The 144179-nt window shown below is 46.6% G+C and overlaps 3 protein-coding genes across 18 annotated transcripts in view; 1 reads left to right on the forward strand and 2 right to left on the reverse strand.

The window, feature by feature from the left end:
* Positions 1-24749: 24749 nt before the first annotated feature.
* On the forward strand, positions 24750-84113 carry TNRC18 (trinucleotide repeat containing 18). Of its 13 annotated transcripts, none has more exons than XM_075565934.1 (29): positions 24861-24996; positions 34095-34324; positions 44978-45103; positions 45848-47539; positions 51883-51985; positions 53185-53390; positions 53626-53772; positions 53868-54184; positions 54810-55224; positions 55503-56399; positions 56694-56872; positions 59049-59188; positions 59599-59727; positions 60787-60961; positions 61640-61985; positions 62917-63180; positions 67446-67676; positions 69822-70231; positions 71130-71291; positions 72527-72668; positions 73472-73592; positions 73831-73906; positions 78357-78465; positions 78696-78812; positions 79192-79356; positions 79673-80931; positions 81439-81675; positions 82056-82130; positions 82735-84113. In XM_075565934.1, the coding sequence occupies exons 2-29, from the start codon at positions 34144-34146 to the stop codon at positions 82939-82941; spliced, it is 8628 nt and encodes a 2875-aa protein (XP_075422049.1). In that variant the 5' UTR covers positions 24861-24996; positions 34095-34143; the 3' UTR covers positions 82942-84113. The 13 variants fall into 13 exon arrangements, with proteins under 13 accessions (XP_075422043.1, XP_075422045.1, XP_075422047.1 ...); XM_075565941.1 differs by having other exon boundaries at positions 59052-59188; positions 73475-73592; XM_075565935.1 differs by having other exon boundaries at positions 53871-54184.
* A 7667-nt stretch (positions 84114-91780) lies between these two features.
* SLC29A4 (solute carrier family 29 member 4) lies at positions 91781-111145 on the reverse strand. 2 transcript variants are annotated; one of them, XM_075565943.1, is made up of 13 exons: positions 111033-111145; positions 110196-110294; positions 102985-103028; positions 102564-102726; positions 101701-101832; positions 100699-100812; positions 99711-99839; positions 98594-98668; positions 96759-97015; positions 95539-95662; positions 94022-94209; positions 93461-93701; positions 91781-92964 (listed from the first exon to the last, which is right to left on the reverse strand). In XM_075565943.1, exons 4-13 carry the CDS (start codon positions 102709-102711, stop codon positions 92822-92824), a joined length of 1551 nt encoding a protein of 516 aa, XP_075422058.1. In that variant the 5' UTR covers positions 102712-102726; positions 102985-103028; positions 110196-110294; positions 111033-111145; the 3' UTR covers positions 91781-92821. The 2 variants fall into 2 exon arrangements, with proteins under 2 accessions (XP_075422058.1, XP_075422057.1); XM_075565942.1 differs by having other exon boundaries at positions 91786-92964; positions 96750-97015.
* A 30244-nt stretch (positions 111146-141389) lies between these two features.
* Positions 141390-144179, reverse strand: part of WIPI2 (WD repeat domain, phosphoinositide interacting 2) — a 12362-nt gene continuing 9572 nt past the window's right edge. For 2 of the 3 annotated variants that reach the window (XM_075565946.1, XM_075565944.1), the window contains 4 exons: positions 143954-144118; positions 143496-143603; positions 142749-142879; positions 141390-142143 (listed from right to left, as the gene is read on the reverse strand). In XM_075565946.1, coding sequence (XP_075422061.1) covers positions 142031-142143; positions 142749-142879; positions 143496-143603; positions 143954-144118 — 517 coding nt within the window. In that variant the 3' untranslated portion in view covers positions 141390-142030. The remainder of the gene's footprint in view (positions 142144-142748; positions 142880-143495; positions 143604-143953; positions 144119-144179) is intronic. The other variant, XM_075565945.1, reaches the window with a different exon arrangement.

A 144179-nucleotide genomic window follows, 5' to 3' on the forward strand; every position in this document is an offset into this window, starting at 1 on the left:
TTCTCTCTTTTTCCTTTCTCCCTCTCTCTTTCTCGTTTTTTTCTCTCTCTCTCTCTCTCTCTCTCTCTCTCTCTCTCTCTCTCTCTCTCTCTCTCTCCCCCCTCTCTCCCCTCTCTCCCCTCTCTCCCCTCTCTCCCCTCCCTTTCTCTCTCCTTTTCCTTTCTCCCTCTCTCTCTTCTTTCCTCTCCCTCTCTCTTTCTCGTTTTCCTTCCTTCCTCTCTCTCACTCTTTTTCCTCCCTCTCTCTTTCCATCTCTTGCAGCTTTGCTGTGTAAACATGTGAAAGACTCCTCAATCCCAGGAATGAAATGTCATTGCATACTGAAAGGGCCTGAACCCAGCGCGGGACATAATATTCTCTTAATAGCTTCTGTTTAACAGTTTACCTCGGTACCACCTCTCACCGAGAGAACTGGCCAAGTCCTTGTGATGTTGACTGTGCACACGTGGGAATGAAGCAGATCTCATTGGCATCTCTTTGGCCTCTGCCCCATATTGGAAGCTCCTTATTAGAGCAGAACCAGAACGGACCACAAGGACTCCTTATATCCATGGGGCATTATACTGACACGAGGAACCAGACTGGGAGAGGAAGGGGAGTGGAGGACAGATTTGACACCGGTGAGTGTAAGATTAATGCAGGATAAGTGAAGCTCTACATCAGACAGGCACCCAGTGAGGCTCTGAATCAGTCAGTTATCCAGTGAGGCTCTGAATGAGTCAGTTATCCAGTGAGGCTCTGAATGAATCAGCCAGCCAGAGAGAAGGATGTCTTCTCTCTACCCCCTTTGTATCTATAGCCCTCTCCCGCCTTAAACCTTTCTCACTGACTGCCCCACACCTCTGGAATGCCCTTCCTCTCAATACCCGACTAGCACCCTCTCCATCCACCTTTAAGACCCACCTTAAGACACACTTTCTTAAAGAAGCATATGAGTAGCACTGTGGCTAATACTATACACATGATACATAAAGCTTGGCCCCCTGCAGACGCACTTACCTGAACGCCCTCCTACTCTCTCTACATTCTACCTACCAATTAGATTGTAAGCTTTCCGGAGCAGGGACTCCTCTTCCGAAATGTTACTTTTATGTCTGAAGCGCTTATTCCCATGATCTGTTATTTGTATTATTTGTTATTTATATGATTGTCACGTGTAGTACTAATGTGAAGCGCTATGTAGACTAATGGCGCTATATAAATAAAGACATACATATATACATCCAGTGAGTGGGGCTCTAAGGCCTCGTTCAGGGTGCTGGCTTCGGAGGGAGGGCGTGCTGCCGTGCGTGCGGCCGTGGGATACAATGTATTTAAAGTGAACTGTGGTTGTCAGGGTAGCAGCTGCCCTGTCTCCGAAGTACGGAGTTGACGCTGGCTACAGTTTCAATAAACAAGCCAGGTTGTTTTTTGAAGCTGCAGCAGCGTCACTGGGACCTCGGCAGCCAATGAAATCATTCTTGAGAATGATTTCAAGACTGACTCTTGGATCCCTAACCTCAAGTCTGTAGCCCCGCACCCTCCCCGCCTCCTCAACTCCTGAAAAAGTCTGCTGGGGAGGATGAACACACATCGCCCAGCAGACTGCCGCCCGCCCTCCCGAACGCCCGCCCTCCAACTCCTGCCTCTGGCACCCTGAACGAGGCCTAAATGATTCAGCCCTCTAGTGTGAGGCTCTAAGTGAGTGGGCTGTAAAGTGCAAGCATGACTTTTAGGACATTTGCAAATAATATTTTGATACTATAGGAACAGAAAGTGAGCGGCCGTTCGTAAAACAGATCACATGTAAAGAACAAAGTGTATTTTTTGTTTGTTTCATGCATCAAACTATAGTGATAATTAGTTACATTAGGATGCCATGTAACAGACTGAACTCAAAGTCTCTAACCAGAAGTCTCTGCGTCTCCCTCAAAAGATTCCTTTGAAACGGAGAGGCGGGACTGAACTGCTGCAAAATGACGGATATTTCCAGGCCAGGAAAACAGAAAACAATCCAAACGTTTGTAACTTGCACGGAAAGCACCGACCCTTCAGGTGCCGGGATGTGAAATAAGTCAGTGTTTGAGTCTTCAACATCTTCTCCAATCGCCTTGGATTTCTCCCCAAAGCGGGCACACGTTTAGCCTCTGTCCCCCGCCCCCCCCCCCATAGAAAACAAAGATCAGAGTCAGCATTAGGGTGCAGAAAAGGTACATAAGGTCTGTGGTCTCGAGACAGCTTCCATGTAGCAGAGTTTCACCAGAGCCAGGAATCTGTGCATGTTGAAACACTGCACGTCTGAACCACACGCTAGGAATCCCTCCTGCTCGTTATACTCACTCTGCTTGGCACAGACTTTAAAAGGATCCAGCCACCCCCCTGTAGGCCTATTATGGCGCCTTAACATAAGGGGAAGGAGGGGGGAAGCATTACATTTTCTTCTTTGCAGGGGAGCTTAAATGTCAGATGCCAACACGTAGTGCGAGATAATAGCTACTGTATAAAATAATATTTTACCTTCTCTGCAATAACACAAACACACCCTGAAAATGAGCACGGTGCACTATAAATCCACTGAGTATGACTACACACGTCCAGCAAAATAAATAACCCGCCCCAAACATTACTGGGACACCCCAAATAATTTGTGACCCAACTAACTCCTAATGTGAAGTCCTCCTGTGGGCAACATACTGTACACAAACAGCATTACAGGCATGGTGAGGAGGCAGAGCAGAAAGGAGGCAGGTCTGGGCAGAGCAGAGAGCTTCGCACTGCAGCCTGGGCTCCTCAGTCGTGTGTATCTGTAATGTCACTCTCTGCATCTCCTCGCCACACAGGATCCTGAGAACTGGATTCGGATGAGAGAGAATACAACATCTTATCATGTCCTGGTTATTATTGATAGCTGGACAGCACACACAAAGCAACACAAAAACCTTAAAGAATATGGCAATTTGGAACAGGGAGTAGGCATGAGAGGGTCAATTGGTGAATCACTGACCAAAGAGCTTACAATCAAATCTATTTCATCAGTAGTAGCTAGACAGATGGCATGTAACTGCAGAAGTAACCTGTACCTGTTAGGAGGGAGTTTGGATTAACTTGCACTGTGATCTATACATAATATACCCATTTGCTAATTGATTTGTGACAGAAGTGCAGGGGAGCAAAGCTTTGGTATCTAGTGCAGGGCCCACTGTATGCTCTGGAAGCCCAAGGAGTTACTAATCAATCTGGATGTGCTGCAGCCTCTTTGATCCGTCCAGTGTCCTAAGTCACATCATAAATAAAAAATGGCCGCCCCCGTCTCAGTCACTTTGTATGGATGCTGCTCTTCTGGATTGTACCTGCTGTTGTTTTCCTCTCTCCACAGCCCTGCTCTTGTGGGGATCATGGACCTGCCACCTGCTCCCGGCCTGCATACAGTGATCAGCCCCTGCGGGGGCGGGGGGGATCATGGACCTGTCCCCGGCCTGCATACAGTGATCCGCCCCTGCGGGGGGGGGGGATCATGGACCTGCCCCCGGGCTGCATACAGTGATCAGCCCCTGCGGGGGCGGGGGGGATCATGGACCTGCCCCCGGCCTGTATACAGTGATCAGCCCCTGCGGGGGCGGGGGGGATCATGGACCTGCCCCCGGCCTGCATACAGTGATCCGCCCCTGCGGGGGCGGGGGGGATCATGGACCTGCCCCCGGCCTGCATACAGTGATCAGCCCCTGCGGGGGGTGGGGGATCATGGACCTGCCCCCGGCCTGCATACAGTGATCCGCCCCTGCAGGGGGGGGGATCATGGACCTGCCCCCGGCCTGCATACAGTGATCCGCCCCTGCGGGGGGTGGGGGATCATGGACCTGCCCCCGGCCTGCATACAGTGATCCGCCCCTGCGGTGGGGGGGATCATGGGCCTGCCCCCGGCCTGCATACAGTGATCCGCCCTTGCGGTGGGGGGGATCATGGGCCTGCCCCCGGCCTGCATACAGTGATCCGCCCCTGCGGTGGGGGGGATCATGGGACTGCCCCCGGCCTGCATACAGTGATCCGTCCCTTCGGAGGGGGGATCATGGACCTGCCCCCGGCCTGCATACAGTGATCCGTCCCTTCGGAGGGGGGATCATGGACCTGCCCCCGGCCTGCATACAGTGATCCGCCCCTGCGGTGGGGGGGATCATGGGCCTGCCCCCGGCCTGCATACAGTGATCCGCCCCTGCGGTGGGGGGGATCATGGGCCTGCCCCCGGCCTGCATACAGTGATCCGCCCCTGCGGTGGGGGGGATCATGGGACTGCCCCCGGCCTGCATACAGTGATCCGTCCCTTCGGAGGGGGGATCATGGACCTGCCCCCGGCCTGCATACAGTGATCCGACCCCACAAATGATTGCTCCGACATCTCTTGGTTGCGGGTTTGTGTGGCGCCTCACCCAGTGCACAATGCCGGGAAGAAGGAGGAGGGGATAACTGAAGTGCCAATGTTTGTGTCAAGTGTTTACAATGAAAGCGGTGCAGAGCTGCACTTCTCTCAACCCCTCCAGTCCTGGGGGACATCATTCATATTCCAGCTCTGCTACCGCTGAACGCACACAGATACCAGCAGGTCAGCGTAATTAGTTCCATGACGTAGACTAATTGCTGCTGTCAGGTTTGGTTACTGTAAGCGTACAATGTCGTGAAACTGGCAACATTAACCTGGCTATCAGACTGAATCAGGCAGGCAGGACCTGGATGGGCAGGAGTAGAGACTGCAACCCGTTCGATGCAAGTGGCAGATCCACGCATCAACAGCTAGTCACCTATACAGCCCCCAATATATATATAGATATAGATATATATACACTCAACAACAAAAAATGGTAGAAGTACCCCTATGTCCAAAATCAAAGAATATAGGGCGACAAAGGGGTGTGGGCTTTCGATGTACTGAATATATATTTGAATTATTCTATATTTGGAGCGCTGTGGATATTTTTCTATTTTTATATTTAAATAAGAAAAACTGCAGAAACCAATACAACAGAAAGCTGCCTGGCGGCGGATCTAGGGCATTTGGTTAAAGCCGTTTTGCCGTGACGAAGCTTCTGCTGCCGCCGATGACATTTCGCTACCACTCACCTTGCCGCAGGGACATCTCGCCCCCGGCCGGTTTGCCACCATGGTGAGCCCCTAACCTTACCCTAAAAATCCCTAATACTAATGCTACCCTCTACCCTAAAAACCCCAACCCCTTACCCTAAACCCCCCTACACTAAAAACCCTAAAATCCTTTACCTTAAAACCCTTATCCTAAACCCTTTATCCTAATCCCTTTGCCCTATCCTATCAACTTTAACCCTTTACCCTAAAATCCCTATCCTTAACCACCTACCCTAACGCTAAAACCCCTTAAATTAACTTACCTTATTTCTTCTTAAAGGCTTTAACTAGTTTCTTTTTATCGTAACCATCAGAGATGCCCTGTACTGTAGGGAGTTATGAAGTGAGTCCAATTGTGACTATACAGCACCCCCTACAATGGCTGAAGGAAGGTATGGTCTAATTGCATGCACTTTTGTTTCTGGACATTGGATATGATAAACCTTTACTACAGTGAGGTTTCCAGGCAAGCGTTTTTTTCAGTACTACCTACTCATACCTCATACAATACACGGAGCTTTCTCACTTCTTGAAAAAGGTCCATCTAGGGTCCGGGACTGAAACGTTGATTTTTATTTTCTCCTGCAACCATGTCATTTATTTTGTAACCATCTTCTCCAAGGTCGCTGGTTGGCTGTGACTGAATTTTCCGTAACCTCACCTATCCTACGCTTGGACTGACATGCACCCGCGGCGGGATTAACGGGACAGCGACTGAAGATTGCGAGTGTTCCATTTCTAATTGACATCCACGCTTCTTCAGGACGAGACATAATGAATCCTTCATGTTTTCTTCATAAGGTTTCCAACTCTCTCTGGGCTGTTCTTAAGATATCAAATGTTTTCTGTACCGGGGATCTAAAGATTACGGTTTATTTGGGGCAATTTCCACTAATTGTTTTTCTTCTGGCTGCAGGAGAAAAACTGTCCAAAACATAAGCAACGGGCTCTGGGGAGAAAAGAGAAGCCCTGATGGGATGATTTAAAGATCTGAGATATTCATAAGCTGGAGCCACCTTTTTAATTAAAGCTTGGAAAAGTGGGAGTGAAAAAAATGGCACAACGCTGCTTTAAAGAAAAAAGTTAACAGTATTTGCCTCCTCGGTGCTCCCCCTCTGTTGATCCCGGCGTCTCAAAACTGGATCCACGTGGACCTGAGAAGGTATTGGTAATAGAGGAAGCACACAGGAGACTTTGGTTGAGTTAAATTAACTTCTGCTGTATTAAGGCATCATAGCAGGTGTATACATATAGTATATCAAGTCCTTTCTTCAGACCATACACCTGGTGTATAGTCTGAAGAAAGGACTTGATCGTCCTGCAACATTACTATATACCTGCTCTGATGCCTTAATACAGCAGAAGTTACTTTAACTCAACCCAAGTCTCCTGTGTGCTTCCTCTATTACCAATATCTTTAATTAAAGCTTCTCGCTCCCCGCCTGCTCGGCTCTCGCTATCGACCAACTTGGCTTCTGTTTCGCAGGTTTGTCAGAGACTCTGAAACCCAGCAGCAGATGAAGAGCCAGACCAAAAAAAGCCATCAACGCTGCCATGTGCCTGTGTATGGCCTGAGTATGCAAACAGAAGCCACAACACATTAAAGCTGCAGACCAAGCAATATCCTACATATTTGTAGCATTTTTTTTTTTTAAAACAACTCTGAATTACATTTTTAACGTATTATAATGTAGCAAGCCTTTTTTGTTCATGTAGCAACCATTTACAAAGTCACATCCCCTTCCTCTTCTGAAACACAGACTGGCACGCCCCTTTTTGAGCCCTGCCCTCTCTAGCAGTGCACCAATTGTATCTAGTGACTGCCGGTCACATGACAAAGCCGTGATTCCAAACAGGCGAAACGCGTAGAGTGGGAGGACCTTGTTACGCTAGGCCATGCAGGAGACATGCACTGAACAGCTGATACACCGCAGGAACAAGAGCAGGTGTGACATCAGAGTTCCAATTGATGTGATGGAGCAGACACAGCCCCGCTGAACAGTGATCGGGGAATAACAGAGATCCAAACTGAGACGGAGCGGCGAGATATACCGCTGTGCGGTTTCCTGTTTACATTGATAAGTGTTATGTGCCTATTTTAAACAGTGCTATTGTAAGTGTGTTTTTTATATAATACATAAACATAATTTTTTATGTGACTGATATGTGCTATGGAGTTCCTTTCTATTTTTCTTTAATGGGGTCGTCGCTCCTGAGCTGCCTGGATGAGAATCTAATCACACCAGACCCACTGAGAACCATCAGCTACAGCTTTGTTTAAAATTGCCTTTTATACATCTAGTATCCTGTGAGTAGGCTGTGTGTAGAGCCAAGTTACCAGCTGATTAGCATTCAACACTGCAATACATCTGCACTTAAACTGTTTGTGTTGCTGTCTTTTCTCCCCATATGCTCCCCCTGGATTGTATGAAAATATTCCTATGCCTTGGAACCAGTGCAGACAGGTCCCACCAGAGGGTTTGAGCTGGGAGTCCAGACTTACATTTTTTGTATTATCACAATTTATAGTTCATTTCACTATTTACACTTGCACTATAAGATCATTTCTTGAGTGCTGGATTTAGTTATTCACTCTATTATTAGTGATCACTTTATGTTGTTTGCGCCTTTTTTTCACTGTCGCTTGTCCACATGATCTTCCCCACAGAACTTTGCATCTTTGGTCCTCTTCTGCTGCACTGACAGCCATTTAGTGAACCCCCAAGCTGAATTTTCGCCAATCGATCACAGGAGAACAGATCGATCGGCAACTTAGCTAATTACTTATCATTGTGTGGATTGTATTGATGCGCATATTAAAGGGAAAAAATAAATAAATAATAAGTAAAACCGGCAGAGGTGGAGTGGGCACAGATTAGGGCTTTCGGGGGGGTCTTCTTTCTAACCCTTTCAGTGCTGGAGGGACCCGCAGTGTGTTTATTACACATGGTGCTGAGCGATACACCGCCGGCCTCACCGGCAATGAGAACAGCGCCCAGATTTCCTTAGTGGTGGTGTTCAGTTGTATGCATGGAGGTTATGACATCACGGCGTTAATCCGTTACCACGAGGTCGCCACTACACCGGGGGGATTCACGCGACACTTGTCCCTTACTGAATTCGAACTACGGAGGTGCCGTTGTTGTGCGCACCATCTCTTATTATACTATTTTTATTATTATTATCTTGTAACTCTTTTTCGTTTTCTTTATTATACTAACAGCCAATAAATATTTGAAGAATGACCATCTGTGAGTAGGGTTGCAGGGCGCACTTCTCGAACGGAGCTGAAAAAGCTGCGTAATGCGGCCGGCAGAAGCGTATAGGGGTCTCATGTTAAAGTGGGTAACAAGCAAAACATGACTCGCTGTGACTGCTCATTTGCATGTGATTACCCAGAATCCCTGGCTGCAGTGGAAGCACTGTATGCTAAGAGATAATGGGGAAAGGCAGGGTTGTGTCGGAGACGTGAATGTGCTCACAGGTGGGGGTTTTATTTGCTGCACAATTACCAACGGCATGTTCTGAATGGTGTCGGTGCATTGCCTTGACTACAGAGAAATCACTCTGAACAATTTCTCACCCATGCGGATAGACCGTGTTGTAAATAATTATTATTCTGTGATTAACACTTCTTCCTACTCTCCGCTGGCTTTGTCACTTTTATTTCTGCGAGTATATATGGTCTTGTCCCAGGAGCTCACTCTCTAATGTGATGTGTACTTATGTAGGTTAGTCTGCGAGGACATCACTACAGCAGAATTTGGGAACTTTGCTTATTCTGGTATGTGTATTCTGCGCTTCAACTCTCACCCACCTGGGGAAGAGGTTGTATTGTAAGACCCTTGGGGGACCCTTGACGTCACTGGCCCGCCCCCAGACACGCCCACGGACGGCGCACGCTCTAAGGCCAGGGAAAGCACCGCTTTCCCTGAGCCTCAGCGCGCCACCGCACGGCTTCAGTCTCTATGGACTAAGCCTAACTTGTTCCCACTGCCTGAATATCACACTGCACGAAGTGCTGAAGGCACAAAGGATTCTGGGTGTGGTCATGTCAATGAGCGCACAAATTTTTTAACTTTTGGCTTTACGGGAACAAAGTGTTCAGGCTTTTGTGTAACACGGTGTGTGCGGTTTAGGGTGGGGGAGGAAGTGCAGAGCTAAATACAATCCAGAGACAGCGGTTTGAGCCTTTGGGGGCATGGGGGAAGTTCCACTTGTTTGATCAGCCTACATTGGACTGTTTGTAAATGGGATCTTTGTAAAGTTTTGATTTGTCCCTTTAACATATTTAAATGTTTGCACTTGGTGCGCGTAATGTAATTGTTACTTGTGTAACTGCAGGGACATTACATCAGGTACACTAAACACAGAAAGGTAAGGGTGGTGGTGGGGGGGGGAGTACGGTAGTTTTGGGTGTTTGTGTTAGTGGGGGGAGATAGTCGGGGGTGTAGTGGGAGGAGGCGTGGGGGGCAGCAGTGGGGGGAGGTAGTGGAGGGGGGAAGTTGTAAGGCGATGTAGTCTGGTGGTTTATTTGGGGGGGTAGTGGGTGGAGGTTGTTAGGGGAGGTAGTTGTGGGAGTAGCGAGGCAGCAGTGGGGGGGAGGTTGTGGGGTGGTATAGTGGGGGACGTCATAGGGGGAAGTAGTGGGTGGAGGTAGTAGGGGAGAGGTAGTGGGGAGAAGGTAGTGTGGGGAGATAGTGGGGAGGTGGTAGTGTGGGAGTGGAGTGGGGTAGTGGGGGGAGGGCATTTGTGTCAGAATGGAGTATAAGGCCTGGGACATAGTGGTTGTATCCGGGCGGAGGCGCGCTGAGGCTCAGGGAAAGCGGTGCTTTCCCTGGCCTTACACAGCGCGCCGTCCGTGGGCGTGTCGGGGGGCGGGTCAGTGATGTCATGGAGCTGGTTCGCCAAATCTGAAGACTCGGTGAGAGACACACTTCCGCAAGCGTGCGCAAGCCCCTGCTAAAGCCGCTCTCATTGCGGCTGCAGGGGCTCAGTGCCGAGCAGCAGCGCGCCTCAGCACGGGTCAGCCACTTAAGCATGCCAATCAGAAAAGAAGACGGATAAAAGGAGAAAAGAAAGTTTCACATGACAGTAAGTTGGGTGACTTTGAGGAACAAGATCTTTATGCTGCTCTCGTACTTTTTCTCCAGACTAAATTCTTCACTCACTTCTTGTTTGATACAAATCCTTTGATCAGCAGTAAAGATTGAGGCAGAAGTTCAAAAGATCTCCTCAGAGGATCAGCGGAGATGAGAAGACACCCCGGGACTCGGGAAATGAAGAGAAGCGCCCGATATCATCACAGGAACAGAAAAGGGAACACATTCCACTGACATTCACACGCCAAGCGTGGACGCAGCACAGAGCACATGGTCACCCACCACCTAGGGTATCACTGAGGAAGAGACACTGACACTTACATGGGGCGGCTGCCTGAATCTCTACGTATCGACTTCAACATTTTCACACGACTGCTTTTCTCTGCATTGTACTGCGCTGCAGAATATGTTGGTGCCCTAATTAATGGCAATAGCTCAAAGAGCAGAAAGGACAGCACATTAGCAGCTGTGAAGCTGCATCATTCCCTGTATCACTGAGCACACTACACATCTACGGATATACCCGGTGCTTTGCACTGTGCTGCAGGAACATATACAAATAACACATAGTGCAGTAATATATCACTCAGGGGGTTGTGTTGTGTGTACAGTCTATATATATATATATATATATATATATATATATATATATATATATAAAACAGTGTTCGACAAACCTATACATTTGCACGCCCCGTTGTTTGTTTGTGGGTCTTTCTGCTTTAAGTTTTGTCGCCAGCAAGTTAAATGCATGCTCGATCGGGTTGAGATCAGGTGATTGACTCGGCCATCGCAGAATATTCCACTTTTTTGCCTTAAAAAACTCGTGGGTTGCTTTCGCAGTATGTTTTGAGTCATTGTCCATCTGTAAAGTGAAGCGCCGTCCAATCAACTTCGCTGAATTTGGCTGAATCTGAGCAGACAATATATCCCTATACACTTCAGAATTCATCTGGCTGCTTCTGTCTTATGTCACGTCATCAATAAACACTAGTGATCCAGTGCCATTGTAAGCCATGCATGCCCATGCCATCACACTGCCTCCACCGTATTTTACAGATGATGTGGTATGCTTCGGATCATGAGCCGTTCCAAGCCTTCTCCATTCTTTTTTCTTCCCATCATTCTGGTACAGTTTGATCTTAGTTTTATCTGTCCAAAGAATGCTGGCTTTTTTAGATAAAAGACTTTTTTTGGCAAAGTCTAATCTGGCCTTTTTATTCTTGAGGCTTATGAATGGTTTGCACCTTGTGGTGAACCCTCTGTATTTGCTCTCGTGAAGTCTTCTCTTTATGGTACACCTGGATGATATGCCTACCTCCTGGAGAGTGTTCTTCACTTGGCTGGATGTTGTGAAGGGGGTTTTCTTTACCATGGAAAGGATCCTACGATCATCCATCACTGTTGTCTTCCGTGGACGTCCAGGCCTTTTTGTATTGCAGAGCTCACCAGTGCATTCTTTTTTTCTCAGAATGTACCAATCTGTTGATTTGGCCACTCCTAATGTTCCTGCTATCTCTCTGATGGATTTTCTTTTTTTTTTTGCAGCCTAAGGATGCCCTGTTTCACTTGTATTGAGAGCTCCTTTGACCGCATGTTGTGGGTTCACAGCAACAGCTTCCAAATGCGAAATCCACACCTGGAATCAACTCCAGACCTTTTACCTGCTTAATTGATGATGAAATAACGAAGGAATAGCCCACACATGTCCATGAAACAGCTTTTGAGTCAATTGTCCAATTACTTTTGGTCCCTTGAAAAAGAGGGGGCTACATATTAAAGAGATGTAATTCCTAAACCCTTCCTCCAATTTGGATGTGAATACCCTCAAATTAAAGCTGATAGACTGCACTTTAAGCCCATATTCATTATTTAACTAACTTGAATTTGTTTTGGTACACAGCCGAAATAACAAAACTTGTATCAGTTTCCAATTATTTCCGGACCTAACTATGTATATCTTTATACCCCAGACTGATGAGACCCATTAAGGTCGAAATAGCTGTCTTTGGGTGGGTTATCTGGCTATGCACCTTAACCTTGGCTGTGCTCAAAGCTGTGACCATGCAGCAAGCTTAAGCCTATAGGGAACCATGTTAAAAATGGTTTTTGAAGCAAAAAGTGTCACTGTGTGCTCATTTGCATGTCATTTCCCAGAATCCCTTGCTGCAGTGGAAGTGCTGTGTGCTGGGTGATGATGGTGAAAGGCGGGATTGCAGACCTGCCTAAGACATGCAGATGAGCATACAGTTGTATTTACATTTATATATATATATATAGTCATCCAGTTACATAGCGCTTCACAGCAGTAATACACGTGACATAATAATATAACACATAATGGGAATAAGCGCTTCAGACATGACAGAAAGGAAGGGGGTCCCTGGCCTGAAGAGCTCACAATCTAAGTGGTAATTAGGGAGAACTTACTGAGACAGGAGGAGGACTGTAGCAGTTTCTGCTTTTTGCTGGAGAACAGATCTTAATTTGAATAAAGGATAAAGTTAAAGATGGTACCGGCCTTTGGACAAAACCAAATCAACCGTTTCTGTGCCGGAAGGATGTGCCGTGTCACCTGCCTCTCCAACACTGGAAGGGTTAAACCCCCCCTGGTACTAATTCTCGAGCTGTTCTGGAAAAATAGTTAGCATTTCTGTGGGTCACGTTTATTATGGCTGCTTTAGGCCGCGCCCCCTCTCCGCCTGCACGGCGCGAACAAAAGGCCGCACCTCTCTGAGGCAGGCCATAGAGCGGGCGCGGTTTTGGAGCACACAATTTTGTGCTTGTCGCGCGACGGTCGGGTCACGTGGGCCATTCAGCCAATGAGAGCGAGCCACACATGTGATGTCACGGCCACGCCTCCCCATCGCTGTGGATCACAGGCCGCAGATCGCTTGGCCAACAGGTGCACGCGACGCCATGCATTCCGTCGCGCACCCACTATACCCGCTGCCTTTTTCTCCTTGTTTTGCTGCCTCTAGAGCCATCATTAATTTCACCTGCTTCGGGAGATACTTTTAAAGTTTAAAGCTCCGGCGTCACATGGGCCAATAGGAAGCAGAACCGGATGATGTCATGGCTTCATATTGGCCCGCAGGGCATGGGAGCGATGACATTACGTGATCCCAGCTAGCCGAGCAGCTACCGGCAGCCCTTACAGAGGTAAGTATCTCTAGAAGCAGGGGGTCCCCGTAGCCGAAATTAACGGGGTTCAGCTCCGCAGACCTCCTGCTTCAATCCTGTATAAAAAGTGGATAGCCGGTTTAGTCGAGTACGGATAGTGCAGAGTAAATAAGTACTTCAGTATTAGGCCATACCTTTTTTTTATTGGGACCAACACTTGATATAAGACCAGCTTTCGAGAGTTTTCCTCTCTCTCTTAGGGTTTGGTCCCGCTGCGGCCGGCGGTGCGCGCGGCCGCGGACCACCAGCTGCTTGCCTCTGTTCTTGAGGTCCCCGCTGGCTCCTTCCGGCGTGGCTGACTGCAATGCTGTGACGCGTCAGCCAGCCGGAGCTACAAGGAGCTTGTGATTTCGGCGAGTGCCGCGTCACGTGGCATGCAAGGGAACCAATCACGGATTGGATCCCAGCAGCCAATCCGATTTCCCCCCCTGCTCCGATCCCCCCCGTTCCATTCACCCTCCCGTTGTGATTTCCCCCCTTCCATTGACCCCCTGCTCCGATTTCCCCCCTCTGCTCCGATCCCCCTTCCGATTCCCCTCCTGCTCTGATCCCCCTCCGATTCACCCCCCACGTGTGTTTGTGTGTTGTGTGAGTGCCTGTGTGTTTGTGAGTGCCTGTGAGTGTGTGAGGGTGCCTGTGAGTGTGTGAGGGTGCCTGTGTGTGTGTGAGGGTGCCGAAGGTGCCATGGGGCTGAGGGGGCCGAGGGGCAGCTGCAGTGCTGCGCTGTGTGGCGGTCCCGCCCCCTCACGTCATGGCTGCGCCCCCCCACCCATTTTGGCCACGCCCCCCCGCGCCGGAAAAAAACTCAATGCAGAACGCAGATCACGGTGCAGTGAATTGCACGCACCGCCGGCAAGCAAGGCGGCCGTGTGCAGCGGGGACTTAGCCTAAGGACAGCAATACTGATTTACAGAGATTCCAGGAGTTGGACACAGATGTGAAAATAAAGATAACAGGCAAGGCAGAAAATGCAGAGAAGGAATCACGTGATATTGAAGTGAAGAAAATGCCATGCTAAATTAGGGGGTGTGAGGTTGGAGGCAGAATGTCGGCTCTCACGTTCTGGAAGACAAATATAATGTAGAACATTCGATCCTTTATAAAACATTCTCATCTGTTCAGAGCAGAGTAACCAGATTTAGTACGACTAGTTCCTGGGAAATATCTTGTAATCCGGATTCAGGGCTCACAATAATAACTCAGTATGCAAAGTGTATTGTATATTGTATATACTGTTTGGCGTTACATTTCTCAGGGATTCTCTATGTCAGGGGAGGCCAACTGCAGTCCTCAAGGGCCACCAACACCAGATATTCCTGCTTCAGCACAGGTGGCTCAAACTGTGCTGAAGCAGGGATATCCTTAAAACCTTGACCTGTTGGTGGCCCTTGAGGACTGGAGTTGGCCACCCTTGGTCTGGGGTAACATTACATTATTACTTATCTGCACTATATATTAGGAGGCTAATGCTGCTCTCTCCTTACTGAGACTTTTGCTATCACACCCAGACCCTGAGCTCCCCCTTCCTTCCCTGGTCTACTGGGGCAGATAGACGATGGCACACCATTAGCCTGTGGAATAGGAAGAACAAATGTAAGGTAGAAGTGATACCTTTAATGGCCAACTAGGGGTTAAAAAGAATGCAAGCTTTCAGGACTACTAAGGGCTCTTAGGTTGGAGTATTGGAGAAGGGCAGAGGACCATTCCTGTGTGTAAATATGACAGACATGAATGATTTCTCTTAATAAGCACATACTATAATGAATTTGTATTTATTAATATTTAGAGCTGTGATTTCCTAATAATTTTGATGGGGTATTAGTATAACATATTGGCCCTTATTCTGTAAGGTGTGATAACTGCAGGTGACATGCTATCTCCTGAAAGCCCCATTGACTTTAATGGGGCTTTTACTGCGACAGCAACATCACCTGCGCTTACTGTATCACACCTTACAGAATAAGCCCCAATGTATTGTTATAATATAAATATGAATGTATACATAGAATTATCAATGACAATATGTGCCGGTTTAGTTATCACAGGGAAGGTATTCGATTTTTATCTCACACAACAGCCTGGGGTTTCATTCAAACATTATCTGACACAAAACTAGTAACATATTTATTTCACGTGTGTTATCTACACAGGCTGTACGTTATTCATGTGTTATCTACACAGGCTGTACGTTATTCATGTGTTATCTACACAGGCTGTACGTTACAGCGGTCCTCGGTTATCCAACGGAATCCATTCTGTGAGTAGCGTTGGATAGTGAAACCGTTGTAAAGTGAGTCCCATGTTAATCAGTGGCGGGGAGCATTGGATAACGCATTCAGGCGCCGGATAACGCATTCCGGCATCGAAAAATGTCCCATAGGGTTGCATTGTTAAGCGTTGGATATGCCATTCGTTGTAAAGTGAAACGTTGGATAGCGAGGACTACCTGTATTCACATGTTACCATCTACACAGGCTGTACGTTATTCACGTTACCATCTACACAGGCTGTACGTTATTCACATGTTATCAACACCGCTTTACGTTATTCACGTGTTATCTACACAGGCTGTACGTTATTCACGTTACCATCTACACAGGCTGTACGTTATTCACGTGTTATCAACACCGCTTTACGTTATTCACGTGTTATCTACACAGGCTGTACGTTATTCACGTTACCATCTACACAGGCTGTACGTTATTCACGTGTTATCAACACCGCTTTACGTTATTCACGTGTTATCTACACAGGCTGTATGTTATTCACGTGTGCTATCTACACAGGCTGTACGTTATTCACGTGTGCTATCTACACAGGCTGTACGTTATTCACGTGTGCTATCTACAAAGGCTGTACGTTATTCACGTGTGCTATCTACACAGGCTGTACGTTATTCACGTGTGCTATCTACACAGGCTGTACGTTATTCACGTGTTTGATCTTCCCTGGTCGTACGTTATTCATGTGTGTTATCCAGGATGTAACGCTATTCATTTGCGTTAACTACACAGGCAGTAAGGTATTCAGGTGAAACAATGTATTTCTGACAGCAGAAAAAAAAAAAAGAAAGGGAGACATTTTATGCTGGTATCAGTGCAGTGTGTGTTACACACAGGTACAGTGTGTGTGTGTGTGTGTGTGTGTGTGTGTGTGTGTAATGTATGTATATATATATATATATATATATATAAAAAAATATATAAATATATATATAAATACAGGTGCAGTGTCTCCTCCCTCAGTCTGATCTGTGGGAAAAGACGTGGCTGGCAGAAATCATACTGAATGGGGAATATTTCAGAGATTGTTACACAAAGTGCTGGGATTCTGCACTCTGCCTCACTGCCTCCTACATGAAAAACATTTCCAGAAACGGGAACAAATCACTTACCTATTGATGCATTTTCTAACTTTGCACCAAATGTATTTCAGTTATTGTATTTTTATTCTACAATATCTGGGACCCTAAACCCACATCTATAAAAATTAGGCAAACACTGGGTTTGCTTCACACATGTAACATTTATTCTGCTTTCTGAAAGAAAAGTGAAAGCTGTTATGGCACATTATGCACATATATTTATTTTTATTGTCATAGCTACATAGACAAGGGGAGGACCCAAAGCATAGGAACAATGCACAGGTTTGAATCCTTGTTTTGTTTATATAGGGAAAGACCAGCATAGCTTGTATTTCTCCTTTTTATGACACATTATAAAAGTTGTGATGGGAAAAAAAAAAAAGCGACAACCACACTCCACCGTATAGTAAATAAAAATACCACTTGTGGTGCATTTGGTCTGCAACCCTGTCTTTCCCCATTATCTCTTAGCATTGGGGTGCGCAAACTGGGAGGCCCAGGGAAGTGCGCGCGAGGCCTCCAACTCACTCACCGGGTCTCCGGCGACGTGTTGCCATGGCAACGTGGTGTCACATGACATTGTGACGTCAGAAGACGCTGGAGAACAGGTAAGGGGTGTGTGCGCGCGCGAGCAGACAGGGAGGCGCAGACTGAAAAGTTTGCGCTCCCGTCTCAGCTTCCACTACCTCTAACGTGACTACGTATAAAGACGTGTGTTTTTAAAATGAATTTAACAGACCGTCTTGTATTAAAAAAAAGAATAAAATCATTTACTCACCTGTAACCATAAGCGGCCTCTGTTATTGCCATTATTCCAGTTTCCTATTCTCTGTACGGGGTGTCACATAATATAGTACAGTTCCAAAGGGCGGGGAAACAGTTTCTATCGAGGAGAATCCTGCTTGTGCAGCCAACACAACATAGACAAATTCTTCAAAGTGTCGGTCTCCTCTAGGACAGAGATACAGAGTGCAGCTCTACTCACAAGCTCATAATGCAATTCTTCCTTTAATGTGACAGCCAAGAGCAGTGGAGAGACAACGTTTCAGGTCCCTGATGAAAGGTCCATTCCACTGCTCTTGGCTGTCCCATTAAATGGAGAATTGTGAGTAGAGATGCACTCTGTATCTCTGTCCCAGAGGAGACCTGCACTTTGAAGAAATTGTTTGTATGGGCTAAAATTACATATATATTGTTGTGATTCGTTTTTTATTTCTTTTTTTTAAATATGTCATTAAAATAGATCTGAATGTAAACTTGAAAAGTTATGTGTTCCCAGTTACTATAGACAATACGAAATTATTAATAGGAGCATATATGACAATGCTACATTACTAATAGTAACACTATATATGACAATGCGGATGTTTAAATATTTTGTTTTTCTTTAATTGTACATTTATTTTTGCTTGACACTTTTGTTGCTACTGTATGATCTTATAATGTCACAGTAATTTAGTTTGTACTAGACATTTTTCACCATATATATCATTTATAACACCTGTGTAACCTACTTCACAAACTGGGTGTGAATAGCACGTATAATGTAGGAGATGCCTGAAGTAAGATGCGTCTGACAATAGAACGCCTACTGATGTCATGGCGCCTGAACGCTATCTATTGGTAGTGATGAAGTGCCTACTGATGTCATGGCGCCCGAACGCTATGTATTGGTAGGGATGGAGCGCCTACTGATGTCATGGCGCCTGAAAGCTCTGTACTGGTAGTGATGGAGCGTCTACTGATGTCATGACCTATGAGACGCATCATACCAGAAGTGAATGGGAACGTGGGAATGGACACTATTTCTCCACTTGGGATAGAGATGATCTCTGATGAAGGCCAGTATGGGTCGAAACCGTTGGTTGGATAGATGTACCAATGTGATTCAACAAAAGCAAGTCTCTTCACAGATTTTGCAGTGCCTGGATATATATCTATCTATATGTTTATCTTTACGCACCCAACCACTGCAATACTAATTACCGTCTAAGGATAACGAGTGCATCACCTAACAATTTTGTATGTGTGTTAGGTTCATACGTATAGGTACAGTAAGAAATGTTTGGGTCTGCTGGCACATTTATGCCAAGAAAAAAGTTGACATTTTTAAAATGTCTATAGTTTAAGATTACATGTCATTTACATATGTGCACCGCAGGCATCCAAACTCTGCCTAACTCCACCCCTAGCGTCGTGTTTTTCTTTGTGAAGGACATTGACGCTCACAACACACAGATATCGGAGAAATTATACCGTCATTTCTCACTCTTCTGTTTAATGACAAAATCACTTATACATAAGACCCTAAATGGTTTTAAAATGTGCAGATTTGGTGCTGGGGAGAATAAAAAGCTCGCTCTCTAAAAACATGACCGACTGAGGACCAGCAAGAAGAGAGAAGAGTCCCCCCTTCTCATGGGATATGGGGGCTGAATTTTATCACCATCATAAAAGGACACTGCTCTCCCCACTCCTCCCCCCCCAACCTGGAGAGACCCCCAGCCCAAGTGTGCCTTATACTGAGGGTACACCCTATGGGAAAACAGGGACACTGTGCGTGCAGCTCCTGCACCTCTAGGACCTTAAACCAGAAGCACCTCACACTAAATCTAGAAACCCAGCATGGCTATGTGCACACCACAGTGCCCCCCCCCCCCCATTTATCTGAAGCAGGGACAGGTGCCACGTGTTCTGCTAACACTGGGGTGGGGGGATCAGGGCTTGCACCATACACAGGGAGGAGGGACAAGATCTGCACTACACTATGTAGTGAGATAATGAGGACTTTGTGTGCGGTGTTGAGATTTGTGGGACCCTCCATCTCTTGGCTGTGGGGCAGGCAGAGATCCCAACTCAATACCCAAATAGTGTGATATGTGTTGTCTGCCAATGATATGGGGGAGGAGGGGGTCCTCGAGATCAGCATGGGGACCCCCTATCCCTTCAGCAAAGCGAGAAGCGGCTCCTGAAACATGAATCCCCCAGACCCCCTGGCAGTTCTGGTACTGACCCATATAAAATATAATTTTTATTGGATTGTACAGATCGTAATGTAATCCGAGCCCCCACAGTAAATGGCGGATCTCATACATACCCAGCCTCGGACCATTTGGGGGAGTATTAATAGCAGACCCGCTCACCGAAGACACTAATATTGAAAGTAGTAATAACAGTAACAAGGCTTCTGTGTGTGACGTCAGGGGGCGGCGCTCACTATCCCGAGGTCAGGGGGCGGCGCTCACTATCCCGAGGTCAGGGGGCGGCGCTCACTATCCCGAGGTCAGGGGGCGGCGCTCACTATCCCGAGGTCAGGGGGCGGCGCTCACTATCCCGAGGTCAGGGGGCGGTGCTCACTATCCCGAGGTCAGGGGGCGGCGCTCACTATCCCGAGGTCATGGGGCGGCGCTCACTATCCCGAGGTCAGGGGGCGGCGCTCACTATACCGAGGTCAGGGGGCGGCGCTCACTATCCCGAGGTCAGGGGGCGGCGCTCACTATCCCGAGGTCAGGGGGCGGCGCTCACTATCCCGAGGTCAGGGGTCGGCGCTCACTATCCCGAGGTCAGGGGGCGGCGCTCACTATCCCGAGGTCAGGGGGCGGCGCTCACTATCCCTCTGCACTCACATTCTCTCTTCTTCCTCAGTTTCTCTTCCTGTTGATTCTGAGTGACTGTGGCCCAGGGGGTGTCTGCTGCCTTTCCCTTACTCACCCTCACTTTACCCTCCTCACTTATTCTCCCCTCCCCCTTCTTAACCTACTCTTCCCTCACCACCACCTACTCGCTCCTCAACTCTCTCTCTCTCTCTCTGTCCTCTCTGTTATATCCCTCCCATCCTATTCCTCAGTTCTCTATCCCCTCCTCTTCCTCAGTTCTCTCCTCCCCTCTCCCAGTTCTCTCCTCCCTCAGTTCACTCCCCCCTCATCTCTCAGTTCACTCCCCCTCAGTTCTCTCTCCCCACTCCGTTCTCTCTCTCCCCCTCTCCGTTCTCTCCCAGCACAGTTCTCTCTCCCCTCTCCCAGCAGTTCTCTCTCCCCTCTCCCAGCAGTTCTCTCTCTCCCCTCTCGTCCCCTCAATTCTCTCTTCCCTCTCAGTTCTATCTCCTCCCCTCTCAGTTCTCTGTCCCCTCGGTTCTCTCCCCTCCAAGTTCTCTCTTCCCTCTTCTCCCCCCTCAGTTCTCTCTTCCCTCTCCTCCCCTCTGTTCTCTCCTCCTCTCTCAGTTCTCCCTCCCCTCTCCTATCAGTTCTCTCTCCCCTCTCAGTTCTCTCTCCCCTCTCAGTTCTCTCTCCCCTCTCAGTTCTCTCTCCCCTCTCAGTTCTCTCTCCCCTCATTACTATTTCACCTTCTTGTTTTCCAAATCTCCTGATCTCAGCTTGCTACAGAAGGCGGCCTTGAAACCGTCCTCCCAGTCTTGGCAAAGAGCAGCTTGAAACTGCCATAGGAGCTCAACTTCTTTTCATTTTTAAATAAAGGTTCTCCCCCCCCCCCCCAGAATAACAAGCATGGGGGCTCATACAGACAGGAGGGGGGGGGGCTCATACAGACAGGAGGGGGGGGGGGGCTCATACAGACAGGAGGGGGGGGGGGGGGGCTCACACAGACAGGAGGGGGGGGGGGGGCTCATACAGACAGGAGGGGGGGGGGGCTCACACAGACAGGAGGGGGGGCTCACACAGACAGGAGGGGGGGCTCACACAGACAGGAGGGGGGGCTCACACAGACAGGAGGGGGGGCTCACACAGACAGGAGGGGGGGCTCACACAGACAGGAGGGGGGGCTCATACAGACAGGAGGGGGGGGGGGCTCATACAGACAGGAGGGGGGGGGGGGGGCTCATACAGACAGGAGGGGGGGGGCTCATACAGACAGGAGGGGGGGGGCTCACACAGACAGGAGGGGGGGCTCACACAGACAGGAGGGGGGGGCTCACACAGACAGGAGGGGGGGCTCACACAGACAGGAGGGGGGGCTCACACAGACAGGAGGGGGGGCTCACACAGACAGGAGGGGGGGGCTCACACAGACAGGAGGGGGGGCTCACACAGACAGGAGGGGGGGGGGCTCACACAGACAGGAGGGGGGGGCTCACACAGACAGGAGGAGGAGGGGGGGCTCACACAGACAGGAGGAGGGGGGGGCTCACACAGACAGGAGGAGGAGGGGGGGCTCACACAGACAGGAGGAGGAGGGGGGGCTCACACAGACAGGAGGAGGAGGGGGGCTCACACAGACAGGAGGAGGGCTCACACAGACAGGAGGAGGAGGGGGGCTCACACAGACAGGAGGGGGGGGCTCACACAGACAGGAGGGGGGGGGCTCACACAGACAGGAGGAGAAGAGGGGGGCTCACACAGACAGGAGGGGGGGCTCACACAGACAGGAGGGGGGGGCTCACACAGACAGGATTGGGGGGGGCTCACACAGACAGGAGGAGGAGGGGGGCTCACACAGACAGGAGGGGGGCTCACAACTGACAGGAGGGGGGGCTCACACAGACAGGAGGGGGGGCTCACACAGACAGGAGGGGGGGCTCACACAGACAGGAGGGGGGGGGCTCACACAGACAGGAGGGGGGGGCTCACACAGACAGGAGGGGGGGCTCACACAGACAGGAGGGGGGGCTCACACAGACAGGAGGGGGGGGGCTCACACAGACAGGAGGGGGGCTCACACAGAAAAGAGGGGGGGCTCACACAGACAGGAGGGGGGGCTCACATAGACAGGAGGGGTGGGGCTCACACAGACAGGAGGGGTGGGGCTCACACAGACAGGAGGGGGGGGCTCACACAGACAGGAGGGGGGGGGGCTCACACAGACAGGAGGGGGGGCTCACACAGACAGGAGGGGGGGGGGGCTCACACAGACAGGAGGGGGGGGGGGCTCACAGGGAGATAGGGGGGGCACACAGGAAGATAGGGGGCACACAGGAAGATAGGGGGCACACAGGAAGATAGGGGGCGCACACAGGAAGATAGGGCTTACACAGGAAGATAGGGGGCACACAGGAAGATAGGGGGCACACAGGAAGATAGGGGGCACACAGGAAGATAGGGGGCACACAGGAAGATAGGGGGCACACAGGAAGATAGGGGGCACACAGGAAGATAGGGGGAACACAGGAAGATAGGGGGCACACAGGGAGATGGGGGGGCACACAGGGAGATGGGGGGGCACACAGGGAGATGGGGGGCACACAGGGAGATGGGGGCACACAGGGAGATGGGGGCACACAAGAAAATAGGGGGCACACAGGAAAATAGGGGGCACACAGGAAAATAGGGGGCACACAGGAAAATAGGGGGCACACAGGAAAATAGGGGGCACACAGGAAAATAGGGGGCACACAGGGAGATGGGGAGGAAGGGAGGCACACAGGGATATAGGGATCCACGCAGGGAGATGGGGCGGCACGCAGGGAGATGGGGAGGCACACAGAGAGATAGGGGGCACACAGGGAGGAGTGTGGGGAGGCAAACAGAGGATTGGGGGTGCACACAGGGAGATGGGGAGGAAGGGAGGCCCACAGGGAGATGGGGGTGCACACAGAGAGGAAGAGGAGGGAGACAGAGAGAAGGGGGGCACAGAGAGAAAGCGGAGGGGGGCACAGGGGGGGGGGGGTGACTGAGGTGAGGGTGTGTCCCAGGGTGAGGTGTCACATGTGTCCTGTGAGGAGAATGTGTCACACATGTTCCGGGCAAGCACGCGGGGGAGGGGTGTGTGTGTGTGTGTGAATACGTGGCATGCGTGTTAGGGGGGGGCGAGTACGTGGCATGCGTGTTGGGGGGATGCGAGTACGTGGCACGCGTGTTGGGGGATGCGAGTACAGGCATGCGTGTGTGTGTGTGTGGGGGGTTTGTGAATGCGTGTCACGTGCATGGTGTGTGTGTACATGCCACATGTCTCGCGAGGGGTGTATGTGCACGTGCCACGCAGTGAGGGGGGAGAGAGGGGTGTGGAGTATGTGCCACGCATGTCGTGTGGGGGGAGGGGGAGTACGTGCCACGCGTTTCGAGGGGGTGAGAATGTGCCGCACATGTCTGTGGGAGGGGGGTGAGAACGTGCCACTCGTGTCTGGGCTCCAGCTGCCCCCTGAGAAGGGAGGGGTTCTGTAACATTAGCTGTACCTGATGTGTGACAGGATTTAGGGGGACACAGCGTGTGACAGGATTTAGGGGGACACAGCGTGTGACAGGATTTAGGGGACACAGCGTGTGACAGTATTTAGGGGGACACAGCGTGTGACAGGATTTAGGGGGACACAGCGTGTGACAGGATTTAGGGGGACAAAGCGTGTGACAGGATTTAGGGGACACAGCGTGTGACAGTATTTAGGGGGACACAGCGTGTGACAGTATTTAGGGGGACACAGCGTATGACAGGATTTAGGGGGACAAAGCGTGTGACAGGATTTAGGGGGACACAGCGTGTGACAGGATTTAGGGGGACAGCGTGTGACAGGATTTAGGTGGACACAGCGTGTGACAGGATTTAGGGGGACACAGCGTGTGACAGGATTTAGGGGGACACAGTGTGTGACAGGATCTTGGGGGACAGTGTGACAGAATTTAGTGGGACAGTGTGACAGAATTTAGGGGGACAGTGTGACAGAATTTAGGGGGACAGTGTGACATTATTTAGGGGGATACAGTGTGTGACAGGATTTAGGGGGACAGTGTGTGACAGGATTTAGGGGGACAGTGTGTGACAGGATTTAGGGGGGATACAGTGTGTGACAGTATTTAGGGGGACAGAGCAGGAGCGCGAGGGGGAGGCCTGAAAACCGCCTGGAAAAATTCTCACCAGCGGTTTGGATCATTCAGTTTCCTGCGGGGGGGGCCTTGAAACCCGCGCAGCGCGCGCTTCATAACTGGTTTTTATAGGAATGGCTGAGGGCCAAAGTGTTTACATGCGCAGTGACTGACGGGAGCGTCGACCAATCAGCTATTTACTACGGCGCGGTGATTGGTCCGCCCGGGAAGGTGGGCGGGCTCGGGGGAAACACAATGCCCGTTTCATTGCTGACTAGTCCGCCGAGCAGCGCGCTGGGGAGAGCACGGGGGGCGGCAGGACCCGGGAATCTGGGGGGGACGCGGTGGATTTGGGGGTTCCCTTGGGATTCAGGAAGACTGGATTGTGAAGGAAGGGGGGTCACGGAGACCCGGGGAGGGGGGTGTATCCCCCCTCAGGAATGGGAGCTGAGTGAGGGGAGGACGCGCGGATCGGACCCCACACCAGGTAAAGGGGGGGTTGATGGCCGGGAGATCCGACGTGGAGTGAGGGAGCACACCCTGGTCACATGTGCTCAGAGTGCAGGGGGGGGGGGGTTTGGAGAGGCTCAGAGTGCAGGGGGGGGGGGGGGGGTTTGGAGAGGCTCAGAGTGCAGGGGGGGGGGGGGTATGGAGAGGCTGAGTGCAGGGAGGGGGGTATGGAGAGGCTCAGAGTGCTGTGTGTGTGTGTGTGTGGGGGGGGGGGGGGGGTATGAAGAGGCTCAGAGTGCAGTGGGGGGGGAGGTATGAAGAGGCTCAGAGTGCAGTGGGAGGGGGTATGGAGAGGCTCAGAGTGCAGTGGGGGGGTATGGAGAGGCTCAGAGTGCAATGGGGGGGGGGGGGTATGGAGAGGCTCAGAGTGCAGTGGGGGGAGGTATGGAGAGGCTCAGAGTGCAGTGGGGGGGGGGTATGGAGAGGCTCAGAGTGCAATGGGGGGTATAGAGAGGCTCAGAGTACAGTGGTGGTGATGGGGGGGGGGGGTATGGAGAGGCTCAGAGTACAGTGGTGGTGGGGGGTGTATGGAGAGGCTCAGAGTGCAGTGGGGGGAAGGTATGGAGAGGCTCGGTGCAGTGGGGGAAAGGTATGGAGAGGCTCAGAGTGCAGTGGGGGGAAGGTATGGAGAGGCTCAGTGCAGTGGGGAAGGGGTATGGAGAGGCTCAGAGTGCAATGGGGGGTATGGAGAGGCTCAGAGTGCAGTGTGTGTGGGGGGGGGGGTAAGGGGAGGCTCAGAGTGCAGTGGGGGGGGGTATGGAGAGGCTCAGAGTGCAATGGGGGGGCATAGAGAGGCTCAGAGTACAGTGGTGGTGGGGGGGGGGGGTATGGAGAGGCTCAGAGTGCAGTGGGGGGGGGGTATGCAGAGGCTCAGTACAGTGGTGGTGGGGGGGGGGTATGGAGACGCTCAGAGTGCAGGGAAGGGGGTATGGAGAGGCTCAGAGTACAGGGGAAGTATGGAGAGGGGGGGGGGGGGGGTATGGAGAGGCTCCGAGTTCAGGGGAGAAGGCATGGAGAGGCAGAGTGCAGGGGGGGGGGGTCCTGTTTTTAATTAAAAGCAGCAATTCAGCCATTTTATCTGCATGGAGCCGAGACTGAAATCCGCAGAAACCAGCTAACTCATCCCTGCTATATGCCCCCCCCATTTCCCAGATATACCCCCCCCCCTTTTCCAGATATATCCCCCCTTTTCCAGATATATCCCCCCTTTTCCCAGATATATCCCCCCCTTTTCCAGATATATCCCCCCCTTTTCCCAGATATATCCCCCTTTTCCCAGATATATCCCCCTTTTCCCAGATATATCCCCCCTTTTCCCAGATATAGCCCCCCTTTTCCCAGATATATCCCCCCCTTTTCCCAGATATATCCCCCCCTTTTCCCAGATATATCCCCCCCTTTTCCCAGATATATCCCCCCTTTTTCCAGATATATCCCCCTTTTCCAGATATATCCCCCCCTTTTCCCAGATATATCCCCCCTTTTCCCAGATATATCCCCCCCTTTTCCCAGATATATCCCCCCTTTTCCCAGATATATCCCCCCTTTTCCCAGATATATCCCCCTTTTCCCAGATATATCCCCCCTTTTCCCAGATATATCCCCCCTTTTCCCAGATATATTCCCCCTTTTCCCAGATATATTCCCCCTTTTCCCAGATATATCCCCCCTTTTCCCAGATATATTCCCCCTTTTCCAGATATATCCCCCCCCATTTCCCAGATATATCCCCCCCATTTCCCAGATATATCCCCCCCCATTTCCCAGATATATCCCCCCCATTCCCAGATATATCCCCCCCATTTCCAGATATACCCCCCCTTTTCCCAGATATACCCCCCCCTTTTCCCAGATATATCCCCCCCTTTTCCCAGACATATCCCCCCCTTTTCCCAGACATATCCCCCCTTTTCCACAGATATATCCCCCCTTTCCCCAGATATATCCCCCCTTTCCCCAGATATATCCCCCCCTTTCCCCAGATATATCCCCCCCTTTCCCAGATATATCCCCCCCTTTCCCCAGATATATCCCCCCCTTTCCCCAGATATATCCCCCCTTTCCCCAGATATATCCCCCATCCCAAATATATCACCACCCTTCCCAGGAATATCTATATATATTATTCCCCCCATCCCCAGATATATTATTCCCCCATCCCAGATATATTATTCCCCCCATCCCAGATATATTATTCCCCCCATCCAGATATATTATTCCCCCATCCCAGATATATTATTCCCCCTCCAATCCCCAGATATATTATTCCCCCCATCCCAGATATATTATTCCTTATTCCCCCCATCCCAGATATATTATCTCTCCCCATCCCAGATATATTATCTCTCCCCATCCCAGATATATTATCCCCCCCCATCCCAGATATATTATCCCCCCCCATCCCAGATATATTATCCCCCCCCATCCCAGATATATTTTCCCCCCCCATCCCAGATATATTATCCCCCCCCATTCCCAGATATATTATCCCCCCCATTCCCAGATATATTATCCCCCACCCATCCCAGATATATTATCCCCCACCCATCCCAGATATATTATTCCCCCACCCATCCCAGATATATTATTCCCCCCCCTTCCCAGATATATTATTCCCCCCCCTTCCCAGATATATTATCCCCCCCCCTTCCCAGATATATTATTCCCCCCCCTTCCCAGATATATTATTCCCCCCCCCTTCCCAGATATATTATTTCCCCCCCTTCCCAGATATATTATTTCCCCACCCTTCCCAGATATATTATTTCCCCACCCTTCCCAGATATATTATTTCCCCACCCTTCCCAGATATATTATTCCCCACCCTTCCCCGATAGATCCCCCCCATCCCCGATAGATCCCCCCCATCCCCGATAGATCCCCCCATCCCCGATAGATCCCCCCCATCCCCGATAGATCCCCCCCATCCCCGATAGATCCCCCCCATCCCCGATAGATCCCCCCCCCCATCCCCGATAGATCCCCCCCCCATCCCCGATAGATCCCCCCCCCATCCCCGATAGATCCCCCCCCCATCCCCGATAGATCCCCCCCCCATCCCCGATAGATCCCCCTTCCCAGGGATATCCCCCCACTTCCCAGAGATAAGCCCTCTGAATCTTCCCAGGGATATCCCTTATGTATCCCCCTCTTCCCAGGGATATCCCCTCTGTATCCCCCTCTTCCCAGGGATATCCCCTCTGTATCCCCCTCTTCCCAGGGATATCCCCTCTGTATCCCCCTCTTCCCAGGGATATCCCTTCTGTATCCCCCTCTTCCCAGGGATATCCCTTCTGTATCCCCCTCTTCCCAGGGATATCCCTTTTGTATCCCCCTCTTCCCAGGGATATCCCTTCTGTATCCCCCTCTTCCCAGGGATATCCCTTCTGTATCCCCCTCTTCCCAGGGATATCCTTTCTGTATCCCCCTCTCCCCAGGGATTTGCCTGCTATATATCCCCCCAGCCAGAGAGATATCCCTGCTATATATCCCCCCTAGCCAGAGAGATGTCCCTGCTATATATCCCCCTTCCGCTAGCCAGACAGATATCCCTGGTATATATCCCCCCTAGCCAGAGAGATATCCCTGCTATATATCCCCCCTAGCCAGAGAGATATCCCTGCTATATATCCCCCTTCCGCTAGCCAGACAGATATCCCTGCTATATATCCCCCCTAGCCAGAGAGATATCCCTGCTATATATCCCCCCGAGCCAGAGAGAGATCTCTGCTATATATCCCCCTCCTTTTCAGAGATATCCCTGATGTGTTTCCCCCTCCCCCTTCCCAAAGAGATATGCTCCCTCCCCCCTCCAAGGGATATCCCTAATATACCCCTTCCCAGATATATCACGCTTCCCACAGATATCCCTAATACCCCCCTTCTCAGACATATATATATATCCCCATCCCAGAGTTATCCTTAATATATCCCCCAGTCCCAGAGAGATCCCTGATCTATCCCTCCCCATCCACATTTCCCTAATATTTCTCTGGGATAAGGTGATATATATCTGGGAGAGATCTCTGGGTCTGTGTGATGTATATGCAGTATCTGACACACGTACACACGTCCCCCAGTCCTGGAGATATCCCTAATATAGCTCCGCCTCCCAACTATATATCTTGCTCCCCCCCCATCCCTCTTCTCCAGGGGTATCCCAGATATCTTCCCCCTTCCACTTATACTGTACCCCTAATATATCTCCCCCCTCTGATATACATCCCCCTTCCCAGAGATATCCCTGACCTATCCCCTCTCCTAGATAGATCTCCCCCTCACATTGTCATTTAAGAAACCAAAAATGTTCTGTAGCATCCACAGAAGGTGGATTTATTGGGATAGATGTTCATGATGCTAAAACCAAGTTATTATAAAGAAACCATTAAGGGGGGGGGGGGTGTTAAAATGGATTTCTAATTATCCGAATAATAATCGTCAGGTCACATTATAGAGCAGCTCAAACCCCCACAAATGTATTATTTGCTGGGGGTTAACATACTCCAGGGTTTAAGGAAAAATAAAAAACAGAAGAGGGCACATTTCCTTATCCAGTATGCAAACTCCCCCACCGGTCTTCGGGAAAAGTAACCATTGTATTAGACATTGTGTGCGTGTGTGTGAGATCCCAATAAATTCCTCCAATTTTATGCGAGTAAATGCACAACTATTATCTCCACATTGTTTGGAGGTGAGATGACGGGATTTGCTGATTACATGCTAGAAAGTAAAACCTGGATTTGGTTAAGGTGGCTGTGTGGCTGTTGATGGTGAATGTGGTTTATTTTTTTGTTTTTTTTTGGGAGGGGGAAGGGTGAGCTGATTCTCTTGGGGGAGCAGAAAGCTCCTAATTCCCCATGAAACCTTCAGTTTATTTCCCATCTGATTAACGATCTGGGCTGCTGTTAGAAACAAGGGAAACTAATTATTTATAGTGGGTCTTTGATATCAAGAATCTGTGGAATGGGTCAGCGTTCTGAGAAAAAGCTTTTAAATGAATAATAGCATCCATTACTTGAAAACGAGAGGTAACTCTCAATGTATTACTTCCTGGTAAAATATTTTATAAATAAATAAATAAAATCCAGTGAGAACCTCAACTGGCTATATGAGAAAGATATAGGGGAATGAGGAGGATTTAATCATTACCTGGCCCCAATATAGGAATACGCTCTATTTAGGGGGGATGGGGGTATGTATGCATCCTTGGTGAGGAGATCTATAATCTTCTCTCTTTTATAGCCTGTGTGTATTGAAAGTAAAAAAAAATATATATATATTATCTATCTATCTCTGTGTATATCTCTTCTCTCGCTCGCTCGACCAATAGATACAGAAAAAGGGTTTTATTTAAACAGGATCAACGTTTCTGTTCTTTTCAAGGACCCTTTTTCAAGATCTTGAGAACGCTGATCCTGTTTTAAATAAAACCTTTTTGCTATATTGGCTCTAAGAGTGCCTGATTTATATTTATTTTTACATATACACACTTGACCCAGGCCCAAGGAACAGAGAAGGGCAGACAGCACATCAGGCAAGTGGTAAATCAATAACTGTGTGTTGAAGCATTAAGAAATCGCACCTCCCTGATGACGAAGGAACCCTGCGTGGTTGCGAAACGTTGTATTTTTTTCATGGTTTAAACTTTAATACACCCTTATTGATTTACCACTTACCTGATGTGCTTTGTCGCCTCTCCATTCCTTGAATCTGGGTGAAATATACCTTTTTATATGATGTGTGCACTCGCCGTTTTACTTTTGACGGTGTGTGTATAATACAGTGTATATATAGGTTGTAGTAACGCGTGTTTTTATACAATGTAGTAACTAACGTGTATGTATGTGTATTATACAGTGTATAGGTTGTAGTAGTGCGTGTGTGTGCGTGTGTGTATAATAGTGTATAGGTTGTAGTAACGTGTGTATTATACAATGTAGTAACTAACGTGTATGTATGTGTATTATACAGTGTATAGGTTGTAGTAGTGTGTGTGCGTGTGCGTGTGTGTATAATAGTGTATAGGTTGTAGTAACGTGTGTATTATACAATGTAGTAACGTGTGTGTATATAATATATAGATATATATGTATGGATGTCTATGCATCTGCTTAAATGGGATACATGTGTATGGATATTCCAGGCAAAAGATGACACGTTGTGTGCTCATTAGCATGTCAATTTCCCAGAATCCCTTGCTGCAGTGGGAGCACTGTATGAAAGGCAGGGGTGCAGACCTGTCTGAGGACATGTGAATGTGCTCACAAGTGATATTCTTTATTGGCTATATGCTAACGGTGGAGTTTTTCTGTTGTTTTTCTCACCCACCATAACTTATGCAAAAAAAAAATAATATATATATATATATATATATATATTATATATATATATATATATATATTTTGTCATTTCCCAGAATCCCTTGCTGCAGTGGAAGTGCTGTGGTGATAATGGTGAATGACGGGGTTGCAGAGCTGCCTAAGACATGCAAATGAGCATACAGTTATATTTCCATTTGAGATATATATATATATATATATATATATATATATATATATATATTATATATATATATATATATATATATATATATATATATAGTAAGAAGGGTCAAAAAAGGTGCACTCAAACAATCCATATTGAAAAAATGTACTTTATTAGCAATGAGTAATAAAAAAAAACACATAAGACAGACCCAAACAAATACCACATAGTAAATTGCTGTTCGTAAAGACTGTAATAAATTCTACACCAAATCACACAAAGGTCTGGCAAAACCCAAAACATACGGGGTTCAAATTTGGCATAGCAGAACCAGGGGAAAAATAATTATTCCCCCAGTGATGCAAATGAGATCGGCCGATCTGAGAAAAAATAATTGAACACAACCAGACCACATGAAAAAATAGTTAAACCTCAAATACCTGCTAGTAGAGCAGCAGAAAGAGAAATATCTACTTCAAAAACTGCATAGAATGACATGAACATAACAGGCATGGTAAATAGGTGTAATAATGAGCATGGTAAAACACACAGCAAAATATACCTAGCAGCCAGGTATTTGAGGTTTAACTATTTTTTCATGTGGTCTGGTTTGTTCAATTATTTTTTTCTCAGATTGGGCCGATCTCATTTGCATCACTGGGGAATAATTATTTTTCCCCTGGTTCTGCTATGCCAAATTTGAACCCGTATGTTTTGGGTTTTTTGCCAGAACCTTTGTGTGATTTGGTGTAGAATTTATTAGTCTTTACGCACAGCAATTTTACTATGTGGTATTTGTTTGGGTCTGTCTTGTGTGTTTTTTTTTTATTACTCATTGCTAATAAAGTACATTTTTTCTATTTTTTCAATATGGATTGTTTGAGTGCACCTTTTTGACCCTTCTTCTTCTCTTTTTACTACATAATTCTTGTGGGTCGGTAGCACCACCAGAGGGTAACTATTTTACTCTGATTACTGGTTATCCTAACATTTAGACCATATTGGGGGTGATTTGATTGCGACACCTATTTTGTGTTTTATACATATACATATATACAAGAGGAAAATGTTAGCGCCTACCAAAATCCTCCAGCAGAATCCTAGTATGCTGTGAGATGACTGCAACCAATAAATGGTTAAAACATAAGTGTAAAAATATATACGGATAAAAAAACACAAAAAGATTATATGTACACTAAGAATATGAAAAATTATATGTAGAAAAATGTAATCATAAATTATACAATACAATGAAGAATCCAATCCAAAAAAAGTGTACTGTCCTCCAGAGTAACTGCAGCCTGAAAAAAAGGACCACCGAATCCCTCAAGGATTTAAGAAAAAAACAGGCACATTTTTTATATATACACACACACACACACACACACACACACACACACACACACACACACACACACACACACACACACACACACACACACACACACACACACACACACACACACACACACACACACACACACACACACACACGTTGACAAATCACCAAAAAATCTACTTGCCACACAAAAAAATCTACTCGCCACCTAGTACCAAACGTGTGCTGCTTGGGCCAATATTTACTCTCCTGGGGTTAAATCCACTCGCCCGGGGCGAGCAAATGTATAGGTTTGTCGAACACTGTATATATATATATATATATATATATATATATATATATATATATATATATATATATATATATATATATATATATATATATATATATATATGTGTACTGTATACTCATTTGCATGTCTTAGACAGGTCTGCAACCCTGCCTTTCACCATTATTACCCAGCACATAGTGCTTCTACTGCAGCAAGGGGTTCTGGGAAATGACATGCAAATGAGCACACAGTGCCACCTTTTGCTTCAAACCCATATAACATGGTCCCCTGTAAGCTTATGCTTGCTGCATTTCACAGCTTTGAGCACAGCCAGGGTTAAAATGCATAGCCAGTAAACCAATCCACAGGCAGCCGTTTCGACCTTAATAGATCTCATCAGTGTGGGGTTGATTATACTGGCTTTGCAAAATGAAGCTTAGAATAGGTTTCATTACACTTAATTAAGTTATGATGGGTAAAAAAAAAGTGACAAAAACCCTCCACAGTAAAGCAAATGGAAATATTACTGTGTGCTCATTTGCATGTAATAGGTTGTAGTAATGTGTGTTGTAGTAACGTGTGTGTATTATACAGTGTATAGCAGCGTGTGCGTAAAGTGGGGCGCGGGACTGACTGCGGGTGGCGCAGGGTTTACAGAGGCCCCGCGCGCTTTCCGAAGGCACTTAAATTAAGTGCCGGGGGAGCTGAAGGGCCTCTAAACCTAACTTACCTTGGCTCCGGCGGCTTCTCACACGCGTCGCCATGGCAACACGGCGTCAAATGATGCTGCGAGTTCATGTGACGTCACGTTGCTATGGCATGACGCTGGCGCGGAGGTGAGGGGAGCGTCGGCAGGGGGACGCAGGGAAAAAAGTTTGTGCCCCCCTGGTGTATAGGTTGTACTAACTGTGTGTGTGTGTGTGTGTGTGTGTGTATATAATGCAATGTAGTAACGCGTGCTCCCTGTGTTCTCTGTGCTCAGGCTCCCCCCGGCAGCACACCATGGTTCGGTTTAAGCGGTCGGTGTGAGGATGGATGGCCGGGATTTCGTGCACATACCGCCGCCGCCTCTGCTGTCCGGGCTTCCCATGGAGGGGACCCGGGGCGGCACTGGCGGGGCTGCCGGCCGCCATGCTCCTTCTGCTGGCCACCTGGCCCCGCTTCCACAGGCCAAATATCTCTCGCCGGCCCTCAACGTGCACTCCCATCCCGGTAAGACACGGCGTATGTATATAGTATATAACTAGATGTGTGTGTATATATCTCGTATGGAAGAGAAGTGTTATACAGTACACATTATAATTGGCTATATCAGAGGTGCTCAACTTCAGTCCTCAAGCCCCCCAAACAGTCAGGTTATCAGGATATCCCTGTTTCAGCACAGGTGGCTCAGTCTTTGAGCCTCTGATTGAGCTACCTGTGCTGCAGCAGGGATATCCTGAAAACCTGACCTGTTGGGGGGGGGGGTTATTGAGGACTGGAGTTTTGCCCCCTGGTCTATATATCTCATGTCAGGGTATTGGAGTAATGTTATGTTATTTGTGTGTTGGCACATGTATGAACAAAAATGACACACAGATACACATACACACCCACCATTTTAGTGAGCTAAAGCATAAAACCCCACTGCATGATGTATTTCTATATTTAACTGTGCCAAGCGGAGCGCTACTGGGAGCATGACCTGAAATATACAGCAGTAAGCACAGAAACCCCAGTGCACCCTTCAGTATGACTAATCATTCAGTTGATTTTATATATTCTCTTCTAATGAGTAAGGGTCAGTTTGTCAAATCTTTTGGCCAAAACGTGAAGCTACAACCACATTGGTGAAAAACAAAACTCTGGCAGTGCAGGGGTTAATCTGTGTGCATCTGACCTGACACAGTCTGGGAGGGGGGTGAGTGACCTCTTGGTTTATTTTAGCCTTTTGTTAGACTGGCATGTTTAGCAATTTCCTCCCCGCCCCCTCCCCTGCCTGTGAATTGCTGACATGTGCAACAGGACTTGGATCCCGACTCCTCCCAGCAGCTTATGACCAGTCAGGAAATTAAACAGGTTCCTGGGGATCTTCCCCCTCCGGTCACAGAGTCCCGTTCCCCCACCCCCCCCAGGTTGCTCCCCTATTTTGTGGCTTCCAGGTGAGGTGTCTGTGTGTCTGGTTGTCTGTGTGTCTGTGTGTCTGTGTGTCTGTGTGTCTGTGTGTCTGTGTGTCTGTGTGTCTGTGTGTCTGTGTGTCTGTGTGTCTGTGTGTCTGTGTGTCTGTGTGTCTGTGTGTCTGTGTGTCTGTGTGTCTGTGTGTCTGTGTGTCTGGTTGTCTGTGTGTGTGTTTGTCTCCGTCCAATATTCCTGTTCATGGGGGGGGGGGTCCCCAATCGCTGCGCTGAAGCTTTGTGCCTTGCTATTTCTTGGGTTAAATGCCTGGGTTTTGGGTTGTGAATCAGACAGAATTTGGGTCTCCTTGAATGAAGTTGTGTTAATCGCAGGATATTCCGGACGCGACACACTTCAATGTGTGCGGATTTTGATTATATAAATAAGCAGGTTATATAAACAGCAGAGTGATAAATGTCATTCAGAAGTTTGGAGGGTTTGACGTGACCCCAGAACATATGGCAGTTTGTCCCCATGTGAGGCTCTGGTTCCCTGGTCTCCAGTTTCAGGCTCTGAATGGAGCAGGCTGGGGCACAGTCTGGGCTATGTTTGGGTCACCCGGTACCTGTGTTGGGGTCATTTCTAGCAGCTGCTGAGTTGTTGTCCCCCCCCCCCCCCACCCCCCAGGGAGGATATGAGGTACCTCCTGCCCATTGTAGCTCCAAGCTTTTATTTAACCAGTAACATGCCAGCTGCACGTAGCAGATAATCCCGGCGTCCCATTTCTCTTATTTGAGGAGTTTGGTAACAAAACGGAAATGATTCTGGGAGCAAATGGTGCTTCTTCTTTCTAGTAGTCACTGTGAAGATTGTAGCTTTGGCTCAGAGGGGAGATTCCTGCATGTTTCCTGATGAATTTGTAACAGTTCACTACACCCCCCCCCCCTTTTATCGTAAATATAAAATAATCTATTATGGCCTATGATTCATTTTTGCATATTTCTGAATTATGATGTGTATGTACATTTTTGTGTGAATGTGTATATTGTATAATATATCTCTGACGAACACAATCCTTTTATATGTACATGTTTTGCTGCACTGAAAGTGTTTCATGCTCTCTGCTGACTGTCAGTCTGGTCTCCCTCCCCCTTCTCTCCTTTTTCTCTCCTGCTCTCTCTCTCTCTCTCCTTTTTCTCTCCCACCCTTCTTTTCTTCTCCCCCCTTTCTCTCCTTCTCTCTCCCCCCTTCTCTCCCCCCCCTTCTCTCCTTCTCCTCCTCCCTCCCCCCTTTTTCTCCTTCTCCACCCCCCCTTCTCTCCTTCTCCTCCCTGCCTTCTCTCCTTCTCCTCCCCCCCCTTCTCTCCTTCTCCTCCTCCCCCCCCTTCTCTCCTCCTCCCCGCCTTCTCTCCTTCCCCCTTGAAATGTTAGCTGCATGAAATTGTGGAGCTGTGAGGTCCATTTGCTTCTGTAACTGTGCCCCAAACATTCGTGTCTGCAATTCAAGGGCAGCCTGGCAGCTGGAGGTTTGCTCGGTGAATATACAGCACAGGATATTTAGAGTAAAAGTCTGGTTTATGTGCTATTATTAGACTTTTATGAACTCACATTTTGTTGCAGAGGTTCATTCGGTGACACTGGCTACTACTGGATTTACCCAACAGAATATTTATTCTGGGTAATTATTAGTTATTATTAATGGCTTGAATTGTTGAAGGTTGCAACACCATTTTAGGTGTCCAGTGTGGGGGGTTCTTAAAATATAAAATGATAGTGTACTGAGCTTTCCAAGCCTTGTAGGTCTCTTCTTTAAGGGCGCTCTTATGGGTATGTATGTATGCATATCTTTTATTTATATTGCACCATTGATGTTCTTAGCTCTTCACAGCAGTAATAATACATGTCACATCATAATATAACAAAGGGAATAAGCGCTTCAGACAATAGGAAGCGGTGACAATAGGAAAGGGAGTCCCTGCCCCGAAGAGCTTACAATCTAGGTGGCAAGTTGGGATAACTTTCAGAGACAGGAGGAGGGTGTTATGGTGAGTGCGTCTGCAAGGGAGGGATTTCAGCAGTGGAGACCCCGAGACAGATTTAGAAGAGGGTAAAGTGATTCTAGCAGTAGCTTTAAGAATAGATTGTAGGGGTGAGAGGCAGGAAGGCCGGACAGTAGTAGGTTACAATAGTTTAGACAGGAAAGGATGAGGGTCTGCATTAGATTTTTGTCAGTAGAGGGACATCTTTGCAGTGTTACAGAGATTAAAAACAACAGGTTTTACCTACAGTGTGAATGTGGGAGAGAAGTAGACTGTGACCCCCTACTCGGCGTGCTTGTGATACTTACTGGGTGTATGATAGCACTGCCCACAGTTAGACTGCGGACATGGTGCCGCAGCCCGCGCGGAGGCTGAGGGAAAGCATAGTACTCGGGCCGTGGGGGGCGTTCCTAGTGACGTCACGGAGCTGGTTCGTCCTCATTGGGCAAACCGCTCACGTGACTGCCCTGTCGCGCGAGAAAAACGTTTTAACTGATTTCTCGCGCATCGTGCGCCCCCTCCTGCTCAGTGAGGTACTATGGACGCAGCCTAATGTAGAAGGGGGCAGTAGGGCCAGGCTTAGGAGGAAGTATGAGGAGCTCCGTCTTGGACATGTTAAGTAGGAGTTGGCTGAGGGCCATCCAGGATGATATAGCGGAGAGATATTGAGAGACTTTGGTCTGTACAGCAGGTATGAGGTCAGGGGTTGATAGGTAAATTTTGTGTGTCATCAGCATAGAGGTGATATTAGAAGAGATGTGATAAAGTCACCTACAGAGGGTGTGTAAAGAGAAAAGAGAAGATGGCCCAGGACAGATCCTGTGGTACCACCACAGGGAGATCGATGGGGTAGGAGTTAGCAAATGAGACACTGAAAGTACAATGGGAGCGGTTATATATAATATGTTTGAAAAGAAGTGCATATTTTTAAGGCCTTGCATTTTCTCTGGTGGAGATTCTAACATTTGTTATGTAGGTTACTGTTTTCATAATTGTAAGAAAAGTTTACTTTATGCTCTGGAATTTGGGAAGTTGCTTCATGCCTGAGCTGGGGGTAATTCTGTGTCTGTCTGTGGACTTTCTTTGGCTGCCTTTTGTGTTTTCAGCCTTGACCAGCTCTGCTGCAGTGACCCTCCCACAGAGAAGTGGATGTTGTTGGGTGATGTGAAATGTATTTGTTTCCCAAGACCCTATGCCCGGCTATGCAGCTAGGTGCCCGATGGGGCTTGATCCCCCCAAAAATGAGGTGTATCGGGCCACAAGAATATAGGAATGTTATTTTTGATTAATTGAAAGATTTTAAAATAATATATTTTAATATTTTGCTACAATTTCTAATATTTGTCCTATAAACATTGTCATTCCTTTCAGTTATACGTGACTTTGAGTGCGAAAAATGTCACTACTTATGAAATTAGCAGGAGCACAATTCAGGGGTCATTGGCCGCCAGTTGTAGGGCCTTAAGGGAATGTGCAATCTGTCGGGTTTCTTATGATTTAGTCACGGTCTGATACCTTACTGAGGAAAGAAGGCAGAATCCATCCTTGACTGGCGGGAGGGCCTCACCCCTTTGTCCCCATCCCAGACAGGCCGCTGGAGGGTCGCCCCACTGTTCCTATCTCAGACCAGCCGCAGGAGGTCCTCACCCCACTGTCCCCATCCCAGACAGGCCGCAGGAGGACCTCACCCACTGTCCCCATCCCAGACAGGCCGCAGGAGGACCTCACCCCCCTGTCCCCATCCCAGACCGGCCGCAGGAGGGTCACCCCACTGTTCCCATTACAGAAAGGCCGCTGGAGGGTCACCCCACTGTCCCCATCCCAGATCGGCCGCAGGAGGACCTCACCCCACTCTCCCCATCCCAGACGGGCCGCTGGAGGGTCACCCCACTGTCCCCATCCCAGACGATAGATTGTGCCAGTGAGTTTTCCCATGTTGGGACACTGCAGTCCTGTGCTGTCCTGCCAGGGGAGGGAATCGTTGCCAGTTTGCTGCAGGTCGACAGGACAACAAACAGGTTCTCAAACCTGGCCTCGGGAAATCACGAGCCGCCTTTCCAGGGGAACCGGAGAAAAACTGTTCCAACCTGTTCCTCTGAATGTGGCACCAACCAGGTTGTGTGCTGTCTGCCAGTTATCAGCTGGGGCGAGCCTGACCCACTGACACCAGCACAGTGATTCTCAGGGGAAGCCGTCTCTGTGCTGATGTCTCGGCAGAATTCTTTCAGACTTGATGCGCATACATTAGTATAGTGACACCACAGAAGTAAGGGGTCTTTGGTAAGAAAATAATTAGATGGATGCCTGGCAGTGAAAATATTTAATGAAAGAATTGAATCGCAGTGATGTGCACAGACCTCACACGTTTCACTGATCAGAAATCATTGCTTATGACACGAGATGTCTAAATGACATCACATCATTGCCAAGGTGTGTGTGTGTGTGTATCTCACTATAGACAGTTATTGTGTGTGTATAAATCTGATCTATATTCATTCTGCTTCTCCGATGGGTGGGGGTCTTTCAGGCTGGGGGCCGCACCATGCGTTTGTTGCATGAACGCATCATACGTGACTTTTTTTAATCTAGCGGTGAATGTTCTCTTCTCTTCTTTCCCCTACTGCACCTTTAAACTATTTGTTCCTGCACATGATGGGTTTACAGTCTAATATTTTAAACCAGGGTTAGGTCCGCAGTGTGTATTGATCACTTCAGGGATCGGTACCCTTTTTCTCTCGTAAATACATGGTGAAGGGGATTACACTATGACCGTGACGTGGTTAATATAATTAGCCCTCACAGCAATATGAGAACAGTTTGGGGTGTCCCTTAGTCCTTGGAGAAGAGGATTATAGGGGGGTAAGCCTCACTCTGACTCCTCCGTGTGTGGGGCTATGTGAGCAGGGCTGGTATCGTTTAGATACTTGTCAGATTGATTCCCCTGCCTGTGACTCTTCTCAGCTCCAGTCTCAGCTGAAATGTTCCGGAGCTTGAAACCCATCCAGGAGACAGGAAATTCTTGGAAACCAGATGTTTGTGTGCAGTAGTGAATTCCCCCCAGGTTGTTCTGCCAATGCTAAAGACCAAATTCTGTCTCAAAAAATTGTCCGAGTTCAACATTTGCTAACGCGTAGCTGGGTGAGATACTCATCCAGTATTTATACTTCTATTGATCCAGAGGAAGGCAAAGAAATAGCCCAGTGAAAAACCATTTGCCAGTTCTTTTTCACAAGAGGGAAAACCATCTCCTCATACTCTATTGTCATAATCTTCTAATTCAGGCGGCCGGGGGACTAATGAATTGGCGAATTTCAGTGACATGCTCTGTGCGTGTATACATCAAGACTACATAGACTCCATCTTTTATTTCATAGACTTTTTTCAGGGACGACGACGACAGATGCTGCAGGTTATAAAATGCGCATTCCCCTTTATGTTAATTCACCACAAGAAAGGTCTAGCTGTGGCCTGCACCTGGAAACGTGGTCTCCTTCCTCTGACCTCAGTGTGGGGTGGGATGGCGATCAGAGGCTAGTGAGAATAGTATAATACTTGTATGTAATGTGAGCCTGCCAGGTGCAACCTTCCTGCGGGGACCTGAGCAGAGAGCGCAGTGAGGATTACACGTGAAACCATCTCAGTGCTGTCCTCGCTCTTATAAACACTGAAGGTCATCGCCTTGTTTTTCCATGGAAATCTCTGGTTACCAATTAAACATTAAAATTAAAGTACATCCCTAATCAACAAACACACATAATGATGTTTTGGAAGCTTGAGGCAGCGCTGTGCGCTCCGATTGTAAGTCACAGGAAGCAGTGACTGGGTGTCCATGCAGAGAGTCGCACGTCGGCCCAATAAGCCAGAGATGGGCTGGGATCTTTATATTTGTCACTAGAATGGTCTTTTCTGCCCTGTTGATGCGAGTTGACGGTTCTCTGCGGCAGCTGAACGCGGCGCTTTAGTGATGCTATGGTAAATATAATTCAGGAAGTATGATGTAATGTGAGAAGTGTATCAATGAAGGACAGCAGTCTGCCATTAAAAGCTTTACAAACAAAGGGGTTGTTGTTGGTATAATGCAGAGGCTGCCAACTCCAGTTAAGGGACACCAACAGGTCTGGTTTTAGGATATCCCTGCTTCAGCACAGGTGGCTCAATCGGTGACTGCGCCACCTTTTGAGCCTCCTGTGCTGAAGCAGGGATATCCTGAAAACTGGCCTGTTGGTGGCCCTTGAGGACTGGAGTTGGCAGCCCCTGGTATAATGCATTGATTAACATGCAGTGCGTGTGATAAGGTGTTGAATAGAAAGTGGACCAATTTAGTATCTATATATTGTTTCAGGGCTGGGATAAAATGCAACGCACCATGTGTTCTTTGCAAGGCGATGAGTTATTTTCCACCGTGGATGGGGGTTCAGAGATCCCTCATATATTCTGTCCCTCATGTCTGTCTACTGCTTATAATGAGGATGTTTTGACTAGAGAGGTGATCGATGGCTGTGCTCTGTAGTTTGTGGGAGTGAGTGGGGCTTTGTGCACACCCCCGCATGCCTGGACAGGCCCCGCTCTCTTGGTGGATTCCGTGGGGTTTGTATCATCGCATTCCTGCTGCAGGTGCAGCCTGGTTTTGCTACAATGGGTACGTAGTCTTGGTTTGCATCTTAGTAACGCTAATCATTGTTTTATTCCTCTCCAGTGGGCAAACTGAATGTGCGTGTGTGTGTTTGTGTGCGTGTACGGCATGTAAATGGATACGTGTGTGTGTTTGTGTGTGGTATGTTTGCATGTACGAGGGCGTGTGTGTGTTGTGTGCATGTTGTATGTACGAGGGCAGGTATGTGTTACACATGTGCCCTTGTTCATGCAACACACACCTGCTCCTGTATGTGTGTGTTGCATGTACATGGGCACGTTTCCGTGTGTGTGTATTGGCATGTAACTTTGCTCCTTGTAAATCCCCCAAAAGACTTGTTTTGAGCCCAGGAGGGTGTGTGTGGGAAGGGGGAGGGAGCTGCTTTTATCCCGAAGCCCAGATCGGAAGATAACCGTTACCCTTTTTTGCTTCTCCTTGGTCGCCACACTTCCTGCTGATTGCTGAGCTCATCATGTTTACAAACCGGCTCAGGATGAAGCGGTTAAACTGCACTCCAAGAATTGCCCAATCTTCCTGTCTTCTCAGAATGTTTCTTTGTGCCATCAGAGAGCAGACACAACCCAGGACTAGTTGCATAACCTCCTGGAACTAGTCTGTGCAGACGTCCGCTGCTCTCCACACATTGCAGGAAGAGGAAGCTTCCAGTCTGTGTGTAACAATCAACACTTTCATGTGTCTATTCTTGTTTTGCACACAATGCAATTACAGTACAAGTTATATAATAAAAATACTACAGATGGGATAAGGGCATCAGGAGATAAATATAACATTGGGGAAAATAAGTCCCTGCCCCGAGAGTTTATATATGAGACTCACAAACCAATGAGGCCTCTGACACTTAGATCACCCCTAAAACAGTCCGATGCTCTGCAATGTACTTGATAACCTTGGGGCTTCCCCAGGGCATTGCATTGATCAGTCTGTAACCTCAGGGCTTTCCCTGGGTATTGACTGGTCTGTATTAGATTGTAGGAAAGACAATTTTGATGGTATCATTTTTACCCAACCATTGCAGGTGTCATTTCTATCCAACCATGGCATGTCTATCAGAGGTTTGCAACCTTTTTTGGTTAAGGAACCCAATAACTATATTGTGAAATTCTGAGGAACCCCCAACACTCTCTAATAGCGCGTCTGAGATCCGATGCATTGTAAGGAACCCCAACCCTCTCTAATAGCGCGTCTGAGATTCGATGCATTGTAAGGAACCCCAACCCTCTCTAATAGCGCGTCTGAGATCCGATGCATTGTAAGGAACCCCAACCCTCTCTAATAGCGCGTCTGAGATTCGATGCATTGTAAGGAACCCCAACCCTCTCTAATAGCGCGCCTGAGATCAGATATATTGTAGATTCTTCTGTATTTGGTACAATTTTCAAATGACCCGAAAATTGCAGGGAACCCTTTAGGGACACCCAAGGGTACCTAGGAACCCTGGTTGAAAAACACTGCTGTATATAAACATTTCATGGTAGAAAAGTGAGTTGCAGTGTAACTGCAGTGCAGCTGTCACGATGTGTCTAGTAAAATGAAGCACCCCTCGGTGTGTCTGTGAGACATTAGAATGACCCCCCAGAGTCACCTACTCCCACTCCTGGAAAGTGTATGGTTCTTCATTTGCATATTCACAGCAAGTTTATGGGAGGAGGTATCGGAGATCTCTCACCCCCAATAGATTAGTGAGGGATTATCCACACCCTAGAGAGGGGTTTCTTTTAAGATGATAATGCTCTTTTGTGATGTGTCTTGTGTTGATGTTGTCTCCTGAGAGCTAAGCTCTGCAGACCCTTCTCCTAAGCATCTGACTGTCCATGGGCTGTCAGGAGAACAGTGAACATGAAGGGAGTCTGAGCCTGTGTGTGGGGGAGAGGAGATTAGTGGGTTTGTGGATTGTGTGTATCCCCTGGGGTTATTTTGGGAATCGTCACGTGCTCTTGGGACCTCTGTGGTATCTATACTTTAACATCTTCTCTGCAGCTGTTTTCTGTGTGTTAATTCAGTATACTCTGGAGAATCCCCGTGTTCATATCTTCTGTTGTTGCAAGCTTTTTGAGACTGCACATTTAGGGGAAGACATCCCTTGTTGTGGTCTCCCTGCGCGCGCTCTCTCCTTGCGCTGCGACTCTTGGGAATATATCTACCTACTGTGTCTGTATATTTCCCAGCACGCACACACCCTAGACGGGCTCACTTCTCTCCCTACGCTGCATGCCCTCTCTGCTCGTTTTCTCTTTATCAGGGGCGGTTTTCAGGCTGCCTGCGTCACACAATAGTAGTAAAGGAAAGAGGTGCTGACATCTTCAGTGATAAATGGGAACTGATCATTTCCCCTAGGCAATCGCTCTTTATCTGATTGATCCAAATGTAATAATTCTGCAGTCTCTTTCCAAGCAGCTTAGAATCAATAACCCCTGCAGTGCTAGAGGAGCAGTGCAGCAGTAACCCCTGCAGTGCCAGAGGAGCAGTGCAGCAGTAACCCCTGCAGTGCTAGAGGAGCAGTGCAGCAGTAACCCCTGCAGTGCCAGAGGAGCAGTGCAGCAGTAACCCCTGCAGTGCCAGAGGCGCAGTGCAGCAGTAACCCCCGCAGTGCAGCAGTGACCCCCGCAATGCCAGAGGCGCAGTGCAGCAGTGACCCCCGCAATGCCAGAGGCGCAGTGCAGCAGTGACCCCCGCAATGCCAGAGGCGCAGTGCAGCAGTAACCCCTGCAGTGCCAGAGGCGCAGTGCAGCAGTAACCCCTGCAGTGCCAGAGGCGCAGTGCAGCAGTAACCCCCGCAGTGCCAGAGGCGCAGTGCAGCAGTGACCCCCGCAATACCAGAGGCGCAGTGCAGCAGTAACTCCCGTACTGCCAGAGGCGCAGTGCTAGCCCTTGTTTGAGCTGCCGCGTGCCCCACCCAAAAGGGTTAAAGATATTTAAATATGAAATCTCTAAACGGTGTGTGTGTCTATGTCTATGTTGGTCCTCTTGTCCATGTGGTGAGTAGAGGTTATGTGTATTTCTATGCATCCTATCTATCTGTGTCTGCAGCTGAAGGGTCAGATTCTCACTGCTTATCTCTGCCCTTGTCTCTGTGCTTCAGGTTATTCTCACCTGGCCGGCAGCCTGTATCCTTCCTACATTCCCCTGAGTCACCTGGAGCCTGTGGGCAGTGGGAGCCCCCTGCTGGCTCAGCTGGGGCAGCACAGTCTGTTCGAGTCACAGAAAGGTAAGTGCTGGTCCCGTGGCTGGTGACAGGGTAACACCTTGGTACAGGTGACATGGCATTGCAGGCTCCTCTGCCAACAAAGGGGTTAATACTATTCTAGTCTTCATCAGCCGCTGCTTCTTCGAGAAAAGAGCAGTGAAAACAGCCCAGTTTCTGTATGACACACAGATTCTGGCCAGCTGTCTTCTGCCCCATAGTAATGACCAGAGGCATGGTAAACGGGAGGAATTAGGGCTGCAGAATCTGTCATTGACCCCCCAGATGCACCTTGCTGTCCCTGCAGCCCAGATGCAGCCTTATTAGCAGGGCCCTGAGCATGTTTTTCTGGGGTTTCTTGCTGTTCTGAATGAAGCACAGTATCACCACTTAAACTATTATTATTATTATTATTTTTATATCACATGGTGATTCACAGGGCAAACGTAAAGTGAAATTAAAACGAACGCCACTTGCAATTTGGGCACAAGATAATCCATACCTCCAGAGACTTTGCAATGCAAATGATAAGTGAAGTGCAAAGCCCTAAACTTTGATTATTGAGCGCCCTGTGCAGAGCCAGCGGCACACACCCAATTACTGGAACAAAGGTTGACTGAAGCGTCTAGTACTAAAACCCCTATTACTTATAGGAAGCTGATACTTTGGCTATTGTGTAATGAATTTCATTTACTTCCCATTGGGTTGGTAATGGAGGCATTTGGTGCCACTGCACGGGTTTCATTGTTTCCTATATTTCTTTTGTAGATGGGTATTACTTATCGGGCCATGCTGGACAGTCGGCCTTACACCCCCAAACGTCCATGTCCAGGGCGCCGGCCAATCAGACGCAAAGCACCCACCTGCGCGAGAAGGACCTGGCCGGACAGTCTCACAAGAGCTCCACCAAGGACTCTAAGGAGAGAGTTTGCAGGAACGAGCTCGTGTTGCCCTCTTCCAGGAAGGATGGGCGACTGAAGGATGAGCTACGGACTCGTAGTGTGGTCGATCTTACCCTGGATACTAAACTTGAGGGGGAGAGAAAGCTGGGTGGGTTGGAGAGGGTGTCTAAGGTAGGGGAACGGCTCTCCCCGTTCCTCTCTGAGCACGTGCCAAACCGTGGGTCAAGCAGTGGGGACACAAAGTCCAAGAACCCTCTGCAGACGTCTCTGCTGAGTAACTGTAATGCTGGGGGGGATCCACTGGCCAAAGCTCTGGGCTCTGAGCAGGACAGATGTGCCAAGGACACCAACAGACATGATGAGAACATGAGGCCTTCGGCTCATATGCACTTGGACCGAGCTAAGCGCTGCGACACTGTCGTGTCCACAGCTGGCACTTTGCACATGTCGTGCAGCTGTCCCTCCTCACACCCTTCACAGCCGCCTAGTAAAATAGTTCCCTGCTCCACATTCCCTCCACAGCCCGTCCATTCTGCCATGTACACCATCTTCCCGCCGGCCAAAGAGTCTGGGAGGGAGCACAAGGTCATTGCACCCACCTTCGTGCCTTCAGTTGAGGCCTACGATGAGCGGAACGGACCTATACAAATTGCTTCCCAGGCCCGAGACCTCAAGGGTAAGGATGGAAGCAAAGCCGGAATGATGCACTCCCCCGGAGAGAGGTCTGACGTGTCTCGGCATCTCCTGCCTCAGGATTTCTCTTCTAATGGCGAGGCCAAGAGGGTGGAGGCTGTGAGGGAGAAGGGTTCTGTAATACGGTCCAGCTCCACACTCAAGCGTCCGACAGCCTCCGACCCCTTGAACCGACCTGGACTCGTCTCTCCAGAGAACAGGGACTTGATCACCTCCAAAGACAACGACCCACGCCCTTGTGAGCGAGGGCAGTGGGCTAAGGAAGCGTGCAAGGTGTACGGGGCGATTGACTCCCCACGGCAGCATGTGGATCATTCCAAGATGAAGCTGCCGGAGCAGAAGTGGAAGCCGTTCGAAATGGGGAACTTTGCCACCACACAGATGGCTGTTCTGGCGGCACAACATTCCCAGGCCAGCCGCGCAGAGGAGGAAGCCAAGAAGGTTTATCTGGACTCTACCAACCTCTCTAGGCCCTCGGGCAGCTGCCGGGCCAGTGCTGAGGCTCTACACCCCTCCACTCATGGTGAGGGCTCCGCCATGCAGAACCTTATTAAGTACAGTGGCAGCTTTGCCAAGGAGGCAGCTGCACGGCAGAGCAGTGGCAAGAAAAGCCCGTTTGGGGGTCTCGGGAACATGAAGTCTGACACGTCGCAGCTAAGCGCTGCCAAAATCCAGCAGTGCCTGTCACAGCAGGGGGGGAAGAACCTGAAGTGGGACCCCGAAAGGCCGGAGAGTGCCAAATCATTTGGGCGGGAGAGTATGGGCCCCCAGGGAGAGGTGGAGGTCCGGCACCCGCCTGTGGGCATTGCAGTGGCTGTCGCACGGCAAAAGGACAACAGCGGAAGTAAAATAAGCTCTTCTAAAGGTAGGACACTGATATCTGTGGCAGTTGCTTGTTTGTCCCTGTGTGAGAGCCCCTGACCTGCATAATGCATGAGCGGCTTTCAGAATATCCCCTTCCTGCTCCTTGAACTAACATAATGTAAGGGCGAGAATTTCTGCGCCTCTCCTCCATGTTCCTAATGCACATCCCCTTGCCAGGTCTGCGGTGTTGGTTTTTCTATGGTTTCCCCGCGGTAATGGTTCCGATGTTGGTGTGCAGAGGTCAGCAGCTGTAATTCTTGGTAGGCTCCGATATTGTTCATATGGTCTTTAGACAAAGATTAAAGCGTTGGAGCAGTTGGTTGGCTTTACTTGTTTTTGCTTCGTCTTTCAGTGTTCATTTTCATGACTCCAATTAGCGGATCACGTGTGCTGCCCATAATCCGTGTCAGTGTTGGATAGACCAGGGGGGCTCAACCTCAGTCCTCAAGCCCCCCATAACATGTCAGGTTTTCAGGATATCCCAACTTCAGCACAGGTGGATTGAGCCTCCTGTGCTGAAGCAGGGATATCCTGAAAACCTGACCTGTTGGGGGAGGGGGGGGGCTTGATGACTGGTGTTGAGCACCCTGGGATAGAATGATTGTTTACAAACGGAATACGCTCAGCTGAAGTTCACTCCGTGTATTTTTAGTATGTTTCCTTTTTCATGCTGCTCATCGGGTACCTGAGCTTTGAATTTATGTTATTAATATCTGACTAATCGGCTGGTAATATATTCTTAATTCAATTCAAATACTCCTAGCCTGGACGTGGAATATGTCCACTTGACATTCTGTCTGGAGTCCACTATGTGGCGCTGTAAGTCATGTCAAATGTACTGGTTCACATCGCATAGTGCTTGGGATGTATGGGACCTCGTGAGGAGGGATGATAGAGTTGGATGGTCGGCTTAGTAAGCTCAGACTGAATTAATGTTTTTTCAATCACTATCCAAATAAAACATATATATATATATATATATATATAATCTATATATTATGAATCAGGGGGTCTCGGGAGGTTAAAGCCGTTAATTTCAGCTCCGGAGATACTTACCTGGGAATTAGGTGCCAGGAGCCGCTCCCTGATGCCAGGGTTCACAATATGTCCACTCTTCAGATATTTCCCAGCCTACGGGCCAATAGGAATCCGTGATGTCAAATGTGCAGCTTCCTATTGGCCCATGTGACGTGGGAGCTTCATACTTGAAAGCCCTGCGTGCTGAGCTGGAGCAGCTACCGGCACCTACTGTGGAGGCATGTATCTCCGGAAGCAGGGGGTTCCTGGGGCTGGAATCGGGCTTCAGCACCAGAGACCCCCTGCTTCAATTCAATATTTAAAAACATAATTTGCTGTCTTGGGTTGCTCCTTTTTTTAAATAGGAGAAATGTTTGATCCAGGTCATGGGGAACCTATAGGGAGGGAATTTGTTCTTTCAGATATGAGGTTTGGAGCAATCACTATAAATGGAGTAAGCATAAAACAACTCTGAAAGTGTTCATTTACAGTCCTGTTAGAGGTGGTCCAATAAAAAGAAAATCTTTTTTGTAGTGTTAATATATGCCACCTTTGATTACCTTTTATTGAAAACGAATTACCGAAACTGCCGATCGATTTGTTGTCCCGTGATCCTGCTTCTCACGGTTCACTAAATGGCCGCCTTTCAGTTTCAATCAATTTTTCAGTCAGTGTAACTCAGCAGCTACAATGTATTCTTATATTTCTAAGGTAACATTATCTATTGTTACAGGTACCAGCTCAATCTGCTGGGAATATTGGCAACAAATTATCACAAACAGAACAGTGTTGCACAGATTTTGCACTGCTGGGCAGGTGGGCTAAACCCTGCTTTAGAAATCAAAGGATACTTTAAAACTCATTAAAAATGGCATTAAGAGATTAAAGCTGCAGTTCAGTCTTTTTTTTTTTTTTTTTAATTTTTTTTTTTTTTACTTCAATAGTTTCATGTGGGCAATCTCTAATTACCTAAAGAACTGCATAGCTGCCGGTCAATTCGTTCTCCGTCTATTGATCGGCAAAGTTTGGCGACATCTTTAAATATGGGGAATGTAAATCATTGCTATAGGAACAAGCATGCTTGTTAAAATAGAATACAAGAAAATTGGTCTTTCAAAGTTGTTTTTTTGTAAAACAGAAAATGCTAAAAGTATTTTTTCTTGCTACAGAACTGATTTATTAAAAAAAAAACCACACATGCAGGATATTGACTGAACTGCAGCTTTAATTGTTTTTTATAGTCGTATCTAATACAACCGAACAGATTTATTAATTTATGTAAAAAACACTTGGAATAAAAAGCCAAATACAGTCCCAGCACCGGCGGATACACCGTTTAGGAAAAGAGTCACAGCTGTATTAGAACTTCCATGTGACACACACGGGGATGGAATTTATCAGAATAAAAGATTGCTACATAGATTTATTTTGTGTAAAACTGTACTCTCACTTGAGGTCAGAATTCTCTTCTCATAAAACTGTAGTCACGTTGTTTTTTCTTCCTATTGAAATATATAAATATATATTCCTTTTCCCAAATATTGAACAATTATTTGTTGGCCTCCCTTGTCTATTTAAGAAACGAAAATCATATTATTTTAGGTAAATATTGTTTAGGTTTATCCATGAATATTACATCAATGTTTGTTTCAGGCCATTACATGTATTTGGACCAAGATGAGGTTGACATAGATGCAATTGTCATACACACAGCTGTGCAAACCCCCGGTGTATATACTAAAAAACAAAACAAAGAGACCTGCGAGGTTTCACTAATTACATTTATAATGATCATTCCTGCAGGTCCATTAAAGCTGTCCGAACCTACAATCAATAAATCTGCCCCAGAGCAAATGCAGCTCCTGGGGCTTTGAGTGAGATAATCCCTTCTGGGAATGGGACGCTCCGAGCAGGTTCCCCCTTTCCGCAAGCCGTGACCGTTATAACAGAGGCAGTCTAATAACCCTGTGCCGTTAGGGCAGGACCTGGTCTAATTAAAGCCCCACGCGATTATCTGCTGGCCGCCTGTCCGTTCCCAGCCTGTGATATTACAGGCAGCGGGTTGTTCAGCCTGTGAGCCGGCTCCTGCCAGCTTGTATTAAATGCAATTTACTGAGGGGGACTAAAAAGCTAAAACACGGGTGGAATTCTAAGAGGCCTCTGCATCTGTTGCTAAGCAACGGAGTTGGTTGGGTGCATAAAATAATGGCCCGGGTGACCCCTGCCCCTTGTGCCTGGGGCTGTTTCTAATAACATTAGCTTGCTCCCTGCGAGTGGAGAGGGTTGGAATTTGCAGGCCTTTTCAGGCACACAGAGCTGGCTTTACATGACTAATCTGTAATGTTTCTCCAGCAAAATGCCCGGGTTTAGTGCTAGGCCTGGGTTGCCATGGAGACCGGGGCTGCAGTGTTGCCTCTGCATAATTGATTTGGACTGTGTAAGCGGTGCGTGCGTCATGTAATATACGGACAGAATGTGCATTCAGCAGAGACAATAACACTTCTGTACGGCAAATGAATCACCTTGTTTGGGGAGCTGGGGAAAAAAACGCATACGCAGAACAGCATTAAACCTTCCCCTGCCAATGAATCTGTAAAGCAAAACAGCAGCTGCATGTGGGAGAAACTGCGGTTTCCAGCAAATGTAGAGAGGAACGGTGGGAATAAACACACTACAATGTGCAGGCGAGCCCCCAAACCTGACATCCCATGGTGCTGGGTAAAACATAAGAAATTGTGCGTGTGTGTATATGCACACGCTCACACCCCCCCTCCCATGGGGGGTATGCATTTGAAGGCCCATGTTTCCAAATATTGTGTGGGATTTAATCTCTGTTTCCAGTCTTCACACGATTTGGGGCCGTTCTCCTCGCAGGTTTTGTGGATTGTACGGGATGTTGACCGTCTCAAAATGAGTTTTTGTATAACGTCAGAGGGCACAGCCTGATTTTAGAGGCAGCAAAGCATTGGAAACGCTCCCTGGCAATGTGGCCTTTCTGCCACATTCACGACGTGCGCATGGGCTGGTGCTGCGTTCTGTGCTTGGATACAGGGAGCAGTTTTGGGAGTAGGAGTAGTAATTGCTTTTGTACAAGTTGCTGGGATGTTGTCTCTTCCTATCATTTTTCTCTTCCCTTTCCTCAATAAAACATCTCTCCTGAATGGCTGTAAATTGACCCGAGGAGTCCCGGTGCTGCTTATCACTTGGTACATCAGATTCGCACGTCTGATGAAGATCGTTGGAAACCATCAAAAGCTGGAGGTGTTAATATTCTCGTGTGTCAGGTACAATCCTGGGTCATAACACCTGTCACCCTTTTTATTACAGGGATGGGGCGCGCAGAAGAGGAGAGCGGGGATGAGCGTGTCCGGCACCGTGATGAGCGGCTGCTGGTGGGGCGTTTGGACCGGGAGCAGGAGAAGTTGCTTCGGTGAGCGCAGTAACCAAAAGATCTCTGGATATATCTATATATCTGGGGTGGCATTTTCATAGGCGCCTGGTCGACCATTCACATAAAACATAGTCTCTTGTGCCTGTGTTGTTCCGTATTGCTCAACACAGGGAGGGGAGAGAAGGAAGTGAAGTCCAGTGAGTGTGTCAGACTGTGACACACACACACAGCTGCCGACGGGGGGCAAGTTTTAGGAATCAAAGTTGGTGGGGGGTAAGAGAGATCGAAAGAGGTCTGCCACGAGCAATCCCCCCCTCCTCAACAAAAAGTTGGCTCCTAGAAATTCTAGCTGGCTCCTTAGTTAATGTTTGTCTCCACCCCTGAAGTTATGGTGAGTAAAAAGGAGACGACAACCCTCCACCATGCAGTGTAGAGCGACACAAAGTATAATCTGTGAGCACATTCACATGTCTGACAGGTCCACAGCCCTGCCTTTCCCCATTATCTCTGGCATACAATGCTTTCACTGCAGCCAGGGATTCTGGGAAATGATATGCAAATGAGCACCCAATGTCACCTTTTGCTTCTTGCCCATTTTAACATGTAAGCTTACTCCTGCTATATTACACAGCCTTTCCAGCACAGCCAGGGTTAATGAAGTGCAGAGCCAGTAACCCTACTCACAGACAGTAGTTCCCAAATGTTGGGTCTCCATCAGTGGGGCGTTGGCTAACACGGCTTTGCAATGTGAAGCTGGCCATTGCTACAACCAGACACACAGTCAATTATTGAGAGTAAAAAAACGTTCTCGTTTGCATGTCAATACCCAGAATCCCAGTGGAAGCATTGTATGCCAAGAAACAACGGGGGAAGGTAGGTTTGTGGACCTGTCTGAGACGTGAAAGTGCTCGCAAGTGGTTTGCCATCTCTAGAGCAGGGGTGACCAACTCCAGTCCTCAAGGGCCACCAACAGGTCAGGTTTTCAGGATATCCCTGCTTCATCACAGGTGGCTTAGTGATGACTGCACCTCCTGTGAAGGAGTATCCCTGGCTTGTTGGTGGCCCTTGAGGGCTGGAGTTGGCCGCCCCTGCTCTAGGGATGGATCTGTACTCTCTAAGTGAGAGAGCCTCTTGATTGGCTGTGCGTAACGAGACTGTGTGTCGCCATATGCATCTCCTGGCCAGTGATGGTGCGACTAGAATGTCTGACGCTGTGTTTTTTGGGGTTCTCTGAGCAGGGAAAGCAAGGAGCTGGCAGACTTTGCTCGGATGCACCCGGCAGGATATGCCACTAACGGAATCAATTCTAACCTGATGGTGACAGGAGGGCCGGCTCTGACCGCCTCCGGACGCTGGCCAGCTGACCCCACCTCGCACTTAGCAGCCCATCCCTGGCTACCTAGGGGGGCTACCCCCTCCATGTGGCTTGCTGGCCACCCATACGGTAAGCACCAGCAGGAGAAGATGTTGACTTTGTCTGAGCTAATCCTCAACAAACGAGTGAACACTTTCTATACTGTACCCAAATCTGCTGTTTTTCTTATGGGTTTGTGTATTGTGATTCTCTTGCCCCCCAACTCTGTTCTGTGTGCCACTGTAGCCATGGTTAGTGGCAGCTCTCAGATGGGACCCTCTACCAGTGGTGATAGGATCAATATCCTCTGGATTTTCCTCTCCAGGTTTGACCCACCCGTCCCTACACCAGGGAATGAGCCATGCGTTCCCCCCGGGGATAGCCGCTTCCCTCCCATCTGCTTATCATTTTGCCAGAGACCCGCAGTCTGGGCAGATTTTGGTGATTCCGACTGAGCAGATACCGCACTTTGGTATGTATATGAGGGGGCCTGTGCCTGTGCGTGTGCGTGTGCGTGTGTGTGTATTACTGTGTGTGTAACCGGTTCTCTCCCTGGCTCCCTCTCAGCAGAGATACTGGACCGGGGGCCCCCTCTCTGGCCGGCTCTCTACACACCAACACGCAGCTCTCTCCAACACGCACATCAGCTCCAGTTCTTATCCCAGCAGCAGCTGCTGCGGCAACACGAACTCTACATGCTGCAGCAGCAGGCGGCGCACGCCATGGAATTGCAGAGGAGCGCACAGCTGGATGCCATGGAATTGCAGAGGAGCGCGCAGCTGGACGCCATGGAATTTCAGAGAAGTGCGCAGCTGGACGCCATGGAGCTGCAGAGGAGCGTACAGCTGGATGCCATAGAGTTGCAGAGGAGCGCACAGCTAGCGGTAAGGGGGGTAATGGCCTGATGTGTAGAAATGAAGGTTGGGGGCTCTGTCCAGTGACTCACAGCGAGGGTTGTAGAGACTGTGACCACATCATGTCAATCTGGGCCAAAATTGGCAAAACCAAATGTCACATGTCCCCATTTGAAAGGTGCAGTTTCCCAGAAAGCGCCATTAAAGAAAGACATCCCAAAAATACATTCTGTGTTCTCATTTTTAGAAATACTTCAATAATGTTTCACTATTTCCCATCACCAAAAATCGCCAGCATTTTACAGTCCTCCCCCACCGAGATGGCGGTGGTAGTAGATGCCTCTGGGCGTTCCATAGTGTTTGCAGAGAATACAATGAGCATAAAAAAGCTAAACCGAAACAAAGCATCAGCACCTGCTAACTATATCTGTAATTTAGTGGATTAGATGAGAGGGCACTAACCGATATCTTTTATTTATACTGTAGGCCCAATACAGCTCTCCTGTTTCTGATGTTTCCCAGTGCAGATACTCGGTCCATATCATTCATGCTAAGAGCAGTGGGTGTTCACGTAGATATGATGAGGAAGGGCATGTTTAGCCTTTTCTTGGGGTGCACAGGGTAAGGAGTGTCTCTACTCTGCATCTTCATTCAGGAGCGGATAAAATTGAGCGAGCATCAGGCAGAGATGGAGGACAAAGCTCAGAAACGGACTTCAGAGACCAGTAAACAGAGCTCGGTGTCCCACTCAAGGCTGCTGCAGAGGAAAATCCTCTCTCCATCTGTCTCTGCTTCGTACAGCAAAGCACTCAGCCCTCTTCCTCTTTCCCTGAGACCATCGCCGGTGCTGAAAACGGAGGCTGTGCACAAGCTAGAAGAGCCGGCACCACAGCAATCGTACGCTTACCCTGCCACTCCGAATTCTCACCCGTCCAGCCCGCCCCCCGCGTCCCATCCACCTCCTGCCACTGTGATACTCGCCAAAGAGGAGGCCCTCGAAGAAGAGGCAGAGAAGAAAGATATGGACATGGCGAAGGCCGTCTCATCCCCATTCCAAGGTCCGTTCCCAGGTAATGAGACTCGGTTTTCGCCGCTTATTAACTGTGCTGAACCTACATGCAAGTTCCCATTAGATAATGCTGCACATGGCGTTGCATAGGTTTTCAGAGGCCTCTCTTCAGATTGACACACTGACTGCTTCATGCAGCGTGTGAGGCTGCTTAACCATTCCATGTAACTTCATATCTTCTCAACTGGGTGTGGGGAAAAGAAAGATGGCACATCATTCTTGAGCATATTTAATGCTCTGACACACACAAGTCCTTAACACTATTTATTTTGTTTCCAGAGATCTCTCCAGGATACCCATTCGAGTCTCTCTCTCCCTCGTTCAGACAGCATTACCCATACCTGCTCCAGCCGACAGCTGCTACAGATGCAGACGGTTTGGCTCCTGATGTCCCGCTACCAGCCGAAAGCTCTGATCACATGGAAACAACTTCAGAGTTGAGGCCCACCAACCTGGTCTGCTCAGAGGGTTTGAAGCCCCCAGTTCTTGTTGCAGAAGCGGAGCCCTTTGGGTGCACGGTGAAGGCTGAGGAGGATGAGACACAGGAAGCTGCTTGTGCTCAGAGGATTGAGGTCCAGAATGTGGGAGCGATTAGAGCAGAAGACCTGGACTGTCACAGTGTTCTTCTGCAGGAGAATGAGTCTTCAAGCATAGGAGAGGAAGAGCACCCAGGTTGGCAGAAGTGCCAGGCAGCCTGTCCCTCTGAAACCGATGCTGAAACTGGCAAAGAGACATGTTCAACTCAGACAGACTTCAGCAACACGTTCAACCAGATTGACGATGACCAGGTGAATCTGGACTTCACGCCCAAGGACCATGAAATGTCTTGCAGAACAAATGTGATAAGAGACATGAATGTATTTAGAAATAATGAATGTACCAGTACAGCACTGGAGGGCACAGAGTCTGTGCCCGACACTCCCTATAGTGGAGGAAAGGACATGCCATATGAACTCTCCAGCATGGTCTCCTTGGACATCAAATACGAGGATCCCTTGGCTGGTATGAATGCTCTGGTGGCTGCGACAGAGATGCCACAGGCCTGCTCTTTTTTGCCCACGACCACCGTAATGCTGACTGCTGATCCACCGGCGGATTCCGTTCAACTGCAGGGGATCACCCTCCTGAGTGAAATTGCGGAGATCGAGCTGGAGAAAAGAAAACAGGAAATGCAGAGTAAGTGGTGGTTGTGTGAAAGACTGTGTTGTAGCCGCCCTGTATCCAGAAGAGTCGGACATGTGTCTGTGCAAACCCTGGTCACTGCCACAAGTTCAAATGAAATAGATAGTTTAGATGGCTTGGCACACAAGCGCTTTTGTAACCGGTTGCCAAGATGTCACAGAGCCAAATGCGTAAAACTCCCAGGGAGCCTGTATTGTACCATGGTGCAGCTGCCTCTTCCAGGCCGACCTGGGGGTGGTGTGGGGAGCCAGGACCAATGCTTAACTTTGCTTCTCCTTTATATTGCAGGCCTGCAGAACTGCCATGTGCGTGCCTCCCTGGAGAGCTTGCTGGCTGCCAGCACCCAGATGTTGATGGAGGTCCTTTCGTGCCCGATCCTGGACCGTTTGAAAGTAGAATCTATTCGGTTGCCTCGAGAGCTGAACCCAGACAAGAAGTACAGCTGGATGCAAAAAAAGGATGAGCCTGTGAGTGGCGGATCTGTCATTTTGTTTATGAATGAGCTGGGTGTCCGGAGTGAAGTTGTGATGGCTTTTGTGGACCAGGATTGTTTTCTACACAGATGTGGACATTAGAGGAGACCTGATTTTGTTACTGGGCAGAAGTAATGTTGCTGATTTAAAAGGTCTGGAAAGCACAGCGCCCAATCCCTGGCCCCATCCTGACACCCTCTCAGACCAGATCATACTAATATTACAGTCGTCTCATTATCTGGTTAGACACCAATACACCTTCAAGTTACATTTTGGTCTTGTGCACCTCAAGTGTATTGTGGTGATTAAAATAATTCCATTCTGGTTAATAAGCGTCCAAGTGATCAGTGCAAAACCCAAAACGCACCTTTTCACACTTTTGAGGATGGATTTTTGGAATAAAGATAGATGTATATATATTTTTTTTAACGTGGGTGTGTGTGCCACTCGTAGGCTGGTGGGTAGATGCAGGAAGAGGTGTAAGTGCATGAAACATACACTTAGTACTGGCACTGACAAAAGTGGTTGGAAAAGAATAAAATGGGTTTAGTTATTCCATAGAGCACCAATTATCCGATGTTTCGAACCCCAGAGGGAAAAAAGCAAATCTGCTTTACATGTAGTTACTCCAATGTGAGCGCAGTCCTTGTAAAGGGGATAACCTTGTTCTATCTCTCACTAAATCCTTAGATAGCACCCAATGAAAGAGAATCTATTCCCACACTAGATTCTAACACTCCGTTTGAGCGGGGTAAACTTCATCTGTGTTATTTTCACGCTCTCTCGCGCGCTCTCTTGCGCTCTCTCTCGCTCCTTTTGTCTTAGAGATTGTTTTTTTTTTTTTAAGAAATACAGCATTTTATTTCTGTATGTTCTACACATTGTTCTAAAACGCACATCCAATCTGTCATTGTATCAGCTACGTGAGTCATTTGCATTTAAGTGAACCACGGCAGGGGAAGGAGGTGTTTCTCTGGAGAAGCACAATTACCTCTCACTGTACTGATAAACTATATAAATACTTTTAAAGCGGCAATACTACTTTCCCCTTTTAATATGTAAAGCTTGTGACCATGTATAACTACATTCTTGCCTCAGCTGGCAATCGTTTGGTGCTCCTGTTATAAATCTGTAAAAATACTGATTGTGTGCCCAACTAAATGGCCGCCTTTCAGTTTCAATCAATCTTTCAGTCAGTGTAACTCAGCAGCTACAGTGTACCCTTTTATTACTAAGAGAACATTATCTACTGTTACAGCTTGCAGCTCAAACTGCTGAGAACATTGGCTACAAATTATCCCAAACAGGAAAGGGTTACAAAGCTCTTGCACTGCTGGGGAGGTGGGATAAAACCTGCTCTAGAAATCCAAGGATGCTCAGTATATTAAAACTCATTAAAAATGGCATTGAGAATTGGGGGAAAAAAAACAATAGTCTCTTATACAGCAGGGCCCCGCTTCTCGGCGCTTCGCTTTTCGGCGATACGGCGGCACCGAGAAGGGGGCCGCCATGTTGGATAGTACGCCGCGCAGAACGGGCGGGTGCGCCCGGCGCGCATGCGCAGACCGTAGTCTGCACGTGCATCATGTATCCTGCGCGTGGAGAACATAGGCCACGCATGCGCAGAACGGCAAAAACTCCTGTCTGCGCATGCACATAACTGAAAATTGCCGGATCCGCTTTCCGGCGATTTTCACTATACGACGGGCCCCTGGAACGGAACCCGCCGTATACCTGGGGCCCTGCTGTACTACAGAACTGATTTTATTAGAAAAAAAAACATTTCACCTTTTTGCTACTTAAAATGAATACACAATAAAATACATGTGAAAAGTTAGTGCATAACTACAGCTCGTGAATATCCAGATTTCTCCAGGGTCACTGTTTCTTAAAGGGTAAAGTTAGAAACCTATTTTTGTGCTACATGAAATATACTTCAGAACGCGAACAATGTTTGAGATATTCTGCTGAGATGAGCACGGGATTGGCTAAATTTAATCGCCCAAACAGACCATTTTCTCACCGGTCTGTGACTCAGAACTTGTAAGGGTATCATCAAAAAAAGGGGCTTGCATGCGTGTGCTGTGTGATTCCTGATTGTGTATCTTGTGAGGCAAAAAGTAGGTTCTGTATAGCTGTGCGAGGTCCATAAAGTGATGTTCTTTCCAAGCAGATGTTTTCCATCAAGTCTGCCATTGAGAACATGGACTCCTTGGAACTGGATTACAGAATGAGGCTGGCTGAGTTGCAGAGGCGGTACAAGGAGAAACAGAGGGAGCTGGCCAAGCTGCAGAGGCACAGGGACTCGGAGTAAGTTACATTGTTGCACTTGTTCTGGAACACCTTGCAAGTTACATTGTTGCACTTGTTCTGGAACACCTTGCAAGTTACATTGTTACACTTGTTCTAGGTTCGGGAATATCCTAGTAGATTACGATTTACACTTGTTTTTGGAGCCCCGAGTTCGTCTGATTGCACAGTTCGCGTGTTTTAATAAAGCACAGGAACGTGGCCAGTTTGGGGTTGTGGCTTGCGCCTGTTCACGATCTATATTGGAAGTCTGATTTGTAAGGAGTTCTTGGGTTTTGCCCTGAGACGAGTCTTCCCAACGCACAGGTAGACATCCTGAAGAGGAGGCAGACTTACTTGACATAAAAGTATCCTGACTTCTAGTTTTTTCTTCTGGCCCCTGGGCTATAGTAACAGTGAGTTATTTTTAGGGAGAAGCGTGATGAGAAGAGTAGGAGCTTGGGAAGAAGAGGCCCTGGGAGGCCCAGGAAGAGGAAGCACGGAACCAGTGCTCTATCTCCCCCGCTGGAGAGAGGGAAGAGTCACAGCAAGAGCAGAAAGTAAGGCTGTACCCTCGAGAGGGCAGCAAATGTAACGTAACAGACATCATGGGCCATGTTTACTAAGCAATGTTAAGTCATGAGGTCCATTGGAGTGAATGGCTTTCAATGTCTCTTACGACTGGGCACTGCTTAATAAATATGGCCTTGACTGGCTGTGTATCTGCTGCTGGGGCAATTCTCAGGGCAGTTTCTGGGTAATGTGGTGAACGTTTTCTGGCTATGAAAGATGCTGCTGTTTTCCAATGCTAAAGTCACAGTGAAAGACATGTTACCACTGAGACTAGGCCTCCTCTAGGGAGATGAACCTGATCACAGCTCTCCCAGCACCGAAAGGGGTTAATGTAATCTGATGTGCACATGTATTTCACAGCTTTGGGTGATCATTAGGAGAGCCCACAAAAATCTCTTAATATGACCCCATGCAATAAGATAACGGACACAAAAAGTACCAGTCTGAAAGTGGATTTTATTCCTAAGCCCTCCCAGTGTATCCCACCGGAGCAGCGAGAGGCTGAGAGTCTACATGGTTTTCTAGGGAAAAACATAGCATTTTTTTATGCAATACTAAAAACTGGGTTTTCTTGTGGGGGGGGGGGGGGGTTGTGATGCCTTGTTTTGGACCAACATAAGTCTTTTTATAGGTGAAACTTGTACATGACATCTGACGACCTCTCCTATTTAGTTCATGAAAGGATCACTGCAAACTGTGGCTTTTATAACAAGTGGCGTATGTTGGTTTTATCTGACCATGTGATTGTATGGAACGATACCCTAATTCAGAGGTGGTCAACTCCTCAAGGGCCTCCAACAGGTCATGTTTTCAGGATATCCCTGCTTCAGCAAAGGTGGCTCAGTCATTATGACTGCACCACTCTGTGCTGAAGCAGGGATATCCTGAAAACCTGACCTGTTGATGGTCCTTGAGGACTGGAGTTGGCCGCCCCTGCCCTAATTGTTTTCTTCGTTCCGTGTCTCCACCACACACTCGTGGTTTGACCATGCCTCAGCTGTGACGGGCTTTTGTCGTGATGGTTTCTCTATTACTCCTGCTGACAGGTTAAGTAAGTGTCTTCTGCTCTCTGAAGACTCTGAGGCAGGAGAGGGTCTCAAGAAGAAGCAGAGGAATGTGCTTCACGAGGAAGACGACGAGAGGGAAAGTGTAAGTGGAAAACTGAAGGGAAGAATTCGAAGTTGGGACGAGCAGGACAGAGCTTCCAGTTACACGAGTGAGGTCAGTAATTGGAGACTTTAAATACTGATGAAAACACTTCAATTCTGGAAGCTGGTCAGCTTGGCTAGTATGTATTTCATTGTCGTCTCTGGCAGTGTGTGAAATTGTTTCTAACAGTTTGACTTGAAATGTAACTCTTGGGGTGGGGGGGGGGAAGCTGTGATTGATTTGATTGTCTGTTACATCCATTGTGTTTCATCAACATTAAATTGTTTTCATGAAAATAATTTGGAATGCACAAAAGACAAGGACGTCCCAACGACGTAGATGCATGTAATCCGAATGTGTACCTGAGAACCTGTACATGCGTTCTTGTGGGTGGTGACTTTCAGTTAACAGATCTGTAGTACAGCAACCAGAAAACGTTGATTTTATACGTGTGCTTGCTCTTCAAGCATTAGCAGGGTTACTCCTTGAGGGAAATAAAGTAACGCCCGGATCTGGCATTAGGATTATCCCACTCCAGGGGTCCAGGCCACCAGTGATGTGAATGAGCAGGCTTGTGTTCTGTACTCCTCCTCCATAAAAATTATTTGTATGATCTAGAATTCCCCGGTTAGTCGGATCAGGCTCGAGGTGTGTCTTTGCTCTTGGGATCCTTGGTGAATGTAGAACAGGTAAGAGGAAGTTGAGACCCAAGTTATCGGCTTGTTTCCCAATGTCTCTCTCGCCTGTCAGGTTCAAACCAAAAGACGAAAGAAAAGAAAGTCCAGCGACCAGGAGCAGTTGGCAACCAAACTGGACAAAGCTCTGTCCCTCACCAGACACGACAAACTAAGAGTCCCCTTTAAGTTTGCAGACAGCAGTGTGGTGAGACAGAAATGTGGCGAAGGAAGCAGCAGGTGTCTATCAGCTGCAGGATCCAAGCCGATCCGGACTCTGCACCTCCCACTGACAATAGCCAAAGAAGGTAAAAGCAAAATGGCCTCCAAAATGAAGAAGATGGATGTGATGCTAAAGGTCAAAGGGCAGATGAAAGCTACTTGCACACCAGCTGTATCTGAAGTTAGCAGCTGCTCATACAGTGAGTAATGGTCCCATCCCTAATGTTGATATTTGACATATAATCGGTATCACTATCGCGTACGTTTGGTCATTTTATTTAAATATGCAATAGTAGGAAGGCAGCGAGCACTCGTAGCGTTGAAGAAAAATTATTAATTGAATTTTACATATTGCTCCTATGCGTTTCAGTCCCAACCGGCACGGCTGTTAGAGGACCTGCGCTTTCCCGAAAGCATTTAAAATAAATGCCGGGGATCGCGTGAGGCCTCTAACTTTTACTTCCCTTCCAGTGACGCATCTCCATGGCAACCCGGTGTCCCATGACGTCGCGGGGTTACGTGACGACACGTTACCATGGTTACGTGATGTCATATGACCCCGCTATGTCATTTGACGCCGGAGCTGGGCAGGGAGGGGGGGCGCGAGCTGGAGACGGGGGCGCATGCAGGAAACTTTGCGCACCCCTCCTATAACCGCTTTAAAAGTCTGATGTACAGGTGCTGTCATCGGACATTCTGTGGGGGGAATGTTTGATAAATAATAGCTCTGTAATAACAACCTCCAGGGATCATATCTGTGAAATCTTTTGTAGCTGGAGGTTGATCAAATAAAATCAGTGTAATGTTTCCATACATCAGAGTATTTATTAGTTGTACAGCCTGACAACCTACACACGTGAATTTCTGTACAGAAATCCCGCTTTCCGATGACTTAACTGGGCTCTCTCCCTTTTTTCTTGATTTTTTTATTTGTTCTTCATATCTAACCGATTATAGAGCATAATCCTGACGCACATCATGTTATTTGCAGTATGTGGTATTTTAACTCTTACAATATTCTCTTAACTGGATCTTTCCCCAATTCAGAGTCCCTTTTGCTCTTCACTCAAAGTGAAATCTAAAAGTGCTTTTTCGACTCACCTGTGTTTTTATACCTACTCCTAACCGCAGATACGGACACGGAGGAAGATGACGAGTTTCTGAGGGGTGGCTGGGCCCACTCCAAATTCAGACAATCCAGCCTGTTCAACATGCTGCCCAAAAAGAGCAGCAAGACTTCAGGACGCTTCCGCTCTCTGAGAAGTGCCACCTGCACCCGTGGGACTCTCAGGTCAAAGCAGCCAGTGAGCAGGAAGAAGCAGTGTTGCATATTGCTGCAGGAGGCCGAGGCCGGATCGTCCTTCAGCGACTCCACGGAGGACTCGTTTGATCAAGGTTACTAGATTCACAAAGCAAACAGTCCCAGTTGGTAGAGGGAGAGGCAGCTGCAGTGGGTTGAGCTCAGCTATTACTGATGGTCAGGGTGACCGTCTGTGCATTTTGCAGCGTAGTCTGCTTTAGCAATAGAACCATTTTTTGTACCTGTAAAATTGTGCTTATATTATTGGCTCTTTGCGAGCTCTTGCCGACTGTTTTTAGTCTCCCATCGCCCTGTTCCTTCGCCAGCGCCACGATAACTGTTTACATTTTTTTTTAATTTTTTTTTTACTTGGCATGGAGGTTCCACATGAAAACATTTTTGTAAATGGAAATTTTGTTGTGTGGGTGTGTGATTTGATGTTTGTATTTCCAATTGGTATTACCAAGCTTTATTAAACATCTCAAATTCATTTTTAACTAAACCAGTGTGCTTTGTCTCTCTTGCTGTGTCTCTTATTAGGTAATTAGGTTTGGCTTCACTCCATTCTGCTTTTCCTCCCTTCACATCACTCTCAGGATGTCCGTTTTTCTGATGGAATCTTGCAGTCTCTCTGTTATCCAAATATCCCTTCGCACAATCGGCTCTTGTGACTTTTTTCCATCTCATTAGTACTTTGTTTCCACACGCGCGTTTATTATTTAATTTTTTACTAAATGGAGACAGATTAGCTCATTTTAAATTGAATTAAAACAAAGTAAATCCTGGCGACTATCTCTGTACAATAAACACGCAGTTCCTTGTGATGTTCACCTGAGGACATCTGAACTCCCAAATTATTGTTTCTGAAGTGTTACACTCCAGTCCTACAATTTTATTTACTTTAGGCCACAGTGAGTGACGCGCTCAATATGAAATTGCAAAAAAAGAAAAACATTATTTAATCACATAATCACATAATCACCGGTTAATAGTTGAACTGAAAGACCATCCAAAAACCAGGAGAATGTTAAAAAAAAACATGTTTGACACCGTAAAACCTTCACCGCTGAAGTGCTCAGCGCATTGCACGCTCCATTGGGATTAAATGGGATTTAATAGATCCCTCTTTTCTAGACCCCCACTCAAACTTTCCAGAAGTGCCCCGGAGAGCCTGCACTTTGATCCTTTTTTTAATTTAAGGTTTCTAAGGATTCCCATCGGAAATGTGCTTGGGAAGCATGTGAACAACTATTATTAGATGCTGCTGCTTGCTGGAAACGCCGGAAGCCACCAACGGGCGCCAGTACCTACTGTAGTTGGCGTTTCTTTTCATTTCCCAGTGCTTCCATTAGGTGCTCCGTTGTACTTGATCAAATGTCCGATTTGCCAGTGGCAAAAGGTTTGGAAATGCAGAGAAAAATCTGGTAATTTTGGAGCGTCTGCCTAAGGGATATTTGGGTAATAGGGATTGCAAAGACTTTCCTGATACTAAAACCAGACGGAAACATCTAATGCAGAAATTAACCCAGCTTTTCTAGAATGCTTGCTTTCTCCTTGCAGCTGCTTTGAGCATCCCTTCACCCCCTGACCCTTACCCATGATGCTTTGAATGTCTGTATCGGTTTCTTGCATTTGCTCTCACGCTGCACTAAAGAAGCAAAGTGATTTGGCTGGAGTAGGGCAGACACCGCACAGCGTGGGGTCAGGTTCCAAGCCAACAGAAACATGAACTCTTTAATGTAGGTAGGCAAAATCCTTTTCCTTTTTGTAATCTATAAACCAACCTCTTTATTGGTAAAACCTCCAGTCTAATATTATGCTCGTGTTCTTTAAAGTGGTTGAAATGACTCTTGTATTCTCAGGGACGTTGAATCCATGCTATCCCTGAGATAAATGCACTGAATTGACTGTAGCGTGCCTGGCCTTTCGTTTATAGGCTGTTATGTTCCAAGACACTACATCAGCTCTTTTGCTTTTGTTGATCTGTATGGGGACCAGCTGAATACCACAAATAGCCACTAACGGGAAAGTGGTATTCATGACCTAGGTCTTAGAGCGTTGTGTTCTGGCTGTGTCCTAGTGGCTGACAACCCAAGGGCCAATGGGGAGTGGAGGTGATGGTAGTATAGGTTAGACACACCACAACTCTTGAGAAATCGAGTCAACTGACAATGGAAAGTGACCTGATTTATTGAATCCAAGTTTAGAGATTCTGTACAATTTCCATTTTCCAATATTGCCATTAATTGTTCATTGTGATCTGCTTCCAGATTGCAGCTCTTTGAAGCTTATATTATGTCATGTTCTTATACAGTGTGTATGTAATAAGCCTTGGCTTGTGCATAACACAGCCATGTTACACGGCCGCTCTTCTGAGTAAAGTCCAAATTGGGTTGAGTTGCCTCTGAACCAGACACTTTGTTCTTGAGCGATGTTTTGTGTCAATTAATTCTGGTGTCTGCAGCACATCTATGTAAGGTCCACAGTTAATGTTTTCTATTTATAAGGAGTTATTTAAATGATGAAGGGAAAGCCACAGAGAGAGGACCCAATAGCTGTATCGTCTGCCTTCACCTAGCCTGCTTTGTATGCTCTCTGCCTGGCATTGTGACAGAACATGTCCTACAGTCTCTAATGGCTCTGTAGTGTGTTCATTGTCTGTGTGTGTTCTTTTCCTCCCTCCCTAGGCTGCTTCAAAATCCATCGTGTTCCTGTTGCACATCAGTCTTTGGCAACTAAATACCCTTTTGTGGAACTCTCATTGTTTTTAACATGTAACGTTTTTCACTGCTCACCTAACATATTCTGTGCTACAATTGTAGGAACATGTGACACAATTTTATATTGTTGCTAAATTGCGTTTTTCTTGGTAACCTCCCACACACTTGGGTATCTCGTTGGGGCGGGTTCCCTTTTTCTGAGGCCAATAACTAGACAATAGATACGGTCTCACTTTATAGACCTGCCTTGTAGACCCTCCAGTGCTGAAGGGATATGCTATGTGATCAGTGGTCCCCAGCGCTGAAGGCTACTTTTGTGGAGGATGTATTTTTTGTCTGACGCAATAGAAGCCTTTTGTGGAAAAATCACAGGCCCCTGAAAATAGGAACATCAATGTTTCCCCATAACGAAACCTACCAGAGTCCTTTCCAAACAAAATATGTGATCAGAATGAAAACCAGGAATACATTTGATTATTTTTTTTTTAGACCTGAATGAGCTGGCTCACTGGGGTTTTGCCCTTTTTAAATATAATACAAGTTAATATCACATCTCTGCACATTTTTTTAATTTGGTGATTAAATGTTCTAGCTATTTTTTAGGAACACTCCTAAAATGTTCTTTGTATAAATTTTATCTCCTCCATTGTTTTTAAATTTTTAAGTTTAGTAGGTGTCCGATAGAGAGGAGTTGGGGCTTCTTCTATTTTTATTTGGGCAGACACAAAAAGAGACAGAACCTCAGAGCGCAGCTACAGTGGCGACTAGAACCTCGGCACAGTTACAGGGGGAGGCAGAACCTCAGAGTGCAGCTGCGGGGTGGCGTGGAGGGGGACAGAACCTCAGAGGTCTGCTATGGGAGGGGGACAGAACCTCAGGGGAGGAGAATAGATAGAACCTTTGAGTGCAACTAAAGGGGGGACAGAACCTCCCCGAGCACAACTATGGGGAGGGGGGGCTGACTTTTGCAGAACCTCAGAGCACAGTTACATGGTGGGACAGAACCTCTGAGAGCAGCTACGGGGAAGGGGGGGCAGAATCTCTGAGGGGGCAAACCAGCACTTCCTGGAACTCCATGAATCGCATCCTGAAACTGAGATGCTGGAAATTTCCCAACTTAATGCTTTGCGCATTACGAAACAGAGCACATGTCTCATTAATCACAGAGCAAAGAGAGAAACTTCTAATTTCGGTATGTGCCCAAAATATAAATAAAGCCAATAACACAAACACATACTGGGGCAACATGGTGACCTGGGTTCTGACGTGCTCCCACAGCTATAATATATGATTATGAGGCAAGCAGATATATGACTGTAACCTCCTTTTATCAGACGACTTCTCCAGTTTAGCCAAATAGCAGAGAGCGATTATAAATTGGCTGAAACCAAAGCTTTCTGGTGTGAAATGCGACCCTTTTGGCAGTGCTCTGTGGTTCTTCTCTGTGCTGCCAAGTTAGACCACACATAGGGTTAAAGTATATTGTTAATAAATAAATCCGAACCCCCAAATGACATAAGATCCATTGACGAGATTACCCTGGACTGTGAATTCTAACTTCTGGGAGTTTGTTTGTAATGACCTGTTACAATGTATACAGAAGCCATGCATGTGCAACAAATTCTCTATCCATTTGCTAGATTATAGCTCTGAGGACGATGACGACGCCGATGATGACGGGGAGGACTATTATGTTGATTTTGGTATTGATCGGTTATCTTCCTCACACATGGACGAGAGCGGGCTGGGTCTTCTTGCTCGGTTTGCTGCCAGGGCCCTTCCCAGTCCCATCACCTCCTCGCCTCTGTCCATCATCCAACTCGAGGCCAAACAAAAAGCAAAGAAGAAAGAGGAGAGGCAAAGCCTGATGGGTGAGTATTAGTGTAGCCTTTCTAATGAGTGCTACTCGCCAAGAAAACTGGGTACTAGAGCGCGTGTAGAGATTTAGGGAGAACTCCCATCCTAGACCTACAACCAGGACCTACCGAAAGCATTTAGGGGAATGACTAAGACCAACAAAGAGCGGAAAACCTGAACGGGAGCAGGAAAGATGATATTGGGGTCTGTTTGCCAGGCTTTGCATGAAAAGGAAGGTTTTTAATTTCTTTGTGAATGGAAGTAAAGCTTCCTGATTACTTAAAGCAGCCAGGGGGCTTATTCCAGTCTTGGGGCGGTCCTTGCAAAAGCTTAATCAGTTTTGGGGCGAAGTGCCCGATTGGGGTTGTTGCTGATCAGGCAGTTGTAAAGGTAAGGGAGGACGAGACCATGGGTGGTCTTAAAGGCAAGGGTCAAGGTAGCACAAACACCATGTAGGGAGGGCAGAGGCCAAACATCATCCCATGCCTGTGCTTGAGCAGGATTTAGATGGTGTTACCATTAAGTGATGCAATCCATTAAGCTTAGCAGAGCAATACCACATTACCAAATATAGCGTCAATATAATAAAGCTTACCGTTTTCATTATTTTCATATAAATGGTTTGGTGAATCTGGTGGTTGGTCTGCGGACAGGATTCCTTTGTGTTCTGTTTGCTGAGAAATCTAGAACCTTTAATATGGATCCACAAGGACCGTGCCGAGGCTGGATATGTGCAGCTTGTATTCGTTGTGGGATACAGCAATGCATCGCATGTTAATTAGAATGGACGAGGGGAACTTCACTTAGCAGCTGGTCCATCTCCGCATGTCACTGTCCTGGCCGTGTGCACTAGTTATGTAATGTGCAGATCAGGAAATTGGCTTATTTTGATCAGGTTGGTCAAAGTTCAGTCAGTTGGGTTTTTTGTGTGTGAAAGTTCTTCTTACATTTAAAACGGTCTTAGTGTTGGACATTTCTTCCTAAAAGGAATAATCTCATGCTTACCACGGATCATCTTATTATGGTACATAATCACCCAGATACTATTTCTGCTTTATAACGCATTGTAAATCATCAGCACTCTTCAGGAGGTAGGGGACCTCTTATTTCCTTTCCTCCTCTGTGCACTTTGTGGCTTCCAAACTGTTATTGGTTACACACCGCGTCCGGCCACCTGTCTCCCAGTGAGGGGAATAGATGCACACTGCAGATGTCTAGTGGCTGGCCCCATTATACAATCTGCTCCAGCAAATCATTACATTCCAGACAGTGACCGTTCTCAATGTGTACATTTTTGCCAGAATTGAGTGATAATGGCAGTATATAACAGGGTCAGGTGACCTGCATAGTGACTTTTTCTTCCATTTTATTTTTTTTTTAATACTTGTTGAATTATTTTTGTAAACTTTGAACATTTTTGTGACCTTTTTCACAGAACGGCAATTTTTGCCTGTTGAGCGAACTTCGATTTGGGTTTCTTAATCTACAACAGAACCGTTTATCTGAAAGTAAATGCTCATGGTAGAGCTTGTCCGTGTACTTTTGAGCAAATCAGTCTGTTTTTGTCTCAATCCATCAGCGGACTGAGAGGAGGAGGGAAGAGGGGAAATGCAAGTGATGGGTCAGTGAGCAGACGGACATCTGATTTGCTGCATTGCTTTTGGTTGTTCACGCTTGTCATCACAGAAAACTCTGTAGATGATTTGATGTTTTTGTTCAGATGCATTTTATTGTCTTATTCGGAGTGAAACACCGTACATGTAAAAAAATCAGGTGTGCTAGTTGGAAGCTTTGCTATTATTTTCTAAGTCACAGGTCAGTTTTAGAAATGACAGATACAATTTCAGTGTTGACACTGGACACTAGATATTGGTCCCTGCTTACGTCACCCCACGGGGAATATCTGTGGCCCCATCAACCAATGTGAAATATGTTCTGGCTTTCTCTTGCATGGGAATGCCCAACTTGTTGAACTCATTTTTGTAAATTCCAATGGCATGTTTTCTTGTGACTTTGTTGAAAGGGCACACACGGCCTCTGGGGGGTAAGGGGGGAGAGAGTGTCGTGTCCGGGTAAAGTGGGGTGAGTGTCGTGTCCCATGGATTAGTTTACATGAGAGGTCCAGTGTGCTCATATCTGTGTGCTCCTCTCATCCCCAGGCACAGAGTTTGAATACACAGATTCTGAGAGCGAGGTGAAGATTCAGAGGAAATCACCACCCAACATGGTTCGCACCAACATGGTGGAAGGAGTTAGCGCTGCACCCGCTCTGATGGATGGATCGTGTCCAGGTAGCTTGGAGAAAGGGAAGATGATGGAGAAGGCACGGAAGTTAAAGAAGCTGAAGTCCCCCAAGGACTTGAGTCAGGAGTTTGGGCCGGAAGTGAGCGATGATGACCTGTGGAGTCGGCGCCGTAGCGAACGCATCTTCCTCCACGACGCCAGCACTTCTGCATCTCTATCGTCCCCCATCTCCCCAACCGATGTCCATCCAGCCTCCAAACCCATCCGGTGCAAGATGGCACCTATGAGCCCTAAGAAGGGGAAGGAACAGAAAGACCACTGCAAGGTGTGTTTGCCAATAGGGACATTTGTCCAGCTCAGAGTATAGAGGTGCACAGTCAGGGGACCCTCTGATGTTCTAACTAACTCATTACAGAGCCATTTTAAAACTCACATAATTATATGGCTGTATCTCCATCTGCAAGGAAGCCAAGATCTGTTGTCCGATATAGCATGTAATATGCAATATTTAGGTGTTGCACTGTAAAGTGTATGGTGTATGGGAAAAGGAGTGGAGGAAACCCCCTAGAACTCCGCATACTGATGTAGTTTACGCTGCAGGATGTGTCTTGTTGGTTGGTGACATCTCTGGTCTTGGTGACAGAGGATGATCAGAGTATTTGTGATGTTTGGATACTGGTCAGTTCCTCTCCGGTGTGTGCTGGCTGCAGCGTTTTTTTACCCACCTCGGCTCATAGCGGCAAGGAAACGGCACCAGATTTATGAAAGATTAAATAAAAAAAGTGTTTTATTTCTTTTTATACATTTGGTGCAGTTATTTTACACCAGTTCTGTGCCGCGGTGAGCGCCTATATAAGTGCTAATGTGTATTGTACACCTGTGCAATCTGTGCATTTCATTATATATATATTGTCTGTGTGTATTGTTCTGTGTATTATTGTGTGGACTGTGTGCACATCGGTAAAAGGTCTATGTATTCGTGTGAATGTATATGTATTCGTGTGTCTCTGTGCATCAGGTTGCAGGCATTGGAGGTCAGTAAATATGAATGTCCGAGGTCATCATTAACCCCTTTGGTGTCAGGTCAGCAACGCATCACTGACCTCTCTGTAAATGTCCACATTATCCAATATTTTCACTGATAACCCCCATGTCTGTCCTGAGTGTTGAATACAGAGTCGTTTTCTGCTTCTCTAATTTGACCATTTGTTTTGTTGCTCCAGAAAAAGAAGGTGAAGGTGACTTTGTCGTCATCGTCGTCCTCCTCCTCTCCCTCCATGTCTCCCACCGGCACCTGCGGCTCTGTGTCTGAGGACAGGCTGAGTGTCCCCAGCACCCTGAGCTGCAGCCAGAAGAGCAGAGTGAAGGCCAAAGAGGTGAAGGAGGTGAGGATTTGGATGGGGCGGGGAGGATGGGGACAGCAGGAGGTGGGAAGGTGAGGATTCGGGGGGGGGGGGGTGATGGGGACAGCAAGAGGGGAGTTGAGGTTTGGCGGGTGATGGGAACGGCAGGAGGCAAGGGGCGCGGAGGTGAGGATTGGGGGGGTGATGGGGACGGCAGGAGGTGAGGATGGGGGGGAATGGGGACAGTAGGAGGTGAGGATTGGCGGGGACGGCAGGAGGTGAGGTTTAGGGGGGTGAGGTTTAGGGGGGTAAGGGGAACGGCAGGAGGTGAGGGGGGGATGATGGGGATAACGGGGTGGGGTCGGTGGGGATTGGGGAGGGTGGACGGCAGGAGGTGAGGATTGGGGGGGTGATGGGGGCGGCAGGCGGTGAGGATGTGAGGGGGGGTAATGGAGAGGGAGTGATGGGGACTGCAGGAGGTAAGTGCGGGGATGGGAGGATTGGGGGGGGGTGATGGGGATGGCGGGAGGTGAGGATGAGTTGCAGTAACTGGTCTCCCTGCACTGATCTATTCCCCGTATGTGGCAGTGATCGCCTTTATTGTATGCTTGGTCTGTGAAGAGCAGTGGTGAGTGTGCTGATACAGAGTGACACTGAGCACCATCACACTGCCTTATCTTCATAGTGAGACAGCAGTGACTCATTTATTAAATATAACGTAGAATTCAATGAGAACCTTTTGAAAAGTATATCTAAATTAGTCTGAACTTGTCAAAGTGCTGTTACCTGCATTATCAGTATCCTGCTCTCCTCCTCCTCTATGTGCAGTGCTGCTGCTTTTTATGTATTGTGACCCCGTGCATAAACTCTTAGGTTGTTGCAGTGGAAACCTTCACACCGTGAAGGGAACATTCTTACAATACATATTTAAACCATTGTTACCATAAGGAAATTCCCTGAATCTCCGTCTTGCTATCCTGCTCCCCCCTCCCCGGCCTCTTGTGTAGTTTATTGGGGTATCATGTTCACTGGAGCCAATATAAGTCCATGAGTCTCTGACATTGGAGGGGATGTTTGTACATTGCATATTTCCCTGCACATTGCCCTTTTTGGCACCTTTATGTGAGTATCATAGTAGGAGCGGTGCTTGTGCCAGTCGGACTTCAGCCAGCAGGGCTCTTATAAGGGATCCCAAGCCATTCCTACGCTGTAGAACTGGGATGTCGATGACTCCTATCAGACCCTTCATGTCAGATGTATTGCTCTCGTGTCCTTAGAATCGCGGTAAAGGGGGAGCAGTGAGCAAGCTGATGGAGAGCATGGCAGCTGAGGAAGACTTTGAGCCCAGTCAGGACAGCAGCTTCTCTGAAGATGAGAATGTGCTTCTCAGTCTGCATCCCGAGCGCCCGGCTACTCCCGGTGAGAGACGTCCGTATGCTACATTGTGTATCTTTGTGGGAATACCACACCTTTCACCCTGTTCCTGACTGAAGGAGCTCGGTGACGTTTGAAGTGGGTGAACCCAGTTCCAATCCCAGGGTCTCATTGTGACCGTGGGCTGTCAAATGATCTCCCTGTGCCGCAGACACTGGAAGTAGATTATAACCTCTACAGGGCAGGTATGGCAAACAGAAGACAGCGCAAAAACGCCCATAGCGTAATTCCATTTAATAATATAACAAACAATTGATGTTGCACGCAGATAGATTCCATTTAAATTCACTTTTCTGGAAAATGTGGCGCCCGTCGGTGTTTGCTGCTGGTCTCCTCTCTGAGACGGTGTCCACACTGTTGCCTCTGGTGACGTCACTCACAGTGGGCACGGTGTTTCACCAGACTGGTAGGACGTTAGCACTTGGTGCTCCACCTTCTCATTTGAGCTTCTGCCTTTCTTCAATCTACAGGACAGGGACCTGTGCCAGGAATATTGTATGTACAGAGCTGCGTACACTGTCAGAGCCATAGAATAAAAAAATGTAACATTCTGAATGTTCCGTGTGTATACAATGTAACAAACCTTTCTTCCCTACTCTATTACTAATGAGGCAGAGCAGTATCTACAAGGGTTAAAAGATTAAAAACCCGGGTGACCTCGGGAATGCTTTAGTTTGGAAGGTGCTGAGGATCAACGTAGTTGGGTTGGTGGTAAATTGCAGTACCTCTGCTCTTCTTATTGAGCCTGAAATCCCCTTTTGTCCTCTGAACCATTGCTTCTGTCCCAGTAGCTCCTCGCTCCTCTATCATCGACAAGGATGAGCTAAAGGACGGACTGCGGGTCCTCATTCCCATGGACGATAAGCTTCTCTATGCCGGCCACGTGCAGACTGTCCACTCTCCAGACATGTGAGTCTTCAGGAAGTGGCCCGGTCACTGGTCAGCATATGGCTGACTGGAAAGATGACAGCCGCATGCCAAATATATAGTAATACTTGTAAATGACCTTAAGGTTTGTGCAGCGAGATCGGCATTTCACACTATAAATAAAACATACGGGAAAATATCACACGGCACCTGTCACAATACAACATTTATCGGCTGTTCTTTGTTTATGATTCTATGTTTAATATCTCTTCGCTCCCAGATACCGTGTGGTTGTGGAGGGTGAGAGGGGAAACCGTCCTCATATATACTGCCTGGAACAGCTCCTGCAAGAAGCTGTAAGTTGCACATTGTTGCTTGGTAGTGGTGTAAGGCGGTGTGATGTGTGTGTTGTGGTGTGAGGTGTAGGCTGTGTTGGGTTGTGGTGTGATGTGTGGACTGTTGGGTTGAGGTGTGATGTGTGGGTTGTGGTGTGATGTGTGGGCTGTGTTGGGTTGTGGTGTGGTGTGATGTGTGGGCTGTGTTGGGTTGTGGTGTGGTGTGATGTGTGGGCTGTGTTGGGTTGTGGTGTGGTGTGATGTGTGGGCTGTGTTGGGTTGTGGTGTGGTGTGATGTGTGGGCTGTGTTGGGTTGTGGTCTGAGGATCTAGTAGAAAAAAAGGACTCTTATGGCGCCTGGGCAGAAAACCTTAGAATATTGGCCTGTGAGAACCAAACCTGTCAGAGCTGAACTAGAACGGGTTTGGTTCTCGCAGGCCAATCTTATAAGGTTTTTCTGCCCAGGTAATAGCAAAAGGGGTGTAACCGGGCGCTCTCAAGTGAAGGGGCTGATTTATAAAGTATAATACTCAGCAGAGAAAAAACTATTTAAACCCAACAACCTTAGTGCAAATAAATGTGCAAAAACCGTGACTAAGGAATAATAATAATATATACCAATGTGATTTAATATTTAAAAATAAATCCACCTTCGCCCCACAGTGACAAGTGTCATAAAGTGTAATTATCTACTATATATTTTTGAAAGCACTGTATGTCTGCGTCCCTAGCGGCAATCTCATTGGTCCCTTGGCCCGCCCGCCCCCGCACACCTCTCATTGGCCTGAGGCGGAGTGACGGGCCAAAGGACACATCACACACATATCACACACACACACATACACATATCACACACACACACACACACACACACACACACACACACACACACACACACACACACACACACACACACACACACACACACACACACACACACACACACACACCACACACACACACACACACACACACACACACACGTAGGGGGGGTGTTACCTACATTAGCGGGGCTCACAGTGTTAGCAGCACCCGCGCGCACCTCCTCCTCTCCCCGTGTCTCCCGCGCTTTCACCCCGCCCCCCCCCTCCCCCGGCGCCGCTACAGTCAGCGGGACACACACACTATTATTACCCCTTCAGCGCCCCCCCCACCCAGTGTCAGCGGCCGTGCAAGTCCCCCCCTCTATATCTCCCACCTCTCCCCCCCCACATATACATGCCCCCCCTCCCCGGCGCTACAACTCACCCCTTCCCCGGCGGGGGAACAGCCAGTGGCCAGGCAGGCTGCCTCGCGGCGCCGAGTACCCAAGATGGCGGCGCCCGGGACACAGCGGGGGAGCGGCCACAACACGCTGCCTCCCGCCTCAGATCCACGTGGGACCTGCCGGATGGGTGAGTGAGCGGCCTTCACCTCCCGTCCACCCCCCTTCACCTCCCCTCCAACCCCCCTTCACCTCCCCTCCATACCCCCCCCCTTCACCTCCCCTCCACCCCCCTTCACCTCCCCTCCACCTCCCCTTCACCTCCCCTCCATACCCCCCTTCACCTCCCCTCCACCCCCCCTCCCCTCCAGTGTCAGTGTCTCCCCGATACCCCCCCCCCCCCCCCCCGGCGCCGCTACAGTCAGCGGGGGAGCGAGCGAGCGCCCGGGACACAGCGGGGGAGCGGCCACAACACGCTGCCTCCCGCCTCACATGCACGTGGGACCTGCCGGACGGGTGAGTGAGCGGCCTTCACCTCCCCTCACCCACCCCTCACCCCCGTTCACCTCCCCTCACTCCACTTCTCCTCCCTTCCACCCCCCTTTACCTCCCCCCCCTTCACCTCCCCTCCACCCCCCCCTTCACCTCCCCTCCACCCCCCCCTCTTCACCTCCCCATTCACCTCACCCCCTTCACCTCCACCCCTCCCCTCCACCCCCCCCTCTTCACCTCCCTTCCACCCCCCCCCTTCACCTCCCTTACACCCCCCCTTCACCTCCCCTCCACCCCCCCCTCTTCACCTCCCTTCCACCCCCCCTCTTCACCTCCCTTCCACCCCCCCCCCCTTCACCTCCCTTACACCCCCCCTTCACCTCCCTTCCACCCCCCCTTCACCTCCCCTCCACCCCCCCCTTCACCTCCCCTCCACCCCCCCCTTCACCTCCCCTCCACCCCCCCCTTCACCTCCCCTCCACCCCCCCCTTCACCTCCCCTCCACCCCCCCCTCTTCACCTCCCTTCCACCCCCCCTTCACCTCCCTTCCACCCCCCCTTCACCTCCCCTCCACACCCCCCCTCCACACCCCCCCTCCACACCCCCTTCGCCTCCCCACCCCTTCCCACCGCCTCCCCCCCCTTCCCACCGCCTCCGCCCCCCCCTTCCCACCGCCTCCCCCCCCTTCCCACCGCCTCCCCCCCCTTCCCACCGCCACCCCCCCCTTCCCACCGCCTCCCCCCTCCCCCCCTCCTCTAACCCTTCCCCCCCTCCTCTAACCCTTCCCCCCCCTCCTTTAACCCTTCCCCCCCCATCTCTAACCCTTCCCCCCCTCCACCCCTTGCCCCCCTCCTCCACCCCTTGCCCCCCTCTACCACCCTCTCCTCCCCTTCCCGCCGCCCTTCGCCTTCCTGCCCGCCTTACCGCCTACCCACCCCCGCCTTTCACCCGCCCTTACTCCGGCCGCCTCTGCCTTTCACGCACCGCCTCACAGCCGCTGCACGCACTCAACAGACACCCGCCACACTCGACACATACCTGCCGCCACACACACCTGCTGCCTCCCGCCCCTACGCACCGACATCACTGACCCACCGCCTCACACCCTAGCAGGACCCCCACTCACAGACAGCACTCACAACCCACGCACCACCCGCCGCCTCACACCCTAGCAGGACCCCCACTCGCAGACAGCACTCACAACCCACGCGCCACCCGCCGCCTCACACCCTAGCAGGACACACGCCTCAAATTTTTACATCACTAATGGCGCCAAAATATACATTGTACTGTGGTGTGGTTACAATAAACCATTTTTATACAACATCGTATTACATTTTATTCCATCTTTCTTTTCAACATTATTATCCAACCTTTCCAACAAACAGTCACATATTGTTCCACGATTTATAAATAATACTACCTATTACGCATTTACATCCCGGGCAACGCCGGGTCTCTCAGCTAGTATTATATACCGATAGTTAGGCAGCTCAAACAACCCTTTGTAGACCATCCTCTGGTCCCGGAAAAACTTGGATGTCCACAAATGGGGAGCGCTCTCTATGACGGCGATGAATGTATGTGGAAGATATAAGTATTAAATTCTAAATGTGAAGAAATTCTTGTGTCAATCCCACTCACATACGATGAAGAAAATATATGTAGATCAGAGATACTTCTCTGATAGAAGCTCCTTGGTTAAACACCTCCAAGTTTTTCTGCCCAGGTGCCATAAAAGTTCTTTCCCCCCCCCCCCCCATCTAGATCCACATTCTGGTTCCAATAAAACCATCTAGACTATTTAGGCAGCCACTGGACTTGTTTTGCATTGGACTTCTGAATTGTTGATCGTCATTGCCCTTGTATTGATTGTATTTACACAGTGTTATCACTCACACAGTATCTTAGTTTAACTAGCGAGTTATCACTAATGTGCGCCCACTTGTGGTCTGAGGCTGCGAGGGGGTGTGGTACGATGGGTTGTGGTGGTGTGATTGGTGGACTGTTGGGGTGTGATGGATGGGTGGTCGTGTGGGCTGTGTTGGGTTTGTGGTGTAAGAAGGTGTGGGCTGTGTTGGGTTGTGGTGTGATGTGTGATGTGTGCTGTGTTGGGTTGTGGTCTGAGGATGTGTGATGTGGGCTCTGTTGGGTTGTGGTGTGTGGAGGTGCGTTGTGGTGGGGGATGCTATTTAGGAGTCCTTCATTATTAGCCCCTTTGGATGCCAAGAAGCCTGGACTGCATTGCAATTCATTAAAGGTATTAGATGGTGTAAAAGGCTGCAAATAATACACAATACGGGAGCTTTAAACCCATCCCAGCCAGGGCAGTTAAACAACCCCCCATTGCTACTATTCTCTTCACTTAAACCACAAGCGTCACTATATTGTCCGTGCTATACTGGAGACAAAGAGCTGGGATGTAATATGTGAGATCTCTGAAGATGGATGTGATTTCTTAGACGTGTTTTTTAACATTGATGCATTATTGGAATTATTGCAACATTTATTTAATATATTTAATAACTTCCAATGTGGGGCATGTGTGCTGTAAAGACCCCAAGGATTACATGTTAAATGGTCTGGCATGTAATTTGTTTGTATTTCCCCTGTATCATCCTGGGCAGCAGCTAGTAGATGGGGCCTTACTTCCCTCATCTGCTCAATTCTCCTCCATATTATTTGAATTGCGATCCTTTCCTCACCTGTTTGTCACTGTGCATTGGTTACATTCTGGTCGCCATAGCATGAATTTTGTTCTCCTCCTCTGGGCAGATCATTGATGTGAAGCCGCCATCTGTGCGGTTCCTACCAGAGGGTACCCGAATCGCAGCCTACTGGAGCCAACAGTACCGCTGCTTGTACCCGGGCACCATCGTGCGAGGTGAGCTGGGGACAGTTTTTGCGTGAAATTTGGCCACCAGTTATGCTAAATGTCTTGTTTGGTGTAGGATCATTCTCCAGTCTGTGATTATTTTCACCAGTCGTGAAGCAGTAAATAATTTTTTTTTTTTTTTGTGTTTTTATTTTGATCTCCGTGTGATGTTTTTGTTATGGACCCTCCTCCCTGGGAGGAATCTCTTTGGATCTTCTCATGCTGTCCTCTGTCATTAGGGAGCTTGGACCAGGAAGAAGATTCAGACTTGATTACTGTGGAGTTTGATGATGGAGACACAGGACGAATCCCACTGTCCCACATCCGCCTGTTACCACCCGATTATAAAATACAGTGTAAGTACATGGTGACTGTGACCCAGAAACAATCCAGTAAGACTCCACTGCTGTGATCGGTTGGGACATAAGATCCTCCTGCATGTAACTTGTTCTGAAGCTGTTCTGCATGCTCGAATAAGAGTGCTGGACATTGGGAATAAACCACTAGTAGGAGACATGACTGAAGGCACCTACCTCTTATGCAGCAAGAGAATGACTCGCACTCGGAGAGGGTGAGCTAAACCATCATGGTTTACAAGGAATCCATAATAAAGAGCCAATCCTAAACCACAAGTGGAAGGTGCCAATAACTTGCAACAAACCTAGAGTTGAGTTGTGATAAATCCCTCAACGTTCTCGCCCAAATAATCATCTCCGTGTTCTGTGTTTCCTGCAGGCGCCGAGCCCTCCCCTGCACTCCTTGTGCCTAGCGCTAAACGGCGGAGTCGCAAATCTAGCAAGGAACAAGTAGAAGGGAAGGAGGGAGATCCTGTGGGTTCTGAAGAGGTGGTAGTAAAGAGCAAACCCAGAGGCCGGAAGACGAGTATCAAACAGATTACGGGTGGGTGAATCTCCATGATCGTTTTACATGGCTTGTGATGTCCTGCTCCTCTAGGTCAAGCCTTCAGTTTAAAACCTTCCAGAGGGACTTAGTGTTAAACATCAGTCAATAAATAGCTTAACCATAGCATTGATCAGTAAAACAGAACAGAGAATGTGTGGCCACCTTATCTTCTCTATTTTTCCATCCTGTTTTGATTCCGAGCTGCTTTGAGTTGGAAGGGAAAGCTTACAGGGCCCATCTTAATACCTTTAGTGCATAAACTATTCTTGTAAGATAATGCACATTGAGAATGTAAATGGTTTTTCTGTCACAGGGGAAACCGCAATACAAGAAAACACAGCCGAGGAAATGCCGGCAGTGAGTGCCAAACCAGGTCAAGAAAAGCAATCGAATGTGACACAGCCCATCATGAAGGCCGCAAGGAAAGGACCTCAAATCTCTGCAGAGGCTCCCGCTGAGCTCATAGTACAGAAAATCAGAAGGCCTGGGAAAGTGAAGATCACCCCCCAGCTGTGCAACCCGCAGCAGACACCGTTTCAAGTACCTGTGTTTACCAGCGTGGTCAGTGGAGACTCGTACTGCGAATCGTCCGTAAACTCATTCAACCAGAACATCGTCTTGGAAGAGAAAATTAAGACAAAGAAGAGGAGAAAAGTGGAAGAGCAGAAAGATTTTGTACCAGCTGCCAAAGGCCAAAGAAAGCAGACAGAGGGTGAAATACTGGTGAAGTTGGACCATGAAGGAGTGATGTCTCCGAAGACTAAGAAAACTAAGGAGGCCATGATGAGGCTTGAAGATCCCAACATTGCAGTAAGGAGAAATAAAAAGGGCATCATGGGCCTGGGTTACACCTCTCCGGTCAGTGATGAAGGCAAAGAAAAGACTTCCAGATCAAAGCCTAATGCAGCAGAGGAGTGTCCAGCTTTGGCTTTCGGTGCTGAAGTGTTTGACAGTTCAGGGGACAACTCGAAAAGTAAATCTGAGCCAAGCCAAGAGCCCAAGGAAGAGTCAGAGAGCAGTGGTAGCAGCTCGGAGTCTGACGGAGAGGGAGATGGAGACGGCAAGGAAGGCCAAGCACAGGGAGATGGCAGCTCCAGTAGCTCACGAGCTTCAACACCTGCATCATCTAAATCTTCATCCAGCAGCAGCTCATCTTCAGCTTCTTCCTCTTCATCCTCTTCTTCCTCTTCATCATCCTCATCTTCAACATCCTCTTCTTCCAGCTCCAGTTCCTCCTCTTCCACAACAGATGAAGACTCCTCTAGCAGCTCGGAAGATGAAAGCCTAGAGGCTGCTCCCACTCCCTCAAAGACCCAGAAGCCACTGCAAGTAATGGACACCAAGCCAACCATTAAAACGAGAGTCTCCACCCACATTCAGACTCAGAATCCGCCTAAACAAGAGCAGCAGAGTGGTAATAAGGGCAAACCAAAGAAGAGAGAAGGGATACATCTACCTACAACCAAGGAACTGGCCAAGAGGCAAAGGCTGCCATCTGTGGAGAACCGGCCCAAAATCTCTGCGTTCCTCCCTGCGAGGCAGCTCTGGAAGTGGTTTGGAAAACCCACGCAGGTAATGCTTAGACTTTAAGAATAGATTGGTATTCAGCATTGCAAAATGTGTCATTAGGTCTTTTTACTGTTGCTTGATATACTGAATCTTGTATGTGACACTAGTAAATAAAAAACCTCCATTTACTAATCATTATATTATTCATAACTGGAACATTGCATTTGAAGACACAAAATATTCTTATTGGCCAACACTATTCCAATGGATACAATGGATTGTATGTGCTCTCCCCCTGTTCTATTATTGCCATCTTTCTACACATCTGTCTTCTGTCTGAGATGTGCTTCTCTTCAGACATTAAGACGTCGAACTTCCCCACCCACCCCCCCAAACAATGTGCTTGGTGCGATAACTGATCCCCTGTAGTTCTGATTTATAACGACCATATTTCAATCATGTAACAATCGATTTGCTGATCACAACAGCTTGATTTGTATAATTATTGGTTAGGATCTGTACACAGGAATTCTGAGTTTTTTTGATCATGCTGTTTCTGTGACTTTGCAGAGACGAGGAATGAAAGGAAAGGCCAGGAAGCTATTCTACAAAGCCATTGTCCGTGGCAAGGAAATAATCCGGATCGGAGACTGCGCTGTGTTCTTATCAGCAGGGCGCCCAAATCTGCCCTACATCGGGCGCATCCAAAGCATGTGGGAATCGTGGGGCAATAACATGGTGGTCAGAGTCAAATGGTTTTACCATCCAGAGGAGACCAATCCTGGCAAGAAGCTGAATGATAGCAAGGTGTGTATGGGGCAAAATGGGACCGAAATGGGCTTGTGTGTATAAAGTTTCACCAGATAACGTACTTGGAAATAAACGAACAGCAGTTAAATACTATTAAACTAGTTACTTACTCTGAGATCTCTGTTGATCTCTGTTCTCTGTCCCATTCCTATGCATTCTGCATGAAAATAAGGCAGACAACTCTAGAAGGAGAAACAGCTCTTCTATTAATTCTATTAGGATTATGGCTGCAAAGAGCTGAACAGATCATAAACTGATTGATTGCAAAATGCAATAATACTGGTAATTACAGGGACTAAACACAGCTCAGTGTATACTTTCATATAATGTCTTCTTGAGTTCTCTTTAATCAGACTTTGTCTTCTTTGTTTAAACAGAATTGGGATCAAAGATGTGGGAAAGGCAGCACTTCAGGGCTGCAGGCGTCGAACCAGAGGAAAGACTTCATGGAGGTGAGTAACCCAGATCTCTGCACTGTATGCTTTACAGCTTCCAAAGGACCTGCCTCATATTTACCGATAAACACCACCAAAAAGTTCCCAATGCTTTGATTTTAATCTAAAATCGTTTCTGAGCAACAACACCTTGAGCAACATGCTGTTGCCTGTGTGAATGGAGAATTACTCCACGTAATGGGGATGAGCTGTATTGGTTCTAGAGTCTGTTGCTATCTATTCTCTTCCTATTTTGATGCTTCAGTCAAACTCCCAGATCTCAACTGATGTGTCTTGAAAGGAAATGCATTAAATGCTTCAAACAAACAAATGGACATGTGGCAGTTAGTATGTACAGTGTGGAGTTATTATTATAGTCTGAATTTTGTTTTAATTTCATATCCAGTTTTTGTTTAAGTTCTGTAATTACTTCCTATGTCATTTCTGGGCTGAGCTCTGTGGTTTTTATTTAAATGTTGAATATTTGCCCTTTTTTTTTTTTGCTCCTACTTTTTGCCTTTCTGTCTGTGCCAGACCAGCCGTTCCTCCTCCGTTCTTGTAACGGGGGCAGGGTTGTGTGATGTATGACCGTGTTCTGACTTCTCGTTCCCCCATGCTGCAGCGTGCCTTGTACCAGTCCTCGCACGTGGATGAGAACGACGTGCAGACAGTCTCCCACAAGTGTCTGGTTGTCGCATTAGAGCAGTATGAGCAGATGCTGAAGACAAAAAAATATCAGGACAGCGAGGACCTCTATTACCTGGCCGGGACCTACGAGCCTACCACGGGCATGATCTTTAACACGGACGGAGTACCTGTCATCTGCTGACAATACACAGAAGGGGGGACAGCAGGAATTGTCAAATGACCTTATGCAAGATGTCACCTCTGTTACAGACCTCGTGCTGATCATCGTTGGGCTAAGACTTAAGAGCATGGAGGTTCGCCTCCAGCCCATCCTTCTGTAAGGGAAATGGTCATTGGAAGCAAGAAGTTTGCTTGGCAACGCCACATCTTTACGTCTTTAGAAAAACACTTAAGGATGTTAAAGGGGAAGAGCTTCACTGGACTCCCTGTACTTCAATGTTTTACATATTGACTGCGATGCCTTGTCCGGGCACAGGAGGAACGTTAAATGACTAAAGTTGAATGTACCCAAGCCCCTATGACAGATAAATGATTTACACATCAAACACTGATTCAGGGTCAGATCTCGGATGGGTTTCGGGTCTGAAACATACCAGTGTTATCCGACTTTCAGTAAGAGGCGCTGGTCCAAGTGAAGGAATCTGAGAACGGGCAGGGATACCGGGTGAAGCGGATGAACCACGCATTGTGTGCATAGCAGAGAATCAACTTCTGCACCTTTTTGATTCCTCAGGTGGAAGTTTGGAGACCTTTCTGAATATTAGAAACGGGAAACGTCAAGCACTTACTGAACAAACCAAGCGATGGTTCCCGTACAGGGGGGGACATAGAAGCTTTTATTTTTTCTATGGATAGTAATAGACAGTTGAGGCTTCACAGAGCACCAGACGGGTGCAAGATTCACAAGTTGCTCATGGGGAGTGTGAGAACTGGACTCCTCGTGTGAGAACACCACGATACAGATCTTGCAAAGCCGCCTTCTGGACCAAACCTTGCGGCCTCTTTATGTACAGTTCACCGCCCACCATTCTGTATTATACGTCTTTAAATGGAGTCAACTTTTTAATGGTATATATAAATATATATATATATAAAAAAAATATATATAAAACTATAAAAACTTTTTAAAACTGTGAAAGTTCTGAAAGTATAAAAAAAACACACACAAAAAAAATAAAAGAAAACACTAACGCTGTCTGATGACTAGAAGAATATTTTTATTTCCTCTTTGATTGTGATTGTAAATGACCTGCGATCACGCACAGGCGAAACTAGCATATTTGTACCGTACCTGTCTGCTACTATGTAAGGGATAGAAGGTTTTAAATGCTGATCTTCAGGGGGGGGGGGGGGGGGTCTGCAGTGCATCGCTCTGCATACTGTATAATTCAGATTTTGCCTTCAGCGGTGAAGAGTGGGAAGCGAACGCACTTCTGCAAACTGCCTGTTGCCTTCATGGACCCTGTGATTATTCAGACAATCTCGAGATGGACAGAACCCGTCATATTTTTTTGTTCATGTTCTATTTTTTTTAAAGCAGATTATTTTGTTTTCTTGGAGAATTCTGTGTGTTTCCTTTTTCATAAAAAAAAAAAAAAAAAAAATATTGTAGAAAATGCTCGTCCTGTGTGTTTTTGGTGATACTTGGGAAGTTATCTCTGATCATGCAGTGGCTGTTTGGGTATCACCACGGAGTGGAGCAATGATTTTATGACTTTTGTATTTGTATTCATTTTCTGCCAATTCATAAAATTTCACAATTGATAATGTTTCATAAATCGTAAAAACAAATCACTGTTAAGTTCTCAGCTGGCAGGAGGGAGCAGAAGCAATTTGCTTAGCCGTTTGTGGTTTTTTTTTTCCCCCACACTTCAAACCGTGATCACTGTAGGATGATGTTAAGTTTGTATCTCAGCCACACTTCAGGTACACACAGGCTCAAGCAAAAGCCAAGAAATGCTAGCCATGTACCGGCGAAGTTCCAGGAGGCGTGCGCCACGTCAGTTGCCACGTATAATCGCTCGGACAAAACATTGTCCGGTAAATAGGTAATTCCTCCCTATAGGTTTAATCACGACTTAAGCAGTAAATTGTACAATTATCTACAACAGGGCCCCAGTTATGCGGCGGGTTCCGTTCTAAGGACCCGCCGAAAAGCGAAAATCGCCGGAAAGCGGAACCGGCGATTTTTGTTGTGTGCGCATGCACAGACCGGCAATGCGCCGTTCTACGCATGCGCAACGTCGGCAAAACCCTCCATTGTGCACATGCGCGACCCTGGACTGGCCCGTTCTGCGCATGCGTGGATATGGCGGCCCCCTTCTCGGTACCGGCGGATCACCGAAAACCGGAGCCTTGCTGTATCTATATCACCTGAAGCCTTACTCGAGTTAGTCCCTACTGATAAAAGCTCAGGTGACCTGCAGAGGACAGTTATTTAGTCCTGGCCTACAGTATATGTGAGTCTAAATATCACAGTAAAAGAGGAGTCATTCTGGGGGTGGGAGTGGGGTGGGGAATCCTATTGTTAGAAAAGTCTTTGCGATGTAATACTCAGGAATCAGGTTTCCAGTTCAAATCAGCAGTCTTATTATTCTTCAATCGGCTTTGGTGTTTTTAACAAGATTCATATTATAAGATACTTCTGTTAGGCTTCAGTATCTAAGAAGGTAGTAACTTATGCTATATTCAAAGTGATTCTTATACCCTCATAACAAAGAGATATAAATCACTTATCTTAGCTAACTCCTTTTGCTGACTAAAACATTCTTTACTCTGTACTACACCAAATTGCCCTCACCAAACATCTGTCTGAAATGTTAGGAACTTATCTTATCACTAAAATGTCTTTGTTTCAAGTTGCCCATAAGCAACTTAAAACATTTTAACCTATTGTGCTGAATATTTATTGCTATCCTACTTAATAAATATATATAAATTATATCAAGCTCCTCTTTAATACTTTGAAAGTATCATTTTTGATAACCTGATCTTGTAATGAAAAAATTAAATCTATAGCATCGGCTATATCTGCGTTCAATTTTCTCATTCTTCTAAACAGAATAACACAACCATATGAGTAATAAAATTAAAATAATTATTAACAGCGAATGGGTCATCCAATGTATAATTCCTTGGGTAAGAGAAGGCATGTTTCCAAACCATAATTCTTTTCCATATGCCAATATCACTGGATATACATACCTCTGGTAATATATCAATATTACATTTACAGAAATAGGTATCATTGGTTTTACTAAATACATACAGTAACACCATTGTGATTATACATTTTAACTTCAATAACAGATCTCATAGTACAGTAGTTTTCTTGAGGCAAACGTATGATAACCGAACAATTTGCACTATGTATGGTGACATCGCCCATAAAATAATTCCATGCCATATCGGACATCATTTAAATAATGGATGTCTCATTCCCTTCTATTTTTAAATTTATCGGAATATCGTGAGTAATCCATCTGTCGTTAGAAATCATACCAACATCTATAACTTTACATAGGTTTTTGTAGTGGAAAAAGTACTGCAAAGTGACAATTAGAAATGTCCTTATTAACAACCTAGCCATTGCATTTTCCATAATTTAGCATATTCCCAAATCCAACCCTCTAATTGTAAAGGTCAATTGGCCATTGGTGATTAACCAATGTTTATAACCGTATTTTTCCATTAACAAAGATATCCTGTTGTACTGTGATACATAAAAAAAACTAAGCCTGTACAATTTGCTAATGCACTTAGAGCATTTGCTATACTTATGTTATACTTTCCTATTCTCATCATACCCTAGAAACTGTTTATCGAACAATTTTCATTTAATTCCACCTTTAGAATACCAGGGATAACTTTGATACTTAATATAGCATGGTTCACCATGTTCCCTCTCGGCTTACCTTATTAGTTCTTTTACTGGAAGACCTATGATAACAGTTTTATCAACAGAGAATCTACACTGTCCCAATATTTACCATTAATTCTATTTGAAGCTGAGATCCTTCTCCTGATCTTACTGTACATTCCTGATTGGAATTCCGTACCTTAAGGCAGCGTTGCACCAACTGGGGAGGGGGGGGGGGGGGAGATTGCAGAGGTCCCGTGCTCCTCCCCAAGGCATTTAAATTCAATGGCGGGTATCGCGTGAGGCCTCTGCAACAGTAACACTTACCGGGATTCAGACGCGTCTCCATGGCAACGCGACGTCAAATAACACCATACGTCATGTGATGGGAGGTCACGCGACCCCGGAGCGTCATTTGTCGCAGCTGGCAGGTAGGAGAGGACGTGAGACCGGGGGAGGCGAGGCAGGGGGGGGGGGCGCAGCTTCAAAAGTTTGCACTCCCCTGCCTTAAGGATTGTCACATTATTTTGTATATTCAAATCTATCATAATAGTTTTGTCAGATACTTCCATACATTTTACTGTATTAACAAATACCATCCCTTTTATTTTCCATTTTAACCAATCGTTCCGATCAGTATAAACTACAACAACATTTTCTACTTCTGGTGACCAGGTGACCATCTTGATTCATAATTTTTCATTCTATACACTATTTGTTGGGGATGGGTATAGAAATAGGGAACCCTTCCAGATGGATGCAATGGGTAACTATTAATTGGTGCTGAACACTTACTTCCTTCAATACTATTTGTTGTATACCTGGCTCCTGTTATTTCTGACATACTATATAACATCTGGCATTCCTTTTCTGATATCTGTACATCAATAGTTAATTGGTTATACACATTGCTGGCTACCAAACAATTGACTTGAATCATAGTCTGCATGTTTAACCTGATTATCACTAATGTGGTTGTATTAAATCTCCAACATTCCATATTATTTGCTCTAACTACCTTTATTATTTGATCAATTCCTCCTATCCTTCTGCAAAACCCGGTGTCATGGCTTTCTTCACCTAAAACTCCTGTCAAGACACTCATAAGAATATTGCATACATCCAACAAAATTAGTTTGTTTTTCACAATCCATTGCTGTCGCCAAAGAAATTACTGCACAGAAAATAATAAATATCATTGTTCTGTATTCTGGAATCCACAGATCTTTTGTATTCATGCTTCATTCTTAGGTAAAAGTTTATTTGAAAACGAGTTCATCTGAACATTGTTCTGAATCAGGTATTGACTCATATCCTTCCTGTATCATGGATGCTTCATATCCAAATACTCGTACAGTCCATCCTCCAATGTTAAAAAAACATCTGTAGCATAAAGAAACGGAACAGAATCATTGTGTTTTAACCTTTAGAACTAGCTTGCACTGATCAATGTGTACTAACATTGAAGCACTTGCTTTGGGTGTGGCATTAACCCGTTGTATTTGCAGAACCGTTTGACCCATTTTCTTAAGAATAATATAAGATCCTTCCCAACCTGCATGCCATGGGCCAAGTTTCCTGAAAATATTTACCATATCTTTCATTCCTGGAAGACATGTATAATCTGGATTTATCTTTACATCCCCTTTTTCTGTGGGGGCCATATTTTCTACTGCAAAATGTAAAAGTTTAGCAATACAGACAACCATTGAGTATCTGATAGAAAAACTAGAGTGATCTGCCTTCCAGTCATTAACTCACAAGGAGTTAACTGTGTGTGTGCATTGGGTGTTGCTTGAATAGACCTAACTTCTGGTAAATAATGAACATTGGGTTAACCATATTCTGCTAGCATTTTTTTAAAATCTTGATTTCAATGTCCTATTTATCCTTTCAACTATCCAAGCGGACTGTGGATGATATGTGACAGGAAATCACTACTGGACCCCCAGCAGAGAACATCAATGTTAATACTAATATTGCAGAATTTCTTTAATATTTAAGAAAGTACTTTCTTTACGGAATATTTTAATAATTAATTATAACTAATATCTCCGTGTTTAATATATCTCCCTCCAACAAATATGCATATTCTATAACCATATTTGTTGTGGTAAAATACAAATTTTCCTGCAATTGTTTTTATAGCTGTTGAAACCTTCCTGCTGTTTGAAAATCATACAGGTTTCCTGTCTTGAGTCTGAACAGAAAAACCTTAATAACTAAAAAAAAACTTGAACAAAAACATCTCTAAAATCTTCCCTATAAAACAAAATAAAAATTAATTTATTCATTATTGATGACTATTTATTTCTAATGTCAAAATACTTTTCTAACTATTCCTTCCATATAAACCTTTGAAGACAAGAACAAATTAACCTATTTTGGCTATCCTGACCATGGATAACTTCCAATACGAAGAACCTGTCTTTTTTGCACAATCTTTCTCTACTACCATTCTTGTTAAACTACCATTCTCCACTTTTTATTTTTGTGCTGAGGAAAAAAAAACTTTTGTCTGAACAAAAAAAAATCTATAAAGACACCAGACTCCTCCAATTTGTAAAAGAGACCTGTTCCAGCATCTCGGTAGAAATATGTTTCATCTTCATACTGCATCAATATAATGACATTAACTGTTTAATACATTTAAAGTGTCATCTTTGTACTGGTGTCATTAATATGAAAAATGTCTATCCTTAAAACAAATAATAATTCCAAAAAAAATGGTAATTTTAAACTTCTACAGTAATTCTGTAATATTACTTTACTCAGTATCACTAATTTTTAATAATATGACAACAAATATAACCTTGACAAAAAATCTGGAAATATTGTCAATTGTGTCTGGGGAAAAAAAAAAAAAAGAAATCCAAAAAAAAAACCCACAAAAAAAAATGTACTTAACTTATTTTGGAAAAGAATCTTGTATTCCAAATATTTTATTTTTAGTCCTATATTCTACTTTTGTTCATATTGCCTCACAAATATAGGGGTAACAAAACTCATACTTAGGTCTGGTAAAAATATACTAGTGAGCTATACAGTACAATAATTAAATAGAAATACAAATCTATATTGGGAAACGTATTGCAAAAAAAATGTAAAATAATATTCCATACCTCTAATTGGTATTTCACACACTGCTGCATCGTCTGCTAAACCAGTGGTGCTCAACTCCAGTCCTCAAGACCCGCCCACAGGTCCGGTTTTAAGGATATCCCAGCTTTAGCATAGGTGGCTCAGTTGAAGACTGCGCCTCCTGTGCTAGGATCCAACACTGACACAGACATCACGGTTTAAACATTTTATTGCAAAAATCTGAAAATTACATTGGCCCCTTATGTAACCATTACCCCTGGTACTTGAGGCAATTCTTGTCAAGATATTCTTGTGGGGGACAAAATACCCATATCTGCACTTCAGTACGTGTGTACTTTCAAAAAATACACACTTTGAGGGGGGATCTTTATGCTATAGGGGTGTTTTGTTCTGCCAGGTATGTCAACATCTGAATGTATGTATATTTGAAAACCTTTAAAGACCAATGTTTTCATCAAAGACTCCTGGCTAGACATATTTCTGGGGGGAAACATACTTTATGACGTTACTCCGTTCTAGAATTTTCCTTTTCTTCAAGCAGCATGTAGCGAGGTTTGCTAGGATTTTCTGGACTTCTTCCCCAGCTTTTTTTCAAGATTTCAATTGTAATTCCATCTTCGCCGGGAGCCTTCCCATTCTTCATTGATTTGATTGGCTTTGCCAGTTCTTCTGGAAGAATGCATGGTATACATCATTGGTGGTCTATTCTCGCTTGTCCCCAGATGGATTATGCCCTCTATTGTCCACGTTCTTGTTAAAACGTTATTTCATAAGACTATGATAAGTGCACAGTCTTTTATTACCGACCTATCGTCTTGTCTGAAGGTGACTGCAGCCTTTGTTTTTGCCAGGAGAAGGCGGGGGCTCTTGCGATGAAGCCAGGAGTGTAATCCCCATTTCGTGCTTCACGGTAACCGAAAGATGTAAATCGGCACATGCACACGGCAGCAGTAACTGAACACTCGGTGCTGGAAACCATTGTGCGATCATTTGGGGGGGGGGGGGGGAAACTATACCACACCTTTTTGTCTGACTTTTCTGCAGAACCTTTCAGTCAGTGACCTGTATTCTTATAGGGATTCTGTTATAGGGTTACACGAACCAACTTAACTTGCTCTATTTCCCTCCAAATATTTGGTTGTCTTGCCCAGATAAATAGTAATCGGAGGACCTTTTCTCCGGCACGGAACGGTAGTGTTTGTTGGCTCACAGACACACGTGGTTATTTCATACCTCTAGACCAGGGGTACCCAAACCTTTTCCCCTCCGCCCCCCATGCCTGCGCTCTCCCCACCTCCTGCAGTCAAATGACGCCGAGGGCTCATGTGACGTGTTGCCATGGCAACGCGACATCACGTGACCCCACGTTGGTCATCCGAATGCGTTTGTGCACCCTTGCCCTAGACCATAATTATTTAATGAAAGCTGTATTAAAGTCCTGCCATGTGTGGCCCCGCGAATTGGAGAGAAAGCCGTGTCCATGACAATGGTGTATCCTTGGCGTTGTGGGCTTGCATGCAGTGTGGACCTATCACTAGTGTGGATGAAAAGATCCTGGTAATTAGCAGAGACAGGAGGCTTAAATTAGAAATGCAAGCGTGGGATGAGAATATGTAATTGTCCAGTAATAATTCTGGTTTATTATCTCTTGGCACACCGTGCTTTTACTGCAGCCAGGGTGGATTCTGGGTAATGACATATATATGAGAACACAGTGTGTCACTTTTTACTTATCCAATTTAACATGGAACCTTATGCCTGCCAATGGAAGATTGCAATAAGTATTTAACACGTCTGCATTATCTGAGGAGGAAGTGCTTTGGGCAGTTAGAAATGCTTGGCTGTAGCCTTTAGCATATTAATGTGTGTGTGTGTGTGTGGGGGGGGGGGGGGGTTCCAGGTCCCCCAGCCATGAACTGGTTAAATAGCACAGCAGCACTTTTTGTCCCATAATGCACCTCAAGATTCCCTGCCTCCTCCCTCAATAACACACAACTCATTGGGGTCACATGAAGTATTAGGAAGCAGGAGGGTGATTCAGAGTTCCCTAATATGTGTTAGATGCAGATGCAGCCCCATACTCTGCACCTTTCCTGGGTGTATGAATTTGTGCCCTTCCTAACTCAGAAATAACATTCATTGTACAGATCTGCACAGGACAGGCGCAGGGATCCTGTGAGCTAGGCTGGGGCAGTAAGACTGTTTGTAAGGACGTAAAATACTGGACCAAAGCAGACATTATGAAAGACACCAACACTTATCAAGGTGACACAAAGACTGGAGACTTTATCAGCTGAAGTTCAACGTTACAGAAAGGAGATCACATCCAACAAAAAGCACAAACGGTACAAAGAGCACAGTGCAGGAAGAGCAAACCCTGCGAGCTCTGAACTCGCCCTCCTCCTGTGTGGCATTCAGTGTTATCCCAGCGGGATGTGCTGCTTAAAGCGTGAATGAGATCGAGACGTTACCACCATACGTAGTATTTTATAGTTCATTGTTTGGCTTGTTATATCCAGTTCATGTGGCCATTGAATTCTAATCAAATGCAAACAGATCAGCACCTGCACCGATCCACCAGAACGTTTAGTATTCTAAAATGGGGAGGAGGACATGTCCCGTACTGTGCATGTCCCTAATACACAGCCTGACAATGTCACACATGGACAGGTTCACCCTGCTCCTTCCAGACCGACCTGCCAAGTTTCATTCTCCTGTTCCTCTGCCACCTGACGGGCCTCTCCAGAGCTGAGCACTAAGTATCGGTCTCTGCTGGACCAGCAGCGTTAAATCCCTTCAATGCATTGTGAGACAGGAGATAGGAGACACTTGAATCTCTCATCAAGCCACAGCGGGAGATGCTCAGGGCTTCACATGTGCACCTCTGCGTAATATGTGCGCGCTGCTTTGGAAACATGTCAAAGTTTTTGGCACAATCCAGACACCTCCTTGGGGGGGGGGGGGGGGGGGGCATCGGTGTCACTAGCAGTGGGGAGGGTTTTTTTTTTGGCACTTGGTTCTTGCTCCTCTGAGCTCATCATGAAAATGTCAGCAAAAGTCCCTGCGTTTCTAGTGGGAAAGCGCTGGGGTGAGGCGGAGCTCAGTATTCCGGGGGCAGGGAGCTGTTGTAGGTCTCTGTGTGGAAGCACATAGTGTGAGACGTACTGGCCAGGCTGTACGCAGAGTACGCTACGGCTGAGCCCAAGGTCAGTCCAGTCATGTAGGACACAGTCATTGTGTTTCCTGCAGAGCGAGAGGAGGAAAGAGTCATATATCAGAAGGGCAATGCTCACCTGCTTGGGATATGTAACCAAAGAACATGGTGCATTGTGTAATGAGGATGGTTATCTCTCTACACTTCCAGAGCTGCAGCTTCTGAGCAGTGCTATGGAACAGGCAGCCATAATCTCCCACGATTAGTTTGCGATTAGTTTCAGGACGGGGGCATTCTGTGTGGGCAGTGGACAGCAGATGTTCCCAATTCTAAGATCAGTACCTGTACCACAAAGCCACTCACTCTCCTGACCGTCCGTTTATGCCCCTCTGCACTGCTTAGATTGTAAGCTCTGCTGACCAGTGACTTTCCTCATTCATTACATGTGTTAACTACTGTATCCTCCTATATTACCGTCTTTACAGTGCTGAGTACACTCTCTCTGCTCTACTATCCATAAGAGTAATCGGACAACGTGCAGCTGGAGAGTTCAGCTCCTGGAGCTCTGCCCCCTCATCATCGTACCTGCCAATTCACGCTGCTCCGGGTTCACTTGTCCCGCTGCCAGGATCATGGGCACGCTGCCAAAGTAGCCGTTACTGATGCCCATGAGCAGGGAGAAGATGCAGGGCCAGGCGGGGTGGCTGAAAGTTGGCTTCTCATTCGGGTACACACACATTATAAAGAGTGGGATAAAAACCACCCGGACGCTGGAGCAGATGAGAAGATGGGAACCACGCCAGTCATAGGGCAGTGCTGCCAGGATCTAGGGAGAGAGGCGGCAGGTGAGGAGCTGGACTGGGCATGGGCGGAGGCCGTGTAGGATGTGTAGTGGGTTGGTAAGATGAAGGGCTTGTGGGACAATAGAGGTGGGAGGTAGGGTAGGTTTGGGGCTGTGCTTATAGGACCAAGTATGTGGGTGAGGGGAAGAGGGCAGGATAGACTGGTGGAGGTGCAGAACTGAGGGCATATCAGTGGTGAAAGTGGGTGTGGAAAGTATAGTGGGGTGTTGACAGTGTGGGGCAGATAAGGGTTGCAGGGTGCTTGGGGACAGATGTTGCTCGTATCCCAGCCTCTCAGTCTTACCTTCCCCACAAAGTCGGACAGGTTAAATATGGCCATGATCAGGATGGGAAGCCACTCCCCCAGCGTGCAGTTCCGAATCTCCGACTCCAGCCCCGGGAAGAGGCAGAGCGTGATGAAGTACGTCACCGCGATAGAGAGCATGTACGCCCAGATGACCCGCGACACGATGTAACGATGCAGCATCATGTCTTAAATATACATGAAGCGTGCAGTCAGCGTGTGCACCCGTGTTACATGTGTTACTAAAGCTCAGGGAACAAGCACATTGCAACTCGTTAGTAGAGATGGGCCAATCCGGCCAAATCCGTTTCCCCAATTTTCTCGCTTCCATTTTGCGGTGCAAAATTTCACGGACGGATTTGGTCGGTTTTAATCCGATTGGATTCCACAAATCCGTCAATGAGTCGCGGAAACCGCGCAGTGTATTGGCGATAATAATAATCATTTTAAAAAAATCCGCAAAATGCAAATCGCCCTTTTTGAGATTGATCAGCAGAAATCCGCGGGCCAACGGAACCCTCCGATCTGCTGCGGATCCAAATTCACCCATCACTCCTCGTTAGGGAGAGGGTTCCTGCTATGGGGGTACGCCATGAACTTTGGTGGGGGGGTTTACTATCTGTGAGTAGGGCTGCAGGCCGTGCACCTCTTTAACCCCGGCTGTGCTGAAAAGCTGTGTAATGCGGCAGGGATAAGGTTATAGGGTCCCATGTTAAAATGGACATGCAGCAATAGGTGACACTGTGCTCATTTGCATGTCATTACCCAGAATCCCCGGCTGCAGTGGATGCACTGTATGCGAAGAAATAATGGGGAAGGGCAGGGTTGCAGACCTGTCTGAGACGTGCGAGTGTGCTCACAAGTGATATTTTTATTTGCTGTAGGGTGGAGGGTTTTTGTCACTTTTTACCCACCATAACTTATATAATGCGGGTTTTTTTACTAAACCGTTGTCTCCATTCGGGAGTACGGCAACATATCATTTTATAAATAACAGTGCCGGGTGATTGATATACGGATGTCACGTGGGCAGAGACCTTTGAGGTATTGGAAGCACAGGACAAACTACATGGTGAAGGGAACAGGTGTGGCCCCACTTTACACCTGAGAATGAGTTACGACTCGCACTATTATCTCAACCAGGGGTGCGCAACTCCAGTCCTGAAGACCACCCAACAGGTCAGGTTTTAAGGATATTCCTGCTGCAGCACAGATGGCTCAAGAAGTGACTCAGTCTTCCACTGAGTCACCTGTGCTGAAGCAGGGATATGCATTTTTTTTTGTGTGTGCAAAAATCTCACAACAAGTATTATAATTCTGGTGGAAATTCGCTCAGTTCGTGTTTTTGTAAAATTGTGTGCAAAAGTCAAAATGTAAAGGGACGAAAAATCGTGTGTGTGGCAAAAGTTGCACAACTCTTCTCATGATGCGATACAAGTTTGCGTGTTGTGGCAATAGAATGATTCTGTGAATAAAGTGACTTTTCTGGGGCGCGCACAAACTCCGGAGTCACCCACCTCTGAAACTTGGCCAACTCCGCTTAACTTTGGGCACGGAACTGTCAAACCTCACGTAGGTGCCACCGCCCGCTAGGTCCGAGTCTGGACACTGGCTGTTCTGTGGGGAGTTGCCTCCGTTCTCCTTCGCGGGAGTAGAACAGGAAAGAGTCAGTGTTGCTCATTAATTAACGCGCTACAGCTCGTTCGCAGACAACGCTGACGTACAGTATTTATTAAGCTGATCTATTGACATAACGCGTCGGGAAGTTGGGGAACAAATCACAGGTCGTTAAAACAAAAATACTGAACATTCATCTGAGAGATAAAGGACAAATGAGCGCATAGCAAAGTGGCTAATTAATCCCTCCCCCCACCCCCCCCAGGCATGTTGTATATTAAGTAGAACGAAAGGTGTAAAGAACAGGGCTCCACGGATTTTAAATACACTATTTATTGCCAACAAAATGACTTGACGTTTTGGCCACACGTGGCCTTTCTCAAAAGCAAAATACACAGATTCCCAACACGCTCGCCCCACCCCACTTTCCAAGTTGGCAGGTCAGTTTCATTTTGCCAGGTTTGCGACAGATCCAATGTGATCATTCTTCCTGTAATTATACAGGTAAATAAGAATTGTAACCCCGGTGAGTGTTAGGACCTGCTACGGTCATGCCTTGTAAGTGGCAGCAGGCTTAAGACGCTTTGGCCAAAGAGTTAAACTAAATGACCCTTTTTACGAGAGATATAAAGGTATTTTTGTCACATTGGAAGTAGCTTTGGGCATTTTTGTTTTTTGTTCTATACTTTCTCAAAAGCAGAATGGCTTTTGAGAAAGCCCATGTGTGGCCGAAACGTCAAGTCATTTTGTTGGCAATAAATAGTGTATTTAAAATCCGTGGAGCCTCGTTCTTTACACCTTTCGTTGAATGTTGGATTATCACAGAGAATCCTGAACCTGGAGCACCAGTATTTGTATCTTATATTATTTCATATATTTGGTGTGCAACAGTTTCTCTATATTAGTATATTAACTAGCAGCATATGATTGACATTAACATTACCTGTTATTTTATGGCGTCAACATATTGCCCAGCGCAATGTGAGATGAAATAATATATGTGACATGTGGAAAAGGTAACGTGTATGCGTAGTACGGTTGTTAAAAGCAGAAGGGCCCTAATGTTCAGTATTTGTGAAGAATCATTTCCCCTGGACTGATACAAACTTACAAGTCTTACTTCCTCTGCCACGGCATTGTGATGCACTCGGTAGCCAAAGCTCTGCTGTGGAGACCCCTTAGCCCGTTTGGCTCCGTCCTGGGTCCGGGCCGTGTGGTACTGGACGAAGCGCGTGCGCCTGACCAGGAGGTGAAGCACGAAGCACATGAGCTCCATGGTGATAGAGATGAAGAAGAAGATGACGGTGCTCTCTTTCTCTGACGGGAGTAGCAGCTTTGTGAAAATGCGGCTCAGGGAGATGACCACCCCAGCGGTGCCTGCAGGGAGAGACGTGGGTGAGTGTATCTGGCTCGGGGAGATGACCACCCCAGCGGTGACTGTAGAGAGAAACGTGGGTGAGTGTATCTGGCTCGGGGAGATGACCACCCCAGCGGTGCCTGCAGAGAGAGACGTGGGTGAGTGTATCTGGCTCGGGGAGATGACCACCCCAGCGGTGACTGTAGAGAGAGATGTGGGTGAGTGTATCTGGCTCAGGGAGATGACCACCCCAGCGGTGCCTGCAGAGAGAGACGTGGGTGAGTGTATCTGGCTCGGGGAGATGACCACCCCAGTGGTGACTGTAGAGAGAGATGTGGGTGAGTGTATTTGGCTCGGGGAGATTACCACCCCAGCGGTGCCTGCAGAGAGAGACGTGGGTGAGTGTATCTGGCTCGGGGAGATGACCACCCCCGCGGTGACTGTAGAGAGAGATGTGGGTGAGTGTATCTGGCTCAGGGAGATGACCACCCCAGTGGTGACTGTAGAGAGAGATGTGTGTGAGTGTATCTGGCTCAGGGAGATGACCACCCCAGCGGTGCCTGCAGAGAGCGATGTGGGTGAGTGTATCTGGCTCGGGGAGATGACCACCCCAGTGGTGCCTGCAGAGAGAGACGTGGGTGAGTGTATCTGGCTCGGGGAGATGACCACCCTAGCGGTGACTGTAGAGAGAGACGTGGGTGAGTGTATCTGGCTCGGGGAGATGACCACCCCAGCGGTGCCTGCAGAGAGAGACGTGGGTGAGTGTATCTGGCTCAGGGAGATGACCACCCCAGCGGTGACTGCAGAGAGACCCTAGCGGTGACTGCAGAGAGAGATGTGGGTGAGTGTATCTGGCTCGGGGAGATGACCACCCCAGCGGTGACAGCAGAGAGAGACGTGGGTGAGTGTATCTGGCTCGGGGAGATTACCACCCCAGCGGTGACTGCAGAGAGAGACGTGGGTGAGTGTATCTGGCTCAGGGAGATGACCACCCCAGCGGTGACTGCAGAGAGAGACGTGGGTGAGTGTATCTGGCTCAGGGAGATGACCACCCCAGCGGTGACTGCAGAGAGAGACGTGGGTGAGTGTATCTGGCTCGGGGAGATGACCACCCTAGCGGTGACTGCAGAGAGAGACGTGGGTGAGTGTATCTGGCTCAAGGAGATGACCACCCCAGCGGTGACTGCAGAGAGAGACGTGGGTGAGTGTATCTGGCTCAAGGAGATGACCACCCCAGCGGTGACTGCAGAGAGAGACGTGGGTGAGTGTATCTGGGTCAGCGAGATGCCACCTCGGTGAATCCTGAGAAAATCCTGACCCCGTACCACAGTGGTATAAAAGAAATGCAGAAGGATAATTCCAGACCCGTACTTGTAGAACACTTTTTTTATTTATTTTTTTTAATGTATTTTTTAAAATATTACTGGAATGTGAAAATAACAAAATACAAAGAATATCTACACAAATAGGCCTACATATAATTAGAAGAAACACTGATCAATAATAGACAATAAAGCTGTTTATATACAGTATGTTAGAATAAATGGAGAATGTACCAATCGAATGAAAGACAAAGGAAACATTCAAGTGACACTTACTTTCCCCGGTCATTACCCCTTGGGTGTAACGTTTGGGTAACATCCCAGTGTAGCCATAGAAACTGGATTGCTGCACTTAAGGGGGTATGGGAAATAAACAGAAAGCAGGTACATTATAAGCACATCCTCCCCATTAAAGAAAGATCCTGCAGGTCAGGTCTTCAAAAAGTACAATGTACACATCGCTTTTTGTATGTCCTGTATAAAGGAACATCTCTTCTGTAGGTTTCATATATAGGAACATCTCTTCTGAATGTCCCGTATATAGGAACATCTCTTCTGTATGTTCCATATATAGGAACATCTCTTCTGAATGTCCCGTATATAGGAACATCTCTTCTGTATGTTCCATATATAGGAACATCTCTTCTGTACGTTCCATATATAGGAACATCTCTTCTGTATGTTCCGTATATAGGAACATCTCTTCTGTATGTTCCATATATAGGAACATCTCTTCTGTATGTTCCATATATAGGAACATCTCTTCTGTATGTTCTATATATAGGAACATCTCTTCTGTATGTTCCGTATATAGGAACATCTCTTCTGTATGTTCCATATATAGGAACATCTCTTCTGTAGGTTCTGTATATAGGAGCATCTCCTGTATATCCCGTATATAGGAACATGTCTTTCATATGTGTCTTAAAATAACAACATGCTTACAGTGTCATCAACAAGCAACATTTCTTATTTGCATCTTGCTTCTCACTTTTATCTTGTGTGTAATTGTAATTCTATTATATGTTCAGAGACCCTGGAATAGCACCGGACTGCACAGAGATATAGATACATCTCACAGCTCACTCATGCTCTACACAATTATCTTTCTGGAGTTTATGACTCATACAGCCGCTCTTCACAAAAGCCGAAAAAGTCTCAAAACTCTTTCTACATGTAATATTTCTCCTACGCATAATAATACAATAATATGCACACAGGCCGGCATGTTTGGGGACCCGCCAGACATACATGTGCTCATAAGTATTCTTTACAGTAATATACTTTGCAATAATATAGGACAACACCACGCACTCGCTCTCGCTCTCTCTCTAATGATGTTCTTAGGGCAGCCTTACCCCTTCCATTATATCATGCAGGTAAGATGACGTACCTGTGCAGCCAAAGGCCACCACCCCCACGGACACCAGGTTAATGGCGTAGGACTGTTTGAAGGAGAAGAGTTCAAGCCAAACATCACAGATGCCAACGAAGAGCAGAGGCCCGAGAGCAAACAGGTATCCTGCCGGGAGTCACAGAGAGGGGAGTTCGGAGAACAGCAAAGCAGAGACTCTTATTCTAGCAGCAGTGGAAGCTGTGAGTGTCCAACACAGAACATTATACTATTTATTTACACTCTCCCACCACAGATAATCTCCTCAAGCAACTGAGAAGAGGAATATAAGGTATCCTTTGTTCTGAATCACAATGAGATTAACCTAAAATATTCATTTAAAGCTGCAGACCAAGCACTATCCTACATGTGTTTTTTTTTTAAATAAATAATTTCTGTACTATGAGAAAATACTTGTAACATTTGTTTTTGAAAAACAACTCTGAGTTGCATATTTAATGTATTATAATGTAACAAGCATTTTTTGGTTCTATAGCAACCATTTACAAAGTCACATCTTCCTCTTCTGAAACAGGCTGTGGCACACCCGTTTTTGAGCCCTGCCCTCTCTCTAGCAGGGCACCAATTGTATCTAGTGACTGCCTGGTCACATGATCTTCCCCACAGAACTTTGCATCTTTGGTCCTCTTCTGCTGCACTGACAGCCATTTAGTGAACCCCCGAGCCGAATCTTCACCGATCGATCACAGGAGAACGGATCGTTCGGCAACAGCTAATTACTTATCATTGTGTGGATTGTGTTGATGCACATATAAAAGGGGAAAAAACAAATAAAAATCCGGTTGCTTGAACTGCTGCTTTAATTTGGATGTATTCTCCTGAGACACAGCCCAAAATGAAATGCTTCGTAAAATACAGTACAGCGATGTGGTGACTGCATGGAGTGCAGAATCCCACCTCCCGTTAATGGTATAGCTCGGACACGTCATCTTCCCCAGTGACACACAGAAATCCCGCTCCGACTCACCCACAGTGATCCGTGTGTGAAGGGTCAGCAGCTCCACCAGCGCGTTATTAAGGATAACAGCAGCAAGAGCCACAAGGATGTACGTCAGGCTCATATCAAACACAATAGAGGTCCCTGCAAGCAACAACATCTCCCATCATAAGCTTATCCACTTCTATGTACAGAGAAAAACCAGCTGCTTGTTCTAACAAACTAAGAGCACCCACAGATTGTGTTATTATCAGCAACAGGAAACGACAAGCAGCACAAGCACCCACAAGAACACCCTCTATGTGTATGAAGAAGAGATTTGTGAGGTATGGAAAGCTTATGCACACATATATATTCATGTACAGTTCTTATGCTTATGCTATACTGTAGATCAGTTTTTTTCAAAAGGAGTTCCTAGAAAGCCTTCAGTTCTCCTGGCATCCCTATATGGCTCACTGCAATTTTCAGGTAATTTGCAAATTGTACCAAATACAGAAGAATTTACAGGGGATTGAGTGAGAGGAAGAATAGGGGGGGGGGGTTGAGTGAGAGGAGAAGTGGGGGGGGGGGATTGGGTGAGAGAAGTGAGGGGGAAATTGAGTGAGAAGTGGGGTAGGGGGAATTGATTGGAAGGAGTTAAGTGAGAGGGGGATTGAGTGAGAGGAGGAGTGGGGGGGGGGAATTGGGTGAGAGAAGTGGGGGGGGAATAGAGTGAGAGGAGGAGTGGGGGAAGAATTGAGTGAGAGGGGGATTGAGTGAGAGGAGTGGGGGGGGGGGGCTGCAGGACAGTGGCCTGCACAAAATGTGTGCCCGTTTATTGTCACGCCTGAAACAAAGGTTGACCCCCGTGTGCCAGCCCCAGCTTATATTGTTTTGTGCATTCACCTCTTTTTGAGTTCCCGTAGTTTTGTGCATTCACCTCTTTTCGAGTTCCCGTATTGGGCCAGTATACAGTATAAGGCATTGCATCCTTTTGCTGCCGGGATAATGATGTGAGGGAAGGATTCCCGGTGGTTCAGCGCTGGCACATACCTGGATATTTCTGGTGCAGATAGTCCACGTCTGTGATGAAGCTGTTATATGGAAGGAGGAAGCCTACCCCCGCCAGCAGCATTGCAAAATATATCCCATGGTATCGGTCCTGGGGCTGTGGGATTTCACAGGCTGTATCATAAAAGCAGGGAGAACAGACCGGTTACTGGCACCCCAATTCCAAGCATTGGGGATCTGTGGGGAGGGTTTGGGATGAGATCTGCCCATATGCTTCTTACACTTAAACCTCGGATCCCATTTGATTGTACACTTTTATTCTAGGCCAGGGGTGGCAAACTCCTGTCCTCAGGGCCCACCAACAGGATTTTAAGGATATCCCTGCTTCAGCACAGGTGGAGCAGTCATTATGAGTGAGCCACCTGTGCTGAAGCAGGGAAATCCTTAAAACCTGACCTGCTGGTGGCCCTTGATGACTGGAGTTGGCCGCCCCTGCCCTAGGCCTCTGACCCTGCAGCTTTTGCTCAATCCCCTCAATGAGTTTGCAGTAGCAGTATCTGTATATGTTTGTTTATAGCACACAGTGTACACAGAGTTATGTAAGCATAAGGAGTCCCTGCTGCACAGAGCTTGCAATCTAATGTTGTGTGTGAGGCACAGGGAAATCACTTCCAAGGTCACTAGGATGCAAACCACGTTCACCCACTTCAAAGATGGGGACATTACCACTGAGCTACTCCTTCAGAGTCCTGTTACTGCATCTGTCCCTACCATCTGTGCTGGGATATTGTGTCATGTATCCACTACTTTTTCTCCAAGAGGTCCCAGCCACTCTCCTCCTTGGTTCCAATTCTTCCCTCCCTGCAGGCTGCCCTTGCGATCCCTGCACACACTCCCTGCCTTACCTGGCTCCATGAATGTGAGGACTCCCTTCGCCTGCAGCTCCTCTTCCTCCAGCTGATAACTGTCGAAGCTGAAGCTCATCACCACGTTCCCCTCTGGAGTCACCGCGGGGCTCACCTCCCTGACACGATCCCCCCTGACTGAGCGCATCGTTCTCTCTCAAAGCTGAGGAATGTACAACCAGGGAGGAGGAGGTTAAAGGACCTCGTACCTCAGGCATCATATCCTAGAGTGTCAGCTCTTCAGGGAAGTGATTCCTTTGTATGTAAATCGAATGGGAAAGACTCAGAATGAGGGTGTCACATTTTCGTGTGTTATTCAGTGGTCAGTATTGTCCTGGCAGTTTGAACGTTTGCCACATATGGACCAGTACAAACCCGTAAACTAGGACATGACACCACACCCTGACCCTGCACCACTCACCCTGTATCCCGGGGCTTCCAGTCAGCACCACGTCTCACCACGTCCTGTGGAGAGGAGCACACCTGTCAAATCATCTCATTCATAGACTATCCCTGATAAAAAGCAACTGACCTGTGAGAATCCCCCAATACAATATGGACATACCCTTCTGTATTCTGTTAGTGTACCTTCTGTATCCTGTTAGTGTACCCTTCTGTATTCTGTTAGTGTACCTTCTATATCCTGTTAGTGTACTCTTCTATATCCTGTTAGTGTACCTTCTATATCCTGTTAGTGTACCCTTCTGAATTCTGTTAGTGTACCCTTCTGCATTCTGTTAGTGTACCCTTCTGTATTCTGTTAGTGTACCCTTCTGCATTCTGTTAGTGTATCCTTCTGCATTCTGTTAGTGTACCCTTCTATATCCTGTTAGTGTACCCTTCTGTATCCTGTTAGTGTACCCTTCTGCATTCTGTTAGTGTACCTTCTGTATTCTGTTAGTGTACCCTTCTGCATTCTGTTAGTGTACCCTTCTGTATTCTGTTAGTGTACCCTTCTGTATTCTGTTAGTGTACCCTTCTGTATCCTGTTAGTGTACCCTTCTGTATTCTGTTAGTGTACCTTCTGTATCCTGTTAGTGTACCCTTCTGCATTCTGTTAGTGTACCCTTCTATATCCTGTTAGTGTACCCTTCTGCATTCTGTTAGTGTACCCTTCTGTATCCTGTGACTGTACCCTTCTGTATTCTGTTAGTGTACCCTTCTGTATCCTGTTAGTGTACCCTTCTGTATTCTGTTAGTGTACCCTTCTATATCCTGTTAGTGTACCCTTCTATATCCTGTTAGTGTACCCTTCTATATCCTGTTAGTGTACCCTTCTATATCCTGTTAGTGTACCCTTCTGTATTCTGTTAGTGTACCCTTCTATATCCTGTTAGTGTACCCTTCTATATCCTGTTAGTGTACTCTTCTATATCCTGTTAGTGTACTCTTCTATATCCTGTTAGTGTACCCTTTTGTATCCTGTGACTCCCTGTATCTTCAGGCTGTAAATGTTACAAACACATTAAAAAAAACCATCTTGTTTTACCAAACCCCATCCTGTTCTCCTTTCCTCTTTCCATTTGGTTGTCTATCATTTCTATTGATTATTGGTTTGTTAATCACTTTAAACCACCTGACTCATTCTCTGTAAATGTTTATTTATATGGACATAGAGAAAACAGACTTTAAGTACCGAAGAAATACATTATAGTGGAAGCCATTTTAGTGGCCCACAGAATATTTACATATGTTTTTCTTATAGAAGCTTCAACAATTTCCGTTAATAGTGAGCCAATGAGCTGCCAATTTGACTGATGATTAAAAGAAAATGATTCTCTTGCAGCCCCAGCCCCCAGAGCGCCTCTGTTCCAATCATTAAACAGGAGTGGAGATAAACGTCTCTGGTTTGTCTCTGTTGCTGTCCCTCTGAGGCAAAGGCCCAGCTGAAAACCCATGAAACACTATAACTGCCAGCTCTGTGTTAGAGAATAACAGGTCCGTGGATGGTGTCTGTAGTTTATCGTGGCATTGTATGCCTTTCTATAAGGTGCACACATACTAGTATTTGTTTTCATATCTGTAATATCTAATGCTGTCGTTATCCTTTATTGTTCAATAGATGTGCCAGTGCTCTATGATTTAAAGATATATTTATTACGGTTTAGAATGAAAGCCGGGGCGGGCAACTCTAGTCCTCAAGGGCCACCAACAGGTCAGGTTTTCAGGATATCCCTGCTGCAGCACAGGTGACTCAATCAGTGGCTCAGTCAGACTGAGCCGCCTGTGCTGAAGCAGGGATATCCCTAATACCTGGCCTGTAGGGTGACCCTTGAGGACTGGAGTTGGCCGCCCCCTTAATTCGATGATCAAACAACAGTTATGTGCTATCGTTTCTATAATTGACCCCTTCCTGCTTCATTGTTATACTACAAATAACATTACCAGCCACAACGTGACCATCATTCTGTGCTGGCCCTGCAGCATCAACACAAAACTAGAAATGCCATGTGGGATGTACCAGGTGGCAGAGGACCGCTGAATTTAGGATTACGATGGAAACCAGCAAAGGGATCATCTAACTGAGGTCAGAAACAGAATGTCCCATTTCCAATCGAACCTCAACCAGAAACCCAAACCACTTCCCTTGCGAGGTTCATGAAGGGGTCTGTGTAACAAGATCCTGAAAAGTCCACCTTAGGGCAAGTTCAACTTGTAGTATGTTTATCTCTGTCAAATGGAAAGAACTTCTTAACCAACATTAGAATCTGCAGAGCCACTTGGCCTCGTGCCGTATTAATATTATTAACATCACCATTTATTTATTACGAGAAGTTTTCTGCAGAGCTGTACAATGTGATGTGAGGACATATATATCACACACATATACACACACACCTTCCCTCAAATCCCTATCTCACTACCTCAAAGTGGCATGAAGGTGGCAACGGGTGTTCAGGAAGATGTACAGTGGCACTTATGCTGAACGGTTTAAACATACAATGAAAGCTTGAACAATATATAAAGTGGAAGAAGTATTTGCAAATAGCTAAATGAGGCCGGCATGGTAAGTAAGGCCTCAACCCCCAAATATGGAACACACCAAAAAGCAAAGGCCTGCATTCTCCTGAGGCTGGAATGTCCCTGGCTACCTACAACTGCCGGACTCTCTCCAGTGAAACAGCGCTGCAAGAACTGGAAGATGAACTTGAAAAGATGAAATGGGATATTCATAGTGTGAAACGTGTTAGAGTTATAGCCATACTCCTCCATGTTCTTCACCTCCAATAAACATTCATTGTATTATCACCCACGCTTAGCCCCAGACTTTTTCGGTACACGCTGTGCTCCGTTTTTTCCTCTCCACACACAAATCTTTTCTGTTTACATTTGGACTGGATGCACGCATCAAAGGACGGTACACACCAGCAATGACGACAAATATCAGCAATGTGAGTACAAATCTCCTTGTTTTCATGAGGATTGCAGTGAAGACAATACACTCTAGGGTTATTGCCTTCCCAAGGGGTTTACTGAGTCATCACTGTTTTAACACAACAGCTGTTGACTCGGGTAATACTCCCTACATTGGCATATTTTAATGAATTCTATCAAATCCATTAAGTTCAACTAACTGGTGTGTTACAGATACCTGTGCTTTGTCCATGTTGAGAACTTTATTCATATGATGATGTTATCCGTTATTCAGACGCACTGATACCTGAGATTTGTTCTCTATGGTTTACTTAAATGTGTGTGTATCCATCCTACCGTCCGTCCAGCGCTGACTCCTCCTGATGGAAGCTGGCAACACTCACAGCCTCTTCTTCCAGGAGTGATATCACTTCCGTCACCACTGACTTCCGTCTCCAATCAACTACATTCATGCCGCTAAAGAAGTTTCATTTCAAAACTGCCAACGTTTTATTACAAAATGGTTTTACCAAAGCGAAAGAGCAACCAGAACCATCATTCATAAGAGATACAGGCTTCAAATAATCCTAGTGTATGCTCCAACATCAAGTCACAGAGACAACGAAGTGGAAGACTTCTAGCATGAAATCAAGCAATTTAACAACAAAGGAAAGGATCATCTCAAGATCATTATGGGAGATTTCAATGCCAACCAGAAGGATGAACCATCAGTTGGTAAGTGTGGTTACGGTAACAGGAATGAACGTGGGGACAGATTGGTAGAATTTGCAGAATGTGAAAACTTCTACATCATGAATTCCTTCTTCAAGAAGAATCCAAATAGAAAATGGACATGGAGTGGGCCCAATGGAGTCCAGAATGAATGTGACTCTATCCTAACACGAAGCACGTGATTGAAGACTGCACTGTCCTTAACAGTAGAGATGGGTGAATCTGCCCAAATCGTTTTTCTGGATTTTCTCGCATTTTCCTCCCAAAATCCGTTTCGCAGTGTAAAAAACGCAAACGGATTCGATCGGTTTTAATCCATGCAAATGAATCAAAAACCACCATTGGGATACAATCCGCTGACGTATTTGTAGAATCTAATCTACTAAAAAATACTTAAAAATCCGCCACCGGATTGCTGAATCCGCGGATTGAATTCTACAAATCCGTCAATGGATTGCTGAATTTACTGAGTGTATTGGTAATAATCATTTGAAAATCCGCAAAATGCGAAATCGCCCTTTTTGAGATTGGACCACTAAAATCCGTGGACCAACGGATCTGGCCGATCCACTGCCGATCCACTGCGGATCCAGATCCGCCCCCAAAAATTCACCCATCTCTACTTAACAGTTTTGAAACAAGGAGTGATCGCAGATTGGTTCGCTGCAGATTACATCTGAATGCTATGTTGGAAAGAAGAACATTTATTAAATCCAAAAACTATAAGCCTAAATAACCCCCAGAATAACAGCAAAGAATTTCAAGCAGGACTGAAAAATTATTGCAGCTTGCTCAAAATGCATGGAGACCCTTTAACAAGCGATTATTAAGATCTTATGAAGATTTTAGTTGAAAGTGCCGGAAAAACTGGAGGAATCGCTAACAAAAAAAAACAGGACAAGAAAATAGCTGAGGAGACAAAACAATTAATGAGGAGACGACAAGAAAAGAAGCATTCCCAAGAACAAGAACTGAATATGCAGAGCTGTGCGAGACGATCCACAAACGTACAACTCAAGATGTAAGAACATGCAACTGTGATATGGTGAGGAAGACTATGAAAGATAACAAAAGATTAAAGAAGACGAAGCAGCGAGTTATGGTTGGCAAGAAGCAAATCATTGCACTCAAACATGATGATGGATCAACAATAAAAGACTGTGCAGGTCTCATACAGAGTTGAGGATTTCTATGTGAAATTGTACAGTATGAGATCACATATAACACAGGATATATACTCCAGCAGAGGTAGAGTGAGAAGAAACTACCAATGAGGTACCACGCATCTATCCAGAAGAAGTGACAAAAGCAATAAAATCCATAAAGAATGGGAAGACTCCCGGGGAAGGTGGAATTACAACTGAAGTCTTGAAAGAAGCTGGGGGAAGTAGAAAAAAAACCTTGCAAAATGCTTTACATGCTGCTTGAAGAACAGGAAAATCCCAGAGCAATGGAGTAACATCGTAATTATCCTCATCCACATGAAAAGAGGCAAAGACCTGAAGAACTACAGACCAATCCGTCTACAGTCGTCACTAATTGGCTGCAACAGACACTAGACTTTGTCCAGCCTAGAGAATAAGTGGGATTTCGCAGTGGATACAAAACAATGGACCCCATCCATGTCGTGCAAGAAGTGATTTCCCGAAGTAATGAATACGATCTACCACTGAGCTTAGGCTTTGGATATCTGATGTATACTGTAAATAGTAAGGTATCCTGAGCTCTCACTTACTTTATTATACAGAGAACAAAATAACGAAGCATAGAGAACAGAAAAACACGAGGCCCCCCCCCCCCCCCCACACACACACACACTGTCGCCCCCCCCCACAACACACAACACACTACACACTACACCACAATATACAAACACAGTACTCCCCCACAACACACACACACACACTACTCTCCACAACACACACACTATTCCCCCACAACACACACGCACACACACACTACTCCCCACAACACACACACTATTCCCCCACAACACACACACGTGAACGCAGGGAAAAGCCCACCGAGAAGCAGCGGACATAGTGGGACAAGGAAGCTACTGCGAGGGACACCCCCAGAAAACCCAGAAGAACGAAGGGACAGACGTCGGGAGACTGGGTCTGAGAGGACTAACCACATGTGGAAAGCTACTCACCCATGCCTTTGTGAATAGACGTTTGTGAGTGCATCCATTTTGTTTTATTTATTGTTATTAAAACGTATTATGCCATGTTCCTTTTTATCTATCTTTTTTAAGCATCTCTTATTGGCTGCTGTGGAAGTGCACACTCTATCTCCAGTGGGATCAGCACATCATTCCACTGACTGCTGGTCGCAGTTCACTTCACATCTTTAACGTGATTAATACATGTAAGTGCATGTGTGTGTGTGTGTGTGTGTGTGTGTGTGTGTGTGTGTGTGTGTGTGTGTGTGTGTGTGTGTGTGTGTGTGTATATATATATATATGCTGTATTGTTTTTATCTCCATGAGTTTATACTTTTTTATGGTGAGATTTTTAAGGAGTTTTGTATGTAGATTGTTATTAGACTGTTTAGAGCTTATCATTTTAGCCTAGGGTCGGGTACATTGGATATTGGTGCCTCCCCCTTAATAAGTGAATTTAGGTATCTATTGCCAATACCAATACCTCTTTATTTCTGTCTATTTTTCTCCCCATATTTACCTAGTGGGTCGATGGACTGAGTACATGCGCTGGAGGACTCCCCCCTTTTGTATTTGACAAACACACACACACACACACACACACACTACTCCCCCACAAAACACACACATACACAATCACACACACACTACTCCTCCACAATACACACACACACACTACACCCCACAACACACACACACACACACACACACACTACTCCCCCACAAAACACACACATACACAATCACACACACACTACTCCTCCACCACACACACACACACACACACACACACACACACACACACACACACACACACACACACACACTACACCCCCACAACACACACACACTACTCAATCACACACACTACTCCTCCACAACACACACACTACACCCCCACAACAAACACACTACTCCCCCACAAAACACACACATACACAACACACACTACTCCCCAACACACTGTCCTTCCCCCCACAACACACAGCCCCTCCCTAAGAAAACACAGCCACTCCCCCCACACACATTGCCACTCCCTCAGTCACACTGTCACCCCACATACACTGCCCTCCCCACACACACAAACCCTAATCCCCCCCACACACACATTGTGTGTGTGTGTGTGTGTGTATGTATGTATACATATACACACATACCATTCACCCTACCCCTTGCTGCTCATATAACTGAGCGCAATATCACTAATCACATTAATATGAATTTAAGATAGATTTTATATATACATCTGATTTATTTCCCGGATCCTTGTGATGTATTCTGCCCCATCTGCTGACCGTCCTGTAGCTCCCCCCTCCTCCAGCCCACCCCCTCTTGGTGCCCTGCAGTCTTTCCCTCTTAACCCCTCCCCCCCCCCCACTCACCTGCAGACTGCTGCCCCAGACTCGGTCCCGGACCCCCCCAGGTAGCTCAGTGACACCATTCCAGGGACACAACACGAGCAGAGAGAGAGGAGACCCGGCCTGAGAGTCGGGGGGGAGGGGGGGGGGCAAGTGGTGGGGTGGATGAGAGGAGAGAGAAGGCAGAGACAAGACAGTCATTACCGCAGACTGACAGGGAATCAGCACCAGGGACAGCTCCTATACACACACAGAGAGACAGCTCCTATACACACACAGAGAGACAGCTCCTATACACACAGAGAGATAGCTCCTATACACACACAGAGAGACAGCTCCTATACACACACAGAGAGACAGCTCCTATACACACAGAGAGATAGCTCCTATACACACACAGAGACAGCTGCTATACACACAGAGAGATAGCTCCTATATACACACAGAGAGACAGCTCCTATATACACACAGAGAGATAGCTCCTATACACACACAGAGAGACAGCTGCTATACACACAGAGAGATAGCACGCGCACACACACACACACACACACACACACACACACACACACACACACACACACACACACACACACACACACACACGGAGAGACAGCTCCTATACACAATACACACAAGGAGAGACAGCTCCTATACACAATACACACAAGGAGAGACAGCTCCTATACAGCGAGAGAGAGAGGGGGAGGAGAGATACAGTTCCTACGTACTCACAGAGATAGCTCCTAAACACAGAGAGAGAGACAGCTCCTATGCACAGAGAGACAGCTCCTATGCCCAGAGAGAGACAGCTCATACATACACAGAGACAGACAGCTCATGTACACACAGATCTCTTACCAGTCCGAGCTCAGCACCAGGATAAGTGACAGCTTTACACAGAGAGACAGCACAATCCCCCTCACGAGAGACAATAACATACACAGCAGAGACAGTCAGAGAGGAGCAGAGAGAGAGAGCTCCCAGCCCCGCCTGCTCCTCTCCTCCCACACATCTCATGTCAGATACCATTATCCTGCAGCTGCAAATAACCCCCTCAGCACCTCCTAACCACTGAACCCCAAATATCCCCCGAAGCTCCTGCTAACCACTGAACCCCAAATAACCCCACAGAACCTCCTAACCACTGAAACCCAAATAACTCCCATAGCTCCTCCTATCCCTGAACCCCAAATAACCCCCACAGCACCTAACCACTGAACCCCAAATAATCCCCACAGCTCCTCCCAACCCCTGAACCCCAAATAATGGCTACAGCTCCACCTAACCACTGAACCCCAAATAATCCCCACAGCATCTCCTACTTGCTGAACCCCAAATAATCCCCACAGCTCCTCCTACCCCTGAACCCCAAATAACCCCCACAGCTCCTCCTATCGCCTAAAACCCAAATAAACCCCACAGCTTCTCTTACCCCCTCAACCCCCAAATAACCCCTCCTGTGCCCCCAGTATAAGACTCCTCACAACAGGGGCAGCTCTGTACCATCAGATTTAGAATTGCTGCAGTTTTCTTCCTGCTGACCACAGTCTTTGGTTTAAGGCTTCCTGATGATCTGTCTCTGTAGTTACTGTCAGGCAGGAACAGTGTGTAAATAAAAGCTGGATGGATCTTTTCCCAGTGAGGAGGAATATTATTCTGATTCTGTATCTAAATGAGCTGATGTATTCCTTTTTAATACTTTTTTTATACCGCGTTTTTCTATAGAGACTTCCTCTCTGTTATTTTGTTTGGTCATACAGTACTCTCACCATGTTGCAAATTAACGTGCAATGCTCATGTTTCAAACTGAACAGGTTTCGGTGATATTGGCTTTCAAAATAGCCCTTGTATATTGTGCACTTGGTGTAATTATTGATCCGGTTATTTATTAGTCTATAGGAAGGTATGAAAGCGCTCACCAGTAAACCATATTTGTGACGTCTGGTATCCAGAGTAAAGCATTGTCCTGCGACTTTGGTATGTTCAATAGGAGTCTCTCAGCCTGAGGCCGCAATTATAGTGGCGCCGCGCACCACCAAAACAAATTAATGTTGTCCAATGAGCGCGCACATAGTGCGCGTGACCAACGCATCCCAGCGCGCTATTTTTTAAAAGACATTTAAAATTGTTCTTGCCGCACGACGGCCGCATCACGTGAACGGTTCAGCCAATGAGAGTGAACCGCTCACGTGACATCATGGCAACGCCTCCGCCACACCTCCCTGTCACCTCCCGATGACTCCAGTGCAGGTTTGTACACCGGCAGGATAATCTCGGCCTTAATGTACTGTACTTGTGATGCAACGATTAGTCCAGGGGTGCCCAATGCCAGTCCTCAAGACCACCCCCCCTAACAAACAGGTCATGTTTTAAGGATATCCCTGCTTCAGCACAGGTGGCTCAATCAGTGGCTCAGTCTTCGAAGCTGGGCTGAAGCTGGGATATCCTTAAAACCTGTGCTGAAGGATGCATATCCTTAAAACCAGTCCTCAAGACCCCCCCAACAGGTCAAGTTTTAAGGATATCCCAGCTTCAGTACAGGTGGCTCAATCAGTCCCTGCTTCAGCACTGCTTCGACTGAGCCACCTGTGCTGAAGCTGGGATATCCTTAAAACCTGACCTGTTGGGGGGGGTCTTGAGGATTGGAGTTGAGCCCCTCTGTACTAGTCTGCATCTTGGGGGAGTTCATTGTTCCAATTCTGAGGGGCTGGAACTAAATTCTGCTGATTAAGAATCTTCTTTAATTTGACTGGGACACCAGCTTTAATGTTCACATTAAAAATGAGTTTCACACAGGGAGCCCTGTTGCTTCCTATAAAAACCTTATTACTGCAAACCAGTCAGCCCCAGCCTAATGATGGCTACTTCTTGTTTGCATGAGCTGTGTAATGCAAATGAGTGCCAATGTGGACACGAGGGAAAAGAAGTACTGGGTTTTATAGGATGAGGCTCTGAATTACAGCTGCAGAGCGAAGCAGCCAATGAACCTGCAGCTATCTACCCCTTCAGCAAGTCACCCCACAATCCATGAGTCCGAGGCTGCCCCCTAACACCCCACACACTGTCTGATACAGGAGACCTGCCCCCACGTCTGGGCTCCAACATGTTACTAATTACAGGTAGCAGTAGTAATAATAATATGGGGCTCAGGATAAATATGAGGCATGATGTGGGTAGGACCAGCTCTGTGCTGAAGGCGAGAGGAAGCAGATTCACATTCTGTATGCACTTACTGCAGCCAAGCAGAGCCAGGGTATGAATCACAATATCCTTCTAGTCAATAAATGGCACGCACAGCACAGCGCCGCGCTCCGGCAGGCGCCCGTTACACTGTAACCAGGAAATTATAAAGCAGAGGCGGCCCTCATGGTTTGGAGCTTCTGAGTGAACAACGCTGTATGCCAGGGGTGTCCTTAAGGGCCCCCAACAAGTTGGCTTTTCACGCTATCCCTGCTTCAGCACAGGTGGCTCAATCAGTGGCTCAGTCGTTGTTGGTGGCCACCCCCGCTGTATGCACATTACGTTCTTACTGAAGTCTTTATCTTGACTCCAAATTTCAGACGCACTTTCACTTGTTTATCCCACGGTAAAACTCAGTGTGTCTGGGGGAGGGTCTGTGCGAGAGTGTCTGTGCGAGAGTGTCTGTGCGAGACGGTCTGTGTGAGAGTGTCTGTGCGAGAGTGTCTGTGTGAGTGTCTGTGTGAGAGTCTGTGTGAGAGTGTCTGTGCGAGACGGTCTGTGTGAGAGTGTCTGGGTGAGGGTCTGTGTGAGAGTGTCTGGGTGAGGGTCTGTGTGAGAGTGTCTGTGCGAGACGGTCTGTGTGAGAGTGTCTGTGCGAGATGGTCTGTGTGAGAGTGTCTGGATGAGGGTCTGTGTGAGAGTGTCTGTGTGAGAGTGTCTGTGTGAGAGTGTCTGTGTGAGAGTGTCTGTGTGAGAGTGTCTGGGTGAGAGCGTCTGGGTGAGAGCGTCTGGGTGAGATCGTCTGGGTGAGATCGTCTGGGTGAGATCGTCTGGGTGAGAGCGTCTGGGTGAGAGCGTCTGGGTGAGAGCGTCTGTGCGAGACGGTCTGTGCGAGACGGTCTGTGCGAGAGTGTCTCTGTGAGAGTTTCTGTGCAAGAGTGTCTGGGTGAGGGTCTGTGTGAGAGTGTCTATGTGAGAGTGTCTATGTGAGAGTGTCTATGTGAGAGTGTCTGTGTGAGAGTGTCTGTGTGAGAGCGTCTGTGCGAGAGCGTCTGTGCGAGAGCGTCTGTGCGAGAGCGTCTGTGCGAGAGCGTCTGTGCGAGAGCGTCTGTGCGAGAGCGTCTGTGCGAGAGCGTCTGTGCGAGAGCGTCTGGGTGAGAGCGTCTGGGTGAGGGTCTGTGCGAGAGTGTCTGTGCGAGCGTGTCTGTGCTAGATGGTCTGTGTGAGTGTCTGGGTGAGGCTGTGTGAGAGTGTCTGTGCGAGAGTCTGTGTGAGTGTCTGTGTGAGAGTGTCTGTGCGAGAGTGTCTGTGCGAGAGTGTCTGTGCGAGAGTGTCTGTGCGAGAGTGTCTGTGCGAGAGTGTCTGGGTGAGGGTCTGTGTGACCCCCCAGATTGTTCCACCACCCCATATCACCCCCTAGATTGTCCCACCGCCCCATATCACCCCCCAGGTTGTCCCACCGCCCCATATCACCCCCCAGGTTGTCCCACCGCCCCATATCACATCAGAGCACCGCAGAAGTAACGTGACATTGCTGCAAGCGTCGTAACCTTAGTGCTGACAAATAAAGGTACTTTCTTTTTATTCATTTAGTGTATAAAAGTCACCTAGTGCATTACGCCGCAGGTTAGAGGTACCTTTTATCCCCCCTTACGCCCCGCTGATGAAGTGGCCAGGGTCTTGCAGTCCGAATGAAAAATTGTCTCCCAAACTATGCCGAGTTTGACGGGCCTGATCTTAGGCATAGGGATATCACAAGCTGTCACCAGGATAGGAGCCAGCCTGCCCTGCTCACATTAGAATGACGTGTAAGCTTCTGTGTCTGGGTCCACAGTGTATCATGTTCCCTTCACCGAGTCGGACTTGATAGAAACTCCTGACTATTGTTCTGCAGGAGACGTGAGACATGTTTAAGAAGGAGAGCCGTGTACGTATATCTATATATTTTTTCTTTGGACCCGTGCATATAGACCCTTCCTTTATGACCTTTTTACCCCTCCGCCATATTTTGGGGGGAGTTCTAAAAATGCTATTTTCCTGTATTTACATTGTATATTTCTTACAACCAGTGGGAGCAGTTTATTAAAGTGTCCTGATAGCGGGTAACAGATGAAAAGTTCAGACACCAGGAGATCCCTAATTTGTGTGCAGTAGAAAACGAATGATAAAGGAGTTGGTTCCTCGGATATTCCCCATTCTTACCTTTAAAAGCGGTCACGTAGGAGAGGACCTTGGTGGATGTCGCTGTCAGTCACTTCTATTTTGGCTTGCTTTCTGTTTCTGCTTTTAAATAAACGACTCTGGCTGTTTAATCCCATTAGGGCCTAGCCTGGCTGTCTGATCTCAGCTCGCCCGTCTCCCTGTGCATTGCAAGCACCATGAGAGCCAAAGCTCCCTTTATATTTTTCGATATCCTGTGACTCGGGGAGATTTGAGGATTTCCAGGCTCAGCTCCTGGGAGGAGTTCTCCAGAAAGCCAAGTGTTGAAACTGCATTGTGTGTTTGTCCCCACCACACTGGGTGGGATTTCTTCGAATAGAAAGGTTTAGGTTAAATTTATTGTAACAACCACTAAGAATATTACAGAGGTTCACCAGATACTCCGCATTTCACCGGAATATTACAGCCTCTGCAGATCCACGTGCAGGGAGTGGGAGGTAATAACAGATGTGGTAATGACTTGCTATGGATATTATTGCTGTCCCATTGTGATATTACACCAACCACGTACATAGCCCATCACAGTAAGGGTACAGCAGGGTATACACACAATGGTAACAGCATCACATGTCCAAGTTGTCACGCACGGCTCATCTGTGAGCACGTGACTTGTACATGTGTCATGGGTTGTTACACAGCTATCTAGCGGACACGCTTTTCACCTACCGCAAAGGTCCCTCAAATGGCTAATATATACCCTCATTCCATCCCAATATACCATCTGTCATGAACAGCACGCTTGTGAGAGCGTGACATGTGACATGTAATACACGCAGCTAAAAGGTTTACATTTATTCTAGTGTCACGACTGCCATATTTCGATGTTCCCCCCACTTCCAAAACCAGATCTCCTTATCTCTATATAATATCAGTCCTATAAACCACAGGCCTGGTAACAACTATTCTTGTATTTTTAAGACAATTTGTATCCAATGTTAACCTCTCGTGTGCCAGACTGATTAAACTACTTCATACTTTCTGCAATATTTCATTACACAAAGAAAACAGTGCGAATGGAGAAATGGCCCCCACAGGTTAAGACGTGACGTTGCCGAGCCTGTTTTCACCCATCTGCAGTTGCAGGGATACGAGGCCCCTGTGATAACAACAGATAAACCAGCACCGTGCTCTGGTAAACAAATACACGAGAAAAGAATATCAGAGTTTTTCATCAGCTGCTCTAAATAGCCAATTATCTGCACCAACATACATGCTGCAATAGCAGTCAACAGCCGCTTATCATGAGGATTTTGGCATCCAAACAACCGCAACCAATTAAAAGAGGCAGTCAGGAAAAGGAGCCACGGGTGGGACTAATCTCAGAGTGTCACTCACAGAGAGATCAATCTCACCGGTTTATTGTTTCATATTGACAAAGCGCCAAGTTTGGTAAGATGCATATGTGTACAGACTGTGCCGCCGCAGTTTGGGATTGTGTGCGAGTTTGGGATTGGGTGTGAGTTTGGGGTTGGGTTTGAGTTTGGGATCGGGTGTGAGTTTGGGATTGCTGTGTGCGAGTTTGGGATTTCTGTGTGTGAGTTTGGGATTTCTGTGTGTGAGTTTGGGATTGGGTGTGAGTTTGGGATTGGGTGTGAGTTTGGCATTGCTGTGTGTGAGTTTGGGATTGTGTGTGAGTTTGGGATTGTGTGTGAGTTTGGAATTGTGTGTGAGTTTGGAATTGTGTGTGAGTTTGGAATTGTGTGTGAGTTTGGGATTGGATGTGAGTTTGGGATTGTGTGTGAGTTTGGCATTGCTGTGTGTGAGTTTGGGATTGTGTGTGAGTTTGGGACTGGGTGTGAGTTTGACATTGTATGTGAGTTTGACATTGTGTGTGAGTTTGGGATTGTGTGTGAGTTTGGGACTGGGTGTGAGTTTGGGACTGGGTGTGAGTTTGGGACTGGGTGTGAGTTTGGGACTGGGTGTGAGTTTGGCATTGGGTGTGAGTTTGGGATTGGGTGTGAGTGGGATTGTGTGTGTTTGGGATTGGGTGCAAGTTTGGGATTGGGTGTGAGTGGGATTGTGTGTGAGTTTGGGATTGGGTGCAAGTTTGGGATTGGGTGTGAGTGGGATTGTGTGTGAGTTTGGCATTGGGTGTGAGTTTGGCATTGGGTGTGAGTTTGGCATTGGGTGTGAGTTTGGCATTGGGTGTGAGTGTGGGATTGTGTGTGAGTTTGGGATTGGGTGTGAGTTTGGGATTGGGTGCAATTTTGGGATTGGGTGTGAGTGTGGGATTGTGTGGTCTCTGTGTTGCACACCTCTCCCTAGCAGGTAAGTGTTGTGTGATGGTGCTAGTGGATGTGTTGTACAGGCAGCTCATGTATATTTCTCTGCACATACTGTTTATACGGTTTATTACTTTCCATATAGAGGCTCCAGAGTCACAAAGCGGAACCCTCGGGTGAATGAAACCGATTGGCTCATTCTGTGGCAGTCCCGGGCAGTCTCTGGTCGAACAAATACAGTTATAAACAAATACACGCGCACACAACCCCCCCCCCCCCCCAAATTTATGATAATGATTTTAAATGGGTACCACACTCACCCTCGCTGATCGGACGGTCGCGGCAGCAGAAGAAAAAAAATGTGCGATTCTGTTTTTTCAAAGCCAAGATCCAATAGCATGTGCTGCAGAGAAATATTTACGTAAAACTTGAAGGATTATCTCACGTGCCCTGTGACAAAAAACAGACTTCTTCCCAGAAGAGGCAGCATGTTAAACAGGCTGAAACCTTTATACAGATACGCTTATACACACACATATATACAGATAGACAGACATACCTCTGCCCATACGTTTGGAAAACACACCTCTCTGTTCATACGTACAGATATACACACTTCTGTGCCCATACGTACAGATATACACACACCTCTGTGCCCATACGTACAGCTATACACACACCGCTCTGCCCATACGTACAGATATACACACACCTCTGTGCCCATACGTACAGCTATACACACACCGCTCTGCCCATACGTACAGATATACACACACCTCTCTGCCCATACATACAGATATACACACACCTCTCTGCCCATTCGTACAGATATACACACACCGCTCTGCCCAGATGTACAGGTATACACACGTCTCTGCCCATACGTAAAGATATACACACACCGCTCTGCCCATACGTACAGATATACACACACAGGTTTCTGTCCATATGTACAGATATACACACACCGCTCTGCCCATACGTACAGATATATACACACCGCTCTGCCCATACGAACAGATATACACACACTGCTCTGCCCATATGTACAGATATTGTGAATAAGTGAATATAAGGCGCTAACAACTTAAATAAATACAATAGTGATACGTGCAAGTGTAATATAAATTAATATAGGTGCTCAAATAATAAACCCTGCTCAAACCCTCTGGTAGAACCTGTTTCCAGAGTTCCAAGTAGAAAGATGTATTTCAAACAATCCAGGAGGAGCAAAATATAGGGAAATAAAAAACAGAAAACAGTGCAAATTTAAGTGCAGACGTTGAGACTATGATGAAAATATAATGACAATATCTTGGCTCTGCCGGTCTATCTACTTACAAGATGTAAGTGGTAAGTATGCAGTTGGCAGATTGGGCTGCCACCCCAGGTAGTAGCTGTGTATTGTGGATATCCCTCCAGGCTTATCTCGTCAGGGTAACCATGGTGTACATAGGGGAGGAAACAAAGCTACATAGCGCGATCTGTCTTTCCAAAAACTTTATAAAATGAGTATAAGCATATAAAATGTGCACTTACAATGTGCCAAAATTAAAATTGCATTTATCACAATCACAGTGATTCTAGGGGGGTTTTTCCGATCTCACCGCCTCCTCTCTGGCTCTGGATGTCAGCCGTCTGCAACCTGGAACGCTCAGCTCCTACAGGCAGGCAGAGCCAAGATATTGTCATTATATTTTCATCATAGTCTCAACGTCTGCACTTAAATTTGCACTGTTTTCTGTTTTTTATTTCCCTATATTTTGCTCCTCCTGGATTGTTTGAAATACATATGTACAGATATACACACACCGCTCTGCCCATACGTACAGATATACACACACAGCTCTGCCCATACGTACAGATATACACACACCTCTGCCCATACGTACAGCTATACACACCGCTCTGCCCATACGTACAGACATACACACCTCTCTGCCCATACGTACAGATATGCACACACCGCTCTGCCCATACGTACAGATATACACACACCTCTCTGCCCATACATACAGATATACACACACCGCTCTGCCCATACGTACAGATATACACACCTCTCTGCCCATACGTACAGATATACACACACCTCTTTGCCCATACGTACAGATATACACACCTCTCTGCCCATACGTACAGATATACACACCGCTCTGCCCATACGTACAGATATACACACCTCTCTGCCCATACGTACAGATATACACACACCTCTCTGCCCATAAATACAGATATACACACCGCTCTGTCCATACATACAGATTTACACACACCACTCTGCCCATACGTACAGATATACACACACCTTTCTGCCCATACGTACAGATATACACACCTCTCTGCCCATACGTACAGATATACACACACCTCTCTGCCCATACGTACAGATATACACACACCTCTCTGCCCATACGTACAGATATACACACACCTCTCTGCCCATAAATACAGCTATACACACCGCTCTGTCCATACATACAGATTTACACACACCGCTCTGCCCATACGTACAGATATACACACACTGCTCTGCCCATACGTACAGATATACACACACTGCTCTGCCCATACGTACAGATATACACACAACTCTTAAAAAAAAATCTATATATATATATACACACACACACATATATATATTTATATATGTATATATAAACACACTGTATATTTCTCTGCACATACATACAGGTATACATTCAAGTAAGTGGGCTGTAGCCGGGTCCTGTCCAGTTTAGCAGTGAGCAGGCCGAAGCCTTTTCTGCATAAACTGCACAAATACCACACATGCAAAACACGGCTCTCTCCATCTACCGTTACCACGGAAACCAGGCACTGTCACTGCGGCAATGGATTTATTGCGGCCTGCGTGTCAGCCTGAGGCCTGCTCCGGCCACTCCGAGGAGTTGTGTGCATTTGATTGGGGTTTGATGATTGCTGCCCCCCTTACTGTCCCCCTCACAAATGTCCAGTGATTCAGAGACCAAGATTGCAACGTGGAGAAGAGAGAGGCGCTTGCAACAAATGCAAATATTCCTGGCTCACTCCCTTTTAGTGATTCAGACACCGAGCTTCCTCGCGTGGAGGAATTCAGTGGGTCATTTATACCTAGCAGTCTCATAGCTGCAAAAACACAACTCCACCAGAATGAGCCACTCCAGCCACTGTGTTCACCAGACTTTAATAAACCCCATCCATGAATGCTTTCATAAATACAGATTTCAGGATCATTTTCCTCTCCCTGTAATATTTTGTATAAAATAAAAAAAAAAGGTGTTCTTATAGAAACATATGTTTTCAGTCGGGCGGCATTAGACAGGCCTTCTCGCACTGAGAAAATCATGCAGGAAACCGGGTTATTATCTGCACGAGAAGAGACTTGCATGAAAAAGTACAATAAGTGCCGCACTCAGGTTCTTAAGCCCGTATACAGGATTGTGCAGGGCACAAACAGGCAGGGTAGCCAGGTGGCTTTAAAATAAAATACTGGATACAATGGTAAAAGGTGCGACGCGCTTGACACACACACACCTCTCTCTCACCTCCATGCCGTTTCCTCCTCTCCTTGCTCCCATCCCCAGGCTCCTGACACCTTCTCCTGATTGGCTGCATTACCCAGCACCAGCTGGCTGAACCTGACGAAGCAATTCTTTGCAAAACGCGTTGTTCATGTGGGGCCCTGGACTTTGTACCTACTGACCGCTGTCAGCTACCGTAGTTAGCGCGAGCGCCTTGCTGGAGTCCTGAGCACCGGACGCAGGGCAAAGGAAGACACTGCAGCGTGACGCGGAAGTCTGCTGCGTTTACCGGAGCGGTCCCTCATGCGAGTGTACTGTTTGCTCACTTTTTATCTAATAAATTACACCCTTATATCTTTATGTGATGTGTCATCCTTGTGTGTATATATACATACATATACATATATATATACATATACATATATATACATATACACATACACACACTACCACTGTGTGAGCCGTGGAGGACATTTCTGAGGATACAGATGATAGTTTGGTATCTGTCTGCTGAGCATCTGAAAAAAAAGGTCTTTGACGACACCTGTTAGAAGTGAAAGATACCATTACTCTTGCTTAGTACCACACTCGGCCGTGTGAGTACACTGTCATATATATATATATATTTATTCCCTTCATCATCACAGACATTGTCTATCATTTGTGTGATAGGGACATCTTTTGATTCCCTTTTACATATATTGTGCCCCTATTCTTCTTTTTACATATCTACACTACGAGGATCGTGGGAAGATCCTCGTTCTGGGGCTGAGCAGCAATCAACATCATCACTCTATGGGCTAGTATGGTTCATTGACATATCTGACTACTACTATATCAGTATTGGGTTTGGAGGGAGCGCCCCAGTTCTCTATTGTTATGGTAAAAAAAACTCATGAATACTCCTTGCAGTTACAGCATTTAGTGGTTCAACTGGGTAATTCTGTGCTGTCCCTCACAATGTGGCTGGCTAATTATGCCCATTACGTGTGTGTACAGGGGGTTGTCATGGTGGGGTGTGTGTGCAAGGTTGGCAGTGTTAGTCGTGGGTTGTGTGCATGTGCAGTATTGGCGGTGTGATTGTGAGGTGTGTGTGCAAGCTTTGCATTGAGTGGGAGGGTATTTGGAGGGTTTGCAGTGAGTGGTGTGGTGTACACAGGGTTTACAGTGAGTGGGGTGGGTGTGTGTAGGGGTTGCATTGAGTGGGGTGGGTGTGCACAGGGTTTGCAGTGAGTGGGGTGGGTGTGCACAGGGTTTGCAGTGAGTGGTGTGTGTGTGTGTGTGTGTAGGGGTTGCAGTGAGTGGTGTGTGTGTGTAGGGGTTGCAGTGCGTGACGGATTGTGTGCCGGGTTTGCAGTGAGTGGAGTGGGTGTGCACAGCGTTTGCAGTGAGTGAGTTGGGTGTGCGCAGAATTTGCAGTGAGTGGGTTGGGTGTGCACAGGGATTGCAGTGAGTGGGTTGGGTGTGCGTGCGTAGGGGTTGCATTGAGTGGGGTGGGTGTGCACAGGGTTTGCAGTGAGTGGGTTGGGTGTGCGCAGGATTTGCAGTGAGTGGGTTGGGTGTGCGCAGGATTTGCAGTGAGTGGGGTGGGTGTGCGCAGGGTTTGCAGTGAGTGGGTTGGGTGTGCGCAGGATTTGCAGTGAGTGGGGTGGGTGTGCGCAGGGTTTGCAGTGAGTGGGTTGGGTGTGCGCAGGATTTGCAGTGAGTGGGGTGGGTGTGCGCAGGATTTGCAGTGAGTGGGGTGGGTGTGCGCAATTCTATAGCTGCTCTCACGTAATTAAAATGCCTCAAAGGGGATCTGCTATGGTACAGTCTGATATCTCTGATAGCCAGTAAGGGAAAGGATGGCGCAGATTAAACGAGAACCGGCAAATCTCCATTCTCCAGAGCTCTCTGTGGCGCCTCATTTACAGGCAGAAAAACAAGATGTGCAAACCCACCTCACATTCAGGGGCTGAGCTCTCATCAACATGAAAACACGTGAGATTTTCATATGAATTCTCCCCCGAGATGTGCTCCGGGGAAGCAATTCTTCTTCCCGAGCGGATTGTGGCAGGGATGTCCGCCATATTACAGCTGCTACTCAGCCCTGTCTGCATGAGCAGATGTAGCTTTGGGAAACATTAGAGAAAAGACTTCTAAGGCTGTATTCATAGTGCCGGCAATGCGACACTGCCCGAAAACAAATGCATTGTCGTCCCCGCCGCGTGCGCTTATAGCAAGCGCGACGGAGCGACGTGATTTTTTTGCAGCCGGGAATATTTGATTGGTTCAGGGGCTGTCGCCTCATGTGACAGCCCCTGAACCAATCAATGGTCTGGTCGCCCGTGACACCGCCGCAAAGTGAAATACAGCTTTCGCTAGCCGCGGCGTCACGCGTCGCGGGCACTATACGCGCGGCCTAAGGGGTTTGTTAGCCATAATAAGCATACTGTAACACAGGAGGGACCGGGAGGAGGGGGTGTCAGTGGCCCTACAAGTAGTGGATATGTTACAAGCTTCCCAACCTCTCAGAGTCAGGGTGACCTGATGAAGGACCCCGAGAGGTTGAAAAACCTGTAACATATCAACTACTTGTTGGGCCAATAAAATTTATATCATACCCCCTCCTCCCTCTCCCTCCTGTGGAAGAAAGGACCAATCCAGCTCCCCGCCCGTCTTTCCATAATAAGCAGGAATTTTTGAGCCTATTTTTACATTTTATAAACAACCTTCGCCAGCGGTTTAAAGACAAAGACTGAAGCCGCGCCAGCCTGCATTTACTTGTCGAACAGAGGTTACCCTCCTCCACTCTCTAAAACATCACCTTTTTACTCTCCTCTGTGTGAGGCGGTTTTAACATAAAGGCGATATTAGAAATGCAGGAAACCGGAGCGCACACGAAAGGATAACTTTCACCGGAAGCGTCAATGTTGCAGATTTAAAAACCTTGTCGAATCTGATTGATGGGCTGTATCTGGGGGGCCCTGAGTGTCGTGTACTGCAGGTCATATCGTGTCAAGCAGCGCTTTCGGTACACGCAAACATACCCATTTATATCAAAACAAGCAAGTAAACGCGAACATATAAAATACAGAGAAGCGACACGTGCATCAGCTGTACAGGAGGGGTATAACGCGTAATGTGTAGCGGTTGCAGCTTGATACGTCATGACATCATCACGCTAGATATGACACGGAATGCAAAGACATTGCAGCCTGATACATTGTGACATCATCATTGCTAGATATGACACAATGCGTAGAGGTTGCAGCTTGATACGTCATGACATCATCACGCTAGATATGACACGGAATGCAAAGACATTGCAGCCTGATACATTGTGACATCATCATTGCTAGATATGACACAATGCGTAGAGGTTGCAGCTTGATACATCATGACATCATCACGCTAGATATGACACGGAATGCAAAGACATTGCAGCCTGATACATTGTGACATCATCATTGCTAGATATGACACAATGCGTAGAGGTTGCAGCTTGATACATCATGACATCATCACGCTAGATATGACACATATGACACAAAGACGTTGCAGCTTGATAGATTGTGGCATCATCATGCTAGATATGACACGTAATGCATAGAGGTTGCAGCTTGATGCATCATGACATCATCACGCCAGATATGACCCAATGCGCAGAGGTTGGGCATCATCACGCCAGATATGGAAGCTTTTGGGGGTATCTCGTGGCTCTGAGAATCTCCAGTTTAGCACTGGTGGGAAATCTATGGCACGTGTGTATAATTTTATTTATTTAGCGCCAGCAATGTACCATCTCCTGGACGGATGATGCATGTGTGCCAGTTTGCTCTATTTCATGCGAGATTGTAGTCGCTTCTCTTTACATAAATATTTGCTATAAGCGTATGCGGTTCAGCGTAGTGCTTTCTGTTTTTTTGTTTGGGTCGGACATGTTGATGGCGGGAGAGGCTTGATCTAAAAGAGGATCTCGTCACAATGTAGCCGGCGTTCGGCACGTTAGAATGTTTCTTTGCCGTTTTTCTAAATGTGGTATACACCTGTTTGTCCAAATCCCGTGCCCCTGTGAATGACACACACAGTAATGGATTATTGTGTGGTGTGGCTGAATGATCATGCTACTGGTCAGTGGATTGTATGTGATACACCGACTGCCTCAGTAATGTAGCCAAGTCGGTTAAAGGAAAAAAAGGCAAAAAAAAAGACGAAAAGGCTCAAATGCTACATCCAATATGACAAATTATTTAATACATTACTATGTATTTTATCTATATTCTTCTATCACAAATATGGGTGGTTTAGTTCAATCTTTTGGCCAAAACATTTTAAGCCTGCGACCCACGTCACAGTGACCTCATTTCAGCAGGTCTACCGCTTCCAATATTATACTGTCTTATGTATCTCTTCCACTGCATAGCGCAGGGGTTTTAAACTCAGTTTTTATGGATATGCCTGCTTCAGCACACGTGGCTCAAGCAGTGGCTCAGTCGAAGACTGAGCCACTGATTGGATATTCCTGCTTCAGCACAAGTTGCTCATAAAAGCTGACCTGTTGGTGGCCCTTGAGGACTGAGTTTGAGACCCCTGGCATAGAGAGACAAGGAAACAGAACACTGTAGCCAACTGCATGGGGTACGGAACATGTATACAGTGCCTAAAGGGTTAACATGTAAGAAGCACTATATGTGCTATGTACGGGCTACAGTGCAGTTAAAACCGGTTAGAGACCAGAAGTACCATAATAATAATTAGTGAAAGCAAATCTAAAGAAAGTGCAAAAATGACACAGTATGTATACTTCCTATGCGGGCTACAGCAGTAACAATACCCTCTCCCCCCCCCCCCCCCCCCTCTCCTGGGGAAGAGATCTCTTTATAGTGTCCTTTTTAATCTATGTGTGCTCTGCCGTGTGTTGCTGGCACCAAAGGGTTAACAGATGTGCTGTTTTCTTTTAATGTGTGCTTAATATGCTACACAAAGTCTCTTATCTCACACTGCATCCTCTGCACCTGTCGCTGGAACAGCAGCGGTAACATCTCCTGAGCATGGCACATTACCGCATGGCACATTACCGATGTACCAGGCGTGACATGTATAGGCAGGTGCATTACGCCACCTTGTGGATCTCCACCAGTCACAGCCACAGTAGTAATGGGATTAGGAGGACGACGACGTTGGGTCAGCCTCGTCTCTGTTGGGAGCGGTCCGAGTCACACACTTGTAGAAGAAATATTGACTATGAAGTGTTCAGGTCATGTGCTGCTTCCATTGAAATGATAAATCATTACTTACACCTGTTCCCAATACACAAAGAGGTCAGAGTCCCCCTGTCCTTGGTGGGATGCGAAGGTGACCAGGTCATTGGTTTTGGTTGGCTTCCAGCAGCTCCCTGTTTAACATGCTTGTCACTGCCGAGCCGTGCATCCCCGTGACAGACTAATTGCCGAAGATAGATGAGGTGCCACCACACTCATTTGCAGACTCAGGCGGTTGTGCTGTCCCAGGTCATTAACATGAAAGTCACTGGGAGAGAAAAATAAATACATCTCAGGCCCAACTCACTGGAGGTCATGCAGAGTTCTGGAAATCCTTTTCCATGCCCTGATTATGTGTTAGACGGAAATGGGCCCATGGATAAATATTCAGTGACCGGAGAAAAGGGACGGTCGTTGTGATAAAGAGCAAACGGACCAGAAACAGGACAGATGTCCTTCTTAAAGCTGGTGGCTACTGGAATGTTGCTTATTTGCATATTGTGTCACAAATTGTCTAAGCCAGTGTTTTTTCCGCAGGGTTCCTAGGAAACCTTGGGTTCCCCTGAAATCTCTTAAGGGCTCAGGGCAATTTTCAGGCCATTTGAAAATTGTACCAAATCTAGGCGAATTTACAATGCATCTGATCTCCGTGACGCTATTAGAGAGGGTTGGGGTTCCTTACAATGCATCTGATCTCAGGCGCCCTATTAGAGAGGGTTGGGGTTCCTTACAATGCATCTGATCTCAGACGCGCTATTAGAGTGGGTTGGGGTTCCTTATAATGCATCTGAGTTCAGACGCGCTATTAGAGAGGGTTGGGGTTCCTTACAATGCATCTGATCTCAGACACCCTATTAGAGAGGGTCGGGGTTCCTTACAATGCATCTGATCTCAGACGCGCTATTAGAGAGGGTCGGGGTTCCTTACAATGCATCTGATCTCAGACGCGCTAAAAGAGAGGGTTGGCGTTCCGCAGAATTTCACCATCTAATTATAGGGTTCCTTAATCAAAATAAAGGTTGACCACCACTGCATCGTCCCCACGTTTACCTCCCGCTATCATTTCTCTACTGATCAGATCATCAAAAAAAGCTTGTGCTTATCTTTCTGCCATCCTTAAAAGTTGTACCATGAAGAAGGCTGGTCTGCTAGGCACATACATCTCTCACTCAGCTGTATATGCAATGATTGTGCTACTGAAGAGAAGAGCAGATTTATGAAGATTCAAATATGAAATGCAATATTTTTTTAAATTGTAAATAAAAACCGCCACGTGTGAGCACATTCACATCTCAGATAGGTCTGCAAACCTGCCTTGCCCAAGCATCTCTTCATAGTCCATTGCTTCCTCTGCAGCCAGGCATTCTGGGTAATGGCATGCAAATGAGCTGTCACCATTTGCTTTTTACCTTTTTTGCACACCGGGTGCTCATTTGCATGTCATTACCCAGAATCCTTGGCTGCAGTGGAAGCACTGTAGGCTAAGAGAAAATGGGAAAAGGGCAGATTGGTGGACGTGCCCGAGACGTGGGATTCCTATTTGCTGTACACTTCTCCAGGGCAGAATACGATATGGCTGAAAGCTCTTCTCACTTGTGCTGGAACCTGTGTGCGGCAGAAAGCTGACGTGACAATGCACATGGTTTGTGTAGTCTTGTGAAAAATCTTCTCCCAACATTACCACATCGCAGTTCTGCTCCTACATATTGCTGCTCATTATAACAGGTATATACGTGAAGATTGACGCTCATACACGTGTATGGACTCACAAGCTGTATATCAACATATAGATAGATGGGAACTTCAATAAATCATTCCATCATTGTATAATGCAGAGTTAAGGGGGGACATATACATGGGACCTAGCGGTCAGTCAGCACGACTACCGCAGATATGGTTTACCCTGCTTACCCCCCTTAATATATACACTTCCCTAAATAGGGACCAAGGTAACAATAAATGAGGGCTAATGCCCATTACCTTTCCATTAAGTGTATAGGAATACGTCATCCATCCAGGTGAAGTTCCACTGCGTGCAGTCCTGATAGAAGGAACCAGAATGTAGAGAAGCAAGGAGCACAGCTGGGTTGAAAATCTGCAGGAAGGTTCCTGTAGAAAAAATGAATGAAGGGCACAACTCCGTTCTAAAACTGAGGGTGGTTTATTTAATAAGTGCACAGGGACAGAAACACAGCCCACACACCGACATGTTTCGTCCCACGGGACTTTATCAAGGTGTATCACATAACACAACCTCCTTACCTTTAATAGCCCCAGTTCGCGCCAAAATCACCCGATTGGGTACACTGCGCATGCGCGCCAGTGACGCGTCGCATCTCCGTGACACCGCCCCCCCTCTGGCACAAGTCCTGGAGAGTAGAGACCACGTCACTGAGATGCGTCCGTTTCCACCGTGGAACGCATGCCAGCTGGGCTCCCATCGGATAGAGGCGGAAGGGGGTTAACAAATACATTTTTTTACATTTTTTTACACAACAACTTTATTAGTTAAAAAAAGAAGACAAACACATTTAGCCCAGAGCTGAACATTGCAAAACCCGCAATGATAGTTCAGCATAGGGGTACAATAAAAAAGAGAGAAGTGCTCACATTTGATAACCTATGATAAATAAAGAAAAAAAGAAGAGGATGTTTTAGCAATCCAAGAACTATAATTGGACTTTAATCATGTTGAATGGGACTATATTATAATCTTAGTATATAAGTAGTATAAGTATACCTACAAAGAGTACCATAATATGATAACTATAATACTATCAAGCCATATCTAATCAATAAACTTGAATTGTACTTTTGAAGTCCAAATATAGACTGATTTTATGTGATTGACTGTGTAAGGTAATTTTATATGGAAGAAAAAACTTTTTTATTTTATTATCAATTAAAAGAATATATTTTTTATGCATATTTATTTTCTCTTATTCATAACCCATATAAAGATGGTACAGAAGGACATGGAACATGGATTCCCCCATCAAGACATATGTTAATATTTAAACAAATGATCGATGTATATTAGCATCATAAAGAACCCTCCTCCACTATAAAAAGTGGGAGAGGTCCCAATCAATATTCATGCCGTGAGGCATCCTGGTTCTTAATGTGAAGATCCAGAATGCCTCACGTTGGTCAAGCTTCTTGACTCTGTCACCCCCTCTGGGTGACAGCTGAATGGACTCAATACCTTGAAATTTAAAGTTTTTTAATCCACCTTTGCTGCAGTTGGTGAAATGTTTGGGGACAGGGTGGTCCAGGTTCCCTTTAGAGATCAATCGGATATGCTCCATAATTCGCACTTTGAGGTTCCTAATGGTTCTTCCAACATATTGGCCACCGCACCCGCAAGTGATGAGGTAGACAATATATGTGGAGTTGCAGTTGATAAATGATCTAGTGGCATGAGATTTTCCAGTTTGACTGGATACACATTTGTTTGATTTATTAATGTATCCACAAATTTTGCATTTCCCACAGGGGAAAGAACCATTAGGAACTGTATTGCAATGTACCTTTTTAGAGGAAAAGAGACTTGGGGTAAGAGAATTCGCAACCGTCTTGGCCTTCCTATAAACAACATTCGGACCTGCAGTAATATATTGTTTTAATATGGGGTCCAAGGAGAGTACCGACCAATGTTTTTTAAGAATAAATCTGACTTGTTCAGCTTGGGAGCTAAATGAGGTAATAAACAGGGGTGTGTCATTAAATCTTAAGCCTCTTTTAGAGCGGTGGAATAGTTCTGATCTATTGGTGGACGAGACCTCCTGAATGGCCCTTTTTAAATCAACAACGGGGCTACAAACCAGATGATTTAAAAAGGGCCATTCAGTACATTGGTCGGTACTCTCCTTGGACCCCATATTAAAACAATATATTACTGCAGGTCCGAATGTTGTTTATAGGAAGGCCAAGACGGTTGCGAATTCTCTTACCCCAAGTCTCTTTTCCTCTAAAAAGGTACATTGCAATACAGTTCCTAATGGTTCTTTCCCCTGTGGGAAATGCAAAATTTGTGGATACATTAATAAATCAAACAAATGTGTATCCAGTCAAACTGGAAAATCTCATGCCACTAGATCATTTATCAACTGCAACTCCACATATATTGTCTACCTCATCACTTGCGGGTGCGGTGGCCAATATGTTGGAAGAACCATTAGGAACCTCAAAGTGCGAATTATGGAGCATATCCGATTGATCTCTAAAGGGAACCTGGACCACCCTGTCCCCAAACATTTCACCAACTGCAGCAAAGGTGGATTAAAAAACTTTAAATTTCAAGGTATTGAGTCCATTCAGCTGTCACCCAGAGGGGGTGACAGAGTCAAGAAGCTTGACCAACGTGAGGCATTCTGGATCTTCACATTAAGAACCAGGATGCCTCACGGCATGAATATTGATTGGGACCTCTCCCACTTTTTATAGTGGAGGAGGGTTCTTTATGATGCTAATATACATCGATCATTTGTTTAAATATTAACATATGTCTTGATGGGGGAATCCATGTTCCATGTCCTTCTGTACCATCTTTATATGGGTTATGAATAAGAGAAAATAAATATGCATAAAAAATATATTCTTTTAATTGATAATAAAATAAAAAAGTTTTTTCTTCCATATAAAATTACCTTACACAGTCAATCACATAAAATCAGTCTATATTTGGACTTCAAAAGTACAATTCAAGTTTATTGATTAGATATGGCTTGATAGTATTATAGTTATCATATTATGGTACTCTTTGTAGGTATACTTATACTACTTATATACTAAGATTATAATATAGTCCCATTCAACATGATTAAAGTCCAATTATAGTTCTTGGATTGCTAAAACATCCTCTTCTTTTTTTCTTTATTTATCATAGGTTATCAAATGTGAGCACTTCTCTCTTTTTTATTGTACCCCTATGCTGAACTATCATTGCGGGTTTTGCAATGTTCAGCTCTGGGCTAAATGTGTTTGTCTTCTTTTTTTAACTAATAAAGTTGTTGTGTAAAAAAATGTAAAAAAATGTATTTGTTAACCCCCTTCCGCCTCTATCCGATGGGAGCCCAGCTGGCATGCGTTCCACGGTGGAAACGGACGCATCTCAGTGACGTGGTCTCTACTCTCCAGGACTTGTGCCAGAGGGGGGGCGGTGTCACGGAGATGCGACGCGTCACTGGCGCGCATGCGCAGTGTACCCAATCGGGTGATTTTGGCGCGAACTGGGGCTATTAAAGGTAAGGAGGTTGTGTTATGTGATACACCTTGATAAAGTCCCGTGGGACGAAACATGTCGGTGTGTGGGCTGTGTTTCTGTCCCTGTGCACTTATTAAATAAACCACCCTCAGTTTTAGAACGGAGTTGTGCCCTTCATTCATTTTTTCTACAGGAACCTTCCTGCAGATTTTCAACCCAGCTGTGCTCCTTGCTTCTCTACATTCTGCTCATTATAACAGGGAGGGAAAAAAAAGAAAGGTGGGAAATAATTAGGATGGCCACCTTTTTAACTCTACTTTGCTGCACTGATTGCTTAGATTTGCACTGCCAGAGACCACCACTGACCATACATTACTCGGTTGATGTGCTGCTGCATAGCTTACCACAGGCGTTACTTGGATGAGCGCTTTCACTTCTTCTGACTCGTGGGACGAGCACTTTACAAGAGGTGTAAAAACTTCCCAGTCCATCCATCTCCTGTCGCTGCACAGAACCCCTGGGGATTGTGCGATGTGAAACAGTATTACGTTAATAGCTTCCCAACTGGAGACAGATGAAGGAGCACACAGATAAATGAGGCTTACATAACGCTTTGCTGCTGTTGCCACAAATACACCGTCAGCAGTGAGCGGCGACTAGTAGAGTCCAATCCAGTACTTGGCGTTTAATGAGGATGACGGGACACTTATTCTGCAGTAAGATTCCGCGGCTTCTCTTGATTCTTTGTTGTCTTACAGATACATAAGGATGGGGACAAATAGATGTTTTCCCTCAAACTAACTGTAGCTAGATACATTTCTCTAGGTCAGGAGTGGCCAACCCTAGTCCTCAAGGGCCACCAACAGGCCAGGTTTTAAGGATATCCCTGCTTCAGCACAGGTGACTCAGTAATTGACTGAGCCACCTGTGCTGAAGCAGGGATATCCTTAAAAGTGCGACAGAAAAGGACAAAGCCATTACACACACAAAAAAAGGGCAGTGTTTAAAGTGAGACATGTCTACACTATCTTGTGTTGAGACACCAGCGGGGTTACAACTGTAACTGTACAGTACTGTAGCATTCAAGGGCACAGGCTAGCAAGCATTATAGGTGAAGGTAGTCAGTGCGCCACCTGGCAGCCATGTAATGAACTAAAATAACAAATACCCGCACAAATAATTATTCTGCTTGACCGTAGCCAAACCCGCACACGAGGTGCGCCACGGCCGCGTACCTGTGTGGAAAAGAATATGCTCACGCTGCGCCCACGACGGCAGTAATTCTTGCTACATCTGTAGGTCATGGAAGCTGGAGAATCAGGAACATATTCCCGTTGGCTGCACTTGTTAACACAACACAGAGCACATTTACTGTGCAGTATGTATGGGGACTTACAATGAACATGGTCATTGTGTAACTTACCTTACTTCCATCCCGCTCCTGTTATTGAACAGCAGTATTTCAGCCCCCTTCATTGATGGCTTACCAGCAGTTTTTCAAAATGATACACACCATTCCCATGTGTAGCGGCTTGACCTTCCATTCAGCTAGCAACGCGTTTCATGGTTAGCGTGCCACGCATCACATTTGGGGGAAAAAGTGATTCTATCACCTTGCATACTTCTGAAAGATTCAGAATGGAAACCAGTTTGTCCATAAAGCGCATAGGAGCAAGGTTCGCTCTGTGTACGCGGGTAACGCTCGCGCTGCCCACAAACAAGACAAGACCCCGGCACTGAGGTGGGAAGGTATAACACCACACACCAGCAGCAGCAGAGGCGTGCCTGGAAGGCGGATAGTTTAGCGTTGCCGGGTCTGGGTTGGAGAGTGTAGGAGATGCGGTATACTTGCCGAGTCCTTGGATTGGAGAAGACAGGATAGTAAGGGTCCCTAAGCCGTGGTCTGGGATTGGAGAGAGCAGCGTAGTCCGAGTCCGTATGCCATGATCAAGGGTAGGAGAGATCACCGTAGTCGAGGGTAAGCCAAAGTCCAAAATCTAGAAGGGCCACAAACAAGTCGAGTCGGTACACAAGAGGTTAAGTGCAAAGGAGACAGAGCACTGCACAACAGATCCGCGTGTCCATGTGACACGCAGAGCCGTGCGTCCATGTGACACGCAGAGCCGTGCGTCCATGTGACACGCAGAGCCGTGCGTCCATGTGACACGCAGAGCCGTGCGTCCATGTGACACAGAGCCGTGCGTCCATGTGACACAGAGCCGTGCGCCCATGTGACACACAGAGCCGTGTGCCCATGTGACACACAGAGCCGTGTGCCCATGTGACACACAGAGCCGTGTGCCCATGTGACACACAGAGCCGTGTGTTCACAGGCAGAGACCACTGCAGCATGATCCATGGCCCAGGTCACGTTCGTTCACAAGTGATATTTTAATGTGCTGTACAGTGTAGGGTTCTTGTCACTTTTTCCCCACCATACATTATATAAGTTAGTGTTGAAACCTATTCCAACTTCACACTGCAAAGCCAGTATAACCAGCCTCACACAGACAAAAAAAGTCGAAAATAGCTTTCTGTGAGTAGGGTTACTGGTTCTGCACTTCTTTAACCCAGGCAGTGCTGAAAAGCTGTGTAATGCGGCAGGCATAAGCTCATAGGGGTCCCATGTTAAAATGGACATGAAGTAAAAGGTGGCATTGTGTGCTTAATTGCATGTCATTACCCAGAATCCCTGGCTGCAGTGGAAGCACTGTATGCCAAGAGATAATGGGGAAAGGCAGGGTTCCAGGCCTGCCTGAGACGTGTGAATGTGCTCACAAGGGGTATTTTCATTTGCTGTACTACGTAAACCAAACTTGTTCACATTTGCAGATCTCCCTGTATCCGAAATCTCAGCTCTGAGCTTTCTAAGCTATACTCTCCAAATCCATAGGCAGAACCCATCGCTGGAAACATAGGCTGGGTATGCGCAGATATTACTGTCCTTAATGTAAATATACACACCAAAAATCATTCCCTGCCCTCAAACATGAGGGGAGACTGCCCCCACCAGTTCAGAAAGCACCCTGACTCCATGCCAAGCACGTTGGCTTTTTGCTTGAACATGCAGTGTTCACAGATCTCAGCCACGGACTCGTCTGCATAATTTCAGCATCTATCCTGAAACACAGTTGTCACAATAGGCTGCTGATTACATCTCAACACAGACTCCATCCTTATAAGAGCCATTAAATCAGACAAGCAGATTCTCATGAGGGATGCAGCTCACAGCTCTATGCCATCAGCCTCATGCACTTATTTAAAAGCAAAGATTGTCTGCTCAGACATGACAGTTCCTGTCACTACCGGAGAATCATGCTCATAGCAAGGTCCTACCTCAAACGCCTCAACAGTACCACAGACAGGGCCGCCAACAGGGGGGGGGGGGGTCTGCCAGGGTTGGTGTCCCAGGCCCACTGGCTGGGGGGGCCCGGCCGGCGCTGCACATTTCCCCCAACCTCTGGCCAGGCCCTGCTGCCGGTCACGGACTGCCCCTGGCTCTCAGCTGCCTATAAGACTCTTCCTTTCTCTGCCCCACGCGCGATGGGGCTCTCCGACGTCCCGGGTAGCTATCCCAAGCCGGGAGGCAGTCTGTCACCCACCCAGGCAGGCAGCCACCCACCCAGGCAGGCAGTCACCCACCCAGGCAGGCAGTCACCCAGACTAGTCACACACTCAATTCTTATTAGGAATTTATTACATTTTTAAAAAGTGGGGGTGGGATTAGGGGGAGAGTAGATTTTTTGGTTCGGCGAGTAGATTTTTGGGTGATTTGTCAAGCACTGGTTATCATATACCCTCTTAGCCACTTTTTTTTTTTTTTTTGTTTCAATTTTTTTTTATTGTTTTAGAGAGACATAACAAATATATAGTCTTGGAATACATGTGATGTTTTAACAGTGTCACTCTCTCCCGGCTGCTATGTGGACCGAGAGGGGAGGAGAGACCTTCTTGGAAACATTAAAACTGGGAGCAATGAAATGTACATGGCGGATATGGTCTAGAAATAAAAATAAATATGGTCTGACAGCCAGTCCAACACTACTAACCCCTATTTTCCATAACCCTGAATTCTCCCCAGGCTGGCTCCCACAGAGACTCAATAAATTTAAGACGTTAAAGCTGATGGTAGCTGACGACTTTGTAGATAACGGTATAATTCTACCACTCCAGGCGCTGGAGAAGAAACACCAAATCATAAATATACCAGTGTTTGGTTACCTCCAAATCAAGCACTACCTGCAATCAGTCTCCAAAGATTCGGCATTCAAAGATTTAACAAATTTTGAAAGACTGTGTAGGAAAGGATACTACTGTAAAGGGCTGATTTCGGAGATATATCTGGGCCTGGCGCGATCAGTGGGTTGTTCCCAACATAGCTATATGATCAAATGGGCAGAAGATTTGAATACAGAGATCGATAGAGAAGACTGGGAGGACATTTGGGAGGTAGCTGCAAAAACATCAATCTGTACCACTATCAAAGAGAATATTTATAAAATTCTATTTCATTGGTACCTAACCCCGAGCAGTCTGGCTAAGATCTTCCCCGGGTCCCCGGATTTGTGCTGGAGGGGATGCGGGCAAAAAGGAGATATGGTTCATATTTGGTGGAGTTGCCCAAAAATTCAGGTATTCTGGGTCATGATACAAACATTGATCAGAGAGTACTTGGGGGTGGAGGTTGAGGTGGAACCGCTGACCATGGTGCTGGCCAAACCAATAGATGAATTAGGAACGGCAGAAAGTAAGATGATCACTCATGTAATGACAGCTGCCCGCTGTGTTATTGCGGCTGCCTGGAAAAAGGTGAATGCGCCTTCTAGGCAGACTGTCTTACGGAGACTAAGGGAAATAAAGATGATGGAGCTCCTCACAGCACAGTTGAACCAGAAAAAAGACAAATTTCACAAAATTTGGGAAATATGGCCAGGAAACTAGAGACCCCATAGAAATAAATACAGAAAGACCAGACAAATGGGCTCGTCCTACCCCCCCCCTTCCACCCCTCCCACCCTTCTTTTTCTTCTTTTCTACGTTCTTCTCTTTCCTTTGTTAAGCCCATGAGAGACGCTTACGGAAGCGGCTGCTTCCCTAACACAACCGGAAATAGGAAGACAGACCACACTTATTCAAAAACAGTGTTATAGCAACTATTTTATTTCAGTAATGATGACGAACTGTTAATGCCCTTTGTTGTTAGCCACCTCTTTTCCAATGTAAATAAATCTAATTTAGCTAGCCTCGCCACATAAGTTAGATTGTCCATCCCCTTTATTAATTTGGTTGCACTTTCTCTAGTGCCATAATGCATTTTCTAATGAGTGGTGCCCAAAATTGTACTCCATATTCAAGGTGTGGTCGTAGTAATGCTTTATAAAAAGGCATAATTATGTTTACTTCCCTTCCATCCATTGCCCGTTTGATGCAAGATAAGATCTTGTTTGCCTTTGCAGCTACTGCATGACATTGGGCACTATTGCTAAGCCTGCTGTCTACAAGCACTCCTAAATCCTTCTCCATCAAGGATTCCCCCAATTTATCCCCATTTAATTTGTAAGTCGTCTTGTTTATTCTTGTTTCCCAAATGCATAACCTTACATTTATCTGTATTAAACCTCATTTGCCATTTACCTGCCCAGGTTTCCAGTCCCTCCAAAGAAAAATTACGTCCTGCTCTTATTCTAGTACCTTACACAATTTAGTATCATCAGCAAATATGGAGACTTTGCTCTCGATCCCAACCTCAAGGTCATTAATAAACAAGTTAAAAAGCAGGGGCCCCAGTGCCGATCCCTGAGGTACTCCACTACTGTACCAACTTTCGCCCAACCTGAAAAAGTTCCATTTATGACAACCCTCTGTTGTCTATCCTGCAACCAGTTTTCAATCCAGGTGCATATATTTGTAGAGAGACCAATTTGCTTTATTTTGTACACTAATCTTGTGTGGAACCGTATCAAAAGCTTTTGCAAAATCTAAGTAGACCACATCAACTGCATTACCCTGGTCTAAATTCCTACTTACCTCCTCAAAGAGACAAATAATGTTAGTTTGGCATGATCAATCCTTCATAAATCCATGCTGCCTATTACTAATAATTTTGTTTTCCATTAGGTATTCTTGAATATTATCCTGTATTAAACCTTCAAGTAGCTTCCCCACTATTGTAGTCAGGCTTACAGGTTTGTAATTCCCCAGTTGTGATCTAGCTCCCTTTTTAAATATAGGCACATCTGCTTTACACCAATCTTGTGGTACTGAGCCTGTGGAAATGGAGTACTTGAATATTAAATGTAATGGTTTGGCTATTACTGAACTTAACTCCCTGAGAACTCTTGGATGTATGCGATCGGGGCCAGGTGCCTTATTTACTTTCATTTTATCAAGCCGCATATGAACTTCTTCCTCAGTTAACCAATTGTTCATTAATATGGAGGTTGTGGCTTCCTCCAGCGGCACTACTATTGAACTTGATTCTTCCCTGGTAAACAGAGGCAAAGAATTTGTTTAATACCTCAGCTTTTTCCTTATCTCCAATAATCTGCCTACCCATCTCACACTGAAAGGGTCCTATATTTTCTTTTCTCATTTTTTTGTTATTAAGGTACTTAAAGAACTTTTTAGGGTTGATCTTACTTTCTATTGCAATCCTTTTTTCTTTATTCATTTTTGCTAATTTGATTGCCCTTTTGCAACTTTTGTTACATTCCTTATAATTCTGATACGATGTCTCCGTCCCTTCTGACTTCAACAATCTAAACGCCTTCCTCTTCTTGTCCATTTCCTCCCCTACTTGTTTATTTAGCCACATTGGTTTTGACTTATTTCTTTTATACTTATTACCCAAGGATATACACTGATCTTTTATACTTATTACCCAAGAATATACACTGATAAGTATGCTTTTCTAACAATGTTTTAAAGACTGCCCATTTATCTTCTACATTTTTCTCTGCAAAAACATCATCCCAATGTATTCCTTGTAGATTAGTCCTCAATTTATTAAAATCTGCCTTTCTAAAATATAAGGTCTTTGTTCAACCCAAGTAATCTTTTTTTTGATAACTTATTTCAAATTAGACCATGTTATGATCACTGTTACCCAAATGTTCCCGACTTGAATATTTGTTATTACTTCTACATTGTTTGATATTACCAAATCCAGTATTGCCCCTCTCCTGGTTGGTTCCTCAATAATGTGGGACATATCATTGTCTTTAAGCCTCCCCCCCAAAAAAACTGTATCCTTTTGTTGTAATGCTAATCTCATTGCCCCAGTCTGTCTGGATAATTAAAATCACCCATTATGCAAACATGACCCAGTTTTGATGCCTTCTCCATTTGCAAAAGTATTTTAGCTTCCTCAATCTCACAGATATTTGGTGGTTTATAGCATATTCCCACAAACATTTTCTTTATACTTTTACCTCCACTGCTAATTTCTATCCACGAGGTCTCTACATTTTCATCATTCCCTTCATAAACATCTCCCCTTATAATAGGTTTTAGATCCGGTTTAACATATAAGCATACTCCACCTCCCCTTCTATTTGCTCGATCCTTTCGAAAAAAGGGAATAACCCTCTAAATTAACTGGCCAGTCATGAGTTTCATCCCACCATGTTTCAGTAATGCCTATGGCCAGGTCCCCAGTCGCCGCTGCGGTGCATGCGCCACACACCACCGCACAGCCCTCTATGGGGCACGCCCCAGTGGCTGTGTGTGCATGGGCCCACAAAGCTCTGTGACACGTACGCTGGAAGGGAAGACAAGAATTTTGTCTTCCCGCGCCGCGATCATGTGGTCGGCATGCACAAGTAGAAGGGCAGATATGCCTCATGGCCACGCCCCCGCGCTCCTCTACAGACCGCGGCTTTAAACTGTGCATGCGCCGCCAGGTGCACGTGCTGCAGGTGAGACTGGGGCCATAGCCTTAAATATCATACTGCTTCCCTAGCAGCTATTAATTCAAACTCCCCCATTTTTATCGGTCAGGCTTCTTGCATTAGCAAGAGTGGAGTGGTTCGGCACCTATTACAGAGGTAAGGATGAACGTTTTTTCTGGAGATAGTGGGTTCTTGTCCCATACTTTGAACTGAAGTGGTCTCATGTGCAAGCAAGTCCAAGGTATAGCTTCCATCACTGCAGACAGTCTAAAAACCTTCATGGCTTGCTGTATTGTTACCTTTGAGGCGGTTCTCAAATATCTGATCTTTTTTTGAAAAGTTCAACACTTTCTTTGATGGCAGATAATGTATGTTGTGTCTTGTATCGAATTGTAGCCCCAGAAACTGCATACTTTGTGCTGGTATCAACTTGCATTTGTCCCAATTGATGATCCAACAGAGATCTTGTAATATTTCCATGCCCTGCTCTCTGATAGCTACCGCCACTACCATAACCTCTGTGAAGACTCTGGGTGCAGGGAAGAGATCAAAAGGTAGAGCCCCGAGTTGGTAGTTTTTTACCTTGCTGTCTCCCAGAAACACAAATCTTAGGACTTTGTTGTGACCGACACGCATTCTTCAAATCTATTGTGGACATAAAATCCCATGGATTTAGACTATTGATGACCGATGTGATTAATTTAATCTTTAAATGCTCTTGGTCAACAAATTGATTTAAGCCTTTTTTTGATCTTCGATGTTAGGGTAGAACTCTAGTCTTATCCACCAGCTGTACTAGTTTAGCACCGCACTACAAACTTCCTTCATGCCTTCAATATAATGCTCGATGGGCAGATAGAACCATGCATTTAGCCATGACACGTGATTCATTGGCGCAGTATGAGAGAAGGGGTGTCCTTATACCAATCATCAAGCAATCCATGTCCTAATTCCAGCAGGGAGGTGTGAAGGAGAAATAAGGTACTTGCCTATCCAACATGTTCCCCCTCACGCGCTCAACACCCGACCAGTGCATATGATTGGTGGACAGGTTGTTCCTATTTGACTTCCACTACGCTTGGTCTGAGGAACTTAAATAAATCATGATTTGATCCTCCAGGTAGCGAACACCCACCAAGCATGGTGCTTAAGCTGGGACATCCAGACTGGAAAAACCTCAGCCAACAGGCAGCAGCGAAATCCTCTTCAGGTAAGCGAGGCGGCATAGGTCAACACCGAATACCACAGGACCCACAATGTAGAGGATCCACGGGTCCCTCTCGCCTACAAGATTAGAGAAGCCAGAGGCACCTTGTACCAAGATGTACAAGAAAAATAACAGGAGACAACCTAATCCCCTTGACTGGTAGGGTAATAAGGGCTGCAAGGGGGCAGAAGGAAACATCATAGGAGGTAGATGGAACGCGATTTGTCCTACCCACAACCGGGCAGGGTTTAATTCTACACAGGAACGATGGAGAGAGAATGGAGATATCAGAGTTTATCCGTCAATCATAAAATCCTTCATATAGTTATGTTCAACAATCCTGAAATAAAACGTAAAAGCCTAAAGCAGCGGGTCGGATGTTAGGTTACACATCTTGCTGAAACTTAAATGGACATCTTGGTAAGGAGAGTCAAACAACACACATTCTTCCAGCTCATATCCACGCTGACATTCTCACAATCACCTTCGTGCCGTTAAACAAACAAAAAAAAACTCCAACACACAAGTCACATTCAGAATGAATTTTAATTAGCCTAATGGTCCAGTAGAGAGATGGCCAGGAGTGAAGGGGAAAAAAAGTGAAGCGTGGTAGAGAGGACACACTTCTAAGACCAGGGGCCCAGGTGAACATGAGCCCCTGCAGACTGGGCCCGTCTGGTCATTACAGACTCACTGCCTAGGGGACTGCACAGCACTGTTCTGCAATTCTATCTTCCGGTGAATGAGTTAAATGTCCTAAACTCTTCCACAGCTTCATTGCTAAATATATATGTACACAGAGTTTAAAAAAGAAGGATCCAAAGTCCAGATTAATTACAGTGGCTTCTACATTACCTATGCTCGCTTGGCACATGGAGACATGCAAAGCAGGTAGGGCACAAAGCGCCATTTGGCAAAAAGAAACAGCTAAAATTGAGAAGCAAGTTTAAAAGCCACTGAAGTGAAAATATATAGACCCCCACCCCCCACATAGTTTGGAAAGAGACTACAGCTACAAGTCTGCAACCTTTTTTTCCCTCTCTTTCGAGTCTCTTCAAATCCTCCTCAATTTCTGTCAAAATCCATAGCAGCAAACACAAGAAATTCCGTAAGAAGTTACATTGGAGTTCTGTGTCTTGGGGGGAAAAACGTGTGCGCAGGTCAAAGGTCAGTCTGTCCGCAGGATCATAGGCGGGTTCTCGCTGTCCTCATCTAGTCTAAGCGCGTTGGTTTCCTCTTCCAGGCTGGCTCCGCCTGCTGCGCCCTGGTCATCAGAGTAGGCTGTGCAGACAAAGTGACACCGAGTGAGGCTAGGCTCTGCATGAATGTGACGGGACTCATTTCAAGCGGCGGACTGCACTACTTTAATCACAAATACACATTTGCATATGCATGCCAGCGACTGTCACCGGTCATATTTGCAGTTATTCGCATACGTCAGTCTCTTACCAGAATTTGATGCAACTGCCGTTTGATGCACTGGCTTACTGTATACTTGTTAAACGCTTTCCATTATAGGAATAGAAAAGCACTAAATATTTGCTCAGATTTTCTGTTAAAAAATAAAAAAAAACAACTACGCTAAAGGCCGCCAGAGGAACCCCACTACAACTGATAGCATTTATGTTTTAATTACAGAAGCCCTTATGAAGGCATACATTTCATGCTTTCCACAGCAAAAAGATATTTTCAAAGAATGAAAAGAACGCTGCGTTTAATTTGGCAGCAGCAGCAGAGAATGCTCCTTTGACAGCATAATTGTGCTGTGTCCAACATGAGAGTTGATATCTGCTGTATACTTTCTGCTCCATTTCACACCCAAGATTTGCATCCTGCACTGTTGTCATTAATCCTATGCGAGCAAAGAAGGGAGAGGCCCCACTCACCATGCCTTGTCGGGGATGAAGGTGGGTAGGTACCTTTCGTCACTGCGCCACTGTAGGTCTGTGTCACTTGTGGTCTCTCGTGTGAAGCAGACTCCAGGATTTCATTGACGGGCTCCATGCTGCCATCCAACCTGGAGAGTAGAAGGCACAGACTGACAGTCAGACACCAAATTATCATTCAACTGAAACAGGAAAGATTAAACACCCCCAAATGGGAGCCTGCAAGAGGAGCACCTCTTTAATAAAGCAACCATAGCATCTCAGAATATAGATCGTTTCATAACCAGTGCAGTACGACTGTACCAGTTGCAGTAACTCCTTTGCTACTCAACCATCAAAAGAACACCTGCATGTACTAAGGACAGGAGTGGCCAACTCCAGTCCTTAAGGGCCACCAACAGGTTAGACTTCAAGGATATCCCTGTTTCAGCACAGTTCAATTGAGCCACCTGTGCGGAAGCAGGGATATCCTTGAAACCTGACCTGTTGGTGGCCTTTGAGGACTGGATTTGGCCGCCCCTGACCTAGGAGAGAGGACAATAACTCCATTTGTGCTGCAAAGGACCAAATACATTGCTCTGCATGACAGATAAATATTGGGAGTGTTGAGAAATTAAACATTTTGTAAATCCTCTAAAGGCTCTGTCCTGGGTTTCTCACACAGATTAAGAGCTTGCGGCTTACACCATGTAACAGAACTTCATTTTCAGCAAGCCCTCAATATCAATAGGAACATGTTTCCCTTACTTGTGCTGCTTCATGAGCGTGCACTCCCCACCCTCCTGTGGGTCCAGGTTGTAGATGTAGAGATATCCATCAGCTGCTCCAACGAGAAGGCGAGGGATCTTCTGAATTCTAGGAGACAAGGAGGGATTCCTCAGCATGAAAGGATCCAGATACCACACATGATCAAGTCATCTCAAATCATAAAACGACCATTAAAGAACTTTAAGTCAGAGTTGGAAGCACTTCACGTGGACCGTGGCAATCTGACCACTAGTCCTGCCAGGTCGGGGAGATTGAGAGATTTACCCAGGGTCATAAGGAGACCAGACACTGGGATCAGAACTGGGTACAAATGCTTCCGAAACATTACCGCCGAGTTTCATGCTTCAGCCCACCATGGTCAAGCAGGATGCCTGCTTCCCCCATCAGGATGCAATCAATACGTAAACATGGGATGTCCAATTTCCTCCAGTACTTACGTGGCCAGTGAACAGATGTTTTTGTGTCCACAAAAGGGCAAGCGAACTGTAGCGAAAGCCCTACCCTGGTTGAACATTTCAGTGACTTGGGAAGGCAGATAGCTGGTTGAGGCCATGATCACCCTCCCAAAATACCCGGTCCAGGTGGTGGGTTCTTCAGGGGGCCTAAAAAATAAACAGAATAGTCTAAGCCAGGCAGTGACCAGCTAAGTCGTGTGCCGTAGGG

The sequence above is a fragment of the Ascaphus truei genome, chromosome 11, assembly GCF_040206685.1.
Source record: "Ascaphus truei isolate aAscTru1 chromosome 11, aAscTru1.hap1, whole genome shotgun sequence".
NCBI classification, from domain to species: Eukaryota; Metazoa; Chordata; class Amphibia; order Anura; family Ascaphidae; genus Ascaphus; species Ascaphus truei.

Coding starts and splice junctions, on each gene's coding strand:
- TNRC18 (XM_075565928.1), top strand. CDS start 24,765: ATGCCCGTTTCATTGCTGACTAGTCCGCCGAGCAGCGCGCTGGGGAGA. Junction 59,728..60,786: donor AGTCACAGCAAGAGCAGAAA/GTAAGGCTGTAC, acceptor TCCTGCTGACAG/GTTAAGTAAGTGTCTTCTGC. Junction 82,131..82,734: donor AGAGGAAAGACTTCATGGAG/GTGAGTAACCCA, acceptor CCCATGCTGCAG/CGTGCCTTGTACCAGTCCTC.
- SLC29A4 (XM_075565942.1), bottom strand. CDS start 102,711: ATGCGCTCAGTCAGGGGGGATCGTGTCAGGGAGGTGAGCCCCGCGGTG. Junction 95,663..96,749: donor TGGCAGAGGAAGTAAGACTT/GTAAGTTTGTAT, acceptor ACTCCCGCGAAG/GAGAACGGAGGCAACTCCCC. Junction 93,702..94,021: donor TGTCCGACTTTGTGGGGAAG/GTAAGACTGAGA, acceptor CTCTCTCCCTAG/ATCCTGGCAGCACTGCCCTA.